The sequence below is a fragment of the Ovis aries genome, chromosome 1, assembly GCF_016772045.2.
Source record: "Ovis aries strain OAR_USU_Benz2616 breed Rambouillet chromosome 1, ARS-UI_Ramb_v3.0, whole genome shotgun sequence".
NCBI classification, from domain to species: Eukaryota; Metazoa; Chordata; class Mammalia; order Artiodactyla; family Bovidae; genus Ovis; species Ovis aries.
In genome coordinates, this window is record NC_056054.1 from 121,346,177 (window position 1) to 121,468,072 (window position 121,896).

General features: G+C 43.7%; 1 protein-coding gene across 1 annotated transcript; it reads right to left on the minus strand.

The window, feature by feature from the left end:
- Positions 1 to 40,691: 40,691 nt before the first annotated feature.
- On the minus strand, positions 40,692 to 100,347 carry CLIC6 (chloride intracellular channel 6). Its single transcript, XM_012185952.5, has 6 exons — positions 98,602 to 100,347; positions 55,131 to 55,240; positions 53,635 to 53,760; positions 52,941 to 53,047; positions 51,599 to 51,780; positions 40,692 to 41,076 (listed from the first exon to the last, which is right to left on the minus strand). The coding sequence occupies exons 1-6, from the start codon at positions 99,931 to 99,933 to the stop codon at positions 40,915 to 40,917; spliced, it is 2,019 nt and encodes a 672-aa protein (XP_012041342.3). The 5' UTR covers positions 99,934 to 100,347; the 3' UTR covers positions 40,692 to 40,914.
- Positions 100,348 to 121,896: the final 21,549 nt, after the last annotated feature.

The window sequence follows — 121,896 nt, forward strand, 5'->3', positions numbered from 1 at the left end:
AACACAAATGTCCCTCAATGTATAAAGCAAATGTTAGAGCATTTACACCATGGATTATTATTCAGCAGTGGAAAGAAATGAGCTTTAGATACACTCAACGCTTGGCTGGATCACAACAGAATTAATACTGAGTGAAAATAAGCCAGTATCAAAAGGCTATGGGTTACATACTATATGATTTCATTTATATAACACTTTCAGAATGACAAAATTAAGAGATGGAAAACAGAATAATAAGTGTCAGAGATTAGTAATTGGGAAAGGGATCTTTGCAGAGGTGGAACAATTGTGGGGGTTTTTTTGGTTTTTTTTTTTGTTTTTTCAGTTGGCTTCATGAGTTGCAGCATCTGTCCCTATCAGGGATTGAACCTGGTCCCCGGAAGTGAAAGCTCTGAGTCCTAACCGCTGGACCACCAGGGAATTTCCAACAATTCTGTCTCTTGATTGTAGTGATGTTTACACAAATCAGCACATGTGATAAAACTGTATAGAACTACACACACAAACATGCATGCACATACACTCATTCACATACACACACAAGTGCATGTGAAACCAGCAAAACTGAAAAAAGGGTCTCTAAAAAACACCAATGTCAGTTTTCAAGTTTTAACATTGTACTATACTTCTGCAAAAAGCAGAGACATTACTTGGCCGACTAAGGTCCGCCTAGTCAAGGCTATGGTTTTTCCTGTGGTCATGTATGGATGTGAGAGTTGGACTGTGAAGAAGGATGAGCGCCCAAGAATTGATGCTTTTGAACTGTGGTGTTGGAGAAAACTCTTGAGAGTCCCTTGGACTGCAAGGAGATCCAACCAGTCCATTCTGAAGGAGATCAGCCCTGGGATTTCTTTGGAAGGAATGATGCTAAAGCTGAAACTCCAGTACTTTGACCACCTCATGAGAAGAGTTGACTCATCAGAAAAGACTCTGATGCTGGGAGGGATTGGGGGCGGGACGAGAAGGGGACGACAGAGGATGAGATGGCTGGATGGCATCACTGACTCGATGGACGTGAGTCTGAGTGAACTCCGGGAGATGGTGATGGACAGGGAGGCCTGGCGTGCTGCGATTCATGGGGTCTCAAAGAGTCGGACACGACTGAGCAACTGAACTGATACTTCTGTAAGATGTTATCATTGGGGAAAACTGGGGAAAGGCTACACAGGATCTTTGTGTACTATGCATGCTGTTTCTTGTGAACCTGTAAAATAAAAACTTAAAAGAAAAAACAAATCAACAGGGCTCATTGGTCATCTGTTCCTTAATGTCCCCAAACATGTACCTCCTTTGAAAACCCAACATTGGCACATGGCCATCTGGTCCAGACACCCAGGAAAGAAGCAGACTTCAGTCTCTCTCCTCCCGCATCCAGTTAGGTACCACTTCCTAGCTCGATCAGCCCTGATAGAAATCTCAGGAGCAGATGTCCCCTCTCTTATCACTGCCGATCCAGAGCCATCTGACCACATCCACCCCTGTCAGTCTCAGCCTCATCCAAATCCAATTTCAACTCTCCTGTGGGTCAACTTCACCAACACAGAATTCCTCACCCCAAATATTGTAATGTTTCTCTCGTCTGTGCCTTTCAGCAAACTTTATCCCACCTGCTGGGAAAGTCCCCATATCCTCTCTCAAGCTTATAAGAACTTTTACAACTGGCTTCGAATCTTGCCTCATAATGAAGAGTACTCCAGGTGCCCCAAGACCAAGTAATCGTCACCTCTTCAGCAACTACCCTGTTCTTCTCACATAATTATATCCTAGCACTTGTTACCTTAACCTGTAATTACTTCGTTGTGTGTTTGAAACCCACCTCCTAATTTTGCAGTCATCTCATCTTATTTGAATAAAAAATATGCATGTTGGACTTCCTGATGGTCTCGGGGTTAAGAATCCACCTGCCAATGCAGGAGACACAGGTTGGATCCCTGGTCTGGGAAGGCTGCACGTGCCATGGAGCAGCTAAATGCACGAGCCACCACTCCTGAAGCCCACGCACCCTGGAGCCTGTACTCTGCAACAGGAGAAGCTGCTGCAGTGGAGCCTGAGCGCTGAAGCTAGAGAGCAGCGCTTGCCTGCTGCAGTTAGAAAAAGCCCCCGCAAAGCAACAAAGACTCGGCACAGCCAAAGTTAGAAAAAATAAATGAAACGCAAAAACTATGCATGTTAAGTACATTATGAATGGAACAGCATTTTCTGTGTTGGACTGAGGACTTCTCAGCAATTTCAAGCAAAAATCTTTCTGTATTATTAAATGACTACTTAAATAGACCTTTAATACACCATACATTCCAGAGTTTATGGGTGGTCTCTATACTACTTGTTTGCCTGTGTTTCCTCTAAACTTGAAAACTAGCTTTTCAAGAAGTATATTCTTCATAGTCCACAGACTCAGATACCACAGTCCCACAAATCTTTCCTCCCCAGGTAGAATGAACAACTGGAATGTTGTTAAATGACAAGGGCTGAGGGGAATTTGCAAAATGGTAGTCATGTACACAGAGCAATGGTGAACAGAGACACACAGCAATGGAGACACAGATAATAGCTATGGTGAACATATACATATCGTGATGGTGGACACTGACACACAGCAATCTCAAACTGAATGGCTATTCAGGACTCCTGAAAATATCACAATCACATATTGGCAAATCATTGTATACTGGTGAGTAAACAAAAAGTTCAGAAATGAATACAGATCTAAAATCATTCAATTTCCTAAATAAGTAATCAACAGAAAGAAAAAAAAAAAGCACAACCAGGATGTATAGAATTTTGCTGAGAAAACAAAATAAAAACATGTAGTCAAATATCAAGATTACTGCTAATCACAAATAAGCCAACATCTCAAGTTAATGACTATAGTTGCCTTTCTGTGTATGGGTAGATGCAAGAGTCTGGGCTCACTGAAATCATTCCTTTGATATGCATGTTAAAGTGGTTCTGTCTGGGGCCTGCATCCTGTTTCTTTCCACCCCAGTCCCTTAGGCACACCATTAGGGACAGCTGTAGTGGCCAAGAGCTTAATGGCAAGAAACATTCTTTGTTTAGTAAAACGGCAGGCAACATTTTTTGTCCAACATTCAGTGAAGAAAAATACAGGAATTTTATATCCTTATAAAGGCATTTGACTATTCCTTTCATTGACTAATTGTCCAACAAAACATTAGTTGTTGCAATCATGGGTGACAAGGAGCGGAGGGGTGGATGATGCATCCCTCAAGAAGAACAGTGAAACCATCAAATGCTCTTCCTCTTCATGAATAATTACCTGTCAGAACTTCACTTTGGTAGTAGCTAGAGCACTTAGCAAAATTCTCCAAGCCAGGCTTCAGCAATATGTGAACCATGAACTTCCAGGTGTTCAAGCTGGAAGTTTTAGAAAAGGCACAGGAACCAGAGATCAAATTGCCAACATCCCCTGGATCATCGAAAAAGCAAGAGAGTTCCAGAAAAACATCTACTTCTGCTTTATTGACTATGTCAAAGCCTTTGGCTATGTGGATCACAATAAACTGTGGAAAATTCTGAAAGAGATCGGAATACCAGACCACCTGACCTGCCTCTTGAGAAACCTATTGCAGGTCAGGGAGCAACAGTTAGAACTGGTCATGGAACAACAGACTGGTTCCAAATAAGAAAAAGAGTACATCAAGGCTGTATATTGTCACCCTGCTTATTTAACTTCTATGCAGAGTACATCATGAGAAACGCTGGCCTGGGAGAAGCATAAGCTGGAACCAAGGTTGCTGGGAGAAATATCAATAACCTCAGATATGCAGATGACACCACCCTTATGGCAGAAAGGGAAGAGGAACTAAAAAGCGTCTTGATGAAAGTGAAAGAGGAGAGTGAAAAAGTTGGCTTAAAGCTCAACATTCAGAAAACGAAGATCATGGCATCTGGTCCCATCACTTCATGGGAAATAGTTGGGGAACCAGTGGAAACAGTGTCAGACTTTATTTTCTGGGGGGGGCCTCCAAAATCACTGCAGATGGTGGTTGCAGCATGAAATTAAAAGACGCTTACTCCTTGGAAGAAAAGTTATGACTGACTTAGATAGGATATTAAAAAGCAGAAACATTACTTTGTCAACAAAGGTCAGTCTAGTCAAGGCTATGGTTTTTCCAGTGGTTATGTATGGATGTGAGAGTTGGACTATGAAGAAAGTTGAGTGCCAAGTAACTGATTCTTTTGAACTGTGGTGTTGGAGAAGACTCTTGAGAGTCCCTATGACTGCAAGGAGATCCAACCAGTCCAATCTAAAGGAGATCAGTCCTGGGTGTTCTTTGGAAGGACTGATGCGAAAGCTGAAACTCCAATATTTTGGCTACCTCATGCGAAGAGTTGACTCGTTGGAGAAGACTCTGATGCTGGGAGGGATTGGGGGCAGGAGGAGAAGGGGACGACAGAGGATGAGATGGCTGGATGGCATCATTGACTCGATGGACGTTAGTTTGAGTGAACTCTGGGAGTTGGTGATGGACAGGGAAGCCTGGCGTGCTGTAATTCATGGGGTCACAAAGAGTCAGACACAATTGAGCAACTGAACTCAATTGAAAGCCCTTAGCAGGTAGCTGCAACCATCAATCCTTGATACCACTGAAATACCTCTGCCTTATTCACAAGAAAAACCAGATGGTCTTCCACATAATCTATTACTTTCCTGCCTCATCAGCAGAATGGTGGTGGTGGTGGTGTAGCCACTAAGTCATGTCTGAGTCTTGCAACCCCATGAATTATAGTCCTCCAGGTTCCTCTGTCCATGGAATTTCTCGGGTAAGAATACTGGAGTGTGTTGCCATTTTCTTCTCCGGGGGATATTCCTAATCCAAGATTTAACCCGAGTCTCCTGTATTGCAGGTAGATTCCTTACAAACTGAGCCACAAGGAAAGCTTTAAAGGGACTTAAAGAAGGTATAGTGAACATTCACGGCACAAGGTTGGAAGCATTCATCTTATCTGCTAGCACCATTCTTCTAACGTCTGCCTGCCACCATAGACAATTACTGGGGAAGGTTCAGTACTTGTATGTCAGGAGAGACTGTCTGTCCAGGAGAGTTGAATATAGTTAGTAAATAGGGGAAGGACAAAAAGTACTTCCTGTACTCTATAATTTGTTAATGTTCCCAAAGAGAGAATCTAGAGGTAGATCACAGAACAGAATTTATATAAAAACAGTCACTGGTAGAAACAGACAAATATTCTAAACTACTCAACTCTCCACACGAGGATGTGCAATTTGTGTTCTTCCAAGGTGAGACTTCCAGATTGGTGGAAAGAAACTGCAAGAAAAGCAGAAGCAAACAAGTGCTTCCATCACCAAATATAGCTTAGGTTTACAACTAAAACATGAGAAAAAAAAATAACAGTAGGGATCAAAGCCAGTGTGAAACCAACATAAAATCATTCCAAATTTTTTAAAAAATTATTAAGGATTCATTCTCCATAGACTTTAAAAAATTTATTATAGTGCTCATTTTGTTCTCTATTTTGAGAAAAGTAATTATAATTTTCCCAAATCTTCCTTTATTCTAATTGAAATATCACTTCAGTTCAGTCACTCAGTCGTGTCCGACTCCTTGCGACCCCATGAATAGCAGCACGCCAGGCCTCCCTGTCCATCACCATCTCCCAGAGTTCACTCAGACTCATGTCCATCGAGTCCGTGATTCCATCCAGCCATCTCATCCTCTGTCATCCCCTTCTCCTCGTGCCCCCAATCCCTCCCAGCATCAGAGTCTTTTCTGATAAGTCAACTCTTCGCATGAGGTGGCCAAAGTACTGGAGTTTCAGCTTTAGCATCATTCCCTCCAAAAGAAATCCCAGGGCTGATCTCCTTCAGAATGGACTGGTTGTATCTCCTTGCAGTCCAAGCGACTCTCAAGAGTCTTCTCCAACACCACAGTTCAAAAGCATCAATTCTTCAGCACTCGGCCTTCTTCACAGTCCAACTCTCACATCCATACATGACCTCAGCAAAAACCATAGCCTTGACTAGACGGACCTTTGTCGGCAAAGTAATGTCTCTGCTTTTGAATATGCTATGTAGGTTGCTCATAACTTTTCTTCCAAGGAGTAAGCATCTTTTAATTTCATGGCTGCAATCACCATCTGCAGTGATTTTGGAGCCCCCAAAAATAAAGTCTGACACTGTTTTCACTGTTTCCTCATCTATTTCCCATGAAGTGATGCAACCGGATGCCATGATCTTAGTTTTCTGAATGTTGAGCTTTAAGCCAACCTTTTTGCTCTCCTCTTTCATTTTCATCAAGAGGCTTTTTAGCTCCTCTTCCTTTCTGCCATAAGGGTGGTGTCATCTGCATATCTGAGGTTATTGATATTTCTCCTGGCAATCTTGATTCCAGCTTGTGTTTCTTCCAGTCCAGCCTTTCTCATGATGTACTGTGCATATAAGTTATATAAGCAGGGTGACAATATACAGCCTTGACATACTCCTTTTCCTATTTGGAACCAGTCTGTTGTTTCATGTCCAGTTCTAACTGTTGCTTCCTGACCTGCATACAGATTTCTCAAGAGGCAGGTCAGGTGGTCTGGTATTCCCATCTCTTTCAGAATTTTCCACAGTTTGTTGTGTTCCACACAGTCAAAGGCTTTGGCATAGTCAATAGTTGATTTATAATGTGTTAGTTTCAGGTGTACAGCATAGTGATTTAGTTGCACACATGTATATACACCTACTTTTTTTCAGATTGTTTTCTCATATAGGTTATTACAGAATACTGAGAGGAGTTCCCTGTTGCTGTAGAGTAGGTCCTTGAAGATAATCTATTTTATATATAGTAGTGAAAAGAAAGTGAAGTCGCTCAGTTGTGTCTGACTCTTTGGGACCCCATGGACTGTAACCTACCAGGTTCCTCTGTCCATGGGATTTTCCCATATATAATAGTGTGTTCATGTTAATCCCAAACTCCTAATTTCCCTCTCCCCCTTTCCCTTTTGATAACCATAAGTTTGTTTTTTAGGTCTGTAAGTATATTTGTTTTGTAAATAAGTTAATTTGTATTGGTTTTTAGATTCCACATATAAGTGAAGAATTTGAGGACAGCAGTATTAGCAGATCTTTTTTCTTCTCTCTTTTGAGAAATCGGTATTTTTTAACCAGGTGATTACATATTAAAAACAGCCCTGTGATTTACAAACAGGTCTGTGGTTGGAGCAGAATTTCTCAGGGAAGTGTGAACATTGGAAAGGCACAACACAGCAACCCTCCCTCCATTCCAGCCTTTCAATCAATGTCTGTGCTCCCAGCTCTAGACGCCACACATCCCCTCCACAAACCGACTGCCTTCACCATCTACTCCTTGTTTTAAGGGGATGAGACTTAGAGTGCACTATGGTATATTTTGTGCTAAATTATCATATCATTGAATGTTATCCCATTGGAATACTTTCGTGATTATTAAAAATTTATGCAGAGGAAGGTAGAGAAAGATGGCGGAGGAATAGGACGGGAAGATCACTTTCTCCCTCACAAATTCCTCAAAAGAACATTTCAACGCCGAGCAAACTCCACAAAACAACTTCTGTAGGCTGGCAAAGGACATCAGGCAACCAGAAAAGCAGACCATTGTCTTCAAAAACAGATTTTTAATCTTTGCTCTTAGGTTTTTGTTGTCAATTTTGTACATTTAAAAACCCAAACTTCACTACCCAAGTTTACCTGAGAGCAAGATTACTGGCTTGACCACTCTCTCCTCCTCTGGACTCTCCTTTTTCTCCACCAGGTGGCCTCTGTCTCTTTTCTCCCCCATCTCTTCTCTATCCAACTCTGTGAATCTCTGTGTGTTCCAGACGGTAGAGAACACCTAAGGAACTGCTACTGGCAGGATTTGTCTCTCTCCTACTCATTCCTCTCTCTTATCCTCCTGGTCACCTCTGTCTACTTCCTCCCTCTCCTCTTCCCCATATAACTCTGTAAATACCTCTGAGCGGTCCAGACTATAGAGCGCACATAAGGAAGTGACTACTGGCTAGCTTGCTCTCTCCTCTTTTGATCTCACCGCATCTCATTCCAGTTACCTCTAACTACCCCCTCCATCTTCTCTTCTTTTTGTAACTCAGTGAACCTCTCTGAGTGTCCCTCAATGTGGAGAAACTTTTCATCTTTAATCTAGATGTTTTATCATCAGTGCTGTATAGATGGAGAAGTCTAGAGGCTACTGTTAAAATAAAACTGAAAACCAGAAGCAGGAAGCTTAAATTCAAAGCCTGAAAACATTAGAGAACTCTTGAATTCAGGGAACATTAAGCAATAGGAGCTCATCAAATGCCTTCATACCTACACCGAAACCAAGCTCCACCCAAGGGCCAACAAGTTCCAAAACAAGACATACCACGCAAGTTCTCCAGCAACACAGGAACACTCCCCTGAGCTTCAATATACAGGCAGCTCAAAATTATCCCAAAACCTTTGATGTCTCATAACCCATTACGGGTCACTCCACTGCATTCCAGAGAGAAGAAACCCAGCTCCACCCACCAAAACTCCAACACAAGCCTCCCTAACCAGGAAACCTTGACAAGCCACTGATAGAACCCCACCCAAAGTGAGGAAGCTCCATAATAAAGAGAACTCCACAAATTACCAGAATATAAAAAGGCCACCCCAAACGCAGCAATATAACCAAGATGAAGAGACAGAGGAATACTCAGCAGGCAAAGGAACAGGAGAGTTGCCCACCAAACCAAACAAAAGAGGAAGAAGTAGGGAATCTACCGGAGAAGGAATTCCGAATATTGATAGTGAAAATGATCCAAAATCTTGAAATCAAAATAGAAACACAGATAAATAGCCTAGAGATAAGGATTGAGAAGATGCAAGAAAGGTTCAACAAGGACCTAGAAGAAATAAAAAAGAGTCAAAATATAATGAATAACGCAATAAATGAGATCAGAAACACTCTGGAGGCAACAAATAGTAGAATAACGGAGGCAGAAGATAGGATTAGTGAAATAGAAGATAGAATGGTAGAAATAAATGAATCAGAGAGGAAACAAGAAAAACGAATTAAAAGAAACGAGGACAATCTCAGAGACCTCCAGGACAATATGAAACGCTCCAACATTCGAATTATAGGAGTCCCAGAAGAAGAAGACAGAAAGAAAGATCATGAGAAAATCCTTGAGGAGATAATAGTTGAAAGCTTCCCTAAGATGGGGAAGGAAATAACCACCCAAGTCCAAGAAACACAGAGAGTTCCAAATAGGATAAACCCAAGGCGAAACACCCCAAGACACATATTAATCAAATTAACAAAGATCAAACACAAAGAACAAATATTAAAAGCAGCAAGGGAAAAACAACAAATAACACACAAGGGGATTCCCATAAGGATAACAGCTGATCTTTCAATAGAAACTCTTCAGGCCAGGAGGGAATGGCAAGACATACTTAAAGTGATGAAAGACAATAACCTACAGCCCAGATTACTGTACCCAGCAAGGATCTCATTCAAATACGAAGGAGAAATCAAAAGCTTTACAGACAAGCAAAAGCTGAGAGAATTCAGCACCACCAAACCAGCTCTCCAACAAATTCTAAAGGATATCCTCTAGACAGGAAACACGAAAAGGGTGTATAAACCCGAACCCAAAACAATAAAGTAAATGGTAACGGGATCATACTTATCAATAATTACCTTAAACGTAAGTGGGTTGAATGCCCCAACCAAAAGACAAAGACTGGCCGAATGGATACAAAAACAAGACCCCTCTATATGCTGCTTACAAGAGACCCACCTCAAAACAAGGGACACATACAGACTGGAAGTGAAGGGCTGGAAAAAGATATACCACGCAAATAGAGACCAAAAGAAAGCAGGAGTGGCAATACTCATATCCGATAAAATAGACTTTAAAACAAAGGCTGTAAAAAGAGACAAAGAAGGCCACTACATAACGATCAAAGGAACAATCCAAGAAGAAGATATAACAATTATAAATATATACGCACCCAATATAGGAGCACCGCAATATGTAAGACAAGTATGCTAACAAGTATGAAAGGGGAAATCAACAATAACACAATAATAGTGGGAGACTTTAATACCCCACTCACACCTATGGACAGATCAACTAAACAGAAAATTAACAAAGAAACGCAAACTTTAAATGATACATTAGATCAGTTAGACCTAATTGATATCTATAGGACATTTCACCCCAAAACAATGAATTTCACCCTTTTTTCAAGTGCTCATGGAACCTTCTCCAGGATAGATCACATCCTGGGCCATAAATCTAAACTTGATAAATTCAAAAAATCGAAATCATTCCAAGCATCTTTTCTGACCATAATGCATTAAGATTAGATCTCAATTACAGGAGAAAAACTATTAAAAATTCCAACATATGGAGGATGAACAACACACTTCTGAATAACCAACAAATCACAGAAGAAATCAAAAAAGAAATCAAAATATGCATAGAAACTAATGAAAATGAAAACACAACAACCCAAAACCTGTGGGACACTATAAAAGCAGTGCTAAGAGGAAAGTTCATAGCAATACAGGCATACCTCAAGAAACAAGAAAAAAGTCAAATAAAAACCTAACTCTACAACTAAAGCAACTAGAAAAGGAAGAGTTGGAGAACCCCAGAGTTAGTAGAAGGAAAGAAATCTTAAAAAATTAGGGCAGAAATAAATGCAAAAGAAACAAAAGAGACCATAGCAAAAATCAACAAAACCAAAAGCTGGTTCTTTGAAAGGATAAATAAAATTGACAAACCATTAGCCAGACTCATCAAGAAGCAAAGAGAGAAAAATCAAATCAATAAAATTAGAAATGAAAATGGAGAGATCACTACAGACAACACAGAAATACAAAGGATCATAAGAGACTACTATCAGCAGTTGTATGCCAATAAAATGGACAACGTGGAAGAAATGGACAAATTCTTAGAAAAGTACAATTTTCCAAAACTGAACCAGGAAGAAATAGAAAATCTTAACAGACCCATCACAAGCACGGAAATTGAAACTGTAATCAGAAATCTTCCAGCAAACAAAAGCCCAGGTCCAGACGGCTTCACAGCTGAATTCTACCAAAAATTTCGAGAAGAGCTAACACCTATCCTCCTCAAACTCTTCCAGAAAATTGCAGAGGAAGGTAAACTTCCAAACTCATTCTATGAGGCCACCATCACCCTAATACCAAAACCTGACAAAGATGTCACAAAAAAAGAAAACTACAGGCCAATATCACTGATGAACATAGATGCAAAAATCCTCAACAAAATTCTAGCAATCAGAATCCAACAACACATTAAAAAGATCATACACCATGACCAAGTGGGCTTTATCCCAGGGATGCAAGGATTCTTCAATATCCGCAAATCAATCAATGTAATTCACCACATTAACAAATTGAAAATAAAAACCATATGATTATCTCAATAGATGCAGAGAAGGCCTTTGACAAAATTCAACATCCATTTATGATAAAAACTCTCCAGAAAGCAGGAATAGAAGGAACATACCTCAACATAATAAAAGCTATCTATGACAAACCCACAGCAAACATTATCCTCAATGGTGAAAAATTGAAAGCATTTCCCCTAAAGTCAGGAACAAGACAAGGGCGTCCACTTTCACCGCTACTATTCAACATAGTTCTGGAAGTTTTGGCCACAGCAATCAGAGCAGAAAAAGAAATAAAAGGAATCCAAATTGGAAAAGAAGAAGTAAAACTCTCACTGTTTGCAGATGACATGATCCTCTACATAGAAAACCCTAAAGACTCCACCAGAAAATTACTAGAGCTAATTGATGAATATAGTAAAGTTGCAGGATATAATATCAACACACAGAAATCCCTTGCATTCCTATACACGAATAACGAGAAAGTAGAAAAAGAAATTAAGGAATCAATTCCATTCACCATTGCAACAAAAAGAATAAAATACTTAGGAATATATCTACCTAAAGAAACTAAAGACCTATATATAGAAAACTATAAAACACTGATGAAAGAAATCAAAGAGGACACTAATAGATGGAGAAATATACCATGTTCATGGATCAGAAGAATCAATATAGTGAAAATGAGTATACTACCCAAAGCAATTTACAAATTCAATGCAATCCCTATCAAGCTACCAGCCATATTTTTCACAGAACTAGAACAAATAATTTCAAGATTTGTATGGAAATACAAAAACCTCGAATAGCCAAAGCAATCTTGAGAAAGAAGAATGGAACTGGAGGAATCAACTTGCCTGACTTCAGGCTCTACTACAAAGCCACAGTCATCAAGACAGTATGGTACTGGCACAAAGACAGACATATAGATCAATGGAACAAAATAGAAAGCCCAGAGATAAATCCACACACATATGGACACCTTATCTTTTGACAAAGGAGGCAAGAATATACAATGGAGTAAAGACAATCTCTTTAACAAGTGGTGCTGGGAAAACTGGTCAACCACTTGTAAAAGAATGAAACTAGATCACTTTCTAACACCACACACAAAAATAAACTCAAAATGGATTAAAGATCTAAATGTAAGATCAGAAACTATAAAACTCCTAGAGGAGAACATAGGCAAAACACTCTCAGACATAAATCACAGCAGGATCCTCTATGATCCACCTCCCAGAATTCTGGAAATAAAAACAAAAATAAACAAATGGGATCTAATTAAAATTAAAAGCTTCTGCACAACAAAGGAAAATATAAGCAAGGTGAAAAGACAGCCTTCTGAATGGGAGAAAATAATAGCAAATGAAGCAACTGACAAACAACTAATCTCAAAAATATACAAGCAACTTCTGCAGCTCAATTCCAGAAAAATAAACGACCCAATCAAAAAATGGGCCAAAGAACTAAATAGACATTTCTCCAAAGAAGACATACGGATGGCTAACAAACACATGAAAAGATGCTCAACATCACTCATTATTAGAGAAATGCAAATCAAAACCACAATGAGGTACCACTTCACACCAGTCAGAATGGCTGCGATCCAAAAATCTGCAAGCAATAAATGCTGGAGAGGGTGTGGAGAAAAGGGAACCCTCCTACACTGTTGGTGGGAATGCAAACTAGTACAGCCACTATGGAGAACAGTGTGGAGATTCCTGAAAAAATTGCAAATAGAACTACCTTATGACCCAGCAATCCCACTGCTGGGCATACACACCAAGGAAACCAGAATTGAAAGAGACACATGTACCCCAATGTTCATCACAGCACTGTTTATAATAGCCAGGGCATGGAAACAACCTAGATGTCCATCAGCAGATGAATGGATAAGAAAGCTGTGGTACATATACACAATGGAGTATTACTCAGCTGTAAAAAAGAATTCATTTGAATCAGTTCTGATGAGATGGATGAAACTGGAGCCGATTATACAGAGTGAAGTAAGCCAGAAAGAAAAACACCAATACAGTATACTAACACATATATATGGAATTTAGGAAGATGGCAATGACGACCCTGTATGCAAGACAGGGAAAGAGACACAGATGTGTATAACGGACCTTTGGACTCAGAGGGAGAGGGAGAGGGTGGGATGATTTGGGAGAATGACATTGTAACATGTATACTATCATGTAAGAATTGAATCGCCAGTCTATGTCTGACGCAGGATGCAGCATGCTTGGGGCTGGTGCATGGGGATGACCCAGAGAGATGTTATAGGGAGGGAGGTGGGAGGGGGGTTCATGTTTGGGAACGCATGTAAGAATTAAAGATATTAAAATTTAAAAAGTAAAAAACTAAAAAAAAAAATAAAATGAAATTTAAAAAATCAAGGCAAAAAAAAATTTATCCATATTTTAACCTCCCCCCCCCCAAAGTATATCCTCTTTGTGGGGGAAGGAGGGCAGAAACAGGCATCCAGGATATTTTCTAGAATCATTCTATAGACAAAGCATAAATTGGAACATAAAACATGTAAGTATAAATTATTTTTCAGAGCATTACTATTGTTGTTCAGTCGCCAAGTCGTGTCTCTTTGGGAGACCATGGGCTGCAGCACGTCAGGCTTCCCTTTCCTTCGCTATCTCTGAGTTTGCTCAAACTCACGTGCATTGAATTGGTGATGCCATCTGACCATCTCATCCTCTGCCAATCCCTTCTCCTCCTGCCCTCAATTTCTTCCAGCATCAGGGTCTTTTCCAATGAGTCGAGTGTCCACATCCAGTGGTCAAAGTGTTGGAGCTTCAGCTTCAGCAACAGTCTTTCCAATGAATATTTAGGGTTGACTTCCTTTTGGATCAACTAGTTTGATCTCCTTGCTCTCCAAGGGAGTCTCAACAGTCTTCTCCAGCACCGCAATTGAAAAGCATCAATTCTTCAGTGCTCAGCCTTCTTTATGGCCTACTCTCACATCTGTACATGACTTCTGGAAAAACCATAACTTTGACTAGATGGACCATTGTCAGCAAGTCATGTCTCTGCTTTTTAATATGCTGTCTAGGATTGTCATAGTATATACTATTTCCATATATATTATTTTAAACATTTAATTAAATATCCAATACTATATTTTAACATGCACAATATACAGAGCTTTCCAGAAATGGAATTACCAGTCACATCTAAGGAAAACCTTACCTCAACTTCACCAAGTGTTCACCACCTTGGAATATCTTATAAATGTACATAGGTTTTTATCTATTAATTTCTTCTCAGAATGGTAAAGGAAATGTGGGCAAAGAATGTTGATGCAATTTCAGTAAACCAAGGATGTTGCTGCCTTCAGCCACTACAGCCACCTCCTCTGTGAGCCCTGAGAGGATCTGGGAAGGAGTGAAACAGGACACTGGCCCTAAGTAGTTAACGCGCACATCAAAGGAATATTCCAGTGAACCCAGCCTCTTGCATCTTCCTATACACAGAAAAGCACTAAGGTCATTTACTTGAGATGTCTGTTTTTGTGATTAGAAGTCACCTTTTGATGTTCAACTACATGTTTTTGTTTTTGTTTTTTCCCCTTTTATATATCCTTACCTCTTTGGGACAGTCACTCAGAGCTTTCTGAGAGGCTGTATCCCAGGCTTACAGCCTCAGAATGTCTGCCAAGAAAAACATAGTTCTCAACTTACAGGCTGTACATATTTTTCATCCAACAATAACATATTTCTTAGGAAAAGGAGGCATCGAATGGATAGGATTGAGAATTAGCAGTCTGGTCTAAGGATTATCCATCTGGGATGACTCATCCTTCTGCAGGAAGCTCACTCAATAAAGAGACTCCAAAAGGAAAGCAAAGTGGTAACACTGGAGCTTCAGAAGCAAATGTTGCAACATGGAATGATGCAGTCAACATCCAGGGATTACTTCCTGAGGGTGCCTGGTCATTTAAAATGAGAGAGGGCAGGAGGGGAAAGGAGAAGGTCTGGAGCAGAAGGAAGCTCCATAGAGCCAGGAGTACAGTCTCTCTTCAGGCCCCTTGGGGACACACAAGGAAGCCAGTAATTGTGATGCACTGGAGAAACACAGCAGGTCAACCCAGGCAGCTCTCAGCTGTGCTTTATGTGGGGGACGTAGTGCCAGACACCTGACTTCCTGTCATGATTATGAGAAAGTGAGAGTCTTTATTGCATTTGTCAAAGTAAAAACTGATCCTCAGATTACCTTTGTGGAACATCTGATCACAGTTCCTCTTTCTCCTTAAAATATTTGTCATCACTTAAGTAATGATCAAAAGCTTGATGTTTTTAAAAACATTCTATTTAAGAGAACATGTCAAAGCTAGTGTTATGTTTACTATCAGTAAATGCATTTATTTGGTAAATATTTCTTTGGGATGCTTAGTGGGTTCCCAGTGGGAATATGCTACTAAGGAAAAGAAGCAGACATGGAACTTACATGATGTTGGAGGCGATGACAGTAAATGCTGGGGCTGTGTGTGGAACATCCAGGCTAAGTGCTCTAAGGGTGAGGTTGCTCTGAGTTTAAAATAGGAGGGTCTTTGACCTGGAAGAATGAATGAGGAGGAAGGAGGGAATGAGAAATGCTTCCGAGGAGGAGCTGGTGAGCAGAAGCTTCCATCTGAGAGCAGCTTGTCAATGGAGTTCTAGGGGTGGACAAGGAGGTTCTGAGAAGCAGACACCAAGTGGCTGGAGGGCAGACAGCTGGGAGAGCTGTTCTCCAACATGCCTACCCTTGGATTTCACCAATCAAATTAGAATCTCAAGTTAAAATGAGGTAAAAAAGTATGTGAACATTCCCATGTCATTCATTTTCAGTGAAGCCGGGTTATCATTCTAACTTTCATTTTCCAGGAATTCCCTGGAAGCCATTTATCTGAAAGAAGCACAGTTATCAAAACCTCAGTCGCACCTTCATTGCGTGGAAGGTGATGTCATGTCTCAGACGGAGTAGAGAGAAACGTAATGTCTGAATTTTACTAAGCCCACAGCATCAATATGTTAAGTGATCTGAGATCAACAGGCTTTCTGTTTTAATTCTGACATTCACCTTAATCGCATTCATACTTGAAAATGAGGAACACGGAGTCCAGGAACCAACCCAAAAAGCAAAGAAATGCAAGAGTATAGTTTTTAAAAAGCTCTGTGGGGAATTTAATTTCCTTGGGCTCCAATATCACTGCAGGTGGTAGCTGCAGTCATGAGATTAAAAAAACGTTTGCTCCTTGGAAGGAAGGCTATGATGGACCTACATGGCATATTAGGAAGCAAAGACTACTTTGTCAACAAAGATCTGTCTAATCAAAGCTATGGCTTCGTATGGATGTGAGAGTTGGACCAGAAAGAAGGCTGAGCACTGAAGAATTGATGCTTTTGGACTGTGGTGTTAGAGAAGACTCTTGAGAGTCCCTTGGACTGCAAGGAGATCAAACCAGTCAATCTTAAAGGAAATCAATCCTGAATATTCATTGGAAGGACTGATGCTGAAGCTCTAATACTTTGGCCACTTGATGCGAAGAGTTGACTCATTAGATAAGACCCTGATGCTGGGAAAGTTTGAAGGCAGAAGTAGAAGGGGATGACAGAGGTTGGATGGCATCACTGACTCAATGGACATGAATTTGAGCAAGCTCTGGAAGATGCTGAAGGATGGGGAAGCCTGGTATGCTGCAGTTCATGGTGTCACAAAGAGTTGGATGGGACTGAGTGATTTAACAACTATGGAGAACATCAGTAATCCTATTACACTTATTTGAAGAAACTAGTGATTAAATGTTTCATAAAACATCAATCCAGTAAAGACCTCTAGGAAGTGATGGGAACAGATGGTCAATCTAGTTCATTTTTACTAAGGTACCACAGTGCACACCTTTGAGGATGCTCTGTCCTCTGCTGTGTGCTGGCTCCTTTTCCATACTGAGGTTTACAATCTGTCAACCAGGACACTAAGTAAAGATCACTCCAACTATGAAGCCTGCCTGTGAAATCCAATCTTGAAAAGTGTAATTTTAAACCTCTAATTCTTTCTACTTTCCCTGCTTTTTTCCCCTCCTTCTAATTGGATTAGTTGTTTAATTACAAAGGGACCTGGACTTTTTCCCTTTTCTTTTTAATATCTTTTCTTGGACTAAAATTCTAATAGGACTTACTTCCAAGGTTTGCTTTTGTCTCACTATTTAAGATTATTTCTGTTTCTTGAATATGAAATAAAGAAAACTGAACCATTCTCTGAAAAAAATATACAAGGACATTTTTACAGGCACATTTCTGACTTTATGTTAAATATTTGATTCACTGAAGAAAAAAAAAAAAAAAAGGATTCTACCTCAACTTCTCTTCCATTCTCCCAACCTCTGTCCACCACTTCTCACTGGGCCATATGAAGAGTATGTACTAAGAATTAGAATCAATAGATATATTGAAGAAGAAGTGAAGTGAAGTCGCTCAGTCGTGTCCGACTCTTTGCAACCCCATAGACTGTAGCCCACCAGGTTCCTCCGTCCATGGGGTTCTCCAGGCAAGAATACTGGAGTGGGTTGCCATTTCCTTCTCCAGGCAAATCTTCCCAACCCAGGGATCGAACCCAGGTCTCCCGCATTGTAGGCAGACGCTTTAACCTCTGAGCCACCAGGGAAGCCCCAATATATACATTGAACCATCCATAAACACTGCATAGCTTATGAAGAGATATTACTCTCAGAACTCAATTGCAGTCAATAACCCAAAGTTAACTGTAAAGATTTTTTGCTTTAAAAAAAGTCAATAGGATATACTGTATTTAGAATCTCTGGATGTGCTAGGATTTAATTCCTCAGGAAACAGGTATTGGGCCCTCAAGGCTGTGGCTTTTGAAATTGTGTCGTGTTTACATCTGGAGAGAAAGCTCTCTGCCAAACATATGCCATCAGAGGAAAACAAAGATTACATTCTCAACAAGGCTACATAACAACAGCCTCCGTCTGTTCCACAAAGGTCACACACAGCTGCTGCAAAACATGCCAATGATCTGGAAGCATCTGGCAAAATGCAAACATGGATTTACAGCAAAGGATTCAGGCTGGCTATGGGTGCTGCTCTCAAGGACCAAGACTGCAAAGACAAGTGTTCCTTGTACCCCTGAAACAAATATAACAATATAGGTCAATTATATTTCAATAAAAAATGAAAAGGAAAAAATAAACCACTAATTAAAAGATCATTTATCATATATTTACTAGCAAAAAAATGAGTTTAAACATTAGTCTATTTTCTACTAGAGAAAACTTAAATAGCACTTCAAAATACCATTATTGCCTGAGAGGAAGAACAAGATCATGGAGGAGGAGGTGGGCGTGGACCACATCCCTTTCCATGGATACATCAGGAATACACCTTCAGACACATAAGTGTATGCAGAACACCAGCTGAGAGTGGACAGGAATACATGACCAGTGATAAAAAAAATATATAGAACCATGCAAAACTCAAGATCAAGCCCTGAGCCTCTGCAGTGGGAGCACTGAATCTAAGATCCTAGGCTACCAGGGAACTAACCCTAGGGAGTATCAAATAGCAAAAACTTCCACAAAGGAAACTATTTGAATACAAGACCGACCAACACGCAACCACCAGTAGAACCCTGTGCAGGATGCCTCATCCAAACAACAAACAAAACAAAAATACAAACCCAATCATCAGCAGAGATTACCACCTCATTCAGCCTTGCCCACCAGAGGGAAAAAATAACTCAGCCCTAATCTCACCCTATACAAAGCTTACACAAACCACTAGATCAAACTTAGGAGGGCAGAAACCAAAAGGAAGAAATAATTCACCCTTGAAGTCAGGCAAAAGGAGACCTCAAACACAGTAAGTTAAAATCAAACAAACAAACAAACAAACAGATTAAAAGGCAGAGAAATATTGCACAGATGAAGGAACAAACTAGAAACACAAGTGCAAATAAATGAAGAGGAAATAGGAAAACTACCTGAAAAAGAATTCAGAATAATGATAGTAAAGATGATCAAAAATCTTGAAGACAAAATGAAGAAAATGCAAGACTCAGTTAACAGAGACCTAGAAGAATTAAAGAATAAACCTACAGAGACAAACAACACAATTACTGAGATTAAAAATACTCTAGAAATAATCAATAGCAGAATATCTGAAGCAGAACAAATCAGTGAGCTGGAAGATAAAATGGTGGAAATAACTTCTGAAGAGCAGAATAAAGTAAACAGGATGAAAAGAACTGAGGATAGTCTCAGAGACCTCTGGGACAACATCAAATGCACCAGAATTCAAATTATACGGGTCCCCAAAGAAGAATAGAAAAAGAAAGGGCATGAGAAATTTTTTGAAGAGAATATAGCTGAAAATTTCCTCAACATGGAAAAGGAAATAGTCAATCCAGTCCAAGAGGTGCAAAGAGTCCCATGCAGGATAAACCCAAGGAGAAACATGCCAAGACACAGAATAATCAAACTAACAAAGACTAAATACAAAGAAAGAATATGAAAGGCAGCAAGGGAGAAGCAACAAGTAACATACAAGGGAAACCCCATACGCTTAACAGCTGATCTTTCAGCAGAAACTGCAGGCCAGAAGGAAATGGCAGGGTATATTTAAAGGGAAAAATCTACAACCAAGATTACTGTACCTGGAAAGTATCTCAATCAAAATTGATGGAGAAATCAAAAGCTTTCCAGACAAGCAAAAGTTAAGAGAATTCAGTACCACCAAACCAGCTTTACAACAAATGTTAAACGGACTTATATAGTCAAGAAATATTAGAGAAGAAACAGGTATACAAAATCAAACCCCAAACAATTAAGGAAATGGCAATAGGAACAAATATATCAATAATTACTTGAAATGTAAATGGATTAAATGCTCCAACCAAAAGTCACAGACTGGCTAAATGAACACAAAAACAAGACCCATATATATTCTGTCTGTAAGAAACCCACTTCAGGCCTAAAGACACGTATACATTGAAAGTGAGAAGATGGAAAAATATATTCCATGCAAATGGAAAGCAAAAGAAAGCTGGAGTAGCAATCCTTATATCAGACAAAATTGACCTTAAATTAAAGAATGTTATAAGAGATAAGGGATCAATCCATGAGGAAGACATGACAATTGTATATATCTATGCACCCCACATAGGATCACCTCAATACATAAGACAAACACTAACAGACATAAAAGGAGAAATTGACAGTAACACAATAATAGTAGGACACTTCAACAGCCCACTCACACCAATGGACAGATCATCAAAACAGAAAGTTAATAAGGAAACATGAGTCTTAAATGATACATTAGATGAGGTGGATCTCACTGATATCTTCAGGACATTCCATCCAAATGCAGAATAATACACATTCTTCTCAAGCACATGCAATACATTCTTCAGGATAGACCACATCTTGGGTCACAAATCAAATTTTGGTAAATTTAAGAATATTGAAATTCCATAAAGCATCTTTTCTGACCACAATGCTATGAGACTAAGTATCAATTACAAGAAAAATAACTGTAAAAAACAAAAACACGTGGAGATTAACCAACATGTTTCTATATAACCAACAGGTTACTGAAGAAATCAAAAGGGAAATCAAAAAATTTCTCAAAACAGATGACGATGAAATCATGACAACTCAAAACCTATGGGATGCAGCAAAAGCAGTTCTAAGAGGGAAGTTTATAGCAATGCAATCCTACCTCAAGAAACAAGAAAAGCATCGAATAGACAACCTAACTTTACACCTGAAACAACTGAAAAAGAACAAAAATCCCAAAAATTAGCATCAGGAAAGAAATCATAAAGATCCAAGCAGAAATAAATGAAAAAGAAATGAAAGAAAAATAGTAAAGATTAATAAAACTAAAAGCTGTTTTTTGGAGAAGATAAACAAAATTGACAAATCTTTAACCAGGCTCATTCAGAAAAAAAGACTGAAAATCAAATCAACAAAATCCGAAATGATAAATGAGAGGCTATTACAGACAATGAAGAGATACAAAGGCATATAAGGGACTATTACAAACAACTATATGGCAATAAAATGGAAAACCTTCAAGAAATGGACAGATGTTTAGAAAAGTTCAATCTTCCAAGACTGAGCCAGGAAGAAATAGAAATTATGAACCACCCAATTACAAGCACTGAAATTGAAGCTGTGATTAAAAATCTCTCAAAAGAACAAAAGCCCAGGACCAGATGGCTTCACAGGAGAATTCTATCTAACATTTAGAGAGGAGCTAGTGCCTATCCTTCTAAAACTGTTTCATAAAATCACAGAGGAAGGAAAATTTCCAAACTCATTCTATGAGGCCACCATCACCCTGATACCAAAACCGGACAAAGGCAACACAAAAAAAGAAAACTACAGGCCAATATCACTGATGAATGTATATGCAAAAATCCTCAACAAAATTTTAGCAAACAGAATTCAGCAACACATCAAAAATTTCATACAACATGAGCAAGTTGGGTTTATACCAGGGATGCAAGAACTCTTCAATAAATGCAAATCAGTCAATGGGATACACCATGTTACCAAACTGGAAGATAAAAATCATATGATCATTTCAATAGATGCAGAAAAAGCCTTCGACAAAATTCAGCACCCATTTATGATTGAAATTCTTTAAAAATGGGCATAAGAAGAAACATACCTCAACCTAGTAAAGGTCATATATGATAAGCCCACAGCAAACATTAGTCTCAGTGGTGAAAAACTGAATGGATTCCCCTAAAATCAGGAACAAGACAAGGGTGGCCACTTTCACCGCTATTATTCAACATAGTTCTGGAAGTCCTAGCTACAGCAATCAGGGAAGAAAAAGAAATAAAAGGAATCCAGATCAGAAAAGAAGATGTTAAGTTCTCACTCTTTGCAGGTGACATGATACTGTACATAGAAAACCCTAAAGATAATATCAGAAAATTATGAGAGCTAATCAGTGAATTTAGCAAATTCGTAGGATGCACTATCAATACGCAGAAATAACTTACATTTCTATACAGTAACAATGAAGAATCAGAAAGAGAAATTAAGGAATCAATCCCATTCACCACTGCAACAAAAATAATTAAATATCTAGGAACAAACGTATCTAAGGAGACAAAAGAACTACACACAGAAAATTATAAGACACTGATGAAAGAAATCAAAGATGACATAAACAGATAGAGAGACAGTCCATGTTCCTGGGTAGAAAGAATCAATATTGTAAAAATGACTATACTACCAAACACAGTCTACAGATTCTGTGCGATTCCTATCAAATTACCGAACGCATTTTTCATAGAACTAGAACAAAGAAAAAATTCACAATTCATATGGAAACACAAAAGACCTCAAACGCCCCAAGCAGTCTTGAGAAAGAAGAATGGAGCTGGAGAATCAACCTTCCTGACTTCAGATTATACTACAAAGCTACAGTCACCAAAACAGTATGGTAGTGGTGCAAAAACATAAATATAGACCAATAAAATAAGATATAAAGGAGGCAAGAATATACAAAGGTGCAAAGACAGCCTCTTCCATAAATGGTGCTGGGAATACTGGACAGCTACATGTATAAGAGTGAAATTAGAACACTTCCTAACACCATACAGAAAGATAAACTCAAAATGGATTAAAGACCTAAATGTAGGGCCAGAAACTATAAAACTCTCAGAGGAAAACAGAGGCAGAACACTCAATGACATAAATCAAAGCAAGATCCTCTATGACCCACCCCTTAGAGTAATGGGAATTCAAAACAAAAGTAAACAAGTGTGACCTGATTACGCTTAGCTTTTGCACAGCAAAGGAAACTATCTGCAAGTTGAAATGGCAACTCTCAGAATGGGAGAAAATAATAGCAAATGAAACAACTGACAAAGAATTAATTTCCAAAATATACAAGCAGCTCATATACCAGAAAAACAAACAACCCAATCAAAAACTGGGGGAAAGGCCTAAACAGATATTTCTCCAAAGAAGACATACAGATGGCTAACAAACATATGAAAAGATGTTCAACATCGCTCATAATTAGAGAAATGCAAATGAAAACTACAATGAGATATCATCTCATACCAGTCAGAATGGCCATCATCAAAAAGGTCTACAAACAATAAATGCTGGAGAGGGTGTGGAGAAAAGGGAACACTCTTATACTGTTGGTGGGAATGTAAATTGATACAACCACTATGGGAGACGGTATGGAGATTTCTTTAAAACCTAGGGTTAAAACCACCATATGACCCAGCAATCCCACTCCTAGGTATATACCCTGAGAAAACCAAAATTGAAAAAGACATGTGTGTCCCATTCATTGCAGCAATAGCTAGAACGTGGAAGCGACCTAGATGTCCATCAACAGATGAATGGATAAAGATGCTGTGGTACATATACACAATGGAATATTATTACTCAGCCATAAAAAGGAACATATTTAAGTCAGTTCTAATGAAGTGGATGAACCTGAGACTATTATACAGAGTGAAGTAAGTCAGAAAGAGAAAGATAAATATCGTATACAAATGCACATATTCAGAATCTAGAAAAATGGTACTCAAGAATTTATTTGCAGGGCAGCAATGGAGAAACAGACATAGAGAATAGACTTATGGACAGGGGCAGAGGGGAGGAGAGGGTGAGATGAAGGGAGAGAATAACTTACATTACCACGTGTAAAATGGATATCCAGTGGGAAATTGCTGTATGGCTCAGGTAACTCAAACAGGGGCTCTGTATCAACCTAGAGGGGTGAGATGGGGAGGGAGATGGGAGGGAGGTTCAAAAGGGAGCGAATATATGTATACCTATGGCTGATTCATGATGAGGTTTGACAGAAAACCACAAAATTCTGTAAAGCAATCATCCTTCAGTTAAAAAATAAGTAAAATTTTTAAAAGTTCATTATTAAACATTACGGCAAATTTAAGGCTCTATTCAGATATATTTCCAATACTGTTTCAGACCTGAAATAAATATTTACAGTTATATCGCACAATAAAGTTTGAAAGATTTCCAAGGAGATCCCAAGCCAGATCCAAGTGCACAGATAAATTTTTCCTTCCAGAGGCACCTTCATATGAGCAATACTTGAGTCTTACAGAGTCACAAGTGACATGGGACTTATACGCAAAATAAGAACAAACATTCCAAGCCTCAACCCTCCCTACTGTCCATGCCAGTTATTGACTCTCAGCCCTCAATTTACCCCACTGACCCCATTCTTCACATAGTGGACAGGCCTTACAGCATCTTGCCTTTTGCCCTGTGAACACAATGTTAAGCTCTGCCAGTAGCAGGCGCTGGAGGGACACAGCCAGTGGAAAGGTGCTCTTCCTGATTCAGGCGCGCAGGGGTTGATCTCTTCTTTCCCCGCTGTTCAGGTGATTCGCTCAGGGGAGCCACCTGCACAGGTGATCCAAAACGCGGGTGTGTGAGAACGTGGGGGTCCTCCGGCCTCAGCTGTAGCCACAAACCAGAGCACACAGGTTTCAAACTTCTCAGGCCTGAGGCCCAGTGACCTCTTCAGCCCCATGTGGACACCAGGCACTTGGCACCTGTGCCAGCCAGGGCTCACCTAATACTCCCTGGCATCTGCCTTGGCATCCTGCTCCATGACAACGGCCCCCAGTGCTTCAGCGTCTTTGAGGAGCTGGTACTTCACCACATCTCTGATGACCTCCAGCTATATTCCCCTCGCTCACACCGTTTCCTTTGAGCCTCCCTACTGGTCCTTGAACACATCAGGCTTGCTCTAACCTCAGGCAGGAAATCATCCCTGAAATATCCACGTGGCTTCTCTTCTCCCTCTCCTGAAATTCCTACTTAAAATGCCATCTTTCACATGGTATTTACAATTGTACATATTATCCTGGGCAATCTTCATTCTCTTGAAGGACAACTTTGCTGGAGAGAGTATTTCTGGCTGGCATTTTTTATCATTCAGTATTTTAAGAACGTCATTCTGCTCTTGCCTGGCCTGCAGGGTTTCTGCTGAGAAATCTGATGATGGCCCAATGGGAGTTCCTTTGTAGGGTTCCTTTTTTTTTTTTTATTGCTGCCTATAAAATTATTTGTCATTGACTTCTGACAGTTTTAACATAATGTGTGTTGGAGAAGGTCTTTTTGTGTTGAAGTAATTAGGAGTTCTCTTAGCCTCATGGACTTGCTTATCCACTTCCTTCCCCTGTCTGGGATGTTCTCAGCTATTATTTCTTTAGACAGTTGCTCTACTCCCTTCTCTCTCTCTTCTCCTTCTGGGTACCCATTACTCTGTTGCCCCTTATAAAAGAATCGAAGAATTCTTGTAGGATTTCCTTACTTTCTAAAGATTTTAATTCTCTATTCTCTTCTATCTGAATCATTTCTAGATTTATATCTTCAAGCTCACTATTTCTTCCACACGGTCTGCTCTATTTCCAGTACTTTCTAATGAATTTTTCATCTTCTTAATCGAGTTCTTCAGCTCTAGAATTTTTGTTTGTTGGTTTTTTAGAGCTTCAGTCTCTTTGGTAAAGGATACCTCCTGTACAATAATATTATTCTTGATCTCATTGTAATGCCTTTCTGAGTTTTCCTGTGCTTCTTCACAATGGCCATTTTGAATTGTCTTTCGTTTGGATAATACTCCTTAAGTGTTTTTTTTTTTTTCCTGGAAGACTGTTGATTTCTTTTTGAAACACAATGTCACCTTGGTTTTTCATGGTGCTGGATGAGCTGTTCTTCTGCAGGCACATGTGAAGTAGGCAACACCTTTCTTCTTTAGGTAAAGCTTTTTTTTTTTTAACTTGATTCTAACATTTAAGGGAAGGGAATGTTGCTCAGTCATGTCCGATTCTTTGTGACCTCATGAGCTATACAGTCCATGGAATTCTCCAGGCCAGAATACTGGAGTGGGTAGCCTTCCCCTTCTTCTGGGGATCTTCCAAACCCAGGGGTTGAACCCAGGTCTGCCACATTGGGGGGCAGATTCTTTACCCGCTGAGCCACCAAGGAAGTCCAAGAATACTGGAGTGGGTAGCCTATCCCTTCTTCAGGGGATCTTCCTGACCCAGGAATTGAACTGGGGTCTCCTGCATCACAGTCAGATTCTTCACCAGCCAAGCTGCTAAGAGCTAACATTTTAAAAGGTCTGTAATTAGAGCGCTGTCTTCGATTTCCAGTAGGTGGCGCTGTGGCATACATTTGTGTGTCTCCACCTGCGTGGCCTCTGCAGGTGCTGCAGGTGACCTGGGTACTGCTGCTGGTGTTACTGGGATGTGCATCACTTCCACCACATTCCGGGGCCTCCTGCATATCCAGGGTGTGGGGTCCACAGGCACAATCCTGGGGGGTCAGGAGGCAGGTGGCTGGAGTCCCTGATGCCCAGCTCCCATGGCCCAGGCGTTTCAGTGGTCAGGAGGCTGGAGTCCTATACAAGCTGCCTGACCAGTGCTGCCAGGCTCCCCAGTGATGCGGGCTGAGCCCCCAGCCAGTCCACGATCACAGGCAGGTGATCCAGGATCACCTTCTCTGTCTCAGGCTCCGCTTTCTCCACGTGCCCTACACACCCGCCTTCAGATGCACAGATCCAAGGAACTCTCCAGAGACCTGACGTGCTGAGCAGAGGCATCTTTGTTGAGTTATGGATATTTTACTGATTATATATTGAAGGGGAAAGAGACAGAGATCATCTCATTCCACTCTGATGCTGGACATAGTTAAGATGCCATTTTCACATAATAATTCTTGGTGAAAAGAAACATAACTGGAAAAAGTTCAATTATTTTGTAACAGGTAAAGACTAACAATATTAATTTATAATTATATAATAGACACTTTCCTTGACATTTTATAACAGATAAATTTCTGAAAGCCTGGGTTTATTTCAACTGTAGCACAGTAGTATTTTCCAAAGTATATAATTTGTGTACTATCTGTTCTTTTTTATGGCTGAGCATAGAATTTTTTAGATAAAGAGGAAGTGGTGGTGATACAGCTGCGATGGAAAGGCGAGGGTTCGGGGGTGGACACACTACAAGGGCCAGGACATGTCACTGAGCTGGCCTTGTTTAGCCTGCCCACTCACTCTCCCCACACCTTCAATAATGCAGAGGAGACATGAAATGTCTGCTGCAGTTCCACTGGGTTGGGGTGCTGCCCCTTATAAGACATGATGAATGAGAAGTGCAGCTGGAACCCCAGTCCCCTGGGGACTGGCACACATACTGGTTTCACGTGGCTGGAACCACACCTTCTGTTGTGCCTTGTGTGTAAGGGCAGAAGAAGAGGGTTGGTTCAGGAAAGCCACCTCATCTCAGGCAGAAACAAAACTTCAGCCTATTTAATGCAGCTCCACTCCACCTGTAAAGGCAGGAGGGGGAGGAACATGGGAAGGGCCCCAGAGGTCCACCCAGACACGTGGTCACGTGGCGGCCACCTCATTTCTGTGAGTCGTAGGTAAACACAGAGTCTTTAACAACTGAAAAAACATGGAGAACTGTGTTCTGCATTGAGTACAAAATAAATAAACTACAACTGGGTCCAAGTCTTGGCTTCACCTTGGGATCAATGAACTGGGATGAGAAAGTTCACACATCCAGTCAATCTACTTGGCATTCAAAGGTCAAGGCAACCTGGGAAAAGGGAAAACTTCCTCCAGCAGCTCCAACAGCTTCTGAGGCAAAAGCCTCTGAAACTGCATTAACAAGAAGGAAACGACCATACCATACTGAGGCTGCCTAAGACAAAACGTCACTTACTGAATTTAAAACATTGGAAAAAAGCACACAAAAATCCGATGAACTATTTCTGAGTTAGTAATGATTAACTTCTATTCAGGTAGTTATCAGTTCTGAATCTTTGAATACATATTTCTGAAATTATATTTAAGAAGGCAACATTACTTTTTACACTGATCTTTCAAAAAAGTACAGTATTTGAAATAGTGACATTTACCAATTTCATCTCCTTCATTGATGAAACCACACCAAAAGCAAAAAATAATACAACTCTCAGATCATTCTTTAATTAACTAGTAATTATTATAATATACATAAACCATCACACTAAGCATGGAATATGAAAATCCTGCTAGCAAGGAATTTATAAGGAAACAGTGGACACAGTGGCTGACTTTATTTTGGGGGGCTCCAAAATCACTGCAGATGGTGACTGTATCCATGAAATAAAAAGATGCTTGCTCCTTGGAAGGAAAGTTATGACCAACATATTGAAATATGTCATTTTAATTATTAAAATAATTTAAAAAGCAGAGACATTACTTTGCTAACAAAAGTCCGTCTAGTCAAGGCTATGGTTTTTCCAGTAGTCACGTATGGATGCGAGAGTTGGACTACAAAGAAAGCTGAGCGCCGAAGAACTGATGCTTTGAACTGTGGTGTTGGAGAAGACTCAAGAGTCACTTGGACTGCAAGGAGATCCAACCAGTCCATCCTAAAGGAGATCAGTGCTGAGTGTTCATTGGAAGGACTGATGTTGAAGTTGAAACTCCAATACTCTGGCCACCTGATGTGAAGAGCTGACTCATTGGAAAAGGCCCTGATGCTGGGAAAGATTGAAGGCAGGAGGAGAAGGGGACGGAGGATGAGATGGTTGGATGGCATCACCAACTCAATGGACATGAGTTTGGGTAAACTCGGGGGGTTGGTGATGGACAGGGAGGCCTGGCGTGCTGTGGTCCATGGGGTCACAAACAGTCGGACATGACTGAGCAACTGAACTGAACTGAAGGAATTTATAGTTAAATTGAAAGATAAGACATATGTACACAAATGATAATATAAATCAAAAAAAGGCGTGTGACCAAGGAAAGGAAGACAGAAAGGATGTCATAAGGGAGGTTACTGGAACAACCATCAAAACAATGGGATCTGAGGATTAGATGACACTAATATATCAGTGTCAATTTCATGATATTGCTGGTTGTATTATGATTAAGTGTCTGCTACTTTGTATGAAATACACACTAAAGTATTCAGGGACAATCAGGCATAATGTTGACAATTTATTTGCAACAAATACAGAAAAAGAATAGTCCTTCATAGTGACCTGCAACTTCAGTGTATCTCTGAAAATGTTTTAAAAAATTAAATATAAATTTTAAAGTGAAGATTGTAAATAAAGTGATATCATTCTAAATTTGACAATTTTTTTAAAAGAAGTATTCCCTATGAATTCATGTTGCCTATAAATACACAGATATTTATTCTCCTTCATTCAGTAAAATCTTCAGACCCTCGAGGAAAGGTCCAGTTTTAAGATCCATGGTGCACAACTTTTGCTATCTTCAATGCTACCAGTCTTAGACAGTCACTGTCGTTTGACAATCTTAGTTGTTTTCAGTTCTATGCTCATGCTTATTTTTATTTAAAAGAAAAGCATAAGAGTATTGGATAGTCCAGAAAATTCTCTTTATGTCCATTTGACAGTGACAAAGATTGATGTTTTTATACATTATTAGACACCTTATGTAGAAATGGGGAAATGGAAGCTGAAGGAGCATCAATAAATCACTGGGGGCAACCATGAGCTTCTGCTGCTGAAACCTGGGCCACATTCTCACTTTTCACCCCGAGTTCCTGCCACCACACAGTGTGCCTTACCTCTTCCCAGAGGGTCCTGTCCAGTGCTCTTCAAGAATCAGGAAATTCTGTGCTTCAGAGCATGGTGCTCAGGGACCAGGGTCACACGCAGCAATGAGCTGACTACCTCTCTGTGTCAGTTTTCTCTTTTTCTAATAATAGTGCTTCTTCCTTCTAAGTTGGATGTAAGCCACTTGCAGGATTAAATGAAGTAACATATGTAAGATGCTTAGAGTGGTATCTGGTGCATAATACACATTAAATTACTACTAGTCTAAAACTCAGATACCCTGATTTTTAAATGATCCTAGCTCTCTTAGGAACTTAAACAAGTCGAATGAAGATTTTGAACAAGTGCGTTTTTCACTCAGGGGATATATAGCTCAATTTTCTCTTGAGTTAGGGGGAGTTTCTTGCTTTGCTAAAAGTACATTCATCACCTAACTGGGGAAGCCTTCATCCACAACTGTTGTCTGACACCAAAAAAAAACAGACACAGCCTCAGCCCATATCCCTAGAAAACCAAAGAGCGTCACATGCCAAGTCCCAGAAGTATGACCCTAACGACCCAGAATTCCAAAAATATGTAACAAATTTACCTTTGTCATTTACCGTTTTCAAAGTTTCAGCCATTCTGCTCCTCACCACGTTTTGTGCAGATCAGGTTACAGTAAGCTATCCACAGCCTCCCAGAAAGAGCCTCTCATTATTGTGCACATGCAGTTTCATTATCAACAAAGTAAAGAGGGCAAGAATCAATGTTCAATATGGATCCTTATTCATGATGAGTATCAGTGTGAAGAGGCAAAATGGATCTGAAAACTATATTACAGAAAATCCAAGAGGTCATAAAACCAAGCCTACCAGCAGAGTTCACTCAGGAATTCAGACATATATTCAAAAGAGATGCCCTTTTCATCATAGGGGACTGGAATGCAACAGTAGGAAGTCAAAAGATACCTGGAGTAACAGGCAACTTTGGCCTTGGAGTATGGAATGAAGCAGGGCAAAGGCCAACAGTGTTTTGCCAAGAGAATGCACTAGTCATAGCAAACACCCTCTTCCAACAATAAGAGAGAACTCTACACATGGACGTCACCGGATGGTCAATACCCAAATCAGACTGATTATATTCTTTGCAGCCAAAGATAAAGACGCTCTAAACAGTCAGCAAAAGCAAGACCGGGAGCTGACTGTGGGTCAGATCATGAACTCCTTACTGCAAAATTCACACTTAAGGAGGCAGGGATCAAGACCATCCCCAAGAAAAAGAAATGCAAAAAGAGCAAAATGGTTGTCTGAGGAGGCCTTACAAATAGCTGAGAAAAGAAGAGAAGCTAAAGACAAGGGAGAAAAGCAAAGATATACCCATCTGAATGCCGAGTTCCGAAGAATAGCAAGGAGAGATAAGAAAGCCTTCCTCAGTGATCAATGCAAAGAAATAGAGGAAAACAATAGAATGGGAAAAACTAGAGATCTCTTCAAGAAAATTATACATACCAAGGGAACATTTCATGCAAAGATAAGCACAATAAAGAACAGAAATGGTATGGACCTAACAGAAGCAGAAGATAATAATAAGAGGTGGCAAGAATACACAGAAGAACTATATAAAATATTTCAATGACCCAGATAACCATGATGGTGTGATCACTCACCTAGAGCCAGACATTCTGGGATGCAAAGTCAAGTGGGCCTTGGGAAGCATCACTATGAACAAAGCTAGTGAAGGTGATGGAATTCCAGTTGAGCTATTTCAAGTCCTAAAAGATGATGTTGTTAAAAGTGCTACACTCAATATGCCAGCAAATATGAAGAACTCAGCAGTGGCCACAGGACTGGAAAAGGTCAGTTTCAATTCCAATCCCAAAGAAAGGCAATGCCAAAGAATGCTCAAACTACCACACAACTGCACTTGTCTCACACGCTAGCAAAGTAATGCTCAAAATTCTCAAAGCGAGCTTCAACAGTACATGAACCGAGAACTTCCAGATGTTCAAGTTGGATTTAGAAAAAGCAGAGGAACTAGAGATCAAATTGCCAATATCCACTGGATCATTGAAAAAGCAAGAGAGTTTCAGAAAAACATCTACTTTATTGACTGTGCCAAACCCTTTGACTGTGTGGATCACAACAAACTGTGGAAAATTTTTTAAGAGATGGGAATACCAGACCACCTGACCTGCCTCTTGAGAAATCTGTATGCAGGTCAAGAAGCAAGAGTTAGAACCGGATATGGAACAATGTTCTGGTTCCAAATAGGAAAGGAGTATGTCAAGGCTGGATATTCTCACCCTGTTTATTTAACTTATATGAAGTGTACATCAAGCAAAATAACAGGCTGGATAAAGCACAAGATGGAATCAAGATTGCCATGAAAAATATCATTAACCTCAGATATGCAGATGACACCCCCTAGATGGCAAAAAGAGAAGAGGAACTAAAGAGTCTCCTTATGAAAGTGAAAGAGGAGAGTGAAAAAGTTGGCTTAAAACTCAACATTCTGGTCCCATCACTTCATGGGAAATGGATGGGGAAATAATGGAAATGGTGACAGACTTTATTTTGGAGGGGGCTCCAAAATCACCATGGATGGTGCCTGCAGCCATGAAATTAAAGAACATTTGCTCCTTGGAAGAAAAGCTATGACCAAATGGACAGCATATTAAAAAGCAGAGACATTATTTTGCCAGCAAAGGTCCATCTAGTCAAACCTATGGTTTTTGCAGTAGTCATGCATGGATGGGAGAGTTGGACCATAAGGAAAGTTGAGTGCTGAAGAAGATGCTTTGAACTGTGGTGTTGAAGAAGACTCTTGAGAGTGCCTTGGACTGCAAGGAGATCAAACCAGTCTATTCTAAGGGAAATCAGTCCTGAATATTCATTGGGAGGACTGATGCGGAAGCTACAATATTTTGGCCACCTGATGTAAAGAACTGACACATTGGAAAAGACCCTGATGCTGGGAAAGATTGAAGGCAGAAGGGGAGGACAGAGGATGAGATGGCTGGATAGCATCACCAACTTGATGGACATGAGTTTGAGCAAGCTCAGGGAGTGGGTGATGGACAAGGAAGCCTAGCGTGCTGCAGTCCATGGGGTTGCAAAGAGTCAGACATGACTGAGCAACTGAGCTGACTGACTGATCCATTTAACATTTACTGAATATTTCCTATGTGCCCAGTACTACCTGAATCTAAGTGCTCGGGATGTTGCTGTGGATAAAAGAAATAGTTCTGCCTTCTTTGGCCTTGTATATTAATGGACATGACTCAGGAATTAGTATGAGTTCTGTTTGTATACAAGGCATATATTTTTACACAAGGCATCTCTTATTCATACAGGGTGCCTTAAGTTCCTCTATTGAAGAGAGTGATCAAAACAATCCAGAATATTCCCAACTAAACCAGTATCACTATGAATCACTCCTACCACAAACTGATTGTTTTCCTGACACAGTGAAAGTCTGAACCATCAGATTTAATGACATCAGCAATATAAAGAAAACCACAAATGTAACTAGTTCCAGTTGGTGCTGGTTCTCCTTTCATGGAGTACAATGATAAGAAATTCTGGGTAGCTATCTGGGTTGTCTATAGTCAGAAATTTCTATTTTGTGAAGTTACTTTACTTTAAAGGCGAAAATCTCCCAAAGGAAATACTCTAAATCACTGCAAAATAAAGTTTCCTTATAAATACAGTTGTCCCCAATGTTGTTTTTTTTTTCTGTATATGTTTTTGCACATGGATATAGCAGCTTAAAATAAAACATTCATGCCTTCATATAATGTACAGACATATATACTATGTATCTGCAGAAAGACATGTACATAAGTACATTGAATATGTGCCTGAGACACAATTACACATATACCAATAAGTCTGACATGGTTACAATCTGTTCAAGGCATTGTTCCCCCTGGTGCTTCTTTGTTTCTTCCACATGGTTCTTGGTTGAGAGCAGGTTGGCAGGAAGGATGAGGGAAATGAAAGCTCTGTATACCTCTAGACAGTTCCATTTTTTCCAAGTTTTCCATCATGTAGTGACCACCAGGTAACAAAACACTCATGCTTTCCTGTCCAGTTCATTAATGAGTCACACACCTGTGCCCACAGTGGGCGCCAGGTGACAGCACTGCGTCCGCCACAGCTGTATATTTCGCCTGTGGACTGGATGATGCTTCGAGAAATACATGCCCGATTCTAATATGCCATCAAGGTTGAAACCCACCAATCAAGCCCACCACTGAGTTTTCAGATGAGAGACTTGAGACAGACAATCCTTAGCCACTCCCCTCTGCTTCCCAATCCCATCCATTCATTGCTACTGTCCAGCTTCTGATTCTCTGACTGGAACGTCTTGGTACAAGGCCCCCAGAGGTGACAGAAGAACGTCACCATGGTGGCCAGCATGCCCCACTCATGAGAGTGTGTGTGTGTGTGCTAAGTCTCTTCAGTCGTGTTGGACTCTGTGACCCCATGGACTATAGTCCACCAGGCTCCTCTGTCCATGGGATTCCCTAGACAAGAATACTGGAATGGGTTGCCATGCCCTCCTCCAAGGGATCTTCCCAAAACAGGAATCAAACTGAAGTCTCCTATGTCTCCTGTGCTGGCAGGCGGGTTCTTTACCACTAGTGCCACCTGGAAGAGAATCCAGGAAAGCCCCTCAAGGACCATGAGGCAAGAGGGCAGCCACCTTGCTGTGGTCACCATATCCACCTCAATTTCCAACACACACCCATGACCTATGGAACCACAAACTGGCCCAGGCTTTGTAAAGTGCTACCCAAACGCACTTGATCACTTTATTGCATCATCCGTGGTAGCATCACCTCAGGAACCTGGTAAAAGTGTGCACTTTGCCCACTCACCCATTTGCTTCCTATTACTCATGTTCTTAGGCATCTTTCTGCTGCTGTTCTATTTTGTCATTATCACTGCACAGTTTACAAAAGTAAGACACATTTTTTTCTTACTTCTTTTTAATTTTTGTGTATTCTGGTATCACACCCAATACAACAAATTCTTTTTTCCCTTGCTTTAGCCAGAAAAAAAATGCCAAAATAGACACCAAAATGGCTTGCTCAACACCTGAACCAACACCAAATAACCCTAAGATTTGGGACCAGTGAGCTGCAAACAAAAGTTGAACAATTATGATGGAGGCAAAACAGATCCTGCTGCTCTGTCTCTCCTAGAATTCTAGGCACTTCTCTAATCCATTTCTCATTCCTCTTGTCTCCAATCTTGAGGGAGCCCAAGATCAGTAGGAAAAGGAACCCCACAAACAGGCCTCTACACCTCCGGCTTGTCAAAGATTTAAAATCAAGAAGCAAATAACCTTGGTAGAATGACCTGTGTGATTCTTTTGCTTCTTTTAAGTGTAGTCCACACTGTTGGTAAATTACGTGCAAGTGTTTCAGAGACTCCTGTGTACCTTTCAAATACTTTGGCATATGGTATGACCAGAAACAGGGCTTCCCAGGTGGCGTGAGTGGTAAAGAACCTGCCTGCCAAGGCAGGAGTCATGAGAGATGCAGGTCTGATCCCAGGGCTGGGAAGATCCCCTGGAGGAGAGCGTGGCAACCACTCCAGTATTCCTGCCTGGAGAATTCCACAGACAGAGGAGCCTGGCGGGCTGCAGTCTTAGGGTCGCAGAGCTGGACACAACTGAAGCCACTTAGCACATGTGCACATGACCAGAACAGCCGGATGGGACAACCCTGCCCAGGGCTCAGCAGCAGGTCTGGGCTCTGGGCCTCCCCCCAGGTCACAAACCTCAACCCTGGGCATTTTGTGTGTGTGAAACTCACTCAGTCATGTCTGACTCTTTGTGACCCCATGGATTGTAGCCTGCCAGGCTCCTCTGTCCATGGAATTCTCCAGGCCAGAATATTAAAGTGGGTAGTCATCATTCCCTTCTTCAGGGGATCTTTCCAACCCAGGGATCAAACTCAAGTCTCCCACATTGCAGGCAGATTCTTTACTGTCTGAGTTACCAGGGAAGCCCTAGCTGCAGCCAAACTCAGTTTTTGTGTCAGTTCTGTGGGCTTCCAGAAAGAATTCAGAACTATAACGTGAACAAACATCCTCTAACTGATCCACCTTAAGTAGCCAGGGTTTTGTGAATTACATGTTCTTAGGATGATGCACACCTTGGTTCTCTTAACTGTGAAAGAAAGGTTGGGGTTTTTTTTCCAAAGCCTAATAGCGAACCACTGGAGGTGGGGAAGGAGACCTGTGGAATGTTGCCAAGAGTTTGTTTCTGTTCAGTTATCTGGTCAGTGAAGGAAGGAACCTGGACCTCACCATACAAGTTGTGTGTGTGTGTGTGTGTGTGTGTGTGTGTGTGTGTGTGTGTGTGGCACATATATGGGTACATGAGTGAATGAGTGTGTGTGACTGTATTGCATGAGTGAGTATGCTTGTGTGTATCTGTGGGGATGTGTGTGAATGTTTGTGCGTTTGTGTTGCAGGAAGGGGGATCCCTTCCAGGCCATGAGAGTGGGCTCTCATTTACATTTCTGAGTCTAACACTCAGGAAAGAACTGTCCAAGGAGAACAAGTGTGCTGACTAAGCAAGAGATTTTATTGGGAAGGGGTGCTCCAGTAGAGAGCAGCAGGGTAAGGGAACCCAGAACTATTCTGCCACATGGCTTGCAGTCTTGGGTTTTATGGTGATGGGATTAGTTTCTGGGTTGTCTTTGGCCAATCATTCTGACTCAGAGTCCTTCCTGGTGGCGCACACATTGCTCAGCCAACATGGACGCCAGTGAAAAGGATTCTGGTAGGTGGTCAGATATACGGCATTTCCTTTTGACTTTGCCTGAATTCTTCTGATTGGTGGTGGCTTGTTAGTTCTGTGTTCCTCACCAGGACATCCTCTCATAAAATATCTCAAGCAGATGGTTACTGTGGTACCTGGTCAAGGGGGATGGTTTTAGTCAGTGTGTTTCTCCTAACATCTGAACAGGTGTGAGAGAGTTCTATGAGCATGCTGTCAGTGTGTATGAACATATGTGAGTGTGTACGTACATGAGTGTATGTGTATGAAGTATGTGCATTTGAGTCTGTCTGTGGGGGCTTGGGCATATACTCAGTTCCTGGGGATAGTCCTGTAGTTCACAGCTAACCTGTTGAGACCACTGGTCTCAGAGGTTCATTCCTGGGCTAAACAGGTTGCATCCTTGTTTGCTGGACCATGCCCAGAAAGTACACCTTTGTGGCACTCATATTCGTTTTCAGCCTACACTTGGAGATTCTGTATTCAGAAGTAAAGCTAATTTTTTCTGAATTGTCCAGCCTCTTGGGCAACTAAAAGCAAGAACAGAATCTCCTTAGCCCAAGAACCTTCCCAGGATCAGCCTCAAAGGAGGGCTGCTCTCACAACTCGTTATTTGCATCCCTGGTGACAGATGGTAGTCTGCCTGCAATGCAGGAAACCTGTGTTTGACCCTGGGTGGGGAAGATCCCTCAGAGAAGGGAATTGCAAACCACTCCAGTATTCTTGCCTGGAGCATTCCATGGACAGGGGAGCCTGGTGGCCTATAGTCCATGGGGTCACAGAGTTGAACATGACTGAGCAACTAACACACACATATGGTATGTTTGCAAGAACAAATGCATTTTGTTTCAAAAATGCACGCCTGGAGAAGACTTCAAGGCAGGTGAACAACCCTGGGGTACTTCTCACCTGCCAGCACAAGAACAGCTTTTGAGGGCCCTGCAAAGGGGGTGTGGGGTCCCTGGGAGGGGAAGGCTGCCAGGAACCAAGAGATTTCCAACTACACTTAAAAATGGAGCTATCTGCAAGACCTGTATGTCAGCCACCTGGGCAAGCACAGGTCACATGCATTTTTTCGGACCTCTTTAAGGCTCCATGAAAATGTCTTTGAGTGTCACAATTCTAATACAGATAATTTCTAATTTAACTAATGATAACCAGTCAATCCTAAAGGAAGTCAACCCTGAACATTCATTGGAAGGACTGATGCTGAAGCTGAAGTTCCAATACTTTGGCCACTGGATGCAAAGAGCCAACTCATTGGAAAAGACCCTGATGCTGGGAAAGATTGAGGGCAGGAGAAGAGGGAGGCAAAGGATGAGTCGGTTGGATGGTATCACCGACTCAATGGACATGAATTCGAGCAAGCTCTGGGAGCTGGTGAAGGACAGGGGAGCCTGGTGTGCTGCAGTCCATGGGGTCACAGATTCAGACACGACTTAGTGACTGAACAACGACAGCAATACTTTCTAGTTCAAAGTTGCTATTGCAATTTTACTATTATTATTTCTTTGACCACACTGCATGTGGGATGCCAGTTCCCCAACCAGGGATGGAATCTGCATGCCCTGCAGTAAAAGCACAGTGTTAACTTGTGGACCACCAGGGAAGTCACACTCTCATCACTTTAAAGGAAGCCCATTTCAGTTCACTTTCTCAGTGGGGGTCCCCTTCGAAAGTTCCTGTAAGTATTAACTCCTATCCCACCTAATCTAACATTATTATTACTTTGGCTGCACTGGGTCATTTTGAGGGGCATGGGCTTCTCCAGTTGTGGCGCTTAGGCTCAGCAGTTGTGTTATATGGATCTAGTTGCCTGGTGGCTTGTGGGATCTTAGCTCCCCAACCAGGGATCAAACCCATGTTCCCTGTATTGGAAGGCCTCTTAACCACTGGACCACCAGGGAAATCCCATCCTACCTTTTTATTTTTTAAAATAGTGTAATATAGGGTTATCCCTAGGATAATGTGGGTCATGGTCATTTTAGTGGTGTCCTGGGGCAACTCACATCTTATAACTGACTTCCCATCTTTTTCCATCAGGCAAGGATCAGGTGAAGCAATACACACACACACACACACACACACACACACACACACCCCATCTCAGTGGAGGATGCAAAGTAAAATAAAGAAAAATTAAAGATATTGGTTCCAAATAAATATTTTCATAATTTGTTTAATTTGTAAGGCACAAAGGGTTTACGTAGATCGCTTTAACTTCTAAAAATACAAACCTGGCACTAGTAGCAGCAATTCATTTACTAAATTTAAATGTAACATGGTAAAACTCATCTTCAGAATCTGATTCCTAAACAGATGTGAGACAGGAATCACCACGACACATGCCAGAGACAACTTCCTAAATAAATGGCTAACAAAGTGAGTGGAGGGCTGGGAGTTTGGCTGCCCCTGGTTAAACCATTGGATCCAGTACGAGGGAAGAGAAAGCGGCCACCGTATGAAGGGCTTTGTTCCTCTTACTAGACATCTTTTTCTAAATCCCAGAAATCTCAGAATGTTAATGCATCTCCCTTTCTTCCAAATGAATCGCCCAGTGAACAGATGTATACTTTTTTTCTAATGTTTTTAACATCAATCACATGCTGTCTCCAACTCCACAAGCGAGTTTTCTGGAAGGCGTGTGCCAATGTCAAAAGGACACAGCCTGGCGGATAACACTGGAACCCTGGGAGTTTAGATGAGCATGGAAGGAGTCTCCTATTCTGTCCTCCAAGCCTTGAGTAGGAACCCAGCCCCCACACACAGCTGTCGCTGTGAAGCTGGCTCAGGGTGGGGGAGGGGAAGGCACAGATGAACCAGAACACTCTTTTGACTCAGTACTTTCTACTTCCTCCCCATATGGCCTGTTTACCACAACTGCCCAAGAGGAGTCACCAAGAATTAAATCTCCCTGGATTTTCCCTGCCTGACCTTGAAATGATGCTAGAGAGCGCAGAGATCCAGCAGGATCCAGGCCAGCCCAACATGACATCATGGCCAAAAAGGTGCAGTGTTACACCATCTGAAGAATCGAGATGTGCTTGGTCCACGTTTCAACAGGGGGCAAGGAGATTCTGCCACACAGATGATGTTAAGAGTCCTCCCGCAGGCGTGATGTCTGAGAGGGAGGGAGTAAGAGGCCTCTGAAAGAGAGCCAGGAGAGACACACAGAGGCACCCTCCTCCATGCCTTCCCTGGAACCAGGGACAGAGGCATCATGGAGGTAGGAACAAGGTTGGGGGGGGGGTGCCCTCCCACTGCTTGCGGTCCCCGCTGGTCTTCACAAGTCCTCACATCTCTGTGGACCCCGAGGTTCTCCATCCCTCTGAAACTTGGCCACAAGTGCTCTCTCGAGGTCTGTGGTGCCGAATCTCTGTTTTAGGTCCTCTAGGGCTGACCATCAAGGTATCACCAAGGGGGGGTCAGTCCCTTCACCAGTCCGTGAAAATAAACTAACACAATACCACAGAGGCAAGAAATGATATGTGGTGTGAATGCGAGTGTGTGAAAGAGTCTGAAGACTTGGAAGATACTCACTGATACACTATCAGTAGTTATATAAGTGTAGTGAAATTCTAGGTGACTTTTGTCTTTCTTTTTTATACCTTCTGACTTTGTTTCAAATATTAAAATAAGCGAGTATCACTTTGTAATTATAAAAATTATTTTGTTTTAAAATAGTTGAACTACCATTTTAGAGCAGAAAAATAGGTTATGCATGATTTTGAGAACTATCAGAGAAAAACACATTTAAAAAAAAAAAAAGGAGTTTAGTAATAAATAAGGTTTGAATCCAAACCTTATTTGCTTTGAAACGTAAACTGCACAACACATGCCCTAAATATCATGGATTACAAGGTCCCAGAATGCCAAAGATATAAATGAACATAAACCAGACAACTGGAGTGTATAACAACAGACACTGGTATTATTCAGATACACAAGTGAGCTGACAAATTACAAGGCTAGGAGTGATTTCCTGTTGAGTGGATCATGCTATGGTATCCACATAGCTAAAGTATGGGCATTATTTTGCAAAGAATGGTCACTGCGAGGAAAACACAAAGGAGACACTCGTTTCACAGTCTAGCTCACACAGCTGAGAAATGAGACAGAAAACAGCCCAGCTTTACTTCATTCTTTTGGCAACATCTGAATATGCGTGTTCAATCTCCTGGTCGGCAGGACACGTGTTTGTGAACTCATCCCGAGCATATGCATTGTTCAAGTACCTCCAGATGCCAGTCATTTCAGGAGGAAATTCAAAATCTCTGTATCTCTTGGCCACGATCTGAAAACGAAGAGGAAACAGTCAAGAAGGGAAAACCCACAAACGTAGGCAGTTACATCAGACAATCCATTCTTCTGAGGCATGTAATACATTCTTTCTCAAGTTCCCATGTCATTCTACAGCCTTTCAAGCGGCCCAAAGTGAGTGTGGGACTCAAAACAGAAGTACTACACACCTGTACCCCACCCATTCATCACAGATGGTCCTCGTGACCCGCTGGCATGAATTGGCTCTATTGTCTTGTCACTCAGTCATGTCCAGCTCTTTTGTGACCCCCATGGACTGTAGCCCACCAGGCTCCTCTGTCCATGAGATTTCCCTGGCAAGAATACTGGAGTGGGCCACCATTTCCTTCTGCAGGGGATCTTCCTGACCCAGGGATTGAACCAAAATCTCCTGCACTAGTGGGCAGATTCTTTACCATCTGAGCCACCAGGGAAGCCCTGAGCTTGCTCAGTAATCTGGTGGATTTCTCTTTGTGCTTCTAGTAGTTTTCTCTCCCTGCGTTCTGCTGCTGAGTTATTTGGTGCCTAAAGATTCAGATGGCTCAGATGATAAAGAGTCTGCCTGCAATACAGGAGGCCCAGGTTCAATCCCTGGGTCAGGAAGATCCCCTGGAGAAGGAAATGTCAACTTATTCCATTATTCTTGCCTAGAGAATCCCATAAACAGAGGTGACAATTCATGGGATCGCATAGATTTGGACATGACTAAGCAACTAACACTTTCACTTTCAAGGGTTCAGGATGGATTTTCAGTGCCAGGATCACTTTGTAGTGCCCTCTCTTTTTCTTATTTGCTGAGCCTCACCTCCTGAAACCCCAAGTAACCATGTGAGTTACACCTGTGAATTTCCATCATTCTGCCCAAGAGTATCATTTCACTGTGGGTCTGCCGTGTGCAGAGGGCAGATTCATGAACTGAAAAATCCTTATCCTCAAGGAAACAGTGGATATAAGGATGGGGTAGCTGAGAATGGATATCATGAAAACACAGTGGTATGAGATGTCTCCTCTGGCTGGAGGGTGTCACTGGGAATTCATCACAAAGGAGGGTGTATCCTCTTTGCAGGTGGTATGGGTTCTCTGTGATTGCCTTAACAAAGCACTACAACCGTGGGTGGCTTAAACAACAGAAATGTCTTCTCCCACAGTCCGGGAGGCCCAGAGTCCAAGATCATGGTGTCAGCAGGGCCGGGTTCCCTCTGAAGCCTCCAGGGAAGGATCTGTTCCAGGTCTCTCCCTGTCTCTGGCTCATGGGTGTACAGTTCCAGTCTTCACCTGGCATTTTCCCTGTGTTGGCGTCTCTGGATCTAAGCTCCCTTTTATAGGAACATCTGTCATGTTGGATTAGGAGCCCACTCTACTGCTCCTAATCAATTAACATGACCCCATCTTAACTAATTACATCTGCTAAAACTCTATTTCTAAATAAGGTCAGTTTTGAGATATTGGGAGTTAGGACTTGGTCTAGTTTAGATACAAATTCGGGGGGACAAATATTTGGAAAGCTATGACAAACCTAGACAGTTTATTAAAAGGCAGAGACAGCACTTTGCCAACAAAAGTGCATATAGTCAAAGCTGTGGTTTTTCCAGTAGTCATGTATGGATGTGAGAGCTGGACTATAAAGAAGGCTGAGCACTAAAGAACTGATGCTTTTGAACTATGGTGCTGGAGAAGACTCTTGAGGGTCCCTTGGACTGCAAGATCAAACCAGTCAATCCTAAAGGAAATGAACCTCGAATATTCATTAGGAGAACTGATACTAAAGTTCCAATACTTTGACCACGTGATGCAAAGGGCTGACTCAATGGAAAAGACCCTGATGCTGGGGAAAGATTGAAGGCGGGAGGAAAAGGGGATGACAGAGGATGAGATGGTTGGATGGCATCACGGACTCAATGGACGTAAGTGTGAGCAAGCTCTGGAAGTTGGTACTGGACAGGGAAGCCTGGCATTCTGTAGTCCATGGGGTCCCAAAGAGTCAGACACGACTGAGCAACAACACTTGGAAGGACTAATATTTCCCATTGTATTGGCTCCTGGGATGTTTGGATGATGTGAGCATGGAATTTGTCACCAATTAGAAGATCTTAATGACTTATTTCTCAGAGTTTGGAAGCTGTGAGCTAATGATGCAGCAAGACAGGACCACATAACTTTCCAAAGAACCTCCTAAATTAATATCTTTTACTTGAATTCAATCTTACTAGAGATTAGTGTCAAGACTCCTGCTTTTCTTTTATTTGCATTTCCCTACTTTTGCTTTACCCAAACATTCTGGGTAAATTTATTACGTATGTGCCTCTCATAAATGTAAACTTGTTTTATATCATATCTTACTAATGTTATACTTTGTTTTCCAACTTCCTATAAATATTTTTGCATTTGTGTACATGTGTGTTTCCCTCTCTGGTGGTTTGGAAGGTTTACGGTCTGTTTTAACTCTTCCAGTGGTAGTGGTTGTTTAGTTGCTAAGCCATGTCTGACTCTTTGTGGCTCCATGGACTATAACCTCCCAGGCTCCTCTGTTTATGGGATTTCCCAGGCAAGAATACTGGAGTGGGTCCAGTGGTCTCCTATATAACTAAAAAATAAGAATTCTTTATTTCTTGATTATCAACTATCTAACTGATCTCTACTTACTCCTGATAATAAATAAGGAAATGAGTATACTTACACTTCTTTTCATTTCTGATCTACTATGCCCCTTCCAGTGGTGTGAAAATAGAAGTTTACTATATTTGATTCAGTTCTGTATCTGTAATTCCCACTGCTCTTGAGTTTTAGTTCTGGTTTAATATCTAAAGAGGTTCTATGTCTCTATCACTAATCCTTTTATACCACGCACCTTCTCTGTTCCTGGATCCTTATTTTATTATCCTTTTTTATTATGTCATCATACAGAAATTTTATTTTTACAAAATGGCTCAGGGGTGCTTATTCCATCAAGACCAGAAGTCTAGGTGAAAGCAACAATTTACTTGGATATAAAATTCTTACATCACACACCCTTTCCTTTAATCCTTTACCTACTGGCCGTGCTGGGTCTTCACTGTGGCACGTAGGCTTCTCTAGTTGCGGAGCATAGGCTTAGTTGCCCCAAAGCATATGGGCTCTTAGTTCCCCGACCAGGCGTAGAACCTGCATCCCCTGCACTGGAAGGCAGATTCTTAACCACTAGGCCACCAGGGAAGTCCCTAATCCCTTAACCATTAAACCACTGTTTTCTGGCTTTTAATGTGATTCTAGAATCCCACGGAGAAGGGAATGGCAACCCACTCCAGTACTCTTTTCCTTTTTTAATTAATTTATTTTTTTTAATCAAAGGATAATTGCTTACAGAATTTTGTTGTTTTCTGTCAAACCTCAACATGAACCAGCCATCAGTTCAGTTCAGTTGCTCAGTCCTGTCCGACTCTTTGTGACCCCATGAACCATAGCATACCAGGCCTCCCTGTCCATCACCAACTGCCAGAGTTTACCCAAACTCATGTCCGTTGAGTCACTGATGCCATCTAACCATCGCATCCTCTGTTGTCCCCTTCTCCTCCTGCCTTCAATCTTTCCCAACATGAGGGTCTTTTCAAATGAGTCAACTTTTTGCATCAGGTGGCCAAAATATTGGAGTTTCAGCTTCAAATCAGTCCTTTCAATGAACACTCAGGACTGATCTCCTTTAGGATGGACTGGTTGGAACTCCTTGCAGGCCAAGGGACTTTCAAGTGTCTTCTCCAACACCACAGTCCAAAAGCATCCATTCTTTAGCACTCAGCTTTCTTTATAGTCCAACTCTTACATCCATAAATGACCACCTGACTAGACGGACCTTTGTTGACAAAGTAATGTCTCTGCTTTTTAATATGCTGTCTAGGTTGGTCATAACTTTGCTTACAAGGAGTAAGCATCTTTTAATTTATTGCCATCGGTATACATATATCCCCTCCCTTTTGAACCTCCCTCCCATCTCCCACCCCATCCCACTCCTCTAGGTTGATACAGAGCCCGTTTGAGTTTTCTAAGACACACAGCAAATTCCCATTGGCTATCTATTTTATATAGGGTAATGTAAGTTTCCATGTTATCCTTTCCATACATCTTGCCTTCTCCTCCCCTCTCCCATGTCCATAAGTCTATTCTCTACTTCTGTTTCTCCATTGCTGCCCTGTAAATAAATTCTTCAGTACCAGGATTCCATATATATGCATTAGAATACAATATTTATCTTTCTCTTTCTGATTTACTTCACTCTATATAATATGTTCTAGGTTCATCCACCTCATTAGAACAGACTCAAATGCATTCATTTATGGCTGAGTAATATTCCATTGTGTATATGTACAACTTCTTTATCCATTCATCTGTCGATGGACATCTAGGTTACTTTCATGCTCTAGGTATTGTAAATAGTGCTGCATGGAACAATGGGATTACATGTGTCTTTTTCAATTTTGGTTTCCTCAGGGTATATATATAGGAGTGGGAATGGAAGAAGCACAAGCTGGAATAAAGATTGCCGGGAGAAATATCAATAACTTCAGATATGCAGATGACACCACCCTTATGGCAGAAAGTGAAGAGGAACTAAACAGCCTCTTGATGAAAGTCAAAGGGGAAAGTAAAAAAGTTGGCTTAAAGCTCAACATTCAGAAAACTAAGATCATGGCATCTGGTCCCATCACTTCATGGAAAATAGATGGGAAACAGTGGAAACAGTGTCAGACTTTATTTTTGGGCTCCAAAATCACTGCAGATGGTGACTGCAGCCATGAAATTAAAAGACACTTACTCCTTGGAAGGAAAGTTATGACCAACCTAGATAGCATATTCAAAAGCAGAGACATTACTTTGCCAACAAAGGTCCATCTAGTCAAGGCTATGGTTTTTCCAGTGGTCATGTATGGATGTGAGAGTTGGACTGTGAAGAAAGCTGAGTGCCAAAGAATTGATGCTTTTGAACTGTGGTGTTGGAGAAGACTCTTGAGAGTCCCTTGGACTGCAAGGAGATCCAACCAGTCCATTCTAAAGGAGATCAACCCTGGGATCTTTGGCCACCTCATGCGAAGAGTTGACTCATTGGAAAAGACTCTGCATCAGAGTCTAGGAGGGATTGGGGGCAGGAGGAGAAGGGGACGACAGAGGATGAGATGGCTGGATGGCATCACTGACTCAATGGATGTGAGTCTGAGTGAACTCCAGGAGTTGGTGATGGATAGGAAGGCCTGGTGTGCTGCAGTTCTTGGGGTCGCAAAGAGTCAGACACAACTGAGCGACTGAACTGAACTGAACTGATGGTGCTTTTATTCCTAGTTTTTTAAGGAATCTCCATACCATCTTCCATAGTGGCTATACCAGTTCATATTCCCACCAACAGTACAAGAGTGTTCCCTTTTCTCCACACCCTCTCCAGCATTTATTGTTTGTAGACTTTTCGATGATGGCCATTCTGATCTGTGTATGTGATAGCTCACTGTAGTTTTGTTCTGCATTTCTCTGATAATGAGCAATATTGAGCATCTTTTCATGTGTTTGTTAGTCTTCTTTGGAGAAATGTCTGTTTAGGTCTTTTCCCCACTTTTTGACTGGCTTGTTTGTTTCTCTGGTATTGAGTTATATGAGCTGCTTGTATCCTTTGTCAATTGTTTCATTTGCTATTAGTTTCTCCCATTCTGAGGGTTGTCTTTTCACCTTGCTTATAGCTTCCTTTGCTGTGCAAAAGCTTTTAAGTTTAATAAGATCTCACTTGTTTCCTTTTGTTTTTATTTCTATTACTCTAGGAGGTGGGTCATAGAGGATCTTGCTTTGATTTATGTCAGTGCCACTCCAGTATTCTTGCCTGGAGAATTCCAGAGGAGCCTGACGGGGGTTGTAAAGAGTCAAACACGACTGAGCTACTAACACTTTCACCTCACTTTAGAGACATATGAGGCTAGTCTGAATTTATTCATTGTGTAGGTGCACTTACCTTTTATTATTACTACTATTATCATTATCATCTGGGCACCCAAAGGGGTGATTTTTTTATCATCAAAGTTCAAATATAATTTACCAGCTATATCAGTGTGTTGACTGTTCAGGACAATATTTTTCTAATCATGGATGGCTATTTAAAGTAAATGCTCAAGTCATCCTTTAATTCAAAACACTTTCCCTTTGAGTCTTCTTTTTCCTTTTTTTCTTTCCTCTTCTTTTTCCTGATTAGGTTTACCTTTACCTCTTGCTTCTTCTCCATTTGATTTGAGGTCATTTCCTCAGGCTCTCTTCCAAATCCTTGATGGATTTCTGCAATGTCATTTTCCACCTCTTGCTACTCCTAATACAACTTCTAAACAAATTCTGAAATTGGTTTTGTCTTTAAGGTTTTTTTCAGTTCTACCAGTTTCATTTTCATCCTCTTTGTGAGATTATATTTTTTGACACTTTGTTACTTGTCTTCGAGCACTTTCTCCAAAGGTTCATGTGCTATGCTAAGTAGCTCAGTCATGTCCAATTCTTCTGAGACCCCATGGACTGTGGCCCACTAGGCTTCTCTGTCTATGGGATTTTCCACCTAAGAATACTGGAATGGGTTGTTATTTCCTACTCCAGGGCATGTTCCCAACTCAGGGATCAAACCCATGTCTCCTGTGTCTTCTGCATTGCACTTGGGTTTTTTACCCACTAAGCCATCAGGGAAGGGTTCATGTTCTCTTTTCATTTTTTTGAGGCTGTAGAGAAGTAACTGTCTGAAAAGTTGAGATACTTTTCAGTTACTGAAACCAATCTTAACCAGAGAGGTGTTTCTCATCTGCCTTTTTCTCTTTTGTTCTATTTAACACTTCCCCCTCTTCTTTGTGATCATCTTTATCCACATAGAGGTCCCACTTAGATTCCTTTTGGTTACTAACCATCCTTTAATGGGCAGACCAGTTGGACCTACTATTTGCTTAAAAACAAGGTGGAGAGCAATGGGAGGAAGGCCAGGCAACAGGCAGACCAATTTGGATATTTATCCTCAAACACCTATTCATCAAGGGGCTTCTCTGGTGGCTCAAATGGTAAAGAAACTGCCTGCATTGCAGAAGACCCAGGTTCAACTCCTGGTCAGGAAGATCTCCTGGAGAAGGAAATGATAGCCCACTCCAATATTCTTGCCTGGAGAATTCCATGGACGGAGGAGCCTGGCAGGCTAGATTCCATGGGTGGCAGAATCAGACAAAACTGAGCAACTGACACTCTAACTTTTTTCACCTGCTCTTCAAACTCTACCCTATACTCTGCCCCAGGGACAAATGAGGGTCAAGGTCAAAATCAGGGTTAGTGCCTCCTCCACTCTGAAGTTCATGGATTAGGAGGAGGTCACCCTGGCTAAAAGTGATGCTGAGGTCATCTACAGTCTCTCTTCTGAGTGATTCCAAGCTTATTTCTTTTCTCTGCTCAGCAGTCACAAAGCAGAATGCCTCTTTCCTTCTCTCCTCCCTCCATGTTCCTTTGGGTCAGGGGACAGTGGCAGAACACACAGGGGACACCTCTGAACAGTTTCACCTTCAGCTCTGCCACCACAGAAATCTCATCTCCGTAGGGCTTGTCCCTGCCTCTCTTGGTCCACTCGGTGCTCTGTCCTCAAACAAAGAAGCTTAGGTTGGGCACTTCAAGGCTGTATTATTTACTTTTACAGACATCCGAACCTTGCTGAAGATCTAGAGAAGCTAGTGTCTAAGCCTTTGAGTTGGTGGTCCTTCCTTTTCTAATTTTACATAAGGTGGAGAGGGACTTCCCTGGTGGTCCAGTGGCTAAGACTCTGAGCTTCCAATGCAGGAGGTGCATATTCAATCCCTGGATGGGGAACCGAGGTCCCAGGTGCTACCCAATGCAGCCAAAAAGAAATTAAAGGTGGAGATAATGCTTTAGATTTTCAGAATGTTTTTGCTGGTTTCAGGATGGGAATAGATTATAAAGTCCTCTATTTTCTCATTGTCTTACCATAAATTCCTATAGACTGATTCTCATTGCCTTTCAAAAGTGCTGCATCCTGGAAGATTATTAAGCTGCTGGGTATTTTGAGTGCTAAGTGGCTTTGAAGATTTTGCAGTTAAGTCTTCCATTGGAGCTGTGGACTGCTTTATTTTACTCTGAAGTTTATACCCTCTACTGACATATTAAATAGTCTTTTTTTATAGGAACTAAACAAGTGGCAACTGATCTGTGTATGTATGCATGTGTGTGCATACCTGTGTCTTTTACTTGCCTTCCCTAAACTCCATGTGCTTCTGTGATGTTACATTAGTCAGAGCAATAATGAGAATATGTTTAATAAAGGGACTAACCCAGACACAATGACATAAATAATCTGTTGGAAAATGGCTCCCAAATATCCGGTTTGGATTATCACCAATGTGGCAGGTTTGAGTGGCAGGTTTGAAGGATTGAGTTGCTGTCATGAAACTTTACATCAGAACACTGGCAGCTATTAAAAATCACTTGGAGGATCAGCAGCATCCTCAACGCTTAGCTTTCAGGTTGGTGCCCCTTGAACACATCAGGGAAGAGAGAAGAAAGATGAATGGGGCAAGGCTGGGAATGGAGTCGGAAAGGAAAAGAAAGGCGAAGAATGACTGGAGTAACGGGGTGGCCAGTCGCCCACAGGACAGCCATGCCACAGATGGTGGGAACCTAATTTGTAAATTTCTAAATGCCAGATTAGTCATGTATGGATGTGAGAGCTGGACTATAAAGAAAGCTGAGTACTGAAGAATTGATGCTTTTGAACTATAGTATTGGAGAAGACTCTTGAGAGTCCCATGGAGATCTCCCAAGGAGATCTAACTAGTCCATCCTAAAGGAAATCAGTCCTGAATATTCATTGAAAGGACTGATGCTGAAGCTGAAACTCCAATACTTTGGCCACCTGATTCGAAGAGCCAATTCCTTGGAAAAGACCCTGATGCTGGGAAAGACTGAAGGCTGGAGGAGAAGGGGACAACAGAGGATGAGATGGTTGGATGGCATCACTGATTTGATGGACATGAGTTTGAGGAAGCTCTGGGAGTTGGTGATGGACAGGGAAGCTGCAGTCCAATTCAGTTCAGTTCAGTCGCTCAGCCGTGTCCGAGTCTTTGCGACCCCATGAACCTGCAGTCCATGGGGTTGCAAAGAGTCGGACACAACTGAGTGACTGAACTGAAATAAAATGGCAAATAAATACATTATTGAACAAAAGGTTGTTGACTTGTATTTCCCTATGTCTTCTCTCCCATCTCCCTATCCTATACCAAGGACCTAGTTCTGGACCTGGTATGATCTGAATACTAAGGATGCCCCAGAACAAGGGTTGGGCTTCTTCCTGGGGCCTCTAGGGCTACTGAGGACCAAGGGCATAGCAACAGTGATAATGACACAACAACTAACAGCTGTGAGTAACAGCCAGACTGGGGCACCCTGGAGAGCAGCCATAACTACAGGGACCAAGGGTGGGGTCATCTGCTTCTGAATTTCAGAGTCACCCCCAGAAGTTCTGCTTTTAGTAAGTCAGGAGCTGAACTGCTGGGTTTACATTTCTAAAACGGCTTCCCTGGTGCCTCAGTGGTAAAGAATCTGCTTGCATTGCAGGAGACATGGGTTCAATCCCTGGGTCAGGAAGATTCCCTGGAGGAGGGCATGGTAACCCACTCCAGTAAACTTGCTGGGAAAATCCCATGGACAGAGGAGTCTGGTGGGCTATAGTCCACGGGGTCACAAAGAGTCAGACACAACTGGAGCCCCTGAGCAGGCACCGTTCTAAATTAGTAGGCATCTTTAAACCCTAATTATACATGACCAGCGACCCTTATTTCATGTTCGATCACCTGGGAAAACAGGCTGCTGCATGTGGTCCAGCCGAGGAGCTGTCAGCTGCTTACCAGCTGTTAAGGGGTCTGTGTTAAGAGCCAACCTCCTCCCTTATCCCAGGGTTAGGCTTACTCTTCCCATCACCAACAATTGACTGAGTTCACTTTTTTTTTTCCGAAGGTTGGCTCAGTTTTTTGGTTGTTATTTTTGTTTTTAGACTGCACTGCTCAGCTTGTAGGATCTTAGTTCCCCACCCAGGGATTGAACCCAGGCCACCCCAGTGAAAGCGCTGAGTCCCAACCACTGGACCACCACCAGGGAATTTCCCGAGTTCACATTTTAATCCTTGCAGATTCCACACACCATCCCTAAGCCTGGAGTGTGAAATACCAGCTATAAGCAATGTATTCCCTTAAGTTGCTTTCACAGAGCTTGTCTTTAGGCTGTGGGGGTTAAGAGTGGAAAAAAGAAGCTGTGAGGATGGAGGGATGAGAGCCAAGCTCTCAGATGCTTCATGAGAACCTCCAAGGAACACCTGATAATAGCATCCACAGATCTCAGACTTGGGGCTTGGCTGCCGCAAACAGAAACGAGCTAGACTTTTAAATTCATTTTAGATTGTCTTGGCAAAAAAAAAAAAAAAAAACGCAAGTCAAAACCAAATGGAATAAAGCCCCATGTATTCAGCACCTGATGTACGACGAAGGACAAACCTTAATAATGTGGAGCTTGGGTAAGAGGTTGCAGTCGGCCAGCGTGAGCTCATTGCCATCCAGGAACTTCCTTCCAGAAACAGCAGCTTCCTCGGTGCTGTAGGCATCTATCTCATCAGGCAGGGGGCTGTTCAGATAACTATCCAGCTTCTTCAGGGCCTTTAACAGGTTCCTTTCATAAACTAAAATGGGAAGGCAGAAAGCAACTGCGATGAGCCATGAAGTCCACGTCTCCTCTGTCTTTGTCGTTGCTCAGTGGCTCAGTCATGTCCAGTTCTTTGCGACCCCATGGACTGCAGCACGCCAGGCTCCCCTGTCCTTCACCAACTCCCAGAGCTTGCTCAAACTCATGTCCATTGGGTTGATGATGCCATCCAGCCATCTCATCCTCTGTCATCCCCTTCTCCTCCTGCCCTCCTCTCTCTAGATATCAAAAAAAAGGAGTTTGTCCCTTCCCTCCTGAGGCATGGCCAGTGAGTGTTAAGAGTCAGGAAGGAGACAGATGGGTTTATGGGATCTAAATAAAAGACTCACTTCTCCTTGGAAAATAATTCTGCTCTCTACACAACACTGCTGCTTCTAGAACTCATTCATTTATTCAAAAACCTATATGGAAAAACTTTCACAGTGGGCATCACCAACTCAATGTACGTAAGTTTGAGTAAACTCTGAGAGTTGGTGATGGACAGGGAGGCCTAGCGTGCTGCAGTCCGTGGGATTGCAAAGAGTCAGACGCGACTGAGCAACTGAACTGAACTGAATGATTAAGACTCTGTGCTTTCCAGGTGGGATGGGAGGTTGGAGGGAGGCTCAAGAGGGAGGGGTTGGGTATATACCCATCGCTGATGCATGTTTATGTATGGCAGAAACCAACACAATATGCTAAAGGAATTATATTCCAACTAAAAATAAATAAACTAAAAAAGACTCTGCATTTCCAATGCAGGGTCAAGGAACTAAGATCCAACACGCTACACCATATGACCAAAACATTTTTTAAAAAATTAAAAATTAAAAAAAAAATCTTTATGGAAATCATATAATGAAGGAAGCACCAATAGAAGGTTCATTCACCCTGAATCCCATGGGAGAGCAAGGAACTACTGGTGGTGATGATTTTCTCCTAAAAATCTCCTTTTCTGGACAATCTCTAGAAAAGCACTCAGTCCCTGAAACCCATGTGCAGGCTCAGAGTAGGAGGTGCTTTTTCTTTATTTCTATACACAGGTCCCTCCCCACTGTGCAGTGAGTCAGAATTCCCCAAATCTTATAAGAAGCCACACCAGAGGTGGAATAGAGGTCCATGAAGAAAACAGAAAACAGGAAGATGGGAGGGACTCACTCTCGTTTGCATCCTTCTTGGTGTTTTTTATAAATGCTGAGAACTTGGCAAACACATCATTTCCAGCAGAGTTAGATTCAGGGTGCTGGGTCCCCAGCTTAGGGTACCTTGAAAAGTTCAAAGTGAGAGTATCATAGATCAGCAATGTTTGGTTAGAAGAATACAAAGCAGGAGGGGAAGAAATGCCTTTCTTTGAGCAGATATAAAGATGAAAACTGCTCCTTAAGTGTTTTCCTATTCTATCCATCTTCAAAGTTGGGAGTAACACCAGCCAAGAGTAAAGCACTGGATGGACTGTTCTCATCCTGGGATGGAGTGCCCCCTGGCCTTGCTGGTCTCAGTTCTCTCCCTCCTGAAATAAAGGTGATGAACTAGAAGGCTCCCTTGCAGGCCCAGCCTGCTGTGATATTGCGTGTAACACATATTCCCAACAGGCCATCAAAACAGGCCACCCACGTGACATCAGCCCACTTCCTGCCACCAAACCCTAATTGCCAAATGCAGAGTAGAGAAATCCCAGCCACCTAGACTCAGGGCTTCTAATCTCTCTGTGCTTCCTGTGGCACACCACAGGTACAGCTCAGGAGGTAAGCCACAGGAAACCAACACAGTGCCAAGAGTTTTAGAACGGTCTGTGAACGGGGAAAGCTGACGACCAAGTAAAAGTTGCCGACACTCGTCTGGCAAGGCCCACCTTGGGGGAGCCAGTTTCTCCTCCAAAAACTCCTCGATCTTATTCACGTCTGTCTTGACTTCGCCGTCAAAAGTCATGAAAGGTGGGTTGGTGCCGGGAGCCAAGTTCTGCAGGTCCGCGGGTTTCCTGGGCAGGGGGCAAGGGCAGTGCCAGGGTTGGGATCATTGCCTAGGCTTAAGCAGGCCCTCACACACACACACATGCACACACCAGTGGAAGAGAAACCACCCTTGAGAATTTCAAAGGCAACTGGAGTTTACGAACTGTCCTACTGGCAAGGAGAGTGTGGCCCTTTATCTGGAGACGGGGCTGAAAAGTTGACCCTTCCCAGTGTTATCAGCCAGGAGCGGGGCTCAGGCAGGCTACAGAGAGTCACAGCTGACCAGTCATGGGGTGGGCAGGCTCCTCCCAGTTCCCCTCCGCCTACTCCTTCCAGGTTACATCTGACCCCATCCTGTAATGACTCTGTGGCCCACGTACGCCCACCCCAATCCAGGGTCCTGACCCAGGGTGGATATGCCCAGAACAGGGCCCACGGGTCCTAGGAGTGTGTATGCGTGTACCTGTGTGTTTCTGTCTCAGTGTGTCTCCGTCTATGTGTGTGTGTGTGTGTGTCTGTGTCTATGCATGCGCCTGTCTCCATCTGTGCATGTGCATCTATGTGTCTGTGTCTGTGCCTCTGTGTGTGTCTGTCTCTGTGTGTGTCTGTGTCTGTGTGTTGTGTCTGTGTATGTGCCTATGTCTGTATGTCTGTGTGTCTCCATCTGTGTGTGTGCACGCCTGTGTGTATGTGTTTCTCTATGTCTCTGTGTGTGTCTGTCTTTGTCTCAGTGTTTGTATGTGTGTGTCTGTGTGTCTGTGTTTGTATTTGGGTCTGTGTATGCTCCTGTGTCTATCTGTCTATGTGTATATGTGTTTCCATCTCTGTGTGGGTGTGCTTACACCTGTGTGTCTGTGCCTCTGTGTGCCTCTGTGTGTGTCTGTCTCTGTGTGTCTCCATCTGTGTGTGTGTGTGTGTGTCTGTGTAGACACCTGTGTCTGTATGTCTGTGTGTATGTGTATCTCCATCTATGTGTGTGTGTGTGTGTGTGCACGCCTGTGTGTCTGCATCTCTGTGTGCCTATGTGCATGTCTGTCTCTGTGTGTCTCTGTCTTTGTGTGTGTGTGTGTGTGTCTGTGTCTGTGTCTATATTTGGGTCTGTGTATGCGTGTCTGTGTGAATGCGTGTCTCCATCTCTGTGTGTGCGTGCACCTGTTTGTGTCTCTCTGTGCCTCTGTGCATGTCTGTCTGTCTGTCTGAGTGTGTGTGTGTCTGTGTCTGTATCTGGGTCTGTGTATGCATTGTGTCTGTGTGTCTGCGTGGATGCATGTCTCCATCTCTGTGTGTGTGCCTGTGCCTGTGTGTCTGTATGTGTCCGCCTGGGTGTCTCTCTGTGTGCCTGTGTGTACAGGGAACTGGGCATGTTTATTTCAGTACTGCAGAAACTAGGTCTTACCTTTTCAAGTCCACTGTTGTCACATTAAATATAACGCCCTTCAGCCAGAGAATCATAAAGAGACGCTGAGAAAATGGGCAATTGCCAATACTCTCACCATCACAGCCAGCCTGCAAAAGGAAGAGGAGATCATCATCAGAGCCAGCCTCACAGTTACAAATGCCAGACTCCGCTCTGCACACACACAAAATCATGGTGTCTGTTTGTTAACAGTGATGATACTGTAAGTAGCCTTCTGAGGTCCCTTCCCCAAGCCTCCAAGTGGGAGGTGTGGGTGGGGAGGACACACGCACTCGCTGAGCCTTCTGCCTTCCTTCCATCTCCTCACCACTTCCTGCCATTTGGGGCCTCTGAATAGTGGTTCTCAGAGGGGAAAGAGCAGCCAGAGGGAACCCCCTTTATTACTAAAGGCAAAAATGAAAGACATACTCTTCCCCTCCCTCCATCTCTTGATCCTCTTTAGAGACACACCTCTCTTGCCAGGATGATCATTTGTGAAAAAGACCAGCAGGCTCTCCCACCGGGACTCAATGCCCAGCATTCTCTACTGTTTCCATCTCTGGAATGAGGGCTAGTTCCTATGAGTTCTAGGACCCTGGGACACTAAAATGTTTAGGTCCCCTCCTCCATTTGGGAGCATTTGTACTTAGATGGCAGATTGTTCACAGTTGATATGGAGGGTAGGAAAACAGGTAGAAACAATGTCTCCCTGATAACCTGAGAGGGTCACATCCACACACAGGTACCCGGACGCAGGCACAGAAGAACACTCAGCAGACATCCTCCCTTCTGTGGGCTTGCGGGAGAAAAGAATGGCAGATATAAGAGAAGAGAAGGGAGCCGCAGACTTCATCCTCTTGGGGCAGTTCCCAATCTCTTCCTTCTCTTCCCTACAAAGTTATAGCGCTAACAAAATGCTGCTGGAAAGACCAGGAGACTCAGCCAGGCTCTGATGACAGAAATGGCCATATTTAGGCCAGAAGTCCATTTATTCCACCTGCGGTCCAAACGGAATTGACAGGAAAGCATTGAAACTATAACCTGAACAACAGAAAGGGAGAAAGTTATTTGCTGGTTTGAGAATTGAAGAAAGGAAAAAAGATGCTTCAAGAAAATTAGGCATCTTAAGAAATTCTTCAGAGGTGGTTCTCTGGCATGAAGTTCTTAAGTCACCTGGAGAGGTGATTAATAACAAGCTGTTCCTACAAATGTAGAGTTGATAAGAGACCCCAAACTCAGTTTTAAAAGACACTCGATCAGCCTCTTCACAAAGACAAAGCCCAGATGGCCAACAAGCACATGAAAAGGTTCTTAACAGCTAACAGGGCAATGCAATTTATAACTGCAAATAAATTCGATGACACACCTACTAGAATGGCTAAAATGAAAAGCTCAGACAATATCAAGTGTGGACAGGAATGTGGAGCAGCGGACTCCCCATCCACTGTTGGTGAGAATGCAAATTGGTGCAACCACTCTGGAAAACTGTTTGGCGATTATTTACCCAAAATAAACATGCATTCATGCTATGACATAGCAATTCCACTCCCAACAGAAATGAGTGTTAGGGGCACAAAAAGCACTTAAATGAATATTCCTAGCAGCTTTAGTGTCGTAGCCAAAACCTGGAAACAATTCAGACACCACCAAGAGTAGAATGAATAAATAAATGGTAGTGAGAGAGTCATTTCCTAGGAAGGTTGATAAGAAGTCTAGGGGTCCCCAAGGAGAGAGGGGTCTGGATTCTCAAGGAGGAAGAAAGGACAAACTTTCTTTTTTCCTCCACATTCCTTAGGATTATGTATCCTGCCTGAGGACAGTCTCTGGATTAAACCTTCTGGCTAATTCTGTTATCTTAAAATGTAAATTATGGGAGTAGGTCTGGTGAGATCTTTACAACCTCCAGACATTCTTTGGATTCATTGGAGAGTATATAACTCCACTGCTAACATTAGCAAGTGGGTACTCTCTCTGCTCCTTTCTGATGTCTATGTCAGAAGCTTTCTCTATCTCCTTTATACTTTAATAATAAACTTTATTACACAAAAGGACCCCATGCCCGAGGAGCGGCAGCCAAGATAAGCTACACCGCGTCCGAGGTCAGGGGCAGTGGCCGAGAATGCCAGGCTGCGACGGCACAGGAACAGCCAAGAGGAGTTACCCCACATCTGAGGTCAGGGGCACCAGCCAAGAGGAGCAACCCTACGTCCAAGGAGTGATGGCTGCGCGTGTGCAGGAGGGCCTAGAGGAGCTACTCCATGTTCAAGTTCAGGAGGGGTGGCGGTGAGGAGATACCTCTCGTCCAAGGTAAGGAGCAGTGGCTGCGCTTTGCTGCAGCAGCCGTGAAGAGATACCCCACGTCCAAGGTAAGAGAAACCCAAGTAAGATGGTAGGTGTTGCAAGAAAGCATCAGAGAGCAGACACACTGAAACCATACTCACAGAAAACTAGTCAATTTAATCACACTAGGACCTCAGCCTTGTCTAATTCAACGAAATAAAGCTATGCCCTGTGGGGCCACCCAAGAGGAGAGGGTCATGGTGGAGAGGTCTGACAGAATGTGGTCCACTGGACAAGGGAATGGCAAACCACTTCAGTATTCTTGCCTTGAGAACCCCATGAACAGTATGAAAAGGCAAAATGATAGGATACCAAAGAGGAACTCCCCAGGTCAGTAGGTGCCCAATATGCTACTGGAGATCAGTGGAGAAATAACTCCAGAAAGAAGGAAGGAATGGAGCCAAAGCAAAAACAATACCCAGCTGTGGATGTGACTGGTGATAGAAGCAAGGTCCGATGCTGTAAAGAGCAATATTGCATAGGAACCTGGAATGTTAGGTCCATGAATCAAGGCAAATTGGAAGTGGTCAAACAAGAGATGGCAAGAGTGAACCTCGACATTCTAGGAATCAGTGAACTAAAATGGGCTGGAATGGGTGAATTTAACTCAGATGACCATGATATCTACTACTGTGGACAGGAATCCCTCAGAAGAAATGGAGTAGCCATCACGGTCAACAAAAGAGTCTGAAATGCAGTACTTGGATGCAATCTCAAAAACCACAGAATGATCTTTGTTTGTTTCCAAGGCAAACCATTCAATATCACAGTAATCCAAGTCTATGCCCCAATCAGTAACACTGAAGAAGCTGAAGTTGAACGGTTTTATGAAGACCTATAAGACCTTTTAGAACTAACACCCAAAAAAGATGTCCTTTTCATTATAGGGGACTGGAATGCAAAAGTAGGAAGTCAAGAAACACCTGGAGTCACAGGCAAATTTGGCCTTGGAATATGGAATGAAGCGGGACAAAGGCTAATAGAGTTTTGCCAAGAGAAGGCACTGGTCGTAGCAAACACCCTCTTCCAACAACACAAGAGAAGACTCTACATATGGACATCACCAGATGGTCAACACAGAAATCAGACTGATTATATTCTTTGCAGCCAAAGATGGAAAAGCTCTATACAGTCAGAGAAAACAAGACCGGGAGCTGACTGAGGCTCAGATCATGAGCTCCTTATTGCCAAATTCAGACTGAAATTGAAAAAAGTAGGGAAAACTGCTAGACCATTCAGGTATGACCTAAATCAAATCCCTTATGATTATGCAGTGGAAGTAAGGAATAGATTTAAGGGCCTAGATCTGATAGATAGAGTGCCTGATGAACTATGGACTGAGGTTCATGACACTGTACAGGAGACAGGGATCAAGACCATCCCCATGGAAAAGAAATGCAAAAAAAGCAAAATGGCTGTCTCCCCTGTCTGGGGAGGCCTTACAAATAGCTGTGAAAAGAAGAGAAGCGAAAAGCAAAGGAGAAAAGGAAAGATATAAGCATCTGAAAGCAGAGTTTCAAAGAATAGCAAGAAGAGATAAGAAAGCCTTCCTCAGTGATCAGTGCAAAGAAATAGAGGCAAACAACAGAATGGGAAAGACTAGAGATCTCTTTAAGAAAATCAGAGATACCAAGGGAAAATTTCATGCAAAGATGGGCTTGAAAAAGGAGTGAAATGGCATGGACCTAACAGAAGCAGACGATATTAAGAAGAGGTGGCAAGAATACATGGAAGAACTGTACAAAAAGATCTTCACGACCCAGATAATCATGATGGTGTGATCACTCACCTAGAGCAGACATCCTGGAATGTGAAGTCAAGGGGGCCTTAGAAAGCATCACTATGAACAAAGCTAATGGAGGTGATGGAATTCCAGTGGAGCTCTTTCAAATCCTAAAAGATGATGCTGTGAAAGTGCTGCACTCAATATGCCATCAAATTTAGAAAACTCAGCAGTGGCCACAGGACTGGAAAAGGGCAGTTTTCATTCCAATTCCAAAGAAAGGCAATGCCAAAGAATGCTCAAACTACCGCACAATTACACTCATCTCACACGCTAACAAAGTAATGCTCAGGATTCTCCAAGCCGGGCTTCAGCCATACGTGAACCGTGAACTTCCAGATGTGCAAGCTGGTTTTAGAAATGGCAGAGGAACCAGAGATCAAGTTGCCGACATCTGCTGGATCATAGGAAAAGCAAGAGAGTTCCAGAAAAACATCTATTTCTGCTTTATTGACTATGCCAAAGCCTTTGACTGTGTGGATCACAACAAACTGTGGAAAATTCTGAAAGAGATGGGAATACAGACCACCTGACCTGCTTTTTCAGAAACCTATATGCAGGTCAGGAAGCAACAGTTAGAACTGGACATGGAACAACAGACTGGTTCCAAATAGGAAAAGGAGTACGTCAAGACTGTATATTATCACCTGTTTATTTAACTTATATGCAGAGTACATCATGAGAAACGCTGGACTGGAAGAAGCACAAGCTGGAATCAAGATTTCCAGGAGAAATATCAATAACCTCAGATATGCAGATGACACCACCCTTATGGCAGAAAGTGAAGAGGAACTAAAAAGCCTCTTGATGAAAGTGAAAGAGGAGAGTGAAAGAGTTGGCTTAAAGCTCAACATTCAGAAAACTAAGATCATGGCATCTGGTCCCATCACTTCATGGAAAATAGATGAGGAAACAGTGGAAACAAATGTCAGACTTTATTTTTGGGGGCTCCAGAATCACTGCAGATGGTGACTGCAGCCATGAAATTAAAAGACGTTTACTCCTTGGAAGAAAAGTTATGACCAACCTAGATAGTATATTGAAAAGCAGAGACCTTAATTTGCCAACAAAGATCCATCTAGTCAAGGCTATGGTTTTTCCAGTGGTCATGTATGGATGTGAGAGTTGGACTGTGAAGAAAGCTGAGCACCAAATAATTGAACTCTGGTGTTGGAGAAGACTCTTGAGAGTCCCTTGGACTGCAAGGAGATCCAACCAGTCCATTCTGAAGGAGATCAACCCTGGGTGTTCTTTGGAAGGAATGATTATAAAGCTGAAACTCCAGTACTTTGGCCACCTCATGCAAAGAGTTGACTCATTTGAAAAGACTCTGATGCTGGGAGGGATTGGGGGCAGGAGGAGAAGGGGACGACTGAGGATGAGATGGGTGGATGGCATCACCAACTCGATGAACCTGAGTCTGAGTGAACTCCAGGAGTTGGTGATGGACAGGGAGGCCTGGCGTGCTGCGATTCATGGGGTCACAATGAGTCAGACACGACTGAGCAACTGAACTGACTGACTGACACAGAAGCTCTGAGCGATGAAGCCTTGTCTCTGACGCTGGACTGAATTCTCCTCAGGAGGCCAAGGATCCCGGCATCTTTGCGTGATTCAGCAACAACCTTTCAGTAGTATACTCATATATGGGCTTCCCAGACAGCACTGGGGGTAAAGCACCTGCCTGCCAATGCAGGAGACATAAGGGATGTGGCTTCGATCCCTAGATTGGGAAGATCCCCTAAAGGGCACGGCAACCCACCCCAGTCCTCCTGCCTGGAGAATCCCATGGACAGAGGAGCCTTGCAGGCTACAGTCCATGGAGTCACAAAGGGTCAGACACGCCTGAAGCAACTTAGCATGCATACTCATATACTACCCCACACTACACCACATACACTGCACCATACACTCATACCACAGTGGAAAAAAACAGCTATTACTACAACCGCAATATGGATAAATCTCACACACATAATGTGGAGGGAAAGAAACCAGACTCAAGAGTCCTTTAGGAGAGTCCAACGTAGATGAAGTTCAAACACAGGAAAACTGTGTGTTGGGAGTCAGAAGAACTGCCTTTGGAAGCTGGGTATTGTCTGGAAAGGGTGGAAGGAGCCCTTAGGATGGTGGAAATATTCTATAGCTTGAGTGGGGTGGTGGCACATGGTGGGTATACTCACCTTGACAAAGTCTTAATTAAGGTTTGTTTCCTTTACTGCATGTTTTACTCCAGTTAAAAAAAAAGAAGCAAAAGTATTAATTTAAAAAATACAGAGTCAGATTCAATAGGTATTGTATGGGGTCCAGAGATCTGAATTTTTAACAAAGTTTGCCAAGGTAACATAATGCTGGCAGTCCAGGGCAGTCCCCACCTTGGACAAGAGATAAGGCTGGTGTAGTGCCCTGGTTAATGCATAAGACAGAATGGCTTGAACCACACCCCAATGGATGATCAGTTGATGAGAAGGTTCTTACAAGAACTTCAAGCTGATAAATCTAGCTGCATAAGTGTAAAGATAATAGGTGAATTTAATATACATGAAGAGGCACCAATAGACTCAGATAAGTGACCTCAGAGTTCCCTAAGCTGTGAAGCTCTGGCTTCACAGACTCCAACTCCTCCAGCTCTCCCTTCCCGCTTCTAGCATTTATGGGCAGGCCCACCTGGTGTTTCCAGTAGTTGGACCATAAAGAAGGCTGAGCACTGAAGAATTGATGCTTTCAAAGTGTAGTGCTAGAGAAGATGCTTGAGAGTCCCTTGGACTGCAAGGAGATCACACCAGTCCATCCTAAAGGAAATAGTCACTGGAAGGACTGATACTGAAGCTGAAGCTCCAATACTTTGGCCACCTGATGCAAAGAGCCAACTCATTGGAAAAGACCCTGATGCTGAGAAAGATTGAAGGCAGGAGGAGAAGGAGGTGACAGAGGATGAGATGGTTGGATGGCATCACCAACTCACTGGACATGAGTTTTGTTTTTTGAGTAAACTCTGGGAGACAGTGAAGGACAGGGAAGCCTGGTGTGCTGCAATCCTCGCAGTAGCAAAGACTCAGACATGACTGAGCGACTGAACAGCCTGGTGTCTGTGACAGATTAGGAGTGTGACAGTTAGGACCCCTGCAGATGCCCATGTGGCTGCCTGAGGCCACACCCCGCCAGGGGGCCCCATAGCCTTTTGGCCATTTTGAAGACTGCCCAGTCTCCTCTCAGCTGCATACAGAGCTCAGCTACATACAACTCTGAACAGCTTGTTGCTGGAGACCCCTCCTAAATCATGGTGCTTTCTTAACTACTGCAGGTTTGGGCAGAGTCACACAAGAAAAGGGGGCAAAGGAAGAGATGAAAGTTCAGGGACACAAAGGCACGTATTTTGGCCAGTCCTGACTTGTTCCACAGCTTCTAAACCTCTTATTTTTATAGTGGTTACACTAAGCTCAGTCAAGCCTGAGGTAAGTTTTGCAGAGTCAGGCCATTTTGTTTCTCCTTCTCTCTTGTGTCTCTAACCTCCAGAATCCTCTTATAACTCTATGCTGAACGGGGCCAAGATCCCCAAGGAAATGCACTTTGACCAAGAGCTCTGTGCCTGGGACCCACCGCTTTCTATGGCATCTGGAGAACAGCTACCCTGAACAGGTCTCTCTGCCTCGCTGCTCTGTCTCTTTCATGGTCTCAAACTCAGGCCAGTGTTTTCCCTTGAAATTGTTCTCTGTTTTTCCTGAACCCTGGAAGCTCCTTCTTAAGGAGAAACAAAAAGGGAGAGAGGAGCAACTCATCTTTTAAAACCTAAAAATGGCCTGTGTCATCCAGCCAGGTAAACACTTCACCTTCTTAACAGGTTCCTTCCCAGAACTGGAACTGGGACTTAACACAGGACCTGGAAGGTGGAATGATGGTCTGCAAGGCACAACGCCCACAGCCCAGAAGGTAGTGATGAAAGCCGCCTTTGTACATTGCCCACCCATGTGATCAGCAAACAGAATTGTTCCGACGCAGCTTGGGCGCTGATCTGAAGGCTGTCAGGCATTTTAGAAGAATCAGCCAGCTGCCACGACTGCCCATAAAAGATTTTTGCATATCCAGTGTTGCCTCACCTTAAATTGCTCTAAAAAAAAATTTTTTTTTCTGTCTCCGTCTGTGGTAAATGAGGGGTTTACAGGAACATGGCGGGAGTGACTAGGACGCCTTGCTGCCTGATTTTATTACTTTAATGTGCTTCAATGCCAGTATGTGCCAGCAAAAATAAAGGCAAAGATACGCCATCTCTACCGCCCATTACTGGGCAACACCAAGGGAGTATCGCCCTGGTCATGGTCATTATCAGACGAGACGATGGGATCAACACAGGCATTAGGGGTGAAAACCTGACATGGCTGCCATAATTAGGACGTTTTATCATATGCAGTTTTATTTTCCGATGCTGATAATTCTCTCAGGCTAATTACACACTGGGCTAAGTTTTCTCAGCAGAGTTCTCAGCCTACAGGGAAATTTTTGTATGTATAAATTGCTGATAAAATCAAATTAGGCAGTTTGAGAGATCAGAGTGTCTTTTTGTTTCCAGTGAAGACCCAAGCACTTGGATAACCCAGATTCATAGGTCCACCTTTTGAAATACAACATTTCTGAGTGCCTATGATGATGGTCATTCTCAAAAGAAAAGCACTGATGCCTCTGACATGTTCTGAGAAATCTCGTCTGCCCCGGAACCTGTTTGCGGCACTGGAGGATGTTAGTAATTCTGCTGAGTCCTGGCCTGGGCCCACCTCCCACCTCACAGCCCAAGCTGTAAAGGTTCAAATGTCGCTACAAAGGTCAGCAGGTCTTCAGACCGGAACCTACTCTCACCTACTCTTTGCACACTTAACTCCATGTAGAATTTGTGGAGGAGCATTTTGTTAAATTTCCTTTCAGTGCTTTTTGCTTCCGGCCAATGACCTTTCCAAGGCTGGGCTGGAGGGACACGTAAGGTACACCAGTCACCCCCACCTGCCACTAAAGTCACTCCTACTCCCCACGGCCTGTGAGGGACTGCCCCCCACCCCTGACAAATGGGTGATGACCCTCTGGTGGTTCCAGATTACCCTTACCGGACCCTCCAGCTGAATCCCACCTTCAGGGTCTCTTTCTAGAAAATTCCATGAGGGCCTAAAAGGTAAACACATTCTGCAAAGGAAGCATTTTTCCTTACTCCATGTAAAGATCATGAAAAAACAATTGGAGGAGACTTCCCTGGTGGGACAATGGATGAGAATCCACCTGCCAATGCAGGGGGACATGGGTTTGATCCCTGGTCCAGTAAGATCCCACATGCTTCAGAGCAACTCAGCTCGTGTGCTACAGCTACTGAGCCCATGTGCAGCAACTACTGAAGCCCGTGCACCTAGGACTGTGCTCTACAACAAAGAGTAGCCCCTACTCGTTGCACCTAGAGAGAACCTGCCCACAGCAACGAAGACCTAGTGCAGCCAAAATCAATTAACTATTAAAAGAAAAAAAAAAAACAGTTCGACGGTGGAGGGAAGATAAAGGAAGAGGCAATAAACTGGAAGTACTCTGCCCCCTTTCTGACCACTGGTTTTCAACCAAGAAGATGAGAGTGAAAAGTGTTAGTTGCTCAATCATGTCTAATTCTCTGTGACCCCATGGACAGTAGAGCCCACCTGGTTCCTCTGTCCATGGAGTTCTCCAGACAAGAAGAGAATTTTCATCCCATGTGCAGGAAAGTGTTCTTGTCCCTGTAGAAACGCGGGAGGGATCCGGGGGGTCAAAGAGCTAACGTAATCAACTCCATCCCAGGGATCCAGAGAAAATCAGTGAGTAATGATAGACGGTGTTCCCAACATTCTGGGGAAGGTCTTGCTGTTTAGTTGCTCAGTCATGCTCAGCTCTTTGCGACCTCATGGACTATAGCCCACCAGGCTGAATAAAAGAGCTGCTGATCTGAGGAGGTGAAGGTCAGAAGACCGTTTGATGTGGGAGGCCACAGGCAACCACGAAGAACAGCGCTCACCCAAGAAGAACGATGTGGTCAAAGGGCTGGTCAGGACTCTCTTCTGTTGGCAGCTGCCCCCGTGGAAGGCTGGAGACAACACAGCCAGAGGAACAGCTGCAGCCAGCCGGATGAGAGCCGACTCTCCGCTCCAAGACCTGCCTGCACACTCCCACGAACTCCTCCAGGGTCCTCTGCAAGAAGCCTGATGGCCCCATGTGCTTTGCGGCCTGGTAATCAAACCCACCTTGCAAGGCCAATGGCAGAGATCCTGCCTCAGAGCTGGACAGGCAGCCCTCCCATGTCCACGGTTCCTGCACACACACCATCTTATGACTGACGCCAGGGGTGGCTGAGCACCCCTCCTGGAAGGTGGGAGCTATAAACTCAACCCCAGGAGGGTGGGAGGGTGAGCTTGGGGTGCTGGTAAAGAGAAACGTGGGTGCAGTTCTGCACGTGCACCCCTAGGGCCCAGCCTGAACACACCATGTCCACCTGCCACTAGGAGCGACAGGTGGGAGATGCTCCTCCTAGGTCTTTCCTTGCTCCCAGGGAAGTAGGTGGGAGCTCCAGGATCTCCCTAACCATCCACACAGCCAGTGTCTAGAGCCAGGGACCTGTCTTCCTTCAGCCAAGGGTCCCGCAGGACACGGCGGAGTTCCAGGCCCACAGTAAACACTCCATGTGTGAAACACTAAGGGCCTGAATCCCATGGCTCCAGGCACCTGAAGCCTGGACCACTTCACAAAGTGCCTCCCAGGCCTGCCTTCCTCTTTCTTCTCAAGGCCAGTGTCCATGAACTCTTGATTTTTTAAAAAAGCTCACAAAGACAAGGTGCTGAAAAGGAAGACCTTGTGTACTCCTGAATCTTCAGAGCTTCCTAAGGGACAAATTTTCTTCTTAGGAATGGAGGAAAATTCTCCCATTTTTGAGCCATACGTTTATGACAATTCTACAAAATTGCATGTAACTTTATATTTTAAAAAGATACAGTTTTGCAAATATTTGTAAGTACATATATTACAAATATTCCGCTTGCTTGATTTTGAATTATAGATGTCTAATATTTTGGTTTTGGGGGGTTATGTTTTATTATACTTTGTTAAAAAAAGAAAAATTGTACATTTTTAGAATGTTTGTATGAATAAATTTATGTACTGGAAATAAAAATTTTAAAAAGGAAAAGAAGCTCACAATGTCTCGTGATTAAGAGATCACCCAAGGAGAGCAGCATTCAACAGGAGCCGAACAGAAGAAAAGGAGAGGCAGGAGCGGGGAGGGGAGACAGAGAGGAGGGAGGGGTGGGGGAGAAAGAAGGAAAAAGACAGGGGAGGGAAGTGGGAGAGGATCAGAACATGAGGCACTCAGGTCATAGGCAGCAAAGTCTTCCCAAAACCTCTTGGACTTGAGGTATGACTTAAAATGCAAAATTTAAATCAATCTGAAACTTCTTGGTTTTGAATAATCTGTACGTTTGACAAAATGTATATGCAATTCTTCCTGTTTGCCAGACACCTTGAAGTTTCTGTTTTGAGCAACATGAAATCTCTCAGAGGCAATGCAATCCAGGAGGACGGGTGTGGGGCCAGGGAGGGCCAATGTGAACTTGGGTCCCACTCCTTACTAATCGAGTGGCCTCAGGCAAACTATTTGTTCTCCCCAAGTCTCATTTTCTCCATTTAAAAGCCAAGATGAGAATTCCTACGCCTTGGAGGATCTCTGGGTGCTACACACTGGAGTCTCCTGGGCACCCAATAAAGGCGGCTATTAAAATTATTATTACTGTCATCATTCCTCTTCTAGATCTGCAGGGCCCAGAACAATTAGGGAATTTAGGGTACTTTATAACAAGGCTCAATTAGTGTGGTTTTCATGCCAAACTGTATAGGCCTTAATGAAGTACTGATTTTTTTTTTGCGTCCCCCAAATCTAACGCCTCCTATATCTATCCCAAGTGAAAATTAACAACTGAAGTTGCTTTCTTAATTGCAAAAACAAACAGATCCTCAGCCAGGAGGCAAAACAGCAGAGCCCCGGCCTGGCATTTGCATCTGGGAGTTACCCCAGCCTCTTAGGGAAAAGTCCAGAGGAAAAGGCATGTGGAGAGCTGGGGGCACCTGACTGACAGCAGGGCTGATAAGCCCCAGGGAAACTGCTTCCTTTTCAAGAAATAATGCCGCAGGCCTCCATCATTTATCCACCATCATCTGGGCTTCCCTGGTGGCTCAGAGGGTAATCAATCTGCCTGCCATGCAGGAGACCTGGGTTCGATCCCTGGGTCCGATCCCTGGGTCCAGAAGATCCCCTGGAAAAGGAAATGGCAACCCACTCCAGTATTCTTTCCTGGAGAATCCTATGGCCAGAGGAGCCTGGTGGGCTACAGCCCATGGGGTCGCAAAGAGTCAGATACTACTGAGCAGCTAACACTTTCATCTGAGGGAGGGTGAGTTTCATATAATGAGGGAAGAAGGCAATCCCTCCCCCATCAGGACTTGGTGTTCAACATGCTGGAACTGCAGATCCACGTGGAAAAAGGCTATTTTAACCAAGCAGAGGAGAAACAAGGAAGTCCATCTCTTCCTTATCAAACTAGAATGTTTTGGAAGCAAGAAGTAAGTAAGTAAAGTCACTCAATCATGTCCGACTCTTTGCAACCCCAGGGACTGTAGCCCACCAGGCTCCTCTGTCCATGGGATTTTCCAGGCAAGAATACTGGAGGGGTTGCCATTTCCTCCTCCAGGGGATCTTCCCAACCCAGGTCTCCAGCATTGTAGGCAGACGTTTTACCATCTGAGCCACCAGGGAAGCCCTTTGGAAGCAAATGTGCCGCCCCCAAATCAGCAATTTTGAAGGTGATCTCTAAAAAGTAACACTTCTTAAAGCCCTATTCTGACTTCAAGTCTTTCCAAACTATTTATAGACATGGGCTTCAATACTCTCAATGGAAACAGTGACAGGTTTTATTTTCTTGGGCTCTAAAATCACTGTGGATGGTGACTGCAGCCAAGAAATTAGAAGATGCTTGCTCCTTGGAAGAAAAGCTATGACAAACCTAGACAAGCGTATTAAAAAGCAGAGATGTCACTCTGCGGGCAAAGGTCCGTCTAGTCAAAGCTATGGTTTTTCCAGAAGTCATGTACGGATGTACGTGTTAAAACATAAAGAAGGCTGAGCACTGAAAAACTGATGCTTTGAAACTGTGGTGCTGGAGAAGACTCTTGAGAGTCCCTTGGACTGCAAGATCAAATCAGTCAATGCTAAAGGTAACCTATTCATTGGAAGGACTGATGGTGAAGCTGAAGCTTCAATACTTCGGCCACCTCATACTAAGGGCCAACTCATTAGAAAAGACCTTGATGCTGGGAAAGATTGAGGGCAAGAGAAGAGAGTAACAGAAGATGAGATGCTTGGATGGCATCACCGACTCAATGGACATGAGTCTGAGCAAACTCCAAGAGATGGTGAAGGACAAGAAGCCTGGCATGCTGCAGTCCATGGGGTCACAAAGAGTCGGACACGATTGAGCAACTGAACAACAGATCCTCTCAAACTCCTGTAAGATGTCCTATTTCTACTCCCATTTCACAGATGAAGAAACCAAGGCTCAGAGGGATTAATAAACAACCTGCCCAAAGACCCAAACACGATTAGGTGAATAAAGATCACTCACGTTCTTGTAAACTAGATCCAGTTAACGATCACAACTCCTCTCCAAGCCCTCAAGATGGAAACCAGATCCCCCAACACCACCCTTTTCCCGAACATCACTAGACCCCAACACAGCTTTCTCCTTTGAAATCCTTTTTGCCCAGGTCTCCTAGCCTCCCACCCAGATTCCTGCCGCAGTCTCCAGATGGGTCTCTCCTTCCTGGGATTTCTAGCCCCTCTGATCTTTATTGTACCCTGGACAAGACGAACCCAGATAAAATGCCACTGTCTGGGCTCATTCTGCCGGAATGTTGCCCAAGTGCAGACTCCAGTCATGTTGCTCTCAACAGTGTGTGACATGGGCAGAGCACCTGACCTCCCAGGGTAGCTCTTTGCTCGTTTACAACAGAAGGTTAATTGCACCTGCCCCTCCGTGTCGGGTGAGAATGAATGAGATGTTATACAGAACACACAGGGCAGTGCCAGACATGAGGAAACAATTGATAATCTGTTATGCCTCCCTTCTTTCCTCCTTCGCCTTCCTCCCCTTCTCCTTCCTCCTCTCCATGGTCTAACAGATGCCGGCCAGCAGAGCCAATCATTCCCCTTAAATGCTGTCCTTCAACATCCCACGTCACCTTCCTGTCCATCCCACTACCACCTCTCTCCCACTCAAGTCAGTAAGTTCTCCCAAGCTCTGGACCCTTTTCTGTGACTCTCTGGTCAGTATTTCATTTTGCCTTTTCTGAAGTCCGCTGACCATACTATCCTCGGCTCTGCCTGGTGTTACACCAAACTGTTCCTTCATTATTTCCTATTGGTTCCATTCCTTTCGGGGAAAACCATGCCAGACTCTGTGGAACCAATGATTAACAACAGTGCCTGGGACAGGTTCTTCCCACCCACCACTGACAGCATACACTGCACACGGTCAGGCTGTGGAAGCCATTCCAGGAAAACTCACGTTGAGGAGCCAGTGATCACTGTACTCAGATGTTCTAGGAAGCTCCTTATCACAAGGAGTTCATTGAAATACAGGGGAACCAGTCTCACCCCCAGAAAGGGTTATCAGCAAGCCCAGCCTCACCACCCCTAGTTCTCTCCCCAGGCTGTCTGTCCTGGGGCTTCTTTTTCCTACCACCCAAAAGGCCAAGGGCTGAGTGATCTGGTTTGTTTGGGACTGTGATGATTTTAAAGTTGGAAATCCCTCATCAGCCCCCTCACCAAGTCTCAGGAGTGCTAGGATGGCTGGTCACCCCATTGTCCACTCAGATGACAGCTTTATTTTTTGAGTGGGTCAAAAAAAAGCATTAGTAACAACTTCCGAGTAACCCAGAAGAAGGAAAAGGAGGAAAAGGGGATGACAGAGGATGAGATGGCTGGATGGTATCTTTGACTCGATGGACCTGAGTTTGAGCAAGTTCTGGGAGTTGGTGATGGACAGGGAAGCCTAGTGTGCTGCAGTCCATGGGGTCGCAAAGAGTTGGACACAACTGAACTGAGTAAACTATATGTGGGGCTTTGTTCCTCCCGAACCAGAAAAACTTCAGCACAGATGAACGTAACCCATTGATCAGATTAGGCAGCTGATCCTTGAAAGGTGAGGATCCAAGACTATAGGTCCCTGGAAGGGAGAACAGATGAAGAGAGGTTGAAGTCCATGAGGGGTGGGGAAGGGAGGTGGGAATTTAAGACAATCTTGGCAAACTCCTCAGTAACTCAGGGTCAGCTATTAAAGAAACGGCCTTCCTCCTCCCAGCTGTCAGACCACCTTTGGGAAAGAGAAGCAGTTAAAAATCAAGAGTGCAGTGCAGGTAACAAATATTCCCCCAGAACTGCCCATCTCTGAATGTGATCAGTGCAGAAACACTAACTAGAAAAAGATATATGCACCCCCATGCTCATAACCAAGATATGGAGACAACCAAGTGTCCACTGGCAGATGAATGGATAAAGCAATGTGATATGTATATATTGTGCTCAGTGTGTCCAACTCTTTGTGACCCCAGGGACTCCAGATACATTCCCTTCTCCAGCTACATATATCTTCAGGTGTGTGTGTATATATATATCTTTAGGTAAGTATATCTAGAGAAGGAAATGGCAGCCCACTCCAGTATTCTTGCCTGGAAAATCCCATGGACAGAGGAGCCTGGACGGCTACATACAATCCATGGGGTCACAAGAGTCGGACACGATTGAACGACTATACCACCACTACTATCTCTCTCTATATATATACACACACAATTTAATATTATTAATCTATAAAAAATATTGAAATCTTGCCATTAGTGACAATGGAGATACTTGCCATTACAGACAAAGGAGAGACCTTGAGGGCTTTTGAGGACACAAGAAGACAAACACCTTAAGATCTCATTTCTACATGGGATCTGAAAAAGAAAAACCTCATAGGTTAGTGTTTGGTTGCCAGAGATGGGGAGGGAGGGAGGTGAAATGGGTAAAGGAGGTCGAAAGGTACAAACTTCCATGTATTAAATAAGTCATGGGAATGTAATGAACAGCATGGCAATTATGGCTAATGATACTCTATTGAATATTTGAAAGTTGTTAAGAGAGTAGATCTTAAAAGTTCTTACCACAAGAAAGAAAAAAAATGTTGTAACTCTGTAAGATGATTTATGTTAACTACACTTATTGGGGCGATCATTTTAAAAAATACACAAATGTCATATCATGGTGTTGTACACCTGAAGCTGTATAATGTATGTCAATTATATCTCAATTTTAAAAAATTTAAGAAATAAAACTAAAAAGTAATTAAATCATGGGACTTCCCCAGTGGTCCAGTGATTAAGAATCCGCCTTGCAATGCAGGGGACGTGTGTTCAATTCCTAGTCTGGAACTATGACCCCACATCCCACAGAACAACTAAGCCTGCATGCCACAACGAGACAGTCTGTGCACCACAAGGAAAGATCCCACATGCCGCAACTAAGCCTTGACACAGTCAAATAAATAAATACATTTTTAAAAAATAAAATAAAATAAAAATAAAAAGTAATTAAATCAACAGATCATTGAAAAAACTGCCCTCCATCATGGACACCCTGGATACTGAATTAAGCCTACATTAAACCACAGCCCCTGGAAGAGTCGTTTGTTCAGCATTTCAGTCAGGATCTTCCAGACTCTCAGGTTTAGCCTCTGAAGTTCCAGGTAATTGAGGAAATAGCAAATTGAAATGAAATCAGAACACTCCCACATAAGGATGCTAAGACTCACCTTTCCACAGCATGACATATTACTATACATGAACCTCCTATTTCCTTCTAACGGTGCTTGGTTCAGTAAACTGAGAGGAACTTCCCTGGCAGTCCACTGGTTAAGACTCAGTGCTTCAGCTTCAGGGGGCACAGGTTCGACCCCTGGTTGAGAGAGGAAGACCCTGCATGCCACTCGATGAGGCCAAAAAATAATAAAAAATTATTTTTTTAAAAATGTGCCAGCAGGTCTTGGGCCTACTGAAGTAATTAAAAAAAAAGAAGAAGAAGAAGAAGAGAACTGAGGGGCCTCTGAGAGACTGGACACTAGCAAAAGGTGCTATTCCTTCCTCTTAAATTAGAGGATGAAAACCTTGAATTATTTTCAATATTCTTGCTTAATTGAGGGCTTATTTTTTTTTCTTATAAGATGACCTACCTTATTTGAGAATCATCAGGAAAGAGTTGAGATTGGGAAAAAAAAAAACCTGTAGTGCAGATATATTTATATTGGCATAGTGGTTTCTTAAGATTAACAATCATAACCACCAGGTGCACAAAGAGAGGGAAGTGGGTGGAGTATCACTGAGATCTAAGAAATATAATAATGAAAACCATTTTAAACAGGCAGTGAAAGTCAGGTGACAAACCGACCCCAGAACAGCCCATCTCTAGGTGTGACAGACACTCCAGACTAAAGGGCACCACACAGAGGAGCCAGAAACCATCACCCGCTCATTCTTAAATCCGTAAATTAAGCTCAGCAAAGGCCACGGTTTCTCTTTGACCCTCCATATGACCTTTTGGGTCAAAAAGAATAGCAAAAACTTCTGTCCCAAACAGGAAAGTCTTCTAGGTACCCCTCCCCCTCTCAGGTCAGCAGCTGGAAGAAACCCTGGCAAACCTGAGTGTCCATCTCCCCTGGGGAATTTGGGGCTGAAGTGTTCATCACTCTGTCGTGTCCAACTCTTTGTGACCCCTGGAGACTTGCCTGGGGAATTCTCCAGGCAAGATACTGGAGTGGGTTGGCATTCCCTTCTCCAGGGAATCTTTCCAACCTAGGGATCAAACCTGGGTCTCTTGCATTGCAGGCAGATTCTACCATCTGAGTTACCAGGGAAGCCCCTGGGCCTGAAAAGATCAGTATAATTAGTAAGTGGCAGCTTGGAACTCAGCTCCCATCTCTCACTGTAAAAAAGAAGACATATAACTAGAGGCATCTTCTCAAGACAGTTCACCCAAGGCCCTAAGAGATTCACAGATCCCCAATCTGTCTTTTGTCAATGTCATTACAAACAAAATAGTTGTGTTATGAAATGATGATGTTGATGGTGATGACAGTGGTCTGATAAGATGGTGGTGACGGAAATGGTGATGATTATAGCAACTAACACAGAGCCTTTACTCTTTGCAAGCCCTAGTTCTAAACACTCTACTGATATTAACTCAATACATCCTGACAGCAACTCTATTAGATACATACACTATTACTATCTCAATTAGTTGGTGTGGAAATTGAGATACAGAAAGGATAGCGTAACCTGTCCAAGGTCACACAGCAGGCCTTGAACCCAAGAGTCATCTAGAGTCCATCCTCTTCATCCCATTCTGGACACTGGCTCATGTCCAAATGGAGAGGCTCTAGCTCCCTGGGTCGGCAAGATCCCCGGAGAAGGAAATGACAACCCACTCCAGTATTCCTGCCTGGAGAATCCCATGGACAGCGGAGCCTGGTGGGCTACAGTCCATGGGGTCATAAAGAGTCGGACACAATGGAGCAACTAACACTTTCACTTTCTTTCCAGCTCCAGCAAGACCCCTCCCCAGGATTAATGCCTCTAGGGCCCTGGCTGGGTTACCTGCTTGTTTATCTTACCCCACGTCCTTTCAGGAAGGTGATTTGCAGGAACCCATTATGAAACACACAGCAGAGGGCTGCCCTGGTGGTTCCTGGTACCTGCCTGCCAATGCAGGAATTCGATCCCTGGTCCGGGAAGACCCCACATGCCTCGGGGCAACTAAACCCATGCACAACTGCTGAGCCTGAGCTCTAGAACCTAGGGGGGGACCCCAACAATTGAGCCCAGGGGCCACAATTACTGAAGCCCTCACGCCCTAGAGCTCGTGCTCCACAAGAGAAGTCACCGCAATGAGAAACCCAGGGACCACAACCAGAGAAAAAGCCTGCATAACAAAGACCCAGCACAGCCAAAGATTAAATAAATACATAAAATCTTAAAAACACACAGCAGAACAAGTGCAAAGTGCAAAAGGCAAACAGTGTTGGGACACTGGATAGTCCTGGGGGGACAACTTTGGTGGCCAAGTGGGCTGGGGTGTTGGAGAAACCTCTGGCTGTGTGCTACAACCCTCTCCAGGAAACTTCTGCAAGAAGTCAGCGTGACAATGGGTTTGACACTGCGCGCCCCAGCCCACACGTGGAGCGCAAACCATCTTTCTGCTTGTGAACAACAGAGGTCTCCCTCCTTAGACACACACAGCCGTGCAAGGCTGGCATCGACCTGCGAAAACTGAGGAGTCAAGTCCTGCAAAGCTGTGCTGCAAAGCCCTTCCAGCAGGGCAGGCAGAGCCAAGGTGTGTTGAATCGACTCTAATCCAGCTCATCACAGTCCCTGCAGCATGCTTCATGTCAAGAGTTTGGCTCTGGAATTTTCAAGGCAAGTAAAACCAAATGCCTATTCTTGGCCATAAATAGCTTTCTGTAAACCCACCAGTCCATCCTAAAGAAGATCAGTCCTGAGTGTTCATTGGAAGGACTGATGCTGAAGCTGAAACTCCCAATACTTTGGCCACCTGATGCATAGAACTGAGTCACTGGAAAAGAGCCTGATGCTGGGAAACATTGAGGGCAGGAGGAGAAGGAGACAACAGAGGATGAGATGGTTGGATGGCATCATCGACTCAATGGACATGAGTTTGAGTTAACTCTGGGAGTTAGTGATGGACAGGGAGGCCTGGCATGCTGCAGTCCATGGGGTCACAAAGAGCTGGACACGACTGAGTGACTGAACTGAACTGAAACACAACAGAAAGTGCTGAACACAAAGCATGACACTGCCTACTGTAGAAAAATGATTTTTTAGACTTGTCTTTCTCATGTCAGAGTCCAAGAAGGCACTGGTTAAGGAGGATCAGTAGGCAATCGCAGAAAAAGGCAGGAAAATAACCACCAATTCACTTTCCAAGTAGGTCTTTTGCTGTTGTTGCTGTTATTGTTGTTTAGTCACAAAGTCGTGTCCAACTCTTTTGCAGCCCCATGGACTGCAGTCTGCTAGGCTCCTCCATCCACGGGATTTCCCAGGAAGAATACTGGACTGGGTTGTCATTTCCTTCTCCAGGGGATCTTCCCAGTTCAGGGATTGAGCCTGTGTCTCCTGCACTGGCAGGTGGATTCTTTACCACTGAGCCACAAGGGAAACTCAAGTAGGTCTATGCTTGACCACAAGTCAACCCAGCCATGGCCTGTGGTGACAATGGTGGAATATGAAGAACAAATCTGAAGACTATCTGCTGCTCCAGTAGGCTGGATAATGACCCCTCAAAGATGTCCACATCCTAACACTCAGAACCGGCGAATGGCAACAAGGTTATGAATTTGAGATGGGGAGGTTTCCCTGAGCTGTCAGGTAGGTGGGCCCACTCTGATCACATCCATCCTTAAAAGTGAGAACCTTTTCCAGCTGCCGTCAGCGAAGATTTGACTAGGGAACAGTGGTCAGAGAGATAAACTCGCTGGCTTTGAAGACGGAGGAAGGGGGCCCGAAGTCGAGGAAGGCAGGTGACCTGAAGAAACTGGAAAAAGCACAGATGTGGATTCTCCCCTGAGCCTCCAGAAAGGAGGTCCAGAAGGCACCACCAGTGCCTTAGTTTTAGCCCAGGGAGATGTGTGTCAAACTTTTGACCAATGGAACTGTCAAATAATACATCTGAGTTGGTTAAAGCCACCGAGTGTGTGGTCATTTGTTACAGCAGAAATAGGAAACTAACACAACTGATGATGATTCCGTACGGGAATCCTGAACCTTTTCCTAAGACGATTCGGTGGATCAACCACACGCCAGTCACGCAGAAGGACCCTGAAGCAGGCAGCATGTGGCCTATTTCTGGAAACTTCCTGCATGAGCCTCTCCTCACCACCAAGGATTTACAAGGTTGACAAACAGCCAAGCTAAGACCATAGCCCCTCTGTGTGGGCTTGTGGATACAATGACCCCTTTGACCTGAAATATCAGAAGGCTTGCTCATTCCTCCACACCACCCTTTAGGGCCGCATGGTCTAGCAGACCAGCTCCTCAAACAGCTTTCTACTTGACTCTGCTATATACTTTGCTCTAATTTCTTAAACTAGTAAAAGCAATCTGAGGATCCATCTGGCCAAAAGCTAAGAAGGCACAGTCCCAGATCATCCTCTCAAGAGGATGAGGAGGTTCGCTGTGATATTCTGCTCTTTTTATTCTTGTTTCCTCCCAGTGGTTTTTCTAGAATCTGCCTTCTCAAAAAAGAGCTTTATAACTTGAAGCCATGGAACGTGTTCAATAGAGCTGGCGCCCCCTAGTGATCCTGAGATGCACTTTCTGGCTCATCACCTTCCCTTTAGACATACCCATACAGTCCATCCTATAGGAAATCAGTCCTGAAGATTCGTTGGAAGGACTGATGCTGAAGCTGAAACTCCAATCCTTTGGCCACCTGATGCGAAGAACCGACTCATTGGAAAAGCCCCTGATGCTGGGAAAGAGTGAAGGCAGGGGGAGAAGGGGACGACTGATCTGAACTGAACTGACTGAAACACAGTTGTGACCCAAACAGTGGTGGCTTTACTGATGCATCTCAAGTTGAGATCAGCAGCTGATGTGTGCACACTTTGCTCGTGATAGGAAAATAGCAACTGAAGATTTGTAAACTACTTAGGAGCAAGGAAGTGTGAAGAGTGGAAGAGTAGGGTCACCCCATGTGCGAGGCAGAACCGATCATGAAAAGGAAATTCCGGTTTTCTCTAAGAGGATTCAGATGCGATTTGTTCACAAGTCTCTAGCCCTTTTGCATAATTATTTAGAAACAAGGGCTTCCCCAGAGGCTCAGTGGTAGAGTCCGCCTGCCAATGTAGGAGACCTGAGTTCAGTCCCTGGGTCAAAGAGCCCTGGAGGAGGAAATGGCAACCCACTCCAGAATTCTTGCCTGGGAAATCCCATGGATAGAGAAGCCTGGTAGGCTACATACAGATAGCTGTATGGGGTCACAAAGAGTCAGACAGAACTTGGCCACCACACAACAACAACTTAGAAACAGGCAGCCTCCTGAAAACTTAAAAAAAAAAAAAATCCCTCTTTCTTTTTCTTTGTAATGTCAGTAAGTTTTAAAGACACCAAAGGTCTGAAACTACCTATTTACAAACAGGAAAGTCTATTGCCTTAAAGACACATTAGTTTTGATGACCAACTTATGAAAGTTGTTTGGATCGGAGTCAGGAAGGGAGGGGACTGGAAATTTCATATTTTTTGTTCTAACTGAAACTAGTCAGTTAATCAGAAACATCTTAAAGGTTACTGAGAGAATTATTGTGACCAGTGCTTTTAAGATTTTAGAATGTGTTCCCTTAAATGCTTAAAGATGGCAGAAATCAGAGGCTTTAAGCTTACTTTTTTCAGGTAGAAAGGAGGAATCACCTATGTGGTATGATATGTGAGTTCTGGAAGAATCCACATGTCTAAAACTGCCCACACCAGCCCTCCATGAAAGCCTGAATCTCAAAGAATTGTCTAGAAAAAGCCACTGTCTGTTAAGAGGTAGCAGTGGTTAGTCTTATCTTCCCCAGGACTAACACAGGAAAAGACACCAGTCCCAGAAACCTCTAACCTTTCCACAAGTTGACACTGTTTGTCTATTTGCATGAAAGGGTCCATTTTGGTGAAATTTTCTACATCTTCTTACAGGTGTTTGATGAAGTGGCAAAGCCATTAAATTCGTATTGTAAAGGTATGCTTGTCAGATCTCATTCTACAAGATTCAAGGCACTTTTGAGAAGCCACATTAATTATTGCAGCTGGTCACTATAGTGATGAAAAGATATTCAAAATGTAAAACTAAATCCCAAAGACTTTTAATAGCCAAAAGAAATCTTGAGAAAGAAGATCAACATTGGAAGCTCACGCTTCCTGATTTCAAACTACATTACACAGATATAATAATCAAATAGTATGGTACTGGCATAAAAATGGACACATAGATCAATGGAACCAAATAGAGAGCCCAGAAATAAACCCATGCATGTATTCATAGTCAGTTAATTCACAACAGAGGAGCCAAGAATATACAATGGGGGAAAGGACAATCTCTTCAATAAATGATGTTTCTTAAACTGGACAGCAACATACAAAAAGATGAAACCAGACTACTATTCAGTTCAGTTCAGTCACTCAGTCATGTCCGACTCTTTGCCACCCTGTGAATTGCAGCACGCCAGGCCTCCCTGTCCATCACCATCTCCCGGCCGTGCATTGAGTTGGTGATGTCATCCAGCCATCTCATCCTCTGTCGTCCCCTTTTCCTCCTGCCCCCAATCTGACTCAGCATCAGAGTCTTTTCCAATGAGTCAACTCTTCGCATGAGGTGGCCAAAGTACTGGAGTTTCAGCTTTAGCATCATTCCTTCCAAAGAAATCCCAGGGCTGATCTCCTTCAGAATGGACTGGTTGGATCTCCTTGCAGTCCAAGGGACTCTCAAGAGTCTTCTCCAACACCACAGTTCAAAAGCAACATTTCTTCTGCGCTCAGCCTTCTTCACAGTCCAACTCTCACATCCATACATGACTACTGGAAAACCATAGCCTTGACTAGATGGACCTTTGTCGGCAAAGTAATGTCTCTGCTTTTGAATATGCTATCGAGGTTGGTCATAACTTTTCTTCCAAGGAGTAAGCATCTTTTAATTTCATGGCTGCAATCACCATCTGCAGTGATTTTGGAGCCCCCCAAAATAAAGTCTGACACTGTTTCCACTGTTTCCCATCTATTTCCCATGAAGTGATGGGACCAGATGCCATGATCTTAGTTTTCTGAATGTTGAGCTTTAAGCCAACTTTTTCACTCTCCTCTTTCACTTTCATCAAGAGGCTTTTTAGCTCCTCTTCAGTTTCTGCCATAAGGGTGGTGTCATCTGCATATCTGAGGTTATTGATATTTCTCCCGGCAATCTGGATTCCACCTTGTGCTTCCTCCAGCCCAGGGTTTCTCATGATGTACTCTGCATGGAAGTTAAACAAGCAGGGTGACAATATACAGCCTTGATGTACTCCTTTTCCTATTTGGAACCATTCTGTTGTTCCATGTCCAGTTCTAACTGTTGCTTCCTGACCTGCATATATAGGTTTCTCAAGAAGCAGGTCAGGTGGTCTGGTATTCCTATCTCTTTCAGCATTTTCCATAGTTTCTTGTGATCCACACAGTCAAAGGCTTTGGCACAGTCAATAAAGCAGAAATATATGTTTTTCTGGAACTCTCTTGCTTTTTCCATGATCCAACGGATGTTGGCAATTTGAGCTCTGGTTCCTCTGCCTTTTCTAAAACCAGCTTGAACATCTGGAAGTTCACAGTTCACGTATTGCTGAAGACTGGCTTGGATAATGTTGAGAATTACTTTACTAGCGTGTGAGATGAATGCAATTGTGCGGTAGTTTATATTATACAAAAAAATTATTCAAAATGGATTAAAGCCTTGAATGCAAGACCTGAAACCAAAAAACTCCTAGAAGAAAACATATGCAGTAAGCTCCTTGACATCAGTCTTGGTGACAACTTTTTTTCTACTTGACACCGAAAGGCAACAAAGTCAAAAATAAACAAATAGGATTGTATCAAACTGAATAGCTTCTGACCAGCAAAAGAAACCATCACCCAAATAAAGAAACAGTTTACTGAATGGCAGAAAATATTTCTAATCATATACTGATAAGGGACTAATATCCAAAATGCATGAAAAAAACATGTACAAACTAACAGCAAAAACCCAACAATCTGATTTTTAAATGAGCAGAGGTTCTGAACAGACATTTTCCAAAGAAGGCATATAGATGGTCAACAGGCACATGAAAAGATGCTCAACATCCCTCTTCAGAGACACATGAGATCAAAACCACCATGAGATATCACCTCACACCTGTTTTAGAATAGCTATTATCAAAAAGGGCTTCCCAGTTGGCACAGAGGTAAAGGACCCACCTGTCAATGCAGGAGACACAAGAGACACAGCTTTGATCCCTGGGTGGGGAAGATCCCCTGGAGTAGGAAATAGCAACCCACTCCAGTATTCTTGCCTGGAAAAGTCCATGAACAGAGGAGCCTGGCAGGCCACAGTACAAGGGGTCGCCAAGAGTCAGACACCACTGAGCAACTGAGCCCGGAAGTCACATTATCAAAAAGATAAAAATATAACAAGTGTTGTAGAGGATGTGGAGAAAAGGGAACCCTAGTGCACTGTCGGTGAGAATGTAACATGGAGCAGCCCTGTGGAAAACAGTACTAAAGTTTCTCAAAAAATTAAAAACAGAATACCATTAGATCCAGCAATTTCATTCCTGGGTATTTATCCAAAGAAAATGAAAAAACTATCTGCTGCTCACAGGGCGGAGACCAGTGGTTCCAGCTGTGCCCTTCTTATCTTCTTTAACTTTTCTGCAGGGCAGAGAGAGTGTTAGTAAGACAGGAAACTACCCCGCTGGCCCGCTGGACCTTGGTCCCTTCTCGTCCCTTTTCTGCCCTCTAGTGGAGCAACAAAACAGGACGGTAGGACAGCAACAACTAAGAAAACACCTAGCGCCAGAAACAAGTTTTTTCTTTAAAGAAATAAACGCCTGCACAGTTGGTTGATAGCACTTTCTAGATGACTTTGTACACCCAACCGGTGGCTCGAGTCATCTGCCCCCAGTGGAGGGGAAGCCTTTGCTCATGGTCTGTCTGTACTTTATCAGTAAAATGTGTTCATTAGGGTCCTCGATCCACGTCACCAAGGGGACTATGCCCTATTTTAAAGCATGGTCCTCACTCCATAATCTTAGAACATAGGGATGGCTTCATTCCTCTTTACACTTAGATTCTAAGAAATATATTTTAGATTCTAAGACTTGAAAACAGATCTGAACCCTAAATGTATCCCCACATACCAGTTCAGTTCTTGCTCAGTCATGTCCGACTCTTTGCAACCCCATGGACTGCAGCACGTCAGGTCTCCCTGTCTATCACCAACTCCCGGAGTTCACTCAAACTCATGTCCATTGAGTCAGTGATGCCATCCAACCATCTCATCCTCTGTCGTCCCCTTCTCCTCCTGCCCTCAATCTTTCCTGGCATCGGCCTTTTCAAATGAGTCAGCTCTTCGCATCAGGTGGCCAAAGGATTGGAGTTTCAGCTTCAACATCAGTCCTTCCAATGAAGTGATGGGACCGGATGCCCACTTAGGACATGCGACTTAGGACTCTCCTAAGCTGGTAAAATCCGAGTGGGTGAAAGATGGCCAAGGGGAGAGGTCCAGAGTGGGTGAGAGCAGTGCCGAGGGGCTATGGGGCAGTATAGATGACAGGACGGCTGTATGTGACCAGGTCTTGTGTTTTGTGCCTACGTTTCCCCTTTGAGTTACTCTACGAAACGCTCAGTCATTCAAGAAAGTAAACACCCAAGGTATAGCAAAATGGGCTGCTTTATTAAGCTGGCTTTCCAGAACAAGATGTTCCTTTGTTGTAATAATTCCTTGTGAGAATTTTACAAGGAAATAGGCTTTTCATCTCTGTGTGAAAGCTTCAGTTGTTATCAGGCCATATTATTAAATAAGGATTAAAAATAGCCCTGGAGTTTTTAAAGCATAATTCATATAGGAGGATAAATAGCGAGTTTCATTGTTTTGGTCCACATACTTCTTATGAATTGATTCCACCTGCTGTGACCAAAAAGACTGACACACAACCTAGCCTTTCGTCAGATTTTAAAGCTAAGAGCAACTGGGTTCAGTAATTAAGCTTTGTGGATCAATGGTGGTCACCCAACTACTCTACCTAATAAGACATTGATTGTTACTACAGTTGAAAAGAGAGTTGGACTATAAAGAAACCTGAGCGCCAAAGAACTGATGCTTTTGAACTGTGCTGTTGGAGAAGACTGTTGAGAGTCACTTGGGCTGGAAGGGGACCCAACCAGTCCATCCTAAAGGAGATTAGTCCTGAATATTCATTGGAAAGACTGATGCTGAAGCTGAAACTCCAGTGCTTTGGCCACCTAATGTGAAGAGCTGACTCACTAGAAAAGACCCTGATGCTATGAGGGATTGAAGGCAGGAGAAGGGGTCGACAGAGGATGAGATGGTTGGATGGCATCACCGACTCAATGGACATGAGTTTGAGTAAACTATGGGAGTTGGTGATGGACAGGGAGGCCTGCCATGCTGCGATTCATGGGGTCGCAAAGAGTCGGACACAACTGAACGACTGAACTGAACTGAAGTTGCATGTCTCAGGAATACATCACTCCCTATTTAGCAGCCTCAGTTCAGTTCAGTCGCTCAGTTGTGTCCGACTCTTTGCGACCCCATGAATCGCACCACGCCAGGCCTTCCTGTCCATCACCAACTCCCGGAGTTCACTCAGACTCACATCCATCAGGTCAGTGATGCCATCCAGCCATCTCATCCTCTGTCATACCCTTCTCCTCCTGCCCCCAATCCCTCCCAGCATCAGAGTCTTTTCCAATGAGTCAACTCTTCGCATGAGGTGGCCAAAGTACTGGAGTTTCAGCTTTAGCATCATTCCTTCCAAAGAAATTCCAGGGATGATTTCCCTCAGAATGAACTGGTTGGATCTCTTGCAGTTCAAGGGACTCTCAAGAGTCCTCTCCAACACCACAGTTCAAAAGCATCAATTCTTCTGTGCTCAACTTTCTTCACAATCCAACTCTCACATCCATACATGACCACTGGAAAAACCATAGCCTTAATTAGAAAGACATTTGTTGGCAAAGTAATGTCGTTGCTTTTCAATATGCTATCTAGGTTGGTCATAACTTTTCTTCCAAGGAGTAAGCAACTTTTATGTGAGCAACTTCATGGCTGCAGTCACCATCTGCAGTGATTTTGGAGCCCAAATAAATAAAGTCTGACACTGTTTCCACTGTTTCCCATCTATTTCCCATGAAGTGATGGGACCAGATGCCATGATCTTCATTTTCTGAATGTTGAGCTTTAAGCCAACTTTTTCACTCTCCTCTTTCACTTTCATCAAGAGACTCTTTAGTTCCTCTTCCCTTTCTGCCATAAGGGTGGTGTCATCTGCATATCTGAGGTTATTGATATTTCTCCTAGCAATCTTTTCCAGCTTGTGCTTCTTCCAGCCCAGCGTTTCTCATGATGTACTCTGCATTTAAGTTAAATAAGCAGGGTGACAATATACAGCCTTGATGTATTCCTTTTCCTATTTGGAACCAGTCTGTTGTTCCATGTCCAGTTCTAACTGTTGCTTCCTGACTTGCATACAAATTTCTCAAGAGGCAGGTCAGGTGGTCTGGTATTCCCATCTCTTAAAAAATTTTCCACAGTTTATTGTGATCCACACAGTCAAAGGCTTTAGTATAGTCAATAAAGCAGAAATAGATGTTTTTCTGGAACTCTCTTGCTTTTTCCATGATACAGCAGATGCTGGCAATTTGATTTCTGGTTCCTCTGCCTTTTCTAAAACCAGCTTGCACATCTGGAAGTTCACAGTTCACGTATTGCTGAAGCCTGGCTTGGAGAATTTTGAGCATTACTTTACTAGCATGTGAGATGAGTGCAATTGTGCAGTAGTTTCAGCATTCTTTGGCATTGCCTTTCTTTGGTATTGGAATGAAAACTGACCTTTTCCAGTCCTGTGGCCACTGCTGAGTTTTCTAAATTTGATGGCATATTGAGTGCAGCACTTTCACAGCATCATCTTTCAGGATTTCAAATAGCTCCACTGGAATTCCATCACCTCCACTAGCTTTGTTCGTAGTGATACTTTCTAAGGCCCACTTGACTCCACATTCCAGGATGTCTGGCTCTAGGTGAGTGATCACACCATCGTGATCAGCTGGGTCGTGAAGATCTTTTCTGTACAATTCTTCCATGTATTCTTGCCACCTCTTCTTAATATTTTCTGCTTCTGTTAGGTCCATACCATTTCTGTCCTTTATCGAGTCCATCTTTGCATGAAATGTTCCCTTGGTATCTCTAATTTTCTTGAAGATGTCTCTAGTCTTTCCCATTCTGTTCTTTTCCTCTATTTCTTTCCACTGATCGCCAAGGAAGGCTTTCTTATCTCTTCTTGCTATTCTTTGGAACTCTGCTTTCAGATGCTTATATCTTTCCTCTTCTCCTTTGCTTTTCACTTCTCTTCTTTTCACAGCTATTTGTAAGGCCTCCCCAGACAGCCATTTTGCTTTTTTGTGTTTCTTTTCCATGGGGATGGTCTTGATCCCTGTCTCCTGTACAATGTCACGAACCTCCTTCCATAGTTCTTTATCAGGCACTCTATCTATCAGATCTAGGCCCTTAAATCTATTCCTCACTTCCACTGTATAATCATAAGGGATTTGACTTAGGTCATACCTGAATGGTCTAGTGGTTTTCCCTACAAGTCTGAATTTGGCAATAAGGAGCTCATGATCTGAGCCTCAGTCAGCTCCTGGTCTTGTTTTTGTTGACTGTATAGAGCTTCTCCATCTTTGGCAGCAAAGAATATAATCAATCTGATTTCTGTGTTGACCATCTAGTGATGTTCATGTGTAGAGTCTTCTCTTGTGTTGTTGGCTATGACCAGTGCATTTTCTTGGCAAAACTCTACTAGCCTTTGCCCTGCTTCATTCTGTATTCCAAGGCCAAATTTGCCTGTGACTCCAGGTGTTTCTTGACTTCCTACTTTTGCATTCCAGTCCCCTATAATGAAAAGGACATCTTTTTTTGGTTTAGTTCTAAAAGGTCTTGTAGGTCTTCATAGAACCATTCAACTTCAGCTTCTTCAGTGTAACTGATTGGGGCATAGACTTGGATTACTGTGACACTGAATGGTTTGCCTTGGAGACAAACAGAGATCATTCTGTCATTTTTAAGATTGCATCCAAGTACTGCATTTTGGACTATTTTTTTGACCATGATGGCTACTCCATTTCTTCTGAGGGATTCCTGCCCGCATTAGTAGATATAATGGTCATCTGAGTTAAATTCACCCATTCCAGTCCATTTTAGTTTGCTGATTCCTAGAATATCGACATTCACTCTTGCCATCTCTTGTTTGACCACTTCCAATTTGCCTTGATTCATGGACCTGACATTCCAGGTTCCTATGCAATATTGCTCTTTACAGCATCGGACCTTGCTTCTATCACCAGTCACATCCACAGCTGGGTATTGTTTTTGCTTTGGCTCCATCCCTTCATTCTTTCTGGAGTTATTTCTCCACTGATCTCCAGTAGCATTTGGGCACCTAATGACCTGGGGAGTTCCTCTTTCAGTATCCTATCATTTTGCCTTTTCATACTGTTCATGGGGTTCTCAAGGCAAGAATACTGAAGCGGTTTGCCATTCCCTTCTCCAGTGGACCGCATTCTGTCAGACCTCTCCACCATGACCCGCCTGTCTTGGGTGGCCCCAGAGGCATGGCTTAGTTTAACTGAGTTAGACAAGGCTGTGGTCCTAGTGTGATTAGATTGACTAGTTTTCTGTGAGTATGGTTTCAGTGTGTCTGCCCTCTGACACCCTCTTGCAACACCTACCATCTTACTTGGGTTTATTGAGGGTTTAACAGCCTCAGTTGTCTGTTTTATTATATATTATGATTTGGTGAGTAAGGAATTTGGGGAAGGCTTGCCTGAATGATGCTTCTGTTTCATGTGACATTGACCAGGTCACTCAGTGGTGTTCAGCTGGTGAACCAGGTCCATGACAGCATCACACACCTGTCAGGTGTTTTGGCGGAATGGCCAGAAGGCCGTCCTCAGCTGGGGCTGTCAAGTGAAGCACCTACAGGCAGCCTCCAGCGTGCTGGCCTTGCGGGGTCGGGGAGGGGGGGGGGAGTCAGTGGACAAGGCAGAAGCTGCATGGCCCTTTGAAGTGAGAGCCACACAGCATCACTCCCACCGTATTTTCTTGGTTACCACATAGTCACCAAGGTCAGGCCACATTCAGAAGGAGGAGAATCAGAGCCCACTTCCCAAGGGTCTGATGGGATGTCCAAGAGGAGGCTCAAAGAATTTGGAGCCATCTTGAATTCACCACCCTATCTGATTTCAGAGTGTGCTGAAATACTCAAACTATTTACTTATAGATTCAGGTCTTTACTGAAGTTGCTCAATCATGTCAGACCCCTGTGACCCCATGGACTGTAGCCCACCAGGCACCCCGTCCATGGGATTTTCCAGGCAAGAGTTTCAGAGTAGGTTGCCATTTCCTTCTCCACGGGATCTTCCCGACCCAGGGATTGAACCCGGGTCTCCAGCATTGTAGGCAGACACTTTTACCATCTGAGCCACCAGGGAAGTCCAAGCCTTTACTAACTTGAACCAATTTTTTAAAAAAATTTTAGCAGGGCATAAAAGCAATGTTGTTGTTTCATATTATCCAGTGATGAGCAGGGCACTGTACCTGTACTACTTTCTACAGCAAGTCTCACTAGCTGGAGAGTGACAGACCAACCTTCCTTTCTTGTTGCTGCTTACAATCCAAAGAACCATAATATACTGGTTAAAATGACATTAACCAAAAATCATCCTCCTCCGTTTCTGATGTGTCAGTATCTCTAAGTTTCCTTTTTTTTTTCCCCCCATGGAAAGCAAAGGTGACCTTTATTCAAATGGTAAAAAAGAATGCTTTCTGCCTGATGTCCAAAGGTGATACGAATTTTAGAAATACATTTTTCCATGAGAGTCCAAAAAAAAAAAAAAACTACACACACAATAAAGGACAGAGATTAAGATTAAGGGTTAGAAATATGTATCACAGGTGATTAATTATCACTAAAAAATATGCAGGAATACATTCACTGTCATTTTTTAAACCAAATAATTTCAAGTGGAGAATATTACAATAAAGGCTCAATTCTTTCAGTTAAAAAAATTTAAAAGGCAGTGGACAGAACATCATATGACTGACCAAACAAACTTTTTATATTGTCAACCTTTCTCACAAATATGTCTATACACACACAAAGTAACTAGGGGAAAGAAAACAAAACCTCCAACTCTTTTTGAATAATGTGATGAAAGACAAATAAGAGCACTCTACTTGCAGGATACAAAGGGTTCTCTCAGACAAGTTTTGATGAACAGAGTAGATGCCTGACACAGAGACAAATGCGTGTGCGTGTGCGTGTGCATGCACTCAGTCACTTAGTTGTGTCCAACCATTCGCCACCCCATGGACTACTACAGCCCACCGGGCTCCTCAGTCCATGGAATTTTCCAGGCAAGAATACTGGAGTGGGTTGCCATTTCCTACTCCAGACCTCTAAGTTTTCTTAAGCATGGAATTCTCTGCTCAGAGAGTTAAATGACACCAAAAAGCCACTGAGTGCAACCCAAACTTCATCTTGTCGGGTAATTTATGGGAAGAGAGTTGAAGGCATCCAGCCTGGATGAAGTTCAAACGAAAGGGACAAAGTAGAGGAGAGGTAAAGGCTTTCAAAGATTCTTTGAATCCACCGCATCCAAGGACCTGACACCAAAGGAACCGAGAAAACAAAGTGTTAACTGTCGTCATTTAGGGAGAAAGCCTGAAGTCTCTGGCTCTCCAATCGCACCTTCATGCTGGGTGACCTTCACAGCACATGGCAGCTGAGCTGTGCTAGGTGTCTTGGCCACGCCCGTGGCCATTGTCCTAAGGGCCCCATCCGACTCCCTGGTGCGCCCCACCCAGGGTGCCTCCCTGTCCTGATTTCTCATCCCCACAGTGCACGGTGGTTGGAGATGGACTGGGGAACTGGGGTGGGCGGCTAGGGGTGCACAGCGAGGGTCTTCCTACTGGATCGCCAAGAGCCTCACGGGCCACAGGCAGAGTCCCGTAGATTCAAAAAATGGAACCAAATCTCTGGCTTCCCAGAACAGCCCTAAACTTGCACACTCTAAGTGAAAAGAGGGTATTGAGGCTAGTAGCTCCTTAACCAGCACATACTGCTTCTCCTGGATAAGAATAAATGGCTGCCTCTTAGACATGACAAAGAAGTGACTATAAAAAGGGCCTATGGGGACTTCCCTGGTGGTCCAGCGGGTGGGGCTCCACGCTCCCAATGCAGGGGGCACTGAGGTTCAGCCCCTAGCTGGGAAACAAGATCCCATATGCCTGCCACACCTAAGAAGTTCACATGCCACGGGCGGCGGGGAGGGGCTCTCTTGGGCCCTGGTTAAGGCCCAGTGCAGCCAAAATAAGTAGATAAATAAGTATTTTGTAAAGGGCATATGAAGTGGCCCACCCAATTTCTTCCACATGATGTAACAGCCATGTTTGTCAACCATCCATCCACTGAGCACAACTGGTGCCTGAGACAGTCAAGAAACCTCCTGCAATGCAGGAGACCGAGGTTCAATCCCTGGGTCGGGAAGATTCCCTGGAGAAGGGCATGGCTACCCACTCCAGCAATTCTTGCCTGGACAATCCCATGGACACAGGAGCCTGGCGCTCCATGGGGCCGAAACGAGTCAGACACAGCTGAGCGACTTTCACTTACTTTTCAACACAAGGGAGGAGCCCTCACTGTTTGAGATCTAGAGACCACACGTCTCCTTTCTGTTGGTCGTCGCCCAGGCTACCATCCTGCTCATCCCACCTGTCCCAGCTAACTCCAGCCCCAGTGCTCTCCTGCCTCATAAAAAATTGAAGTCATTTCTCCTCAGATCACCCTCTAAGGCTGAAGGCTCCAAAAAAGCAGGTTTTCTGTTCATCAACACTGGCCTCAAACAGTGTTACATGGTGTGTACTCCTTACTCAACTTTAAATAGGCTTCTTGTTGTTGATCAGTCACTAAGTCATGTCCAACTCTACGACCCCATGAACTGCAGCACGCCAGGCTTCCCTGTCCTTCACCATATCCCGGAGTTTGCTCAAACTCATGTCCATTGAGTCCGTGATGTCATCCGACCATCTCATACTCTGCAGCCCTCCTCTCCTTTTGCTTTCTATCTTTCCCGGCATCAGGGTCTTTTGAGTTGGCTCTTTGCTTGGGTCCAAAATACCACTTGGTAGTTAGAAAGACTGAAAAGCAGCTTTTCTGTTGCCCTACATCAAGATTCAGCTTTCACACAGATGACCAACTACAGAAGGACAGAGAAAGAGTTGAAATAGAGCCCATAAAACTAGTAAAAATGGAGAATTTTTGTTTTTTTTCCTGGCTTTCAACTTTTTATTTCGTATTAGGGAATAGTCAATTAACATGTTGTGGTAGTTTCAGGTGAACAGCAAAGGGACTCAGCCATACATGTATGTGTATCCCCCAAAACCCCTTCAAAAAATGGAGAATATTTTTAATCTCATGATCATGCAGGCATATTTAAGATCAGACTTCCCTTGAAGACTGAGGAAGTATGTGCCCACATGGTCTGCATTTCTTCACAGAGCTACACTTTCAGAAGCTTCAAAATTATCTTTTCAAACAATCTTTGGTATTTGTGTATTTCCAGCCTCTCTCTCATCTGACATAAGCCACAGGCAGGCCTCCGCAATTCCCTGGTCCTCTGCAAACAGGATTTGTCATCCATCTCTACATTGTGGTCAATTCTTTCAACAGATGGAATCCAAAACAGAACATCTGGCTAGGAGGCACAATCTTAGAAACAGTACTTCACCACAGGTAATTATCTGTCATGAATTCATTTCAGGAGATGGCAAGAGCAAAGGGATATATCTTTACATTTTCAGGTGGAGCAGTGTGGGTGTGAAATGATGCTGCTATCTATACATTTTAAACTTTGTTTGAACAGGAATTCTAACAATGTAGGCAAGAGTTTGATCCTGAAAGGATGTGTGCTTAATAAAATGTAACCTACTAATTAAAAAGGAAGGGAGAAAGGCAAGATTTGAAATATCTAATCCTTCAGGACTTAAGAAGTTAGAAAATAAAAAGCAAAACAGAGCATTTAAACATTTCAGGAAATGAAGTTTCTAAGAGTGCTGTCACAGCCTATGCTTTGTTTTCCCAAGTATCCATTACAAGAAATTACTAAAGCAAAAAGGATAAATTACTCCAGTACAAATAGTCAAAACAGACAGGGGTCTAACTTCCTTAATATAAAAATCAGGAAGAACAAGACCAAAAGGCAATTTGAAAAATGAGCAAAGGACATAAACAACAAAGGATAGATAACAGAAAAATAGATACTAATGGTTTTTAAATGTGTAAAATTAAACTCAGTCTCATGTATACTAAGAGAAATGTGCGTTAAATGACAATGGATCTCATTTTTCACTTGTCAGATTCAAAATGTTAGGGAACACACTGAGCAGACAAAGATGGGGAAGCAGACACAGCATTCACGGAGGGTCAGGGGAGCACTGTTTGGCATAACCTCTTTGGAGAGCAAATTTAATAAGTTATCAGAATCTTAAATACGCACATCCTTCCTCTTAGCAATATCATTCCCAAGAGTTTAGGTTCCATATATGATTTTCACTACAGCACTGCTTATCACATGAGAAAGGGGAAACTACCTAAATATCCAACAGTGGCAAACTGATAGTAGAATACACCCACTATGAGAAAAATGCAAAATGTTAACAAGAATGTGAGGGAGCTACAGGCACCAATGGGGAATGATTTACAAGACACGATGTTAAGTAAAGACAGCAAAATGCAACCAAATGTATTTCCAGTGTACTACCTTTCATAGCATCTGGTCCCATCACTTCATGGCAAATAGATAGGGAAACAGTGACTGACTTTATATTTTGGGGCTCCAAAATCACTGCAGATGCTGACTGCAGCCATAAAATTAAAAGACATCTGCTCCTTGGAAGAAAAGTTATAAGCAACCTAGACAGCATATTAAAAAGCAGAGACATTACTTTGCCAACAAAGATCAGTCTAGTCAAGGCTACGGTTTTTCCAGTGGTCATGTATGGATGTGAGAGCTGGACTATAAAGAAAGCTGAGTGCTGAAGAACTGATGCTGTTGAACTGTGGTGTTGGGGAAGATTCTTGAGAGTCCCTTGGACTGCAAGGAGATCCAATCAGTCCATCCTAAAGGAAATCAGTCCTGAATATTCATTGGAAGGACTGATGCTGAAGCTGAAACTCCAATCGTTTGGCCACCTGATGTGAAGAACTGATTCATTTGAAAAGACCCTGATACTTGGAAAGATTGAGGACAGGAGGAGAAGGGGACGGCAGAGGATGAGATGGTTGGATGGCATCACTGACTCAATGGACATGAGTTTGAGTAAACTCTGGGAGTTGGTGATGGACAGGGAGGCCTGGCGTGCTGCGGTCCATGGGGGTCACAATGAGTTGGACATGACTGAGTGACTGAACTGAACTTTTTGTGGAAAAAAAAAAAAAGGTGTGGTATTTTAAAATATTTTAAAAACATCTTTGGCCTTCTCTTTAAAAAGTGGAGTTGAGGTACTTGCTGGTGGTCCAGCAGTTAAGACTCTGTGCTTCCAGGGAAGGGGGTGTGGGTCTGACCCCCTGGTTGGAGAACTAAGATCCCACATGTGATGTGAGCAAAAAAATATCTTCTAAAAAATAAGTGAATAAATAACAAAAGGTAAAGTTGAATTCCACTCTCCTTGAAGGCTAGACTTAGACTACAGTATAAGACGGAAATTACAGCGTGTGATTTCTCAGTTGCTGTGCTCAGTCAGTCAGTCATGTCCAGCTCTTTATCTGTCCATGGGATTTTCCCAGGCAAGAATACCAGAGTGGGTTGCCATTCCCATCTCCAGGGGATCTTCCTGACTCAAGGACTGAACTCGCATCTGTTTCATCTCCTGCACTGGGTTCTGACACAATGTCATGAAAGGCTTCCTGTCTTGGATCCGTGCTCTGGGGAGAGCCAAAATGTGACAAGGACACTAAAGCAGCACTGTGGAGAGTCCAGGTGATGGACACGTGAACCTCTTCACAACTGACAGGAGTCAACCAACCCCACGGAAGTGGATCCTCCAGCCGCAATCCGTCCTTCAGATGAGATCAGGGCCTTGGCCAACATCCTGGCTACAACCTCATGAAGGAGAACTACCCAGCTTAAGCCACTCTCAAGCTTCTGACACACAGAAACCTTGAATAGTAAACGTTTGTTGTTTTACGGTGTTAAGTCTTAGAGTCATATGTCACACAGCACTCAGTAACCAATGCAGCGAAGATATTCACATATATGCTTGAATATTTGCAGAATATCTCTAGAGAGAAAATGGAGAGACTGGGCCTCAGGGGTGGAAGAAAACATTTTTGATCATACTGTACCTTTTTATATTTATGTTTTTATTTTCCTAATGTATTATCTTTTCTTTAAAAAGACACAGTTAACAAAAGAACCTCATAGATTCCATGAATGGCTGAACTGTGCATAAACATCTTTAACCTCCCTATTTTAACTCTTAAAAAATTTAATTTGTTCCACTTGTGAAATAAAACTGAAGTAAATAGTAAAATACAAGTTGAAATATTTTAGAAAATATCTCCCCCCAACTCTGCCCAGATACAGAGCCCACTGTATAAATCAGCACTCTGTCAGAAAAAGAACAGAGAAAATTAATGATGAAAAAAGAGAAGCTTAGGAGATTTAAATAACCACCTCCCTGATTCTCAGAGAAAACTTTTCTTGGCTGAATATCACAGGAGCTCAGAGAATAGTTAGGGCAAAGCCAGCCTATTTTAGAAAATCTTGAAGAATCTGTGCTAGGGATTATCCAAGGGTCCCACTCTCTGTGTCTCCTCAAATACAGTTAAGTCCATAACTCTTTAGAGACCACTCGACATGCAGGTCCTCTGTACCTGCTTGTATAGCCCCCACTCAACAGGATCCCACTTTCCCTTCCTCCCCAGGTGAATATTATGTGCCAGACTATAGTGCCTTCATGGAAAAGACTGACTCTGGCCCTTGAGCAAGGGACCCTGGACTGAGCAGTGGGGAACAGAGCTCGAATCCAGCAAGGCACCTTGAACCAATCATCCATCCATCTGACTTATTTACTTTCCATTACCAAGAAGAAAGCTGAGCACCAAAGAACTGATGCTTTTGAACTGTGGTGTTGGAGAAGACTCTTGAGAGTCCCTTGGACTGTAAGGAGATCCAACCAGTCCATCCTAAAGGACAGCCCTGAATATTCATTGGAAAGACTGATGCTAAAGCTAAAACTCCAATACTTCGGTCACCTGATGCGAAGAACTGACTCATTTGAAAAGACCCTGATGCTGGGAAAGATTGAAGGAGGGAAGAGAAGGGGATAACAGAGGATGAGATGGTTGGATGGCATCACCAACTCAATAGACATGAGTTTGAGTAAACTCCAGGAGTTGGTGATGGACAGGGAAGCCTGGAGTACTGTGGTCTATGGGGTCACAAAGAGCCAGACACGACTTGAGCGACTGAACTGAAGTGAACCAAGAACAGATGGAGGGCCTCCCACAATCCCTCTGCTGTGCCAGGTGGTGAGGACACCCCATGAATCTCACTCAAGGGCATGTGCTGTGTTGTGTGTGCACATGTGTATAAGAGGTTAGCAAAGCACCTCTGTTCCCACCCCAACTAACCTTGTATGATTTCAAAAATGTAATGTGAAAGCGGACAACAGAGGACAAGATGGTTGATGGCATCCATTGATGACTCAATGGACATGAGTTTGAGCAAATTCTGGGAGATAGTGAAGGACAGGGAAGTCTGGCGTGCTGCAGTACACAGGTTGCAAAGAATCGGACACAACTGAGCAACTGAACAATCACAAAATGTGTAAGCAAGTGGCATAGACACTCAGAAAACAATGACGAAAAAAATGTCATTTGGGGGGAAAAATTAAAGTTACAGAACTGCATTTTTGCTCATTTCCCTTTTGAACACAAAATTCATATTTGGTTATGGAAATAACATCTCCCTTTTAAGCTCTTCAGACACCAAACCAAAGAGGTCTCAGCCTGCTTGCTCCCGGACGCACAGAGAGTCCACCAGATGTTGGTCCCAACAGACTCCGTCGCCACTCCCAACCCCCATTCAATGTGACAATGTTAGGACAACTCAGTTAATTTACTTATCTATTTAGGGAGGCAGCATCTCTCGGAGACAATGCTTATTCAAAGGCCATGACTTGACTTCTACTTTGTTGTACTCAGTTTCACCTCCCTGGAGAGTCTAAATATAATGGCAAATACAAGTTTTCGAGCTCAGCAGTAGCTGCATATTAGTGGTTAAATGTATGGTCTCCAAAACATAGTTTAAGAAATTATTAGATTCTGGTCCAGGACTAGTCACTTGTCACATACATTATGCTTTTTTTAATTAAGTCATGTGAAATTTGCTAGGAAATCCATTTTTTAGACTATTCCACCCCTGCTGCCTGTGTGCTCAGTCATGTCCAACTCTTTGCGATCCCATGGACTGTAGCCTGCCAAGCTCCTCTGTCCATGGGCTTCTCCAGGCAAGAATACTGGAGTTTCCTTCTCCAGGGGATCTTCCCAACCAGGGATCGAACCCATATCTCCTGCATTGGCAGGCAGATCTTTCAGCAATGCACCACCTGGGAAGACCTATCCCACCCCTGGAGCCTGCCTGAAAGTATTAGAAGAACCAAACCTGTAAGCAAGACTTCCTTAGCTACTAAATCCTTGTGTCTAAGATCCTTACTTTACTCCATGGTGTTAGTATCTTGTTTGTCATTTGTTCTCACTGTGTTGGTGTGTTATTATGTTGTCATCCTTTGCTTTGTAACGAAGAGAAGAATTTTTGTTTCTAAAGACATTGCAGGGTTACCCTACAATTTGATAAATAATTATCACTTCTTTGAGAAAACAAAACTAAAAATTACATGATCAGCAATTCATTTACCATACAATAATTCAAGGAGGCTTTCCAGTGGACTGCTTTATACATTCATGGCTCTTTTACAACCAAGAATACATTCTTGCATGTGCACAGAATAAAATAAAATGACAAAGTAATAGAATGACAATTCTCACCAAGATAGATAATATGAACTACCAGGTGGCTAAATTTAGAAGCACATCTTATTATTACATTTTACTGTGTCATATGTCATTACTTTCTGATAATCAATACATTTATTTGTCACCTATACATTTTAAAAATAGGAATAAATATAAAAAATTTCCCAAATAGAATGAGAACTAATTAACTTAAAACTTTGTTTAAAAAAAAGAAGAAGAAAAAAAACTGTGTTTACTAGGCTGTCATGAAGGCTAGGTAGTTAGAGGAACATTGCAGTATTATCCTTAAAGAACAGCTCTGTGAAATTTACACTCCAGTCATGGCATCAAAAACACACCAAGATACACTGGCCCCTGACATGTTTAAAAAACCTAGACAGTCAGATGTCCACTATGGAATACAGCGTCCAGATAAAGTGCAGCCCAAATAAGGAGCTTAGGAATGGTTAAATTTGGCAAAGAAATCCTATTCTGAACTAATTTAAGGATTCTACATCAAGTATCACAAAGTCAAGAGATAAAATAGGCTAAAGGGCTTTTGCTTGAGTTTTGCTTTGCTTCTGTTTTTCAAGACAATGATTAGAAGCATGAGAAGAAAGTGAGATGCCTTAACAATCCTATGGGACACATCCTAAGTGACCCTTAGAAGTTGCATCAGGCAGCAGTTGCTTCAAAACCAGTTTCACTGTTTGGAGGTCCATTTGTTACTTTAACAAAAGGAAAAGGACTGAGTACCCTGCCAATCATCGGAGTCAAACATTATGGCTAAGCCACTCAGGACATGCCCCCTTGCCTCTGCCCACACACACTACTCTAAGCAGAATCTGAGAAAACAACTTGTTTTTACTTTTCATAATATTCTTCTCCCCCAGAGAATGGAAGTAATTGGGTATATAGAGGTATTTTCCCTAAAATAAAATAAAATGGCAAGGATGGAATGGAAAAGGGACTATCCCCATGCAAAAATCAATGAAAGTTGATCAGAACTAGCAGATGTAACAAGAATTCACACTTATACCAGGCTTCTTTCAAGTCAGGTACTGTTCTAAGTAGAATCTTATCTTGAATCCCAACAACCTCATAGAGTAAGTACTATGGTTGTTCTGTTTTATCCATAAGCAACGAAGGCACAAAAAGGCTAAGTAACTTGCCCAAGGTCACACAGCAAGAAAGAACAAAGCCAGGATTTGGCCCCAGCTCACTGGCTCTAAAGTCTGTGCTACTGATCATTACAATATACCACCTCCTATAGGCAGCCACCGGTTCACATACATCATCCATTTCCAGACCTGTGCTCCACACTGGAGACAGCATACAGAGGGTGGTGTGAGTGGAGTTTTGACAGGGGGTACCCAAGCCAAATCAGGGTTGGGAAAGCCTCCCTGGAGGAGACGATGGCCACGCGGAACCTTGGACACAAGCAGATAGCCAGGCAAGGGAGGACGAGAGGGATGAAGGGGAAGAAACTTGATTTGGGTAGAGCACATGGAAAATTTCAAGGCAGAAAAGAATGTGGTTCTCCCAAGGACCAGTAAGTAGTTTAACTTGGCGGCACAGTGGTATCAAAAGGGGGGGGGGGGTGGTGAGGGGGCACCCAGGCAATGCCAAGGAGACAGGAATCACATCCCAGAGAGCCTCGTGATCTGGCTAAGGAGTGGGGATTTATCTGCCATAAACAACTGAAGAATTTTATACTAGGAAACAAAAAGATCAGGTCTTTTCCTCCTTAGTTCACTGGCTATGACGAAAGACTAGATTGGAGAAAACCAAGGATGGAAGCTGAGTCCAGTTAGGAAACTGTTTCCAAGCTGTAATGAGAGACTGGTATCCTATAGCCCAGAGACCAGAGCCAGGGGAAATTTCTTAAACCAAGGGGCGGAGCTAGAATAGGCACAGCAGCACCGTGTTCAGGTTCCCCCTCCCCTAACTCCCCTGAAGTCTTCGTGCTCCAGGGACCTCCTTGGGGTTTGTACCCTCAGATTAGGTCCCAATACATGGTCTGAAAAGTCCCAGCATCTTTAAAATTGCCCTGAACAACACAGTGAAGAAAAGCAAGCCCGTTCTTCTCAAACTCTTGCCACTCAAAGGATTCTTGAAATTCTGATCTTAATCATGTTGGGAACTTTTTTTTCCTTATTTCCTTTTTTTTCTTTTCCAGTTATTAAAATTTGCTTACATTTCTGTCAAAGAGGTTGGGTCATAACTGGCCTCTATAAGCCTGGAAATATTTTGCAAGGATTATGACTTAACATACAATGCACATTCTTGACCTTATTATCTGCTGCTTTCCCAGTCTGGCCAAAGGTCTTTGGGAAGAGCTTTTTCAACAAAAAACCTGCTCCTGGACCTTGGTCCTTATTTGTGATGCCTCATAGGAATCCCTATTTAAACTCAAAACTACCTCACTTGTATCTCTACAGAATCTTTGTCCTCTTTGACTCTTTGAAGTAAGGCTGAAAATATGACAAAGAAGCAGACGATGGTTATCAGCATATGGCATGCTTCTTTAAAAAAAAGCTAAAATGTTCCATAAATGTTACCATATTTAAATAAACTTCCATTTTCCTCCCAAACATACTTTATTGATTCTCCCAAAATGAAAGAGGTTTTGGGAGTTAAAAATTTGGGCCAGCTCTGGGCCTCTGAGCTTTGAGTCCTAGTATACAGTTTCACTTTACAACCAACCTGTTGGCATTTTTTCACTTTAAGTATTAGCGTTTCCTTTGGCAGAAACTGTTCGGAACATCAATAGGGCTTGTCAGGGTTTTGCTTTTGTTCTGTAGGTTCTTTGAGAATCTCCAGACTAGAAGGGCCAGTTAGGATTTTCAGGACAAAGGCCAGTGGGATGCTGGACTTACCTCCCACCACCCTCATCCCAACCTCTTTGTTTCCAAACCCTTAATTCTTCCCCATCACATTCCTTTGGATTTCCCCAACTCGGTGGAAAAAAAAAAAAAAAATTCCGCCTGCCAAAGCAGGAGACGTGGGTTCGATGCCTGGGTGGGGAAGATCCCCTGGAGAAGAATAGCAACCCATTCCAGGAGTCTTCCCTGGGACATTCCATGGACAGAGGATCCTGGAGGGCTAGAGTCCATGGGGTCGCAAAGAGTCGGACACGACTGAGCGACTTAACAACCACGCTCCTTTAACTCTTCTCGTTGAAACGTAGCCTGTCCTGCCTGGCTCTCGCGGACAGAGGGCTCGGTGACCATCGGGCGCAGAGAGCATGACCCCTGCGCGTCCCTCTGGGATCAGATCTGAAAAGACACCACTGAGGGTGCTGGGAGGGGGCGTCCCAGGAGTTGCGGGAAGCCAGGTTTACCTTCACGAAGAGAGTGATGTCGTGGTCCTGCCCCGGGGACCCCTCCTCGGACGCCTCGCCGCCCTCCTGGCCGCCGTTCTCGGGCACTGTCCCGCCGCCGCGTTCAGCGCTGCGCTCGTCCGCCAGGTGGTTGCTCAGGTCAGCCTGGGGCTCCCCGACCTCCGCCGGCCGGATCGCCTCTCCAGCCGCGGTGCCCTCCTCCTCGCCCCCGGCCGTGGCCTCCTCGCTTGGCCCCTGGAGACCCCGCTCCGGCCTCTCCTCTTCGGCCTCCTCCGCCTGCCCCGGGGGCCCACCCTGGTCCGCGTCCTCACCGGCCTCTGCCCTCGCGTCCCCTGGGGCCGCTTCCCCCGACTCCCCTCCCTCCGGGTCGCCCGTCTCCTCCGCTGAGCCCCGAGGCCCCCGCGCAAGCTCGCCGGGGGTGGACCCCAGGCTCTCCGCCGCTGGGGCCTCAATCGCCTCTGCCTCGGACTGGGGTCTGTGGCCCCCTCCGTCCCGGGGCTCACCCTCCGCGCCCTGCGCTCCTGCCGTCGGCATCCCGACATCCGTGCTGGCCCCTGCTGGCCCCCCGACATCTGTGCTATCCGCCACCGAATCCTCGGCTCCCACGCTCTCCCCCGCCGGCCCCTCGGCGTCCACGCGGGCCCCCACCGATCCCTCGGCGTCCACGCTGTTCCCCTCCGACTCCGGGGCGTCCACGCGGGCCCCCACCGATCCCTCGGCGTCCACGCTGTTCCCCTCCGACTCCGGGGCGTCCACGCGGGCCCCCATCGACCCCTCAGCTACCACGCTTTCCCCCACCGACTCCGGGGCGTCCACGAGCGCCCCAGACGCCCCAGGCGCGCTGCCGGCCGGCTCCCTCGGCCCGCTCCCCGCTTCTTCCTTGGCGTTCAGGGCAGCGGGGTCCCCGCGCCCCCCCTGAGCCTCCCCCGGCTCCTCGCCCTGCACACCTGGCCCGGGGCTCGCCTCCTCCTCCGGCTCCGCGCCGCTCGTCGGCCCCTCTCCCCCGCGGGCGTCCTCCCCTGCCTCGGCCTGGCCCTGCGCCCCGCTCCCGCCCCGCGTCTCGGCTCCCGGGCCCCCGCCGGAGCCCGGTTCCAGCCCGCCCGTTCGCCCTCCGGCCGGCCCCGGGCCTTCTCCCTCGGGCCCCGCGGCCGTCGCGGCTGCGCCCGCCCCGTCGCCCCCCGGCGCCTCCGCGGGGCCCTCTCTAGCCTCCTCTCGCTGAGCCTTCGGGCCCGCGGCCTCCGGCTCGCCCCGCCTCTCTGCCTGAAGCGCCGAGCCCCCGGACGGGCTCCGAGGACGCGGGGCGCCCCCCTCCAGCTCCGCGACCTCGGCCATGGCTGTAGATCCCTGTCTTGGACCCGAGACCCTTCCTGGACTCTGCTGAGGAGCCGGCTGGCGCTAGGCGAAGGGCACGGCGCGGGGGACCGTGGCAGCCCCTCGGAGAGGACCCCCCTGCTCCGGGCTCTGGCGGCGCCTGAGCGGTGCGCTGGGCGCGCGGGGCGAAATCCTCTAGCCACAAGACGCCGCGCCCCTTCTCCCGAGCTTAAACTCTCTGGTTCTTTCACCGCTCCTGTTTCTCCCTGGTTCCGTGTCTGCTTCCCACCTGGACCCCTAATTCCGACCTTGGTTCCCTGGAAAGGCGCCCGCGAGGGTGCAGTGCGCGGCTGGGGAGGGCCGCTCGGCGTTCGGAGGTTGACCAGGAGTGCCCGGTGCCACCTCCATCCCCCCTGGGGCTTGGGCGGGGTTTGCATCCTCCTCCGCTCCCCCTACGTGGGTGGCCTGAGAGCCTGGCCAATGACAGCCTTTCTTGCGGCCTTTGTGGATTTCAGTGAAAAGATCCTGATCCTGCCGGCAGCTTGGGAGCTTTCTGGAACAGCTTCAAGTTCCAGAACCATTAAAATCACCCCCAGACGCCCAAACACCTAATCCCCACTTTCCCAGGAGTCAAGTGTTGAACTTCAGCAGCTGCTCAACTGCAGGCGCCCCTGAAATGCCTCGGTGCCCACGAGCAAGGTGGATACCTCCTGGAAGAAGGAAGGCAAGGCGGCACTCCTTCCTTCCAATTTCTGCCGGGGCCTACTGAGAAGTTCCAGGGGCCTCGATATAGAAGGAAGAGGAGCTGTATCATGTAATCAGTCGTATAATTCTGCATCTTTCTTTGATTTTCTGTAATTTAAAATGCAATATTTCTAGCTCTGGTGGTTCAGATGGTAAAGAATCTGCATGGAATGTGAGAGACCAGGGTTTGATCCCTGGCTTGGAGAGATTCCCCTGGAGAAGGAAATAGCAATCCACTCTAGTATTCTTGCCTAGAGAATACCATGGACCAAGAGCCTGGCGGGCTACAGTCCATGGGGTTGCAAAGAGTCTGAGCACGACTAAAGCACACATTTTAAAATGAATACAGGCTCAATGCTGAAAATAGGGTAGCTAGAAAATAACAGAGCTCTTGAAAATTTTTCTGTTATCTCATTACCCATGTTAAATGAAGATATCTCCTGCCATGTCAATAAACAAGAAATGTCACAGCCATCAGTGACTTCTGGCCTCCAAATGTGATTGAGGGCTCCCAAAACTGCAATCCAGGGGATGCCACCACCCTCCATGGTGATTGCTGAGGAGCCGAGGGAATACGAGAAGCAGCCATCTACTGCTGTTTAAGAAGAACAAGGAAACTGGATTTGGCCCCAGATAGTGAGGTGCATATGAAAGGAATGAATTCTGTAAGCCCAGAGGCTTGCATCTTCCCAGGCTTAGAATGCTAAATTCCTGAACTTGATACCAGATCTTTGATGCTCAGACTACCTAGTCCCTTTGTTACAAACTTGTTCATAGCCTGACTCCCTCTCCGGCCTCCTTGGAGGAGTCTCTCAGATTTAACTAAGGTGCTGTCTCCAGGGCTGCAGTCTTCCCTTTGCCCCAAATAAAACTGAACTCAAAAGTCTCAAGTTGGCTTCCCTGGCGGCTTAGAGGTTAAAGAGTCTGCCTGGAATGCGGGAGACCGGGGTTCGACCCCTGGGTCAGGAAGATCCCCTGGAGAAGGTAATGGCAACCCACTCCAGTACTCTTGCCTGGAAAATCCCACGGAGGGAGGAGCCTGGTAGGCTACAGTCCATGGGGTCGCAAAGAGTCGGACACGACTGAGCGACTTCACTTTCACCCACAATAAACACTTTATTTTAGAGAGAAAGAAGGAGGTGGGGTGGCCTGGGGGCTGGGTGCTAGGGAGCCAGAGCAAGACTTTGAGTATACAGCAGTGAACAAGACTGAGAAGTTTCCTCCCGTTATCAGAACTTCGGAGTGGAACAACAGCAACAAAAAATAATCAAACCAGATACCTTTGGAGTTTTATATAGACATATACACTTGAACAGGGCTTTCCTGGTGGCTCAGACGGTCAAGAATCTGCCTGCAGTGCTGGAGACTTGAGTTCAGACCCTGGGTTGGGAAGATCCCCTGAAGAATGGAATGGCAACCCACTCCAGTGTCCTTGCCTGGAGAATCTCATGGACAGAGGAGCCTGGCGGGCCACAGTCCATGGGGTCACACAGAGCGACTAAGCACACACAAACACATGAACATATAAAAAAAACCTTAGCTCCTGTATCTCACACTGCCATATCCAACCTGCCAGGAAATCCTATTATGTCTATTTTTTTTTAAGTATATCCAGAATGCAACCTCTTTAATCTACCCTCATTGCTACCAGACTGGTCCAAGCAGCCATCACCTCCTAACTGGTTCTCCTGCTTTTCCCTCACCCTCCTATAGTCTGTTCTCCAGTCAGTTGATCCTCATTTGAAATCACCAGTCCACCACGCCACTTTTATGCTTGAAACCTTTCAAAGACTTCCTGTCTCATGCCAAGAAAAAGCCAAGTCCTTACACATCAAGTATGAGATTCCATAAAACCAGGCACCTGAATCTCTTCTGGCCTCACCGGCTTCTAACACACCAACCTCTCTGCTATTTCCTGGAACTTGATGGGCAACCCTCTGCCAAGGATGCTGCCTGTATCCTCAGTGATCACTCTTTACCTTTTGAGATCTTTCACATGCTGTTTTCTCGAAGCACTTATTTTACTTTATGTTTTAATTTTATTTTTATGGGAATAATCCTTAAGACCTACCCTCTTAGCAATATACAATATTGCTTACCATCGTCACATTGTTGTACATTAGATCTTCAGAACTTACTCATCTTTTGCATAACTGAAACGTGTGACCAACACCTTTCCAATTTCCCCTCACCCCAGTCCCTGATAACCACCATTCTATTCTCTTTCTATGACTATTTTAGATTCTACCTATCAGTGAGCTTATGCAGTAATTATTTTTTGTTTTTCCGGCTTATCTTACTTAGCATAAGGCCCTCCAGATTCATCCAAATTGTTACAAATGGCAGGATTTTCCTCTTTTTTTTTTTTTAAGATTGAATAACATTCCATTGTCTGTATCTACCATATCTGCTTTATCCATTCACCCAAGGAAGAACATTCAGGTTGTTTCCATATCTTGACCATTATAAGTAAAGCTGCAATGAACAAGGATAAGCAGTCTATTTTCAAACACAGGCTCTACTCTCAGTCACCCTTTTCTGCCTTGTTTTTCTCCATAGCAGTTATCTCCTTGTGACATAAGCTATTCTACTTACTCATTATCTGTCTCCTTCATCCCACCCCACCGGGATGGTGGTTCTGTGAAGCTGGACACATAATAGGCACTCAGTAAATAAGTGCTGAATTAGTGACTGCATGCATGCTTTCACATATATCAACCTGTATACAAACACACACACACACATATATAGATAATTTTTTTGGGTCATGCCACATGGCATTTGGGATCTTAGTTCCCTGGCCTTCCCTCACCTTAGTTCTCTGCCCCTTGCATTCGAAGCACAGAGTCTTAACCCCTGGAGTGCCAAGGAAGTCCCCAATCTGAGCCAGTTTTCAAATACACTTTTTCCAGTTGGTTTTATACTTTGGGGGATAAGCTAATGTCATGAGACAGGCTATACACAGAAAATCTTATCGACTGACTTTGGTGAGTCCTTCAGTAAATACTTTTAATTACCAGCAAAGGTCGATCAGTTGGTATAAAGGAACACAAAGGAAATGCCAAATAAATCGAGTTGTGAAGGTCACTGTGAAGTCACTTAGAGATTTGCGCAGTGTTGACTCCATTGGCCAGCACCAGATTAGCTATTTAAATACCAAGGAGGGTTAAACAGAGGTGAGGAATTCAGGGATGGGAGGGAAAAGGCAAAAGTGCTGATAATTAAGTCGATTTTTAGTAATTTTAGAGTTTTCCTACCATCTTTTATGAGGAAACACAAAGTAGGGTAACTCAAGGATTACAAAAAAATCTCAAGGACTTATAAATAAATGATATAAAGGTTTGTTGTTTTTACTGTTTTCTCAGAACGAGCAGACTCATTTCCACAGAGACCCTCTCTTTCTCCAGCAGGTCTCTGCTCCTTTCAGAAGAGCTCTTGGTGTATCTAGAACATTCAGGCCACAGGCCACACTGTGGCCAAACAAGATGTCCCCCTTGGGTTGACTTCTCCCCAGACAACTCCTCCTCCTCACCTAAGAATGGTCCCAAACCTGGCCGTGCTCCATCACTTATAGAGGTATATTTCAGCTTGTTGTTGTTGTTGTTAGTCACTCGGTTGTGTCCGACTCTGCGAGATCCCGTGGACTGTAGCCCACCAGGCTCTCTGTCCATGGGATTCTCCAGGCAAGAACACTGGAGTGGGTTGCCATTTCCTTCTCCATATTTCAGTTTAGAGAAGGGTATCTCAGGATATCCCTGGTGGTCTAGTGGTTAAGACTCCACTCTTCCATTGTGACAGGCTGGATTCAACCCTGATCAAGTCATGTGGCCCAGCCAAAAAAAAAAAAGGAAGAATATTGCCTCCAAATCGTCCTCACCTGGGAGGCAGGAATTTAAGCACAGGTAGAGCATCCTGTAAGCCAGTGAAAACATCACACTAACCAACACAAATTGTGTCATGTGAAACTGGTGGGTTCTCTGATCACCTTGCCTGACTTAAATCCCTCCTTATCACATGTTAACTGTGTGATCTTGAGTATGTTTTTCATCTAGAACAGTGGGCATAAGAGGATTATTGTCATTGTGAGCTTCAAATCAGAGGATGTATGTATGTGTGATACTCAGCACAGCGCTGATTCTTGTTAACACTACAATTTCCTTGTTCTACTTGTCCCAGGAGATAGAGCTGTCACATGTGGACAGAACCGTGTATTACAGGGCAGGAAGAGCCACGGAAATCTAGGATGATACTTCATCCCACTTAGCCCATGATGGCCCAGGTTATGTCTGTTCTTTCCACCAAGATGATAAAAGAATCCCCCCGACCCCCCACACAGGAAGTGTCCTGGTTTGAGGGCCTCCCTGGTGGCTCAGACAGCAAAGAATTCACCTGCAGTGCAGGAGACTGGGGTTTGATCTCTGGGTCAGGAAGATCCCCTGGAGAAAGGAATGGCAACCCACTCCAGTATTCTTGCCTGGAGAATTTCATGGACAGGGAGCCTGGCCGGCTGCAGTCCTTGGATCACAAAGAGTCAAACAAGACTGAGCAGCTAACACTTTTCACTTTCACCCTGAACTTTTCTAACTGGTGGGAGTTTCCTCTGTTTTCTTTCCATGTGATTTTGCACTATTTTTAAAACAAACTAGATTCTGAGCAAATACTTATTGGATGATATAAGAGATTTTAAAAGGGGAGAAGAGGAGGAAGGAGAAGCAAAGGAAGAAGGGGAGGGAGATGAGGGGGAAGCACCCCAATTTTTATTACAAACCACCTGCTGAAAGTCTTGCTGCAAAGTTATTTCATAACCTGGAAGGATGTTTGATAGAAACACGTTCAGCCCAGGGGAAAGGGCAGGGGAGAAAAGGTACAGAAACCTTCTGCTGAGCTAGCTTCTGGGTCCTGGTGACTGTAGTTTGAACCTCTCATTCTTGTCACCTTTACTTCTAACACCAGAAGGAGCAGTAACAATCTTGGTAGAGATGGAGATAGTACTAGAATTTAAGAACGAAAATCGGTTCAAAATCTCCCACCTCTATCTGTACAGTTTCTCTTAGCATTTTGATTGATCACTCAGAGCTTTTGTGTAATAAAGTTTTATTAAAGTATAAAGGAGATAGAGAAAGCTTCTGACATAGACATCAGAAGAGGGCAGAAAGAGTACCCCCCTGCTAGTCTTCAGCTGGATGTTATATAGTCACTAGCAGTCTGTCAAAGAAAGAAAGGAATGTTTAAAACTCAGAATGGCACCAGGCCCCTCACCCATAAGATGCATTTTGGGATAATCTTGGCACCAGATGATTCATCCCGGGCCATAAAATGATTAGCTTGAATCTTATAGAAGGGCAGATTACTATACAAATAGTTTTGTTTACATAGGTTAGGGGAACAATGTCTGAGTATAACATACTGGTTTGTCAAGTAGGTTCTGAGCCATTAGGCGGAACCGACTTGAAGACAGAGTCTGGGGTAAATGCATCGTACATTAACATAGCTTAAAACAAACATTTCCATAAGAAAAATGCATTGGTTAACTCAAGGTTTGAGAATAGTTAACTTCAGGTGAAACCAGGTGTCATTATGGCAACACAGTATTTTAAGCGAAACCTCCTTTTAAATTTGTATAGAGAAGGAAAAACTGTAGCTAGTTTGTTTCCTGCTGCCACTTGAGAGAAAAATATCTGACACTGCAACCTATTTCCTCCATTTGGAGACCCCTGGCCTTCCTGCCTGTTACCCTCTCAGTGGGTCAGGAAGATCCGCTGGAGAAGGTTTAGGCTACCCACTCCAGGATTCTTGGGCTTCCCTGGTGGCTCAGCTGGTAAAGAATCCACTTGCAATGTGGGAGACCTGGGTTCGATCCCTGGGTTCGGGAAGATCTACCACTCCTGTATGCTGGCCTGGAGGATTCCATGGACTATACAGTCCATGGGGTAGCAAAGAGTTGGACACGTTGGAGCCACTTTCACTTTCATTATTTTAGAAATTTGCATTTCTATTAACTCTTTCGAACCCTGCGTTTGTGATCTACTGTCTCCAGAACTTCAGAACCCTGTAATCAGTCGTGATGGATGTGATCTGAAGAAACAGAGCTTGATCTTGATCACTGAGTTTTAACTGGGGGCAGTTTTGTCGTGGGACATTTGATAATGTCTGGGACACATTTTTTTGGTTGTCATAGATAGGAGGGTGCTACTGGTTTCTAGTGGGTAGAGCATCAGGTATTGATAAGGTTTGCTCCTTTATTTCAAATGAGCCAAGAAAATGACTTAGTGGTTGAAAGAAAGAAAAGAGGGAGGAAGGAAGGACAGGGAGAAAGAAAGGGAAATAGGAAGGAAGGAAAAGAAAGAGCCTCTATATGTGTGGCACACGACAAGCAAAAATCTTGAAAGCAAACTGGTGACTGTGAATATTGGCAGGAAAACAACAAAAATATTCATAATACTTATGAATTAGCACAATAATATGGAGGCAAGGCCCTATATGTGAATATTTCAGGCAGAATAATTTAATACAATGAATTATATATAACTATTTATTATATATTACAACTACCCATATTGTAAATAAGGCACATGTGTGTGCCATGTCTGACTGTTTGTGGCCCCTTGGACTGTAGCCACCAGCCTCCTCTGTCCATGGAATTCTCCAGGCAAGAATACTGGAGTGGTTAGCCATTCCCTTCTCAAGGGGAGCTTCCTGACCCATGGATTGAATCCAGGTTTCCAGCATTGCAGGCAGATTCTTTACTGTCTCATCCACCAGGGAAGCCCATATAAGGCATAACTGCATCAACTAGAAATTTGTGTGGTCCTATAATTTCTCTTTTTTATACTTTCTTTATTGAACTCTAAAGTAGGTTTCAATTATTTCATAAATTTTTTGCTGATGTGGTTGCCAGAAATGATATTAAAGTTCTTGTTCATTTAAAGTTAGTTTTGCAGGAATGGCAGGGAGCTGACTCCTTGTCAGTGGAGTCAAACAGAAGAAACGCAATGAATAGATCCCAGCGCTGAGGGTGCTGGAGGGGAAGAGGTCCCCCATCCCCAGGGATAGCACTTAAACTTTCCCTGCCACTTTCCAGGCAGGTGTGTTCTAAAGGCCAAGCACATGCTATATATATAACAAGCGCTCAGTAAAGATCTCACAACCGCTTAGAACACAAATCTTGAAAGGACCTTAAAGAGTGCTCCGTCTAGCTCCCTCTTGTAAATTGAATGTTTTGCATTTTGCCACTATAAAGTTCTTTACACACAGGTATTATTTTTATTTCGTTTAATATTCTCTTTAATCCTGGGAGGTGGTCACTGCCCTGCAGCAAAAGTGGGGGATGCCATAGAGTGAAACAGCCTGGAACTGAACTGGATTCAGTGTATTAAAAGGCAGAGGCATCACTTTCCTGGAAAAGGTCCATCTATTCAAAGCTATGCTTTTTTCCAGTAGTCATGTGAGTTTTGCCAAGAAAATGCACAGGTCATAGCAAACACCCTCTTCCAATAACACAAGAGAAGACTCTACACATGAACATCACCAGATGGTCAACACAGAAATCAGATTGATTATATTCTTTGCAGCCCAAGATGGAGAAGCTCTATACAGTCAACAAAAACAAGACCAGGAGCTGACTGTGGCTCAGATCATGAACTCCTTATTCCCCAGTTCAGATGTAAATTGAAGAAAGTAGGAAAACCGCTAGACCATTCAGGTATGACCTAAGTCAAATCCCTTATGATTATACAGTGGAAGTGGGGAATAGATTTAAGTGCCTAGATCTGATAGATAGAGTGCCTGATGAAGAACTATGGAAGGAGGTTCGTGACATTGTACAGGAGACAGGGATCAAGACCATCCCCATGGAAAAGAAATGCAAAAAAGCAAAATGGCTGTCTGGGGAGGCCTTACAAATAGCTGTGAAAAGAAGAGAAGCGAAAAGCAAAGGAGAAAAGGAAAGGTATAAGCATCTGAAAGCAGAGTTCCAAAGAATAGCAAGAAGAGATAAGAAAGCCTTCCTCAGCAATCAATGCAAAGAAATAGAGGAAAACAACAGAATGGGAAAGACTAGAGACATCTTCAAGAAAATTAGAGATACCAAGGGAACATTTCATGCAAAGATAGGCTCGATAAAGGACGGAAATGGTATGGACCTAACAGAAGCAGAAGATATTAAGAAGAGGTGGCAAGAATACACAGAAGAACTGTACAAAAAAGATCTTCATGACCCAGATGATCACGATGGTGTGATCACTCACCGAGAGCCAGACATCCCGGAATGTGAAGTCAACTGGGCCTTAGAAAGTATCACTACGAACAAAGCTAGTGGAGGTGATGGAATTCCAGTGGAGCTATTTGAAATCCTGAAAGATGATGCTGTGAAAGTGCTGCACTCAATATGCCAGTAAATTTGGAAAACTCAGCAGTGGCCATAGGACTGGAAAAGGTCAGTTTTCATTCCAATACCAAAGAAAGGCAATGCCAAAGAATGCTCAAACTACCGCACAATTGCACTCATCTCACATGCTAGTAAAGTAATGCTCAAAATTCTCCAAGCCAGGCTTCAGCAATACATGAACCATGAACTCCCTGATGTTCAAGCTGGTTTTACAAAAGGCAGAGGAACCAGAGATCAAGTTGCCAACATCCACAGGATCATGGAAAAAGCAAGAGAGTTCCAGAAAAACATATATTTCTGCTCTATTGACTATGCCAAAGCCTTTGACTGTGTGGATCATAATAAACTGTGGAAAATCCTGAAAGAGATGGGAATACCAGACCACCTAACCTGCCTCTTGCAAAATCTGTATGCAGGTCAGGAAGCAACAGTTAGAACTGGACATGAAACAACAGACTTGTTCCAAATAGGAAAAGGAGTACGTCAAGGCTGTATGTTGTCACCCTGCTTGTTTAACTTATATGCAGAGTACATCATGAGAAACACTGGGCTGGAGGGAGCACAAGCTGGAATCAAGATTGCTGGGAGAAATATCAATAACCTCAGATATGCAAATGACACCACCCTTATGGCAGAAAGTGAAGAGGAACTAAAGAGTCTCTTGAGGAAAGTGAAAGAGGAGAATGAAAAAGTTGGCTTAAAGCTCAACATTCAGAAAACAAAGATCATGGCATCTGGTCCCATCACGTCATGGGAAATAGATGGGGAAACAGTAGAAACAGTGTCAGACTTTATTTTGGGGGGCTCCAAATTCACTGCAGATGGTGATTGCAGCCATGAAATTAAAAGACACTTACTCCTTGGAAGAAAAGTTATGACCAACCTAGATAGCATATTCAAAAGCAGAGACATTACTTTGCCGACTAAGGTCCGTCTAGTCAAGGCTATGGTTTTTCCAGTAGTCATGTATGGATGTGAGAGTTGGACTGTGAAGAAGGCTGAGTGCCAAAGAATTGATGCTTTTGAACTGTGGTGTTGGAGAAGACTCTTGAGAGTCGCTTGGACTACAAGGAGATCCAACCAGTCCATTCTGAAGGAGATCAGCCCTGGGATTTCTTTGGAAGGAATGATGCTAAAGCTGAAACTTCAGTACTTTGGCCACCTGATGTGAAGAGTTGACTCATTGGAAAAGACTCTGATGCTGGGAGGGATTGGGGGCAGGAGGAGAAGGGTACGACAGAGGATGAGATGGCTGGAGGGCATCACTGACTGGATGGACGTGAGTCTGAGTGAACTCCGGGAGATGGTGATGGACAGGGAGGCCTGGCGTGCTGCGATTCATGGGGTCGCAAAAAGTCGGACACGACTGAGCGACTGAAGTGAACTGAACTGATGTGAGAACTGGACAATAAGGAAGACTGTGCACCACAGTGTTATGGGAGGCATACTGATTGAAACCGCCCACCCTGGCCAGGCACCATAGTAACCATTTGCATGAGTTGTTTTATGACAGGAGATCCTGATAAGGAATATGGAACTAATAAGCCACCACCAACAGGAAGAGTTCGGGAGAGGTTGAAAAGAGACACCATGTGTCTGTCCACTTCCCAGAATCCCTCTAGCTAGCATCCATCTTGGCTGAGTGATGCGTGCGCCACAAGAAAAGACTTTGAATTAGAAGGATTGGCCAAAGGCCACCCGGAAACTAATCCCATCACCATAAAACCCGAGACTGCAAGCCACATGGCAGAGCTGTTCTCCTGGGTTCCCTTACCCTACTGCTCTCCACCTGGGTGCACTTTCCCAATAAAATCTCTTGCTTTGTCAGCACATGTGTCTCCTCAGATGATTCATTTCTGAGTGTTAGACAAGAGTCCAGTTTCTGGCCCTGGAAGGGGTCCCCCTTCCTGCAACCAAAGGATTGATGCTTTTGAACTGTGGTGCTAGAGAAGACTCTTGAGAATCACTTGGACTGCAAGGAGATCAAACCAGTTAATCCTAAAGGAAACCAACCCTGAATATACATTAGAGGGACTAATGCTGAAGCTGAAGTTCTGACATTTTGGCTACCTGATGCAAAGGAGTGACTCATTGGAAAAGACCCTGATGCTGGGAAAGATTGAAGGCAAGAGAAGAAGGGGATGACAGAGGATGAGATGTTTGGATGGCACCACTGACTCAATGGACATAAATCTGGGAAAACTCTGGGAGACACTGAAGGACAGGAAAGCCTGGCATGCTGCAGTCCATGGAGTTGCAAAGATTCAGACAGGACTAGGCGACTGAACAACAATAAATTGAGTTGTGAAAAACTGACTCTTTTAACATGACTTTTTCCTGAAATATTTCCCATGAAGACAGCTTGATCACTTTTGGACCTTATGATAAAATGCTTATAGTCATAATCTCTGACAATCATGAAATGAGATTTCATGCTCCACTTCTTTCCCTATTTTATTGAGTATGATTGACATATAACAACATGTAAGTTTCAGGTGTTCAATTACGATGATCTGGAACACATGCACATTGCAAATTGGTTACCACAAGGAAGTTACTCAATCCCGCTATCCTATCATATGATTTCCATTTTGGGCATGTTGGGAATATTTAGGATCTACTCTCTTGGAAACTTTCAAGTATAACAATCCGGTTTTGTTCATTATAGTCACCACATTGTACATTAGCTCTGAGGAACACTTTCATCTTGTAACTGAAAACCGGTACCCTTTGACCAACATCTCCCTGTTTCCTTCTCCCCCAGCCCATGACAGCCACCATCCTACTCTTTCTATGAGCTTACTTTTTTGGATTCCACATAGAAGTGACCGGGCTCCACTTTTATGTAGAACTCTATCCTGGAAGCCTGGCTCCCTCTGTGCAGGAGGCTGGCTTTGGGTCACAGCCTCCATCACTCAGGTTCACCATGATAGCTACAGCCCCAATCCCACCCCTACCCCTGCCATCTTCCCAATACTGCTGCTAAATTTTGTTCTCCTTTAAACTGGCTTTTCTTTTCTTGTTATTTTTTTCTTCTTGAAAACAGGGTCTACTGGTAGCCCCAGAATCTGAGGCCCTGTTCTTCAAGCTTGTTAACAGTTGCCCCACACAGAGCAGTGATGAGAGGCTCCAGGGTTTTCCCCAGACCCCATACTGCAGCACTAAAAACAACCAAAAAATGCTCTGGAAAGATGCCAATGCCAGAGGTGTTCCTGGCAGGAGAATTCGAAATCCAAGGGATGTGAAGGTTTCCATGGTGTCTGCACTCATTACCTGTCAGAAGAGCAGCAGGAGGGGTTCTGGGGAACGCTGACACTGGTGTGTGATCTGGCTGCCTTCTTACCAGCTGTATAACTTGGGGCAACTCACTTCACCCCTCTGTGCCTTGGACTCATCTTCCCACCCCACGAGAGGGATGTTATGAGTCAATGGGTGTAAAATATAGTCAACTTCGTTGTTCGAAATTTCGAAGACTTGATAAAAAATCTTTTTATTTCTGTACACTTGCAGTCCCACTTACATTGCAATTACTTGTAACTCCCAAATCAACACATGCTAGTGGGGTTTTAAAACATTTTTATTTATTTAATTTTTTGCTGCACTGGGTCTTCGTTGCTGCCTGCGAGCTTTCATGATAGTTCTATAAAGTTGCCATGAATACTGAATTAGGAAATACAGAACAGCTATGGGCAGGTGCTACTCTTTTTGGGGGGCAGAGGCTCCAGGGATGTGGGCTCAGTAGTTGTGGCACATGAGCTTAGTTGCCCCAGGCATATGGGATCTTCCTGGACCTGTGTCCCCTGCATTGGCAAGACAATTCTGGACTGCCAGGGGACTTCATTTCACAGGGCTTTTGTGGTCATCCTCAGATATATACACAGCGCAGCAAAAAATTAGTTGCCCAATGTACATGTTTCCAATTGAGGTTGTATAAGGCTATGACTCTGCCTTCTTGTTCCAAGTCTCATGCTATAAACAAGCGTCCTTTTCATAGTCTATTCAACACCAAGGTTTTTGTGCTTTTTGTTGATTTTACTATTCAAAATCCACCCTAGTACAGTGCTGACCTACTGTCTAGTGTTCCTTTGCACAAGAAGGCTACAGATGTGCTGGAGAAAATACATGTGTTAAGATTTGTTGAGGCACAATATGTATGAAATAATGTCTTTGGTGGCTCAGACAGTAAAGAATCTGCTGGCAATGTGGGAGACCTGGGTTCAATCCCTGGGTCAGGAAGATCCCCTGGAGGAGGGCATGGCAACCCACTCCGGTATTCTGGCCTGGAGAATCATCATAGACAAAGGAGCCTGGCAGGCTCTGGGGTTGCAAAGAATTGGATATGACTGAGTGACTAAGCACACACACAGAAAGAAACACACTTAAAACAAAGTTATTTATTTGATTAGTATATGAAAATGTTGCGACCAAAAACTTGTAGGAACTATGGCATCTGGTCCCATCCCTTCATGGGAAATAGATGAGGAAACAGTGGAAACAGTGAGAGGCTTTATTTTGGGGGGCTCCAAAATCACTGCAGATGGTGACTGCAGCCATGAAATTGAAAGATGCTTGCTCCTTGGAAGAATAGTTATGACCAACCTAGAAAACATATTTAAAAGCAGAGACATTACTTTGCCAACAAAGGTCTATCTAGTCAAAGCTATAGTTTTTCCAGTGGTCATGTATGGATATGAGAGTTGGACTATAAAGAAAGCTGAGCGGTGACGAATTGATGCTTTTGAACTGTGGTGCTGGAGAAGACTCTTGAGAGTCCCTTGGACTGCAAAGAGATCCATCCAGTCCATCCTAAAGGAAATCAGTCCTGAATATTCATTGGAAGGACTGATGCTGAAGCTGAAACTCCAATCCTTTGGCCACCTGATTCAAAGAACTGACTCACTGGAAAAGACCCTGATGCTGGGAAAGATTGAAGGTGGGAGGAGAAGGGGACAACAGAGGATAAGATAGTTGGATGGCATCACCAACTCAATGGACATGAGTTTGAGTAAGCTCCAGGAGTTGGTAATGGACAGGGAGGCCTGGCATGGTGCAGTCCATGGGGTCGCAAAGAGTTGGGCACGACTGAGCGACTGAACTGAACTCAACTCAACTCAACCCTGTATTTCTCCAGTGTTAGTTGTTCTGTATTTCCTAATTCAGTGTTCATGGAAACTTTATAGAACTATCATGAAAAGTAAGAATCAGCTATACTTAGAAGGATATCTGACATAGCGTAATGCCCTGGGAGTATCACCATTTAATCATTATTATTTGTAAACTAATACTTGTAAATTAATTGCAAATAATTCAAAATCATTGTTGTTTTTTTTTGTCACTAAGTCATGTCCAACTCCTGAGACCCCATGGACAGTAGCCCACCAGACTCCTCTGTCCATGGGATCTCCCAGGCAAGAATACTGCAATAAGTTGCCAGTTCCTTCTCCAGGGGATATTCTTGACCCAGGGATCAAACCTGCATCTCCTGAATTGCAGGAGGATTCTTTACTGCCAAGCCAGTGGGGAAGACCTAAAAATTGATTTTTATTTGTAAATTCTTGTAGTCAGTGTTACTGGGTTAACAGAGATTGTCAGCTGTAAAAACCCCATAGAAATGTATTGTCTACACATCATCTAAAGAGTGCCTTGATTCACTTTCATCACATAGTGAATGGCGCCACCTCCATCTCTATCCTGGAGCACTGCAGTACCATCCTGACTCTTCCCCTCATCCACTTGGATAGATTCTCAATTTGGTAGCTTAAGTCATCTTTTTAAAAAATGTTAGCTGAATAATATCACTCCCTTCAAATCCTTCCACTGGCTTCACTTTACACCTAGAATAGATCTGAAGCTCTTCTGGAAACTCTGAAGGTGTATGTACAGTCATCTCCACTCCTCCAACCTCTGTCTCCTGCCTCACCACATGACTCTAAACAAGGACCCCCACATGAAACTCCCTACCCTCATCTCACATAGTTCACACTCTGACTTCAGTTAGGTCCCTGCTGAAGTCACCTCCTCAAGCCCATCTCCCCGATTGTCCTGTGCAAAACAGCTTCATTCCCCTCCCTTCTTCTCCATCCTCTTCCTCAGCTCTGTTCTATTTGTCTGATTTCTGTCCCCACCCCCCAAGACAGGAAGCTCCAGGAGGGCAGGGAGCCTGCCTCTTGGTCCCTAGTGTTTCATCAGCACCTAGAACAGCACCTGGAGTCCAGGTCGATCTTGATCATCCTGTGTTAGGTGAACGAATGTTACTTTGACTGAATTGACTTGACTTGCTGTCCAAGTTGACTGGATGGTTTTGGACTGTTTGCACAGCCAGGGCTTTTTCTTGGGGAATAAATGTGCTACTCAGTCAGCCAGCCATCAGATATGTTTTTTAATAGATTTTTTAAAAAATTTATTTTGTTGCACAGGATCTTAGTTGTAGCACCCAGGATCTCAGATATTGGCACACGGGATCTTCGATCTTTGTTGCACTGAGGGCACTCTTAGTTGCATCAAGTGGGTTCTAGTTTCCCAACCAGGGATGGAACTCAGGCCTCCTGCAGTGGGAACTCAAGTGTGGAGTCTTAGTAGCTGGACCTCCAGGGAAGTCCCTCAAACATGGTTTACTTGGCAGAGTTACTCTGTAGTTCCTGCTCAGGTAGAGGTGAACTAGTAACTTGGTGAACTGTCTATAAAGTCAAGATTGAAATGTAGCCACCTCATTTTTCTTCCCACAGACTCCTTTGCCTCATTAAAAGGAAGCCAAGTGTCTTCCTCTTGAGACCTTCTGCTTCTTTTGATTTGCCCAGGACCCCAGACATTTCTTCTTGCCAACAAGGGGCAAAAGCATCTCTGGTTTCCCACCTTCACCCTCTGGCTTATGGTCAAGCCAGAGGCCCTTCTCCTCTCTTCAGGGAGGCCTCATCCCAGTTCCCACACAGCCCCAGGGCCTAAAGCTTGGAGGGGAGACAACTCCATCCCTAGACCCCGAGTTCTCCTGGATGAGTTCCTACATCACAGCTCACGGCTAGTCCCCAACAGGTTCACTCCCAGCGGGTTTCACTCCCAGCTCCCATCCGGGGAGCTGCCCAAGTTGCCCCCGAGAGCCTGAGGTTGGGACACTGATCAGTTCCACCCTGCCTCGCTAGTGTGGGGTAACTTCTTCTTAACCCTCAAAACAGAAGCATGCCAACTCTACTCCTTCCCTGGTAACCCAGGGCAACCCTGCCTGCACCTGGCTTTTGATGAGTCGAAGACGATTGACCAGACTGACCAGCCCTGTGTCTTCTGAAAGGTGGCTTCTCTCACCAAGAAAAATAAAAGAAGCACACTTTAATTTCCATTGTGACACGCCTCCCAACTACATTTGTAAATGAAAGCTTTTTTAAAAAAAGCTCCATTTCAGACTCGCCTGGTGGCTCAGTGGTAAAGTATCCACCTTACAGGGCAGGGGACCCCAGTTCAACCCCTGGTCCCGGAAGATTCCACATGCAGCCGCAACTAACCCTCAATAGAGTCAAATTAAAAAAACAAAACAAAGAATATTTGCACATGAAGTCCTATCTCTATTTGAGAAATAAATGCTTTATGCTTATTGTAATTTTGTCTATACCCACAACTCAGTGAGAAAGCTAATTTTTCAGGTAGAGAATCTTTAACAGTTCCCTGGAATTAACCTAGGTGGGACTTCTGTCAAAAGAATATAATGTTATATTTGAACCAGATATCTTTTCATTGGCTACTATTTTATTTTATTTATTTTGCTATACAATAGGTCCTTGTTGTTAATCCATTTTAAATACAGCAGTGTGCACATGTCCATCCTAAACTCCCTAACTATGCCTTCCCCTCATCCTTCCCCCTGGCAACTATAAATTCATTTTCAAAGTCTGTGAGTCTCTGTTTTATAAGTAAGTTCAGCTGTATCCTTTCTTTTTATACCTGGTGGCTCAGTGGTAAAGAATCTGCCAGCAATGCAAGAGACCTGGGTTGGATCCTTGGATGGGGAAGATCCCCTGGAGAAGGGAATGGCTACCCTCTCCAGTATTCTTGCTTGAGAAATCCAGTAAACAGAGGAGCCTGGAGGACTACAGTTCATGGGATGGCAAAGAGACTGACAGGACTGAGAACTAACAACACTCTTTCTGTTTTACAGATAAGTTCATTTGTATCATTTCTTTTTATATTCCACATATAAAGGAAGTAAGTCAGACAGTGAAAGAAAAATAATCATATGTGTTTTCATAATGAAGGAGCAATAAGGAAATTGGTAGGTCTAAAAACAGTTTGGACACACAGTAGCAAGGGGGAAAATCCTATTTTTATTAACGGAAGTGTGAGGAAAAGACTCCAAAGCAAACTTATTTGGAGATTTTTTTAATATATAGATTTTTTCTCCTTATAAATCTAATTGATTTTTAAGGCATTACTGGTCTGTGTGTCTCTGGTGCACTTATATCCACTCCATTTGAATATAAATCCTGTTGGGTGACTGTAGAAGCATTTGATATATGTAAAAACGTGAAAGCTCTTTTGAAAGCCCGTCTTCAAACCAGGAAGTTGAATTTTCCCAGAATCAAACTGGCTCATGTTTCAACAGAAACTCAGAGCTCGCAGAATACTGGCTGTATTTTTCTATTCCTGGCTAAGACTTTTCTTGCCCTCCGCCCCCCCCCCCCGCCCTCTTTTTACTCTAAGTGTGTCACATTGCTATAAATTCAGGTCATAGTTCTCCTAGGTCGGGACAAAGCTAGACGTTTCGCCTGATTGAGGACTTTGGGGGCTTTGTTCAAGTTTCTGCCATGGGATTTGAAGGCATAATTGTTAGATGGCTGGAAGTAACCTGAGAAGTTTCTGAAGTCACAGAAAAAAACCAAGGATCACATACTGGTGGAAATAGGCAGGTTATGCACTAATTAACAGCTGTGAGTCAGCAGAGAAAAAGACCTGAATCTACCTTGGTGGATGTGAAAGTTGGCAAAAAGGAGTTCCCACCTACCCTTTTAACCTAGGTGGGACTAGGTGTTAGCAAAAAAACAGAGCTGGATGTCTGGTCTAATTATAGCAAGGTACCTTCCCAAGTGGCTCAGTGGTAAAGAATCCACCTGCCAGTGCAGGAGACGAGGGTTCAGTATTTGGGTTGGGAAGATCTCCTGGAGAAAGAAATGGCTACCCACTCCAGTGGAAAAATCCTATGGACAAAGGAGCTTAGCACAGTCATGGGTTCGCAAAGAGTCAGACACAACTGAGCACATGCATGACACACACACACACACAATCCAAGTCTTCAAAGATGGAGTTCAAGAGATTCCTGGGGAAAATTCCTATTTTCATATTCATGAAAGTCAGATTAAAATTTAGCATTTCCTTCAGCTGTGAGTGAGGGGGAAATGGTAATGATAATCTGTGTGTCCCCAATTAAAATCACAAATACTTTTATATCTCATTCCAGTTGTGCACGTGCACGCTAATTCGCTTCAGTCATGTCTGACTCTTTGTGACCCCATGGTCTGTAACCACCAGGCTCCTCTGCCCATAGGATTCTCCAGGCAAGAATACTGGAGTGGGTTACTGTGCCCCCCTCCATCTTCCCGACTCAGGGATCGCGCTTGTATCTCACGTCTCCTGCAGTGGCAGGCGGGGTCTTTACCACTAGGGCCACGAGGTGGAACTGCGCTCAAAGTGTCACGTGTGCTCCTCACAACTTCAAACTTTCAGTCATTCTTAGATCTGCTTCCGGGCTTTATTTGATGTGTCCATAAAGGAATACAGATATTACTTCATTGCTTCTTAATATTTCTTCTTAATCACATATTTCTTTGTAATAATTGATGACTGTATTTCAATGTACTTGGCTTTCTTTGAGAATCCTATGCATTTTATTCTATATCAATACATTAACAACAGTATTTAGAGAAGAGTTCGCCTGACCAGTGAAGGGATCCATAGCTCAGTAATGCTTAAGAACCCTTGAACTAGAATTTATTTCACGTGAAACCTATACATCCTAAAATGTTCCTAGTCTTGAATTCTCTTCAACAGGGATATGAGTTACACGGGTGTATTTAATTTGTCAAAATTATAGTGAGTGAAAACAACTTAAATGTGCTCTAACTAGGGAATGGATAGAGAAACTGGTGTGTACATGCTTAGTCGTGTCTGACTCTTTTGCGACCCCGCGGATTGTAGCCCCCCCAGGCTCCTCTGTCCGTGGAATTCTCCAGGCAAGAATACTGGAGTGGGTTGCCATGCCCTCCTCCAGGGGATCTTCCCGACCCAGGGAATGAACCTGGGTCTCCTGCGTTGCAGGCAGATTCTTTACCATCTGAGCCACCTGGGAAACCCCAAAGAAACCGGTACATCCGTACAATGGAATACTTCTGAAGCTACTGAAATGAGCTACTGAAACATGCAACAACGTGGATGAATCTCAAATGCATGGTGGAATCTGGAAGAAGCCAAACTTAAAAAGTCCACAGACTCCGTGATTCCATTTACATGACACTATGTCCAAGTCAAAAACAGACAAACACAAAACAGATTAGTGGTTGGCTAAGGGCAGGGATCAGAGTCAAGAACTGCTGACAAAGGGCACAGGAGATTTTCAAGGGCCGATGGCATTTTTGTAATTCAATGCCTGTTAATTTACCTGCAATTAATAGTGCTGCAAATATAACCTATAAGCTAGTTTCATGAATATCCCCTATATTCCAACTCCCCCCAAAGAGGTAGGTGGCTGGATAGCCCATAAGCACAGAGTGCAAGCCAACAACTCTTCCTCTGCCTCTGCCCCAATCACACATGGTCCCTTCTGGCTCTGAGTGCCCGTGTCTGCCCCACGTCCATCCCATTTCTACCTGCTGCTTTCCCATCATTTCCTCATCTCAGCCCAGCCTCTTGCCCTTGTTTTTTTCAAACATAGCAACTCACAGAAAGTAGTTGGCATAACTGGGACATAATTTATAGCCCAAACTTGGATACTTTTGAAAACGAAGTTTTTATGCTATGGCTACAGGTATATGGCTCCTTGGAAGAAAAGTTACGGCCACCCTAGACAGCATATTAAAAAGCAGATACATTACTTTGCCAATAAAGGTCCATCTAGTCGAAGCTATGGTTTTTCCAATAGTCATGTATGGATGTGAGAGTTGGATTATAAAGAAAGCTGAGCACTGAAGAATTGATGCTTTTGAACTGTGGTGTTGGAAAAGACTCTTGAGTCCCTTGGACTGCAAGGAGATCCAACCAATCCATCCTAAAGGAAATCAGTCCTGAATATCCATTGGAAGGACTGATGCTGAAGCTGAAACTCCACTATTTGGCCACCTGATGTGAAGAGCTGACTCACTGGAAAAGACCCTGATGCTGGGAAAGATTGAGGGCAGGAGGAGAAGGGGACAACAGAAGATGAGATGGTTGAATGGCATCACAGACTCAATGGACATAAGTTTGAGTAAGCTCGCTGCAGTCCGTGGGGTCACAAAGAGTCAGATACAACTAAGCAACTAAACTAACTGAACTGAGCAGGTGTGAACCACGAGACTGTCCTGGCAATCTGGCTCCATGGTGTGGGAGAGGTCTACTTCAGATTTAGGGCTCATCATACGCAGTTGTTTACATCAGAACCACAAGAAGGAAAAAAATGACAAAAACTGAAGATTAGACATACGGATTCTTAAGGCCCTTAGACAATTCCTGGTCCCAAGAATTACTCCTATAACAGGGGTCCCACTCTCCATCTCCACCTTAACTGCTCACACAGTGATTTAGCCATCCTCCCGTTTCATTCCTCACCCAATCTGCCTATGCCCTGAGAGCTATTGTTCCAACCCAAATGGCTCATTGGAGGTGCTTTTGCTAATCAGTTCTCTCCCCTGATAGGATCATTCCATCTGCTGGAGAATGAAACCAGGGGCAGTAACATGAATAATGACACGTGAATGTGCTAAACTCAGGGTGGCTTATCTCGCTCCATCCTTTCAGAGCCTTATGAGGTAACTGAAACGATGATGCCCATTTTAAAGATAGGCAGATTGAGATTCAGGGTATCAAATAAACCTGGAAAGCAATGGAGCCAATGATCCAAGCCGGATCCCTCAGACTGCGTGGGCGACCCTGGGGACCGCTACAGCGGGTCACCGTCAGCCTTGCCTTGTCCCAGGTGCCTAGCACAGTGGTCAGGCAAATATTTGCTGTCTGCCTGCCTACCTGCCTGTCTGATGTAACTGTTTAAACAACCAAATTAACTCAACAGCTCCCACCACATTCCCAAACTGCTTGAGCTCAAATAGTCAGTAAAGGTCAGTGTGAGCTAATGGGCGCAGAATCGAGGGTCAAGAAAATGCTCCTGTTCTCAACTTCTCCTCAAGTGGAGATAACCTTGTTCAGAAGTTCGAAGTCATTTCCCCTTTAGACACCAAGGCCCAGACTTAACACCACACCAGGTGACTTCTCTATGACTTTACACCTGCGAACGTAAAACTGAAAATACGGATGAAGAATTCATGCTTTGTAATATTGTAAGTCAACTACATGCGGGTGTGCTGAGTCCCATTGGTCATGTCGAAGTCTTTGCAACCCCATGGACTGCAGCTCACCAGACTCCTCTGTCCATGGGATTCTCCAGGAAAGAATATTGGAGTGGGTTGTCATCTCCTTCTCCAGGGGATCTTCCCAAACCAAGGATCGAACCCTCATTTCCTACATCTTCTGCATCGCAAGCGGATTCTTTACCCACCAAGCCACCTATTGTACATCAACTACAGTTCAATTTAAAAAAAATAAAGATTCCAGATTTTGGTTAACCCACGGCATAAATATAAAACATTAGAAATATCCTCCAAGGCAGACAGGAAATTTCCATTTCA

Coding starts and splice junctions, on each gene's coding strand:
- CLIC6 (XM_012185952.5), bottom strand. CDS start 99,933: ATGGCCGAGGTCGCGGAGCTGGAGGGGGGCGCCCCGCGTCCTCGGAGC. Junction 53,761..55,130: donor ACAACAGTGGACTTGAAAAG/GTAAGACCTAGT, acceptor CCCCCTGCCCAG/GAAACCCGCGGACCTGCAGA. Junction 41,077..51,598: donor CCAAGCTCCACATTATTAAG/GTTTGTCCTTCG, acceptor CTTCGTTTTCAG/ATCGTGGCCAAGAGATACAG.